Source organism: Mytilus californianus, unplaced genomic scaffold (assembly GCF_021869535.1).
Source record: "Mytilus californianus isolate M0D057914Y unplaced genomic scaffold, xbMytCali1.0.p SCAF_1, whole genome shotgun sequence".
In the NCBI taxonomy this organism is placed as follows: Eukaryota; Metazoa; Mollusca; class Bivalvia; order Mytilida; family Mytilidae; genus Mytilus; species Mytilus californianus.
This window is the reverse complement of record NW_026262581.1, coordinates 841,642-970,382: the sequence shown is the minus strand read 5'-3', so window position 1 is coordinate 970,382 and position 128,741 is coordinate 841,642. Positions and strand designations below refer to the sequence as shown.

General features: G+C 32.3%; 2 protein-coding genes across 7 annotated transcripts; one reads left to right on the top strand and one right to left on the bottom strand.

Moving 5' to 3' along the window:
* Positions 1–57,983: 57,983 nt before the first annotated feature.
* LOC127717940 (uncharacterized) lies at positions 57,984–116,613 on the bottom strand. Its single transcript, XM_052224169.1, has 5 exons — positions 116,500–116,613; positions 90,557–90,653; positions 64,748–64,765; positions 63,490–63,507; positions 57,984–58,667 (listed from the first exon to the last, which is right to left on the bottom strand). Exons 2-5 carry the CDS (start codon positions 90,644–90,646, stop codon positions 57,984–57,986), a joined length of 810 nt encoding a protein of 269 aa, XP_052080129.1. The 5' UTR covers positions 90,647–90,653; positions 116,500–116,613.
* A 45-nt stretch (positions 116,614–116,658) lies between these two features.
* On the top strand, positions 116,659–127,450 carry LOC127726886 (galactoside alpha-(1,2)-fucosyltransferase 1-like). 6 transcript variants are annotated; one of them, XR_007993811.1, is made up of 3 exons: positions 116,659–116,817; positions 123,288–123,327; positions 125,882–126,262. XR_007993811.1 is itself a non-coding variant. In XM_052234304.1 (3 exons), exons 1-3 carry the CDS (start codon positions 116,717–116,719, stop codon positions 127,216–127,218), a joined length of 1,023 nt encoding a protein of 340 aa, XP_052090264.1. In that variant the 5' UTR covers positions 116,688–116,716; the 3' UTR covers positions 127,219–127,450. The 6 variants fall into 6 exon arrangements, 4 of the variants coding, with proteins under 4 accessions (XP_052090264.1, XP_052090315.1, XP_052090461.1 ...); XR_007993793.1 differs by having other exon boundaries at positions 116,659–116,822; XM_052234304.1 differs by lacking the exon at positions 125,882–126,262 and adding an exon at positions 126,269–127,450 and having other exon boundaries at positions 116,688–116,749.
* Positions 127,451–128,741: the final 1,291 nt, after the last annotated feature.

Here is a 128,741-nt window from a genome sequence, read left to right as displayed (position 1 = left end):
CCAGTATGTAAATATTATTCGGTCTATTGCAAATACATTTATGTATTTGTGTGATCAATGCCAAACCAATTTAACTCTGTGTTTAGAGTCGATTTGTTTTCCTTTAGAGGATGGCTTTGGAAAAACCAACCGAGATCGAATATAAAATGAGAATGGGATGGGAGGTACAATGCGAATGTTGTTGCACCCTCAATATATGCAGTACCAATTTCTCCATTTGCAATGGAGATCTCGCTGCCTGATCTAAATACACAAGTTGGTCCGCCTAGTAGACTTGTAACTGGACTAAACATAATATCCACGGAAAAGAGATCGGTTGCCTCAAATGTAAATTGGAAAGAAAGACCATTATCCGTAGAAGACGGTTTTTTTTCAGATACAAGACCATGTCTTGGAGGAGCAAAAGGTGTTATTTATAAAAAAAAAGAGAAGCTGTTGAAAGAATATAGGGAAAAACAGAAAAAAACAGAGAGAAAACGTTGTTCTAAAGATTCAATAGCTGAAAAAATTGAACGAATTTGATACAGTCCACTCATCCTTAAAAAATTCACAAGTTAATAACCTAACCAACATGTCATCTTGTTTTGGAGAATCTTGAACCACTCTTTTTGTTTTAATGGTATTCATTTTTCAATTTGTATACTGTAACTGTGCAAAAAAAGTTTTATTGAGAAAAAAAAATGTTTAGGCTGTCGAAAGAACTGATGTGTTCATTTTTGTATCAGTTCATGTCCAAAACAAGTACTGTACAGAAATTATTCCGATGTTTGTATAATCGCAAAAATTGCGACGGGATGTAATTGCAAAAAGCTAAAATGTCTATGTTAAATTTTCGTATCGTTATTTGTATGCAACACATCTTGAAATCGCAATAAATAGCGTCGCATTTGACAAATGTTTTCACCAGAAATAAAATAAATGAAAATATGAAACTGCCAACTGTCCGAAAACCATCTTTATTTTATGACAACATTTTTAGTATACTATGAAGACTTTTTACATTTTAGAATTTAACATACTAGTATATCATTATTGTCAAAGATGTACTATTACATGTAATGCTAGTGTTGCACTTGTATAAATGGTAAACATTTCTTTAATTAGCGACAATTTTGCCAACAAATAATTGGTCAACTAGAACAAAAATAACTTTTTCAATTCAATACAATTCAAGTCTAAATTACTTTAAGCCCAGTATGCTCATCAGTACAAAAAAAAATTCAAAACATATGTCTAACATGAAATGGCATAAAAAACCAGAGAAACATATAAACAAAAATTGATGTTCACTAACAGTTCACTCCTATGATTAAGTGCATTAAATAAGAATAGAAATTTACACAAATTACGCGCATCTTTAAATTGGTTGATTGCAGGATAACAATGGTTTCTTTGTTAAGACGATCACCAAAGAAACTATAATACAATACACAGGTAAAATATATACGAACGTATCACGGATCTTCTGTATTACAGACGTTTTGTAACACATCCTTTCTGTTCATCTGTATTTCGACTGTAAATGCACATGTTTTATTTTCATTAAAAAATATACGTCATCAACGTGCAAAAAATATTTTACAGAAAAATTGATGTTTTGATTTATCATTAAGTTAGAGGTTTTTGACATCCCATCATGAATTAGGGATATACTACCTGAACAATATAGCATGTACTTGTCTTTTGGGATTTTGTGTTACTGGCTTGCTGTTTCATAGTAAAGGTGCCATGCATGATGTATCTATATATATAAATATATTTCTCTAATTCTTTGGAAATTTAATCCTTTCCTAACCCATTGTATAAAAATATTTAATCAACGTGTTGTTGTCGATGATCTCAGAAGATGATTTGATGAGTTTAAGGGTCACACCCATTTTCAGCTCACTGGATGAAACAAAATATGGTGTTAATGAAATTGACAACTTTGTGGAATGTGGAAGGCACTCGAAAGGAATTTTCGTTTATCAAAAATGAAATTTATTTGATAATCATTTGAGAAACAGATTCTTACATAGTTACTCTCGATAGTTAAATTTTCAATTTTAAAATCTTCGCCAAGGCTCGGACTTCAAAATACGATAATTTAACTATCTCGATTGGATAAATCCGATAATCCACTGGTACCAATGAAAGAATCTATATATATCATATTTTTTAGTAAACTATAAGGCATGATTTACATACACATGAAATACTACATGTAAAATGTATGTGACAAATCTCTGCATTAAGTACATAAGGATATACATCGTTGGGACAGAAAACCAACGACAAAAAACCCAAACAAACAAGGTACAAGGAATATCAACTCAACTAGATGAACCTGTAGTTGAACATTATTTGAATGAGGCTTTGTCAGAAGCAGATGTTGCGTCCTCTGGGACTGCAGAATCGTTCTTATCAAGTTCTAATACCCCAAAACTAGACTAGCGCATCAAGTAACAACATTGTTTTGTTTAATTTACCAATGTTTGCTTATGAAAGTTTTCATAACAAAAATCCTGATAAATTAATAGAATTTGACAATTTTATGCAGTTGTATGAAGAAAGAAAAGTAGGTAGACCTCATTTTGAATTTTGATATCCGGTTGTTGATTTTCAGTTGTTGTTCGTACATTCGATCATTACGAGAGGCAGATTTTGAGTTTTTCAAACAAACGTTGTCTTCCTTGATCCCATACTTTTTTTGGACTTGATCATATCAACTATGCTAGATGGCTTCCTATTCATCTTTGCGATATGGTTTCATTGGAAACACAACTATCAAGATATTTACAGAGAATTTATAACGGGTACTTCACTGAGTATAAGTCAAACCGCGTTTTCTCAAACATGGCGATAGACCAGGCTCATGAACAGAATAATGCTATTGTTAAATGTGAGGGGGTGCCGTAGGGCTAACCGTGGATCCAGATGTATTGAGACGTTAGATTGTAGCCGGACTAAAAAATCAGTAGTCTGATAAGCCAGTTCGAAGAATGTTTGTCTGGAAGAAGGAACGCAGATGACAGACATCATGAACATTCTATCTCAATGCAACGACATTTCATTGACAAAGTGAAAAGACTGAAGACTATCATGAATGATTATCGAAATCCATTTCTTGAGGATTCTGGAGATATCTACAAGATAGACAGCACATATATTGTACAAGCCAACAGGGAAACTGTCACAAACTAAATAAACTAAATGTACACTGACTTCAGAACCCGAATGCAATACAAGGCAAACATTTATGAACCTATAAAGAAGAGAAAAGTTCCAGTGAAACACAATGCAAGCCTGACCTCGCCCGAAAAGATTGCTGTCTGTTTTCAAGGCTTTGCATATCCTGTCAAAGAAAACAATGCGACTTGGAAAGGTTTTTCAGCCACGAAAATCAGAAATTTCCACCTTCATTGTCTCAAGTGGCAAAATCAGTATTGGCGTTAAATCAAGTTGGAAATACTTGATGACGTATACTTGATCCCGTAACCGAGGTGTTTTGGCTGTTGAGTAAGAAACCTGCATTGGTCAGTTAAGCTGATATGGAGTTGATAGAGACATTTGTTGTACTTATGTACGACAGAAATACAAGCATTTTTGACATCAATGAATACAGGCTTGAATTGTTTGCACACAAACTAAGACAGTATGACACAATTGCGCTCACCAGAGCTGCACTGCTTGAGCACACCAAAACGAGTTGCATATCAAGATGGTCATCTATGGGGATAGGCAGTCACACATGAACAACAGCTACCTATTCTGGGCGATTTGGGGTGGGTTTAGGAGGCGGCAGATGGGTAGTGGACACAATAAGCAGCAATTGCAGCATCGTTCCAGGAGTTAAACAAATGGTGATGCAAGAAAACTTGTTCTGGTAAATGTAAGTGTTATTAAGCTGATTTGACCAGTACAACATTGTGTTCCTGTAGCTGTTAAAACGAAATACATCGGAAAATATGGTAGAATAATACATCATTCGACCTTCCTGCATATCATAAAAAATTTCCTCCATATCAAACGGATATTTTTATCGCTTATCCTTAACCATGTTAACCTCATTATTTATTTAAATTCAAGATGGCCGCCGTGAAAAATTTCAAAAATATGTTGGCTTCCCCTCTAACATGCTAAAGTACACCCTAAAGAACGTATGTGCCAAATCATATGCTTGTATCACCATTTGCATGATTTTGTCAAATTTCTAAGCCGGCCCACTATAAGGACACAACACCTGGCCTGCAATACACTTATAATTTTAATGTCCATTCCTTATCTAATTACTTTTAAATTATTATTTATAACATTAATAATTTTGCCGAGGTCAAGTACGCCTTCACATTCTTGTGTTTACGTTAATCATATGCGGTCTGGGATATAGATGTATATCTTGTTTATATTTTGTTGACGGTTGTAATGGCGACCGCTACCTCGACGACGCCTAGGAGTCGCGTCACAAACTAAGGCAGATAATCGGAAGAACCTGTCTATTAGTTGTCTGCACGTTGATTTATTTTTATGAATGATTTCCTTATACCGATGATAATATTAAGTAAATGTTTTGACAAGTTTGTGATATCGAAAACAATGGTGTAATAAGTTTTCAGTAATACAGAGATTTCGTTCGTTAAAATCAAATGCGTTGTTACAGCAAATACTTAACTATATTTTTAGATTATCTTCCAAATCAAATATAAATATCAAAAATAGTCTTTCAAATCTTTAAAAAAAAATAAAGCAACATAATGGAAACTTGTTAGGAATAGAAATAGGTCGCATGACCTCGAATAGCCAATTACTAGTAAGAGGGGGGATAATGAGAACCCATCACAATATTTATAATGGCTTTACCTCGATTAAAAACATCTTTAGACAACAAAAAATATTACATGTTGATAGAGTTATAATATTATTTTTTTTTTTTTTTGTTATTTTAATTATTGGCATGGAAGGAATCTATTATGTTACTAGGCGGCTACAGTTGTTCCTAATGAAATGTAGATATTATTTGATTTACTTATTTTATATTGACCTGATTGATATCTGACCTCTTAATTGTCAGATTTTGCACTTGACAATATTAAATGAATGGCTATTATTTATTTTGAATTTATTGAACCATAAAATTAATTTTTGACTCTTCACATTGAATAATCCGCGAAGCGGATTATGTAAAATGTGAAGAGTCAAAAATTAATTTTATGGTTCAATAAATTCAAAATAAATTATTGGCATTCATTATAAATAAATTTCTATAAAAAATAAGGCTCAAAGGGCTTTTTATATTATTTATATTAACAATAACAACGTACACACATGTTGGCGTATGAATACACGACGTCAGAGTGGGCGTGTCGCCATAAAAATTGACAACATTGAAAATAAAGGTAATACTTTTAACCAATCAGAAGACAGTAAATACACTAAATTAATTTATTTTTATATGAAAAAAAACTCAATTTTTAGGTTGTTCATTTTGGTTACTAAGGACATTTGTTGGTTGCTATGTAATACTTGGCAAAAATAGGAAAAATTGACAACACTCAAAGGTGACAAACTTAAATAAATCATGATTACTCCATATTCATAAATTTAGTCTTTAATATTGAATAAATTTGTTACAATTTGTTTGTTAGCTTTGTTGCTATTGGGTTAACTTTGTTGCTATGTTTGCACATTATTTGGAAAAAACCCACCGATCTTTTATGAAATAATGAAAGTATGACCACTGCTTGTTCCATATTAAGTAACACCATGCATGTGCTGTTCTGGAAATAGAAAATATTTGAACTTGATTTCTGACTTTTTTGGGCTTTTTTGGATATTATTGTTCCTAGAGACCACCCGTTTCTCAATATTTCTAGAATGAAATAGTATTTCATCAAAACGGCTGTTCTTCAAGAGTATTTGATAATTGAAAAGTTGCAGTACAATGGAGTCATAATAGATTTTATATAAACAGTAGATTTCATGAGACTGGGTTTTATGTTAACCTTCATTACTTGTTGCTTTTGAAAAATACAATGGCCCTGTTTCCATAGCAACCATATCTAATTGGTCTGAAAAGTTGGTTTTTTTTTCTTTATAACATGTTATTCAGATGATTTATGCCAGTTTTCATCAAAATCTGAAACATTCATGTTTTGGTCACTGCCTGATCCTTAGGCAGACTGGCTATTTAAAGATAAAAAAAAAATAATATCCCGTTTGAATATTCCATCTGTTAATGTCATGCATTAAAAAAACATGATTTATTGTTATTATTTTGGCTGAAATGATGCCTCTGGAAATTTTGTGAATTATTCAATAAAATTTTCTTCTACAGTTAAGTTGTTTCGGATGATTAGGTTTTGAACCAGTTGTTGTTTTTTTTTTAATCGGATTAATCTCTTTAACTTATGAGCTATGTTCAGAAAATCAGGAGAATGTAATAAGGTATGTTGATTTAATATATTTTTGTTCAACCTTTCTAGAACTGTTCTATCTGGTCCAGGGGAGGGGCATGCACCAATATGGTTCAGATTCCTGCTTTTCGTTTTAGAACGCATAAGCGTTGTCTGTGATAAAGTAAGTCACTCTAAATTGCAATAATGTTTGCTAAAATCCTTTTCAATGAAACCGTATGATTTACAGGCATGAATATTAATCATAACTCATTCTACTAGAGACGAATGAAATGGAACGGAAATTTTAGTAACATTTGTTTAAAAGAAATAAAACGGCGCCAATGTGGTAATCGAAAATCATACGACTAGTCCAATTACAGGGTTTTTTTTAGTATAATTATTAAATATTTATATTGCATCAAAGAACACAATATGTAGTTAAACACAAATGCTTTTTAAGTGTTGATGCCGACATTCTTCCAAATTTCAAATGTATGAACTATCAATATAAATGATAAAAGCTATGTTACAATAAGATCGATTCCGAATATTCTTCATCAAGGACAGGTGTCTGAATGATTCGTTACTATTTCTGTTGGCCAAACAAATATCGCCGTTATCGTAAAATATGCAACCTTCGGAAAATGATTTCATACCAACGAAACTGTACACCAATATGTTTCTTGTTTAGATGCATTTGACGCGTTATTTAAGGCCCCTGTCTTTCTTATTTAAATTCGGTATTTAAACATTCCTTGCTATCAATGTTTTAATACGAGCAAATGATGAAGATAAATCAAGATACATGCTTTGGACGCATCAATCTTATCAATATGTATCATTCTTAAATCCTTAAACACAAAAATAGTTGTCTGATCCATAAATGAACTGATTGTATTTGATTCAATTTTACTGAGTATGGATTCGCATGGTATTCATAGCAGGAGATACTTCCCATGTATGCGCAACCAGTTGCAATGTTTTTGAAGTTTTTATGGTTTCTTTTCACCTTTTACATTGATTTGTATTTTTTATTTGGTTTAAGAGATTTGAACGCCAGTGAACGACTGTTTACTCACGAACTTTTTCACTTTCATTACAAACAGTTTTTAAAACAGATATAACTTGTTTGTAGGGTTTATGTTTTGAAGAACCATTCAAAAACTCATCACGTTGGAAATGCTATCAATATGAAAAGGATATTGTTAACATAATTAATTACATTACACTGCAGGTTTCTCGTACATTAAGCTGTAATTACATACTGAACCAACTTTTAAATAAACACTCCGTAAGAAGGCTTGATTTAACATCACCAGTTAAGGAATGTTTTTGCTCTTTTGTCTACGCATACATTTATTAAGATCACTATGTAATATAAACCAACCTTTTAGAAAATAGTATTCCCTTATGTTAGACGAATTGAAATTTAAGATAAGTAGCTGGTGACAGTTAAAGTTTACGTGTTCGATATGAATCATGTGTCTGTTTTGTTTTTTAGAACACTTATAGGACAGGTAGTGCATGATACATGTAATGTAGAGGTTTGGCTAGCTATAAAACCGGGCTTATAAGATCATAAAAGGTATTTTCTAAAAATAAAATACATTAATAGAGGTATTGATTTTATTATTTGTCTAGTATGTTTTATGACTCTACCGTTCAAAACTTTATACCTCCATATTTGATAACATAGAGGCACCAATAGTTTCTTATTCGTATAAAAAAACAATAGAAGTTTAATTGTTAATTATACGTCAGTAACATCAGACGTTAGTATAGAAAATAATGCTCCTTCAACATGAGACTGTGAAACATTGAAGTTTAGATATGATCCATATTGCCATGTAATTACAGAGGACTTCAACATCGTTCAAGAGTGTCGTCAGGTTGTTAAAGATGCTCTTTCATCCTATTGTAAACAATGGTGTAAACGGGAGAAATCTGCGAAAAAGTCACTTGATTCCCACTTAAATAAAATTCTGAATATTGTTGATATTTGCATATCACATTCCAAAAACAATTTAGAAATAAATAAAAGAGTAAGTAATACCCTATTTCTAGGATTAGAATAAAAAAATTCAAGTACTCGCAAAGCGTTTTATGTTTGTACTGGCCGACAAAGCAGCCAAAAATGTAGTGATGGTATGACGTAAATACTACACGGAAGTCCTTAAGAATGGAATTATACATTCAACTACATTCAAGGCCGTACGCTCCACAGAGAGTCATATAGTAAATAATCATGTCACTACCACAGCTCAGCTTAGGGCTCCCTCTGAACATTTGAAAGTCCCCACTATGTATTGGTTATCTAAACTACACAAAAAACCCGTAAAATATTGTTTCATCTCGGCCTCTAGTAAGTATTTTACCACTAATCTTTCGGTGCTTTTAACGAGTTCCTTCACTACTATCAAAGAACTTACCATTAATTTGTGTAATACAACATATGAAAACAGTTGAATTAACAATTTTTGGAGTGTACAAAATTCTTTGGATGTTTGAGATAAATTACGTGCTTTTGATGGTCCTTTTGATTCGGTTGACAGTTCTGACTTTTCAACTCTTAATACTACACTTCCACACAATCTTATGAAACAAAAGTTTTACCAAGTCAGGAATATGGCAGTTGTTATCAAATAGTTCGTTTCTATGTGTGTTGGCATTTGTTTTTGTGGCACTTCGGTGTTCCTATTGTTCATTTGTTTCCCTCTTATAGTTGATGTGTTTCCCTCGATTTTGGTTTGTAACCCAGATTTGTTTTCTCTAAATCGATTTATGACTTTTGAACACCGGTATACTGCTGTTGCCTATATTTCCTATCTAATTAAATGGTCGTTTTATAAATTTGATTGCAAATGTATTTGCTGCAACTCATATAAAGCCCTTTTCTACAATGAGAAAGGTAAATATGCTAGATATACTCACTGGAGGTGTAATGGGACGTTTAAAGTTCTAAATGTTCTCCTTGACAACATTTATGTACTTTTCGACAGGTTGTAGGTATTCCTATGGGCACCAATGGTGCCCCTTCAATAGCAGACTTGTTCCTATACTGTAATGAATCACAGTTTTTGGTCAAACTCAGTAAAGAACCGTCTAAATTTCATTTAATTGATAAATTCAACAACACTTACTGTTATCTTGATGATATTTTTTCGTTAAAAAAATTCTCTAAATATACAGCTGAAAGGACAAGGTACGATAAGCATAAGAGAATGGCCCCCAATTTTCGTTCAAATTAAAAGGGACATGCCATGGATTATAATAATATATTTTTAAAGTTTAAAACCTATATTTTTGTTAGCATCAATAGATTTGTCAACTTCCGTTGATATTATTCATGCTTTGTTGCTGTAAACACCTCACGATTCGAGAAAATGGCATGAAAATGGCAGTTTCCAAACTTTTTTCTGTATTTTAAACTATGAGCGTACCTACGGCCCACGATCATATTTATACCAGATGTTCCTTGAATATAAATGTTGATGCAGTTGAAATATCTAAGTGGGCCGTAGGTACGCTCATAGTTAAAGATAAAAAAAAGTGAAAAAAAATCGTCGTAGTTTTCATTGAATCATCGAAATATTTGAACGAACTACGGACCGGAGATGATTTCCGGTATTCACTGGATCCGACGACAAACTTTTATTCGTGCTGTAATGATCTATACTGGTTAGTTTCTTTATGACAAAAATTTAACATCTATGAGAAAGGATCACAGGATATTCCTGTATTTATTATTGTATGAATTTAAAGAGACATATTAGCAGACACGGTCGAGTTTTGACAAAAAATCAGAAGGAACTGTGACAAACTTCAGAGAAATTTTGTGAATGTAAATGAAACGAAAGTTATTTAATAACAGTTCCTTTTTTACAAAATTTCATTATTTAGAACACTGTGACACAGAAATTAATCATGTTGAACCATAAACATGTCTTTTGTAGCGTAACTGCAAAGATTTGTTAAGCATGTATTTTCCGTAGAACTGTAAACAAACCCACATTTTAAATCAAAATTCTTTACTCACCAGATCGATATTGATGTCAACATTATATTTAAGTACAAATTACCCAATTAGAAACACGTACGGTATTTTGTTCTATAAATGAGGAAATGGTCGCCCTGGAATGTAATATCTCCATTGAAGCTTTTATCAAGGTGCTTTCTTTCACGTCCGCAATTTCTATCAAGTATGGCATGCCAAGTTAACATTTAGGCAATCATCATGGATGGCGAAAATGAATTACAAAACTGTGAATAATTACATATATTGTAGTTCATACGTCAAAAGAATTAAGAAACTATGTGGAAAATTTAATTATTTAATCTTGTAAGTGTAACAGTAATAAAGATCAAACAAAACTACCCAACACTAGTATGTATATTGAGTATCATAATTTTTGTCTTTGTGAAGTTTGTATTATTTGCAATTGTCCTCCTCCTTGCATCCGCTCTTTTTCAACGAAAACGCATGCTACTTCGTATGTCTTGTCTGAAAACTATTCTCTATATTACTTTCCGTCAAAAGTATGCATGAGGTGTTTGCCACTGGACGGTCAGAAAACAACATTCAATCAATCATATATCCTCTTAAATTGCAGTACAATTATGACTTTAAACATATTTCAAAGAACAGAAGACTCATCAGTGACGGTCGAATAAACAAGTCAAAGGACATAAAAGGCTAAAAATTCCAAATCTTTTGCAAAATACAGCCAAAGTTATCCTTTTCTGAACAGATAAGCTGTAGTTTTTCAAACAATTTAATTTTTTAAATCAATAAGTTTAAAAATTTGACCATATCAATTATAATTCATGATATAAACACTATCTATACTGGACATTGTGTTACTGCATGGGATGTTTGTGTAACTATTTTTAATGTGCTCATAAAGTTACAGTCCGCAGGGAACATATCACCCTGACCTGACTGGACACTATATAGTCTGACTCCGAACTAACTAGTCTTTGCTCTGACCCCTGAAAGCCACGTGATACGGAAAATCAGCAAAGTCTTTGGTTAGACCCAACACATGGTATCCAGTACTCGAGGTGAAGACGCTTCAACCAGACAACTAAGGCGGTGTTTGTCATATAGTTTAATGCTGGTGGGAAAATAACTAACAACGCGAAACTGTGCACCAAAATGTGCATGGTGTTTTAAAAGATGAATATGGAACATTCGAAAGTTAACTACAATAGATAAATGTAATTATAAATGATTTATATTTTTATGTCATTCTATAACAACTTTTTAAATTGCACGATTTGATAAAACATTAAATGTGTCAGTTTTAAGAAGACTTTGTATAGTTTCAATTCATTTCTTCAATTTATTAGTCCCCTACCGACGAAGTCGAAGGGGACTTTAGATATGCACTCCGTCCGTCAGTCTGTCTGTCCATCCGTCAGTCCAGCAAATCAGTTTTCCACACTTTTTTTTTTTTCGTGCTTAAAGATATTGATTTGATATTTGGTGTATTGTTTTATCACGACAAGTCACAGATCAAATTCGAAACTTGTTTCGGTCTGATAATTTCTCGGGAGGCCCACTTCCTATATACAAGGTGATATGAAATGCCGCTGGAATAGGTCACCTTATTAATCTTGAAAATATTTGAATAAGTCGGGAAAACTATCAGAAATATATGATAAGGTCAATAAACTTCATCTGTCATCTTTTTTTGTGTTCCTGGCTTTGTTTTATCAACAAATTTTCTCCCTTTTGCACTTTGGTATTCCATGGCCACTGTTACATTACACATCAAACGAAACCCAAACAATATGGGAAAGGGTAACAATTTAACCAACGCAATATATGAAAAGGTATACATTTTTTAAAATTCAAATTATATGAAAAAAGAGGGGGGTAACAGAAACCCAGCCTATCAACTAAGTATTGAAGTGCCCCCCCCCCCCCCCCCCCCCCCCCCCCCCCCCCGGATAATTTAGTTTTAGTTTTCCGCACTTTATTTTCGTCATGCTTGAAGAAATTGACTTAATACTTGTTAGATATACACCATGGCAAGTTATATATCAAGTTAGCATTTATTCCAGTACAATAAATTTTTTACCGGTAGGGGACTATGTATTACTATGCAATACTCTCAGAATGCTTGTTTAATTGTACGATGACTTAAATGAATTCTTCTTATTGATACAAATCCTCGCTTAAACATAAGCTTCAAACAAAAGAATTGACTTCTGTGATCAAAATCATACTCTTATTAGTATCTTACACGTCCAAGTACAGTTGTTCATTTTGATAAAAACAATATAAAAACACAAAAATAAGACGTAAATCAAAGTACTGAAGTACTGAACATCGGATGACCGTAAGTTCTTGTGGATGGTCCGACAAGCACTTGCATCAGAAAAAAATCATATCTGTATACCTGAAAGTGAGGTTAATGTATAGACATATTTATTTTACTGGGACAAGTTCCTGCGTGGATGATAAATTAAAGACAGCGATTTCATCCTCACCGTAATGACTATTATATTGTAGTGATACAAATTAGTATACTCTGGTTTATTGTTATATATTATATAAATAGTTGTATATTACAGTTATATGTATATATAATTTTCATGCATTTGTATATCATTCTATTCTACTATTATATTAATAATAGTGCAGTGCAAGTGCATGGTGGACACGTCACTCTTCTGTAATAATTCGATTTTTCTAATAGAATGGATTTGAGTAGGCATTCGTATTTTCCCGCAAAAAAATGTTTAATCATCCATGCAAAGTTATCGTTCCTTGAGATTGAAAACGTTATTGAGATATTCTTCTGCATGCGTGTGCATAGATATTAATGATTTTTTACTTATATGTATATACATATAACAAGACATTTTAATATTATTAATTTATCTTCTTTAAAAGTATTGGATGAGTATTCATTGAAGAAATGAATTTATAACAAGCGATAAGGGATGTTAGTTTGCACTTGATGATGTCTACGTATTCATCATGTTTATAGAACGGTTAAAAACCCAAAACGAATATTACGTATACGTAATGGAAATCTAGGCGATAGCAATACACCGGAATGCCCTCACGGTCATCCGCTGTAGAAACACCATAATGCACAATAAACAAATACTATTGATTTTACCTGATATTTCACGAATCAATCGACAACGATAGGAAAGAGATATCATTGTTTGTCATCGCAAGTATCCACATCATAATTACAGAGAAAAAGATCGTTCCATATTTCATTTCATCGAAAGAAACAGCAGTTTATACAGTACTCAGTTCTCACTATTTTTTGTCATTTTCCCCTTTTTTCCAAGATGAACTGAATGGATACATTATGTTTAACTTAAGTATTCATCTTCTTTTTCTGGATTTTATTCTCATACACACTTGTCCGAGCCCACACCTGTTTAATTTTGTGACATTGACTTATAATATTTGGCATAAAGTGTATAGCAATGAGATATGAGTTTAATATCATTATGACCTTTGCCGTTAATCTCAAGGTCAAATGAATGATGTTTTGTTCTTGGTAAAATGATTGAGCTTCATATGTTCAACCCTTAAACCATATATATTCTTAGACATTTTATTTCCCTACGACTATGTGTGTTACAGGCCAAGTCTCTTTCATTTCATTAACTGTTGACTATCTTTAAAATCTATTCAGACCCATATATAATTAGTAAATCCTTTGAATTCGTGTTTTTATGAAAAGACTTTCACATTGAAACATAGGTTGTGAAGTTGTCTTTAATTTAAGAAAATATTTGCTGTTGCTTAGCAACATGTAGGTTTCTATGCTCGATATGGAATTCTTTAAAAATGATTAATGATACTCTTAATGATGTTTGTATTATAGTGTTTCACCATATGTGAAAGTACATTCTTTCAAAATAACTAAATTCATACTTCAGATAACATTAAGAACCAATTATTGAATGGTTGCTAAGCACTTGTTATGTTGCTTAGTTGTTGATAAGCAGTAAGTGAACTACAATTTGAACTTTCTTTTCATTTCTAACCAACAGTTGTTCATCAACAGGACAGTCTGCATTACATTTCATTTTGTTTGTTCAATGAAATGACTAATTGATTTGTATTTTTCTTCAATTCAAACATATTTTCCCGTTGCTAAGCAACATTTGTGTTGCTATGCTCAATACGGAATTTGTTATATTGAAAGATGTATATGGTAGTATATGGGAATAAAACACCATAAGGAAATGTAAAATCTTCCAACAACTGCTATAAGCATGCTTCAGAGGGAAAAACACACGTTTTTTAACCGTTGCTAGGCAAAATTTCTGTTGCTAGGTTGTTTTTAAGCATATATTAAACGAAATCAAAGAGGCTTTTTATTTGTGACTTCAAGTTCTTCTTGGACAAACAATATTATTTTCGAAATATTTGAATTTGTACAGATAAAGCAATTCTTATGTGATAATTTCGATACTTAATTGAAACCGTTGCTAGGCAACCATCCTTTCACCGGAACAATATAAAATCATTGTTTTTTCAAGTTTCTTTACTAAGACCATCAATGATATTAATATAAACTTATTAGGAGAGGGGGCCAAAAACAACCCTTATCATACCTTGTCCTTTAACCAAAGGAACTTACTTTAAATAAATCAAATATTAACAGCAATAACTGTCCTTTCCTAGATTTAGATATTTCGGCATTGAACCAGAAACTCTACACAAAAATTTACGACAAAAGGGTTAATTTTTTTCCCTATTGTTAATTTTACTTTTTTGGACGGTGATGTTCCTTTAGCACCGTCTTACGGTGTTTATATATCCCAACTCGTTCGCTATGCTCGTGTCTGAAGTAAAGTTTCGGATTTCAATGAGAGTAATCTATGTATTACTAGTAAATTATTAAGTCAGGGATTTCGTTACCACGAATTACTTAAAACCTTTACTAAATTCTTCCATAGATACAAAGATTTTGTTTGCAAGTTTGGCTGTACCTGTAGAAAACTTACTTCAAACGGAATAACACATCCTAAATTTTACGGTGATGTTGTTTACCGAGCCCGGAAATTTAAATACGATCTGGGTAAACTTATCTATCCTTTGAATAAACTTATTCTAAAAGGTTACCTATTGATTAAAACCATTATACTACATATATCACCTATGTACTTTCACGGTACTACAATCTACCGATACCTATATTTTGACATTGCACAAGGTCATGTTTTCTGTGTCTGTTAATGACGTCTTTGCACTAAATCCATTGGATGTTGGATATGTACTGATTGATATTTTAGTCTTAAATACATGGTTGTTTATATTAGTTGTTATTGGCTTTGAACTAGCTGCCAGTAACTGTTAGTACTCTCATATCTGTACTTATTGTCTTTTTTGTTGTTAGGGATGAGGGATAGATATATACCCTGCCACGTCCTGTCTGTGTTGTTGTTTGATGTATTTTTTTGTATCGATCTGATGACTTAAGCCTTTCGCAACTGATTTTTATCTTTTGTTCTTGTGTTGTGCTGTTATACCACTGTCCCAGGTTATGTTTTCGTATGTTTCTTTGTCTATTGTATTCTACAAGGCACGTGTTACAAGTAAAAATAAGGAACTTGATGATAATTACATATCTTAGATAAGATCATAAAAGTTTCGGAGGAAATTTCTTGTTTTATTCGTGCTAGTTTTTGTGTTCTTTTTTATATTATTTTAGATAACATTTATCTTTAATCTCACTCTTAGGCAAAATTCAGATCGATTTTCACCTTTTCACAGTTACAGACAAAATATCCTATATTATAAAGTAAATAAGATAATCACAAGGCATACAACATGTTTATCTACCTTCAGTTGCATTATTTGGAGATGACTTATTTTCCTTCGATGATAATTTAACCAAGTATGTCTGTTTGCTCATCCCATTTTGTCAATTTAACGGAACTAAAAAAAAACTGTCATACAGGTGGGAGCTTTCCCTTGCTATAGAACCCAGTTCAACCCGACCTTTTCTTCGGGAAATGACTGTTCCGAGTCAGGAATTTGACAGTCATCTTACCTTTGTTCCGTTGATTGATATAATCTAAGGTTTCATTTTGTGATGTTTTATGGACTTCCCCTTTTTTTATTTACCTTGAAGTCGGTATTTTTATTAATTTTATTTTTACTCTTTCAAATTTATAGTTGTGTGTCTGATTGCAATGCAGACTTTAATTTAAGGTCGCATAATATTTTACTAACTAAGACATTATCCACAGACAAATATAAATATTGATCAACAATTGATTATTAAATCTAAAAAAAAAAAAAGGAGGAAAAATCCGTATTCATATGAGTATATCATTTTTCTGATATTTTTTTAACACTTGACAATTCCACACAAGTTACCTGATCAACATTGAATTAAACGGAATGATATTTTGACATTTTTATATTAACAATACAGGACAGTACACTTAATATACCTTTATGCTTTAAACGACTAAACATAAATCCTTCCCTTTGTGGTATGCTCAGACATGCATGGGTTGTTAAAATTAAAATGATCGTTTGAGTATTTAAAGTAGTGACTAGAGTAAACAAGCGGAACCTTGTCTTTCGCGATCAGATATATCAAATGTACAGTTCCGCACATTGTGAAAATTTTTTGGCATAAAAAATGTTATGAACCTTTGGCAATTACGAAGTAATGTAGAACCACTGTGTGCAGAGTAACAATCTTTCATTTATATTTTGACAGGCATCAATGTTTGTCTAAATTATGTACACCACTCAAATGTTTATCATGTTATTGAACAATTGTTTATGCATTTAAAATTAAACGTGTATGTGTCTTGTATGTACAATTTTCATTCACGATCTGATATCTGATTTTTTTGCTATCAGATTGCAATAGTTTAACACCATAACTTAGTCTTTCTCGATCTTGTGTCTTGATATAACGAATGAAAAATAGACTTTGAATAATGCTCTTTGCTAATTATTACATCAACAAGTGTTTAACAACAGTTCTGTTATAATACATTAGCCTGTTTTCAGTAGGAAATAAATGTGACCGATATCAAATACATGTGCCACAATATGAAAACGCAAAGACATACACACACACTAGATTTTGTAAAACAGTTCAATATTTTTGTATTTCAAAAATATATCTATATCTATTCATTATGATATTCATACCCGTTTATAACCACTTACGTTGTTTTAGTCTCTGACATGTAGAAAGTATAAACAAAGTAAGTGTATTTAAGGCTTGTAAAAGAAGATCTATTTTTGAAACCAAGACAGTTTTAATTTGTTTGTATTTACTGTTTTCCTTTAAACCACTGTGGTATACATAGTATATACGGCTCGAGTTAAATACTGATATAGGTATAGACGACCATTGAATACAGTTTTGAATGTGCATAATGCTTTTCCTGGTAAACTTAAAACACTTAATGTCCCGTGTATGAGTTCACGCTGGAATAAACAAAACTCATCAAAACATTTAAGATTTCAAACGCTCATTCTATTATCAGGCTGTTCTGGTTTTATTAAAAGTGATAACTAGAAAATGTCTTAAATACAACAATAATCAACAACACTCGTCATCAAAGGTAATTCCTCAAAAATAAACATTCACATTAAGAAAATTTCTAATTGACTAGCGTAATATATACTATCATGTGCTTTGTGGGTATTCGATATCGGTCACAAACTATATTCATTCGGCCAGGAAAACAGCCTGGGCGAATGAAAAAAACTTGATGAAAAAAAAGGAAAATTATGACAGAGCTTGAAAAACTTTATAGCTACAACTAACGCAGCCGCCATGTCGAGTATTGTTAAAAGGTTTTTTTTTTTATTGAATAAAAGAAGAATGATCAGTCAAAATAAAATTACATTAAAATCACTAGAATATCAATTTGTAAATTATTTTACACTTGATACCATACATCCGCGTGATTTAGTAAGATAGTGAGAGTTTACAGTTAACGACATCCATAGCATTTTTTCATCTTTATAGATATGGGTCAAATACTTCGTAAATCAAATATAATGAAAATAATATGCTGGCTATCTTTTTTCAATCCACTTATTGAAACAAAATATAACCTTGAAAAGAATGTACAAGTAGTATTGAATCATTATTGTAACCGAAACTCGTAAATGTTCTTATTGTTTACACAGTAAAATGATAGACCCAGAAATTTTCAAAAACGAATTAACACACAAGTTTGCATTTCACATCACATAATTCAAAATCGACTTTGTTTTATCTAAGGCGTTACATTGTACCGACACTATTTACGTTGTCGAAATGAAAAAGGTAGAAAGTGTTTATATAACATGTCATTCTGAAGTCTTTATAAATCTTACCTAGTGATTGTATTTATAATGGAACAACATGCACAACAGGCTAGCCTCATACACTAGACTACTGAAGTATAGCATTTTTCTTCTTTTTTTTTGGGCAAAAAAAGAAATTCCGTTTAAATGATTGTGTTTCTTATCAACGTCGTTGAATTATATCATCATATTTCTGTTTTCCCAAAGACTAAGATGAATGGTCAGATTACATCGATCATCTGTTGGCTCTAATCAATCTGGCGAAACTACATGCTAAGAAAAACCTATATCAACGACACCTATTTAAAAAACAACAAATCCTCAACAAAAAAATGCATGTCTTATTATGACTTTTACTGTATTAAACAGTGCATTGAAGATGTCACTGTAATACTCCCCAAAAGGGTCACTGTAAACATATCTATTACAGAAATAAACATTTTTTTACTTTAAAATATTGTAAAGGGTAAGTCTTCACCATCTTTTATAATCCGAGTCGAAGACTCGAACCTCGATCCCCTATCACAATGACAGGTTTAATAACCATTGTACTAACAAGGATGTATGATAGAGTTAACGATGTAAGCCCTCTACAAGATTAATAGAGAAAACAGGATCAATAGTCCACTCTCTCTCTCATGAGGAGATTAAAAGTAAACCACTAGTAAATGAATTTAAAATTTCTAATTTCTAATTTCAAACACGATCTAAATTCAATTCATTCTATTTCAAATGTTTTGAAGATGAGCCAGAGTATTAGCTATAATGCAAAAAATGTTATTGAGTCCAGTAGTGGACAAGTGCAATTTGTCAATTGGAAACAAAGTGTTAATTGGCTTCCTCACTCTACTATAAAAAGTCTTCGCATATGCCATGCATCTGACATTAGTGAGAGAGAAAGCAAACTGTACAAAAAAGTACATTGTTAAAATTCATAACATACAATTCAGAATGATTAAAAATCACATGGTCTTGCTAAAATTAAAATAATTATACTATCTGGATTAGAAATCCTCCATTCATGTATAATATCACGAATGTACTTTTCAGGTCGACTAGTATCTATATCTACCCACATGCAAAATAATATTATTAAAATGGTACCAGGTGAATACCTTATTTCTTAATTTTCTGAAGAGCATTTCGCAACTCAGTCCACCAAAAGCCTGAAGTTGCGCATTCCTCATCTCTAGTAGATACTTTAAAATAGAATCAGAAATAACCATGCTGGGTTTACCACATGCCTTCAAACCTACAATATAATATAAATTATGAACGTAAAAAAAAACATATCTCACAGACATCTAATAATTGTTTATGCATTAAAGAAATAACTGACTGCGACTTGAAAATTGTATAAATAAAAGGTCATAAATAACAGCAACTTAGCACAGTTTGGAACGTTAATTACACTATTCGAAGAACTATTTCCAACATGTATTTCATGTCACTACAGGAAAACAAACGAACAATCGTTTAAGTTATTCTCGAGTAAATTTAACATTAATATATTATTTTTAATCCTATCATTACTTCCCTCAAGCTGCTAATGTTGATTTGTTTCTTTTATATTCTGTTTCATTCGTTACATCAAAACAGTATTACATAAATTGAATTAATGTCTTACGCAATGATTTCCCTCAAAAACGCATATAAATTTGTGTTAATAGTACAAGTAGTTTCCTGACAATATATAAATATATTAACACAACACATTATGCAAGGCACTGTCCATTTATTACTTGTGAGGGGGTACATGCTCTTTACAAATCAAATGTTTGATTTACGATGTTTTGAATATAAAATTGTTCCAGAAGGCAAGAAAAAATAATTGTTTGTTGCTTTTAAACATTTGGAGGACGGGATCTTCGTCAGTTTTCGGATTTAGACAAGTATTTGTTTTTAATGTTTTGCTAGTATAATGTTCATAAATTAATGCGACATTAGCTTACAGATGTTCAAATATCGTAAACTGATGAAGAAGAGACAAAACAAAGTAACAAACAAAAACTGAGGGAATCTCATAAACCCCATAAAATGGTACATCTGCAGCGTAGGCGTCTTCTTCTGCTATGCACATTAACAAGTTCAATAATGATTTCTACTGCAACGAGAATCATTAAAAAGATACGATTAAAATAATCGAACAACAGATACGCAATTTCATTCAATGTTGTATTGTTATTTGCAAAATATAACAAGGACAGACAAGTCATCCCAACTTCACAACGTCTTCTCCATAGTAATTTATATTAGGTAACCGATATCAACCATATACAGGCAAGGCCTTTAACACAACATTTCAAGTTTATAGGCTTACATTAACCAGGACACGAAAGCATGATTACAGGAAAGACTGATCATGATTGTCTTGGAAAACGCTGAAAATCGGCAACCAACAAAATATTCATGTAGGCGTCATACCACAATTAATTTACTTTGTTAGTGGTTTACGGATATACATTCCAAGTATTATTTGGATTTTCGTGTTAATGGTTTCTTTGAAAAGTTTACTATCTAAGTTATCGCAAACGTTACATATATATTGAAAAAAATAAAACATGTTTATAAAATTGATTGTAAAAAGTGAACATAGTGATTTGGCCAAATGAAAGATGAGTAGACATTAACATTAGGCATGTATTAAAGACTAAACTCCTATCCTTTTGATTTTTACATGACTAACTGTTGAGGGTAATTAGCGATGTATTTTGCTGGGACATGCATATTTTATTGAATATAAATGATCTATAAGCAGTAGAATTTATTTCAGGTTTGAATAGGATAATTTGTTTTAATTCATTTAGACTTTTACAAAGAAGCGTTATGTAACCAAAGGAAAAAGCAGTTATTATCTGAGGCCTTCAGATTTAAACAAAGAACGTGTTGTATGGAAAATTTCACAATCACGACCTTTCAATCGGATCAAAGGATTAAACTCGTGAATTGTTCGCCTAAGTCGCGTAATTTGGCAGGCATGATCGTTTTACAAGTCTGATGCATTGCATGTATTTTGTAGAATGCTTAACTTTCACGATATTATTTCAGATACGTTGTCTTATTTTTCGGTTTACACAAACATTAAAAATTAATTCAGTTTCCAATGCATCATGGTCATTGCTTGGTGTTCGTTTATCTACTGAATATTGCGCCCTTTTAACAGCTTGTTCTTTATTTCCTAAAAACGTTAATCCCTTCTATATTCTATTCTATTGATGATTTGTTTAAACATTGATAGTATTAATCATGTATTGCTATCCTTGTGTGCCGGTACAGTATTATTAAAACTATGCAATGTGCATAATAAACAATGGTAACTGACAGAATCAACTGTTCAAACCTCAACTGTGCTGGCAATATTCAATCAACATATGTTCACACCTGAGTTAATGTATATGTTCATATATATATATATATGACATAAGCACATTTATGTCTACTTATTGTGCTATAATCTGGATGATGCATAGCTAAGGTGTGCAATAACTACCTCAGGTGCATTTCAATGTTCAACGACACTCTGTCATTACAATTACGACATAATCATCAACTTTGTACAAATTCACCGTTTCGAAATGTGTAATAGAATAAAATTACTAAAAGTATCTGGGACAGGAGAAAGGTTCTTCCCTAAAACTGTGAACTGTTATGATTTTTTTGTAGAATGTAAACCCTAAATAAATCGCAAAACTAATTATTTCTATGTTAATGTTAAATTTTTTTTCATACTTGTAAAGTTGTTGCATGATTGTAGAAATTGTATCATTCCATTAGTCTGTTTGTGATAAAACATATTAATTCTTTGAGGCACAGTTAGGAATCAGATATTTCATTGTTAATTTGCTCTGCTCTGTTATATCTTGTCGCAGTCAGCAATGAAACGTTTGTTATGTCTATTAATAAATAGCCATTCGGCAATAAATGTATCACATATTCTATACTGAATAAGTCGTATTGAATTCTCTAGTTTCTTTGGCTACAAAAACTTATAAAAGAAATGCAAGACAAGGATTTACCTGCTATAAATAAATCAAACTGTTTGTCTGCCCTATCAAGTATTTGGCTTTCTATCTCCTTCCGACTCCATAATATCTATTACACACTTTACACGGTTCTATATATTTAATCGATAGAATGCACATGGTCCACAAAATACCAATGTTTCCAACATATAAACAATTTCCATTAAATTTAAGACTCATAAATACGAGTGTGTTGCATTCAAATGCAAATGTTGTAAGTAAATGTATTTTGGCAATTTACTCAGAAGATGGCTTGTCCAGTAAAATGGTGAAATTCCTTCTATTACCAAATGATTCAGCCTTTAAACCATTGATTTACCCAAGATTTTTTTTTAGTATCTCTGATTGCTACCCATTCAATTTAATATTCCACACGCGGTTTTTTTTCGATATGGCTTCCGATTGTTGATTAGTAAGTGTACATTACGACTTGTTTTACATTAAATATGAAGATGAGTTAAATAAAGAAACTGAATCATGATAGATTATTGGTTGGTTGACGTCAAGTGGCAAATATTTCATGCATATTCAGAACGAGAACAAATAAAAAATGAATTCAATAGGTAGGTCCTGTAAAAGAGGCCGTCCGGGATGACGGTCGGGGAAATTTAGACTGCAACTGGAAAATGATGGTACATTTCATAGGGACTGAAATGTTGCCTTGCAACAGGCCACATACGGACCTCTTAAAGAGATGTTGCAAGGATTCTTAACGTGCAGAGAGCGTCGTACTCTCTCTAAAAACGCCCCACTTTGGCAAGGGTTTTACTGCCGATTAGAAGAAGACTTGAAGTGACCATATTTTTATTCCCAGTCACCCTTAGAGGGAGCGGGAGAGAAACTGAATGATTTCGTATACATGATCATTTCAAAGAAAGTCATCATAATTTATCTTTACTAAAATATATATCTCAGTCAAAGTGTGAAGTTTAGAATTACAAGCATTGAATTTCGCATTCACGTGTAATTTCGTCAGTTAGTATCTTTTGTTTCTGTCTCATCTGTATATAGAAGATGTGCCACCGTGAGGCTGGAGGTATCTTGTCGAAAGAAAGTTAATTTTGAGAGGTTACACTTTACTTTTTTGCTATGTTATGCATACGATTCAAAAATCAAGAGCTATACAATAGCATGACAATGAAGACTTACACTTACAATATACAAAATAATCATGGATAAAAGTAAAGTTTATAAAAAAAAAAAACTGATGGTAATTTCACAAATGAACATAAATCAACGACAAACATAATGCAACAATTCTTCATGAAGATAATGAAATGCTCAGTCAGCAGTTCAAAAGGCTATAAAAAGATCTACATTTTATGTTAAAGATATCAGGACAGGCATAATTATGATACATAGAAATTAGAATGTATTCAACATTATATTCAAGAAATGTATGCCACTTGCATATTTCAATTTTCATTTATAATCAATACGAGTGTTTATTTCATGTCATAATTTGTTCCCTTATATTTACATAAAGATGGTACATGTAAAAGCAATAATCTCCTACATAGTAAAATTTAGAATGGAAATGGGGAATGTGTCAACGAGACAACAACCCGACCATAGAGCAGACAACAGTCGAAGGCCACCAATGGGTCTTCAATGCAGCGAGAAACTCCCGCACCCGAAGGCGTCCTTCAGCTGGCCCCTAAACAAATATGTATACTAGTTCAGTGATAATTGACGTCATACTTAACTCCAAATATACACAGGAAACTAAAATTAAAAATGATACAAGACTAACAAAGGCCAGAAGCTCCTGACTTGGGACAGGCGCAAAAATGCGGCGGGGTTAAACATGTTTTTTGAGATCTCAACCCTCCTCCTATTCCTCTAGCCAATGTAGAAAAAACAAACGCACAACAGTACGTACAGTAAAACTCAGTATAAGAGAAGTCCGAGTCCGATGTCAGAATAGGAAACAAAAGAAAATAAACAAAATGACAATAATACATACATAACAACAGACTACTAGCAGTTACTGACATGCCAGCTCCAGACCTCAATTAAACTGATTAAAAGATTATGTCTTCATCATATGAATATCAGGCACAATCCCTCCTGTTAGGGGTTTAGTATTATACCGTCATAAAATATATGAGAAGAACATAACCCGTGTCATGCCAACAACTGGTTTTAGAATAAATGTGTTTAATTCCGATGCAAAGACCCTATTAGTGAATTAATATTAAAGCCAAAATATGCAATCTTAAATGACCTGACAACAGTATCGTAACTATATCCCTTCTTACTAAGTCTGTTTAAAGGTTTTGTTAGCTTTTGAGGCGAATACTGACATTTTTGTGCTTTGTAAAGAATATTACCATAAAAGATTGGATGTGAAATACCTGAACGTATAAGATATCTGCATGTTGAGTTATATCTACGAATTATGTCCTTATACCGATGATAAAATTTAGTAAATGTTTTGACTAGTTTATGATATCGAAAACCCTGGTGTAATAATTTTTCAGTAATACATAAATTTCTCTCGTTAAAATCTAATACGTTGTTACATACACGAGCGAACCGTACAAGTTGAAATATATAAACACCATAAGATGGTGACAAGGGAACGTCACCATCTAAAAATGGATAATTAACGATAGGAAATGAAAAATCATCTCTTTTATCATAAATTTTTGTATTAAGCTTCCCGTTAATGATATAGATATCAAGATCGAGGAAAGGACAGTGGTCATTGTTAGTATTAGCTTTATTTAAAGTAAGTTCAACAGGATAAATTTCTTTAGTATACATACTGAAGTCGTCATTATTGAGAGCCAATATATCATCCAAATATCTAAAAGTATTGTTAAATTTTTGTATCAGATGTTATTTCGATGGGTCTTTGCTGATTTTAGTCATAAATTGTAACTCATAACAATACAAAAACAGGTCCGCAATAAGTGGTGCACAGTTAGTCCCCATTGGAATTCCAATAACTTGACGGTATACGGAATGTCCAAAGCGAATAAAAATGTTATCAAGTAAAAATTCAAGGACAGATATAGTATCAAAGCATGTCCAATTAACATAGTTCTTTTGTTTGTTGCTACTAAAAAATGACCTAAAAGAGTTTGAACATATGTATTCGCATTCCGACTTTTAAAATGCCCATTTAATTAGGTGTGTGAATTTTTTCTTAATAAGAATATGAGGCAAAGTGGTATATAGGGTAGAAAAATCAAAACTTTGAACCGATTCAAAATCACCAATATATGCATGCAATTTATCAAGTACTTCCAACGAGTTTTTGACACTCCAAAAGTAATAGGTATCACAAATAGTTTTAGTTTCAAGTTGTAAATCAATTTATGTGAACATAACATATGTGTTCCATGACTCTATATGATAACATGTTGATACAATAATAATCAAGTTCTGTATACATATAAGGAGATATGGTATGTCTTTTTTGGAATTAAAAGAGAGGCTAAATATATCAAAGGGACATTCAACTTCATAAGTCGAAATAAACTAACAACGCCATGGCTAAAAAGAAAAAGACCAACAGATAAACTACAGTACACAAAACACAACATAGAAAACCAACTGAGCAACACTAACCTCACCAAAAACCGGGGGTGATCGTAGATGCTCCTGAAGGGTTAGCAGATCCTGCTCCACACGTGGCACCCGTCGTGTTGCTCATTTTAGTACACATAGAATTAACCTTTACTTTTGTAAAGTGAACTTATTTTATATATTAGAAGAAATGGTTTATCATAGACTAAGAGCATTAATTAACTATTCATCTTGATATTATTATCTATGCTAAATCATGTTGAAATAACTAATGAGCAAGTCAACTCTTTGCAATTTGGTAGGCAACATTATCTTTAATATTTTAATCATCCACATGTCTAATTTTAATGTCCTTCGGGTAATATCAATGATATATTTTTTTTATGAAAAGTTGTTTGTTTTACCTTTCCTCAATATAGGTTAAATGTTTTGGGATTGGTCTGCCTTCATGCAAGTAGGATAAGGTTGTTCACTGTTTTACAATTAGAGTTTTTGCTTCTATTATACATATGTCCTATTTCCATATATTTAATATCGTATATTGTTCTTGTCCCCTGTTTCCAGCGTTAGCATTTGACCCCCACTCGCCACGAAAACACAGCATCGACCTTGTAGGCACTCCGAGGTTGGTGGATGACACGAATACTGAATCTTTATCATTTCCTATGACACACCAAAACAAACCACCTCAATCAGCTTTAATAAAAAATAAAAAAATGTGATGACTCAGCACCATGTACGGAAGATGACAGTATGCCCCGATTTATAGTAATTAAAGGTACAGATGAAAAACATATTCCAAAGATATCCTTTTGTGATTCACAAACAAATCCAAAGCACTGCTGGCACTGTGAAAAAAGTTTCTAATATAAGTTCAGAGAATTTGTTGGTTGAATGTTCCATTTGTTGGATTTGCTGGGTTAGATGACTTGCAGATGGAATGCGATGATGCTGTTCCATCAGAAAAACCACAATCACAAGATAATTGAAAGAAAAATGCTTGAAAACCTGATCACATTCGCCCTTCTCCTAATTCACGACCAATATCGTCCAATGGAATTGCCGAGGTCTTAAGATTAATCTTCTTGAGTTAACACCATTAGTTCAGTCTCTTTTACCTGTTGTGTTTTGTCTTTAAGAAACTCACTTAAAAGAAAGTAACAATATCTCTTTGAAGTGATATACCATGTATGGTACTTTTTCTATGGAAGATGAACGGGCTGCTGGAAAATCAACAGTTCCTGAGAAGAACAACGTCATTCATAGTACGGTCCAACTCACCACAGATCTGCTGGCAGTTGCTGTTCGTTTGTCATTGGATAAAACAATGACTTTGTGTTCAATTAATATCCGACTAGATCTACAATTGATAAAGCAAAACTTAAAAATTTTACTGACCAGTTACCCTTAACCTTATATTCTGTTGGGGGATTTCAATGCCCATAATCCAATATGGGGAAACAAATCTTTGAATGATAAAGGCAAATCATATAGAAGACCTTGTGTCTCAAGAAGGCTTTTACATTTTTAATGATGGGTCTGATACTATCTTCATCCTGGAAACGGCGCTTATTCTGCTATTGAACTATTTTGCGATCATTCTACTAGATTTTTCGTGGCGTGTACACGATGATCTTTGTGGAAGTGATCACTTTCCAAAAATACTTGAGCATCTCTTTACTTCTGCTCAACAGAGAGTCTCTCGTTGGAAACTTGACAAGGATGATTGGCCTCCGTTTGAGACTCTCTGCAGATAGGAATTACAGTCGAAGATGTTTGAGGCTGTTGAAGATCCAATTTTGACTATTACAACAGCTTTAATGTCAATTACTGACAGAACAATTCCTAAGACCTCGGCAAATCCGAAACATCCCAGCAAACCATGGTTTGATAACGATTGTAATCAAGCCATAAATAACCGTAAAAAAATCTGAAAGAAAGTTTAATAAACATCCTACGTCGGAAAAACTTAGCTATTTTCGTATTTTTCGTGCAAAGACACGACGAACATGTAAACAAGCTCGGCGTTCTTCTTGGCAAATATTTGTTCCGGGAATAACATCTCGCACTCCAATGACAAAAGTATGGAACATGATTCAAAAGATCAAAGGTAAAAATTCAAAATCAACGGTCAAATATTTAGAGGAAGGCAATACTTTATTAACACCGGAAAATGATATTGCCAACAAGCTACGTGAAATGTTTGCGAAATCTTTTTCTTCTGATAGTTACATAGAAGATTTTAAGAAACATAAAAAATAAAAAATAAAAATAAAATTGAACTTTAAATCGAAAAATGGAGAAAATTACAATAAACTCTTTTCATTGGAAGAACTTAAAACATCTTTATCTAAAGCCTATGATACAGCTTGTGGTCCTGATTATATCCACTATCAACTTTTAAAGCATTTAGTCTTACCGGATTCCTCCCTTGAAGCTCTTCTAGAGCTCATGAATAACATCTGGGAATCTGGTGATTTACCATCTATCTGGAAGCTAGCAACCGTCATGCCTATTTCAAAACCAAATAAAGATCATACAGATCCTATAAATTATCGACCAATTGCTCTAACCAGTTGTGTCTGCAAAATGCTTGAACGGATGGTCACCGATCGCCTTGTATTGTTCCTCGAATCTAATGGGCTTTCAGCCAATATCCAGTGCGGATTCCGACAGGGCCGTAGTACTCTTGATCATCTTATTCGATTTGAATCTTTCAACCGTAATGGTTTCGCGAAAAGTGAGCATGTAGTGTCAGACTTTTCCAACCTTGAAAAGGCCTATGACACTACTTGTAAGTATGGAATCTAAAAGATCTTTTTTATATAGGGTTGAAATGCAATATGCCAAATGTCACTTCGAATTTTTTCTCTAACAGGCAATTTAATGTTAGAGTTAACTCAACCATGTCTGATCTTTATTATCAGAAGATTGGTGTCCGTCTCAGGGGAGTATTTTGTCTGTTCAGTTAAAACATTAACAGTCCCGTTGAAGTTTTAAAAAGAAATATGGAAGGTTCTTTGTACGTTGATGATTTCTTAATCTGTTAACGAGGTCAAAATATGAGTAATATAGAACGTCAATTACAATTGTGTCTTGGTAGAATTGATATTAGGCTTCTAAAAATGGTTTTAAATTTTCTGCTTCAAAAACCACTGGGATGCATTTCTGCAAAAAACATAACTTGCATCTTGATCCTGATCTTTACTTATACGGAAACCAAATTAAAATGGTTGGTTAAACCCAATTTCTTGGTCTAATGTTTTATGACGTTAAAATCAAAGAGCCTAAAAGCGTTAGATATAATTATAAAAGTTGTGATTAGCACTGACTGGGTTGCTGTTTGCAACATTTTTAAAATATGTAAAGATCACTCGTTCGGTCTAAACTAGATTATGGATCCATAGTGTATGACTCCGCAAGGAAGTCATACATAGGAATTATCGATGCTGTGCATAACCAAGGTCTTCTAAAGTGTCTTGGTGCCTAAAAACCTCTCAAGTTGAGAGTTTATATGTAGAGGCAGACAATCCATCGCTCCATCATAGACGTTTGAAGCTTGGTCCTCAGTATGCTGACAAGTTAAATATCCGGAAAAAACGTTTTTATGTAAATGATATGTATGATTTATTTAATAAAATATCTCTTGAAATAATTGTTTCTTTTTCAAACAAAATTGGACTATATTTCAAAATAAGAATCTGTTGTATTAGTATAAAATGTTTTTTTTTATGTTATCTTATTGAACATTTTATTTGTAAATTACATTCGCCTGATAAGTGTCAAGAGGCACGAAGACGTTACCGAATTATTATTGTGATTGTTAATGTATTACTAAATGTGGTCTATTGCAAACAAATTTGTCCTTTTTATTGATATATATATATACATATATGTGTGTGTGTGTCTATAAATAGCAACACATAACATACAAATGAATTTGAGTGTGGATTAATCATTACAAAGATTAGTACAATTAAAAACCAATTGTTCAAAGAACAATTGAAGGTCTTTCCACATCAATTTTCTAAATAATTGATGAGAAGCTAATTCTGGTTTACTCAAAGCTACTATTGGCGTCCAATCATAGGTTTCTTCATACTGATTCAATAAACATATGGTTTCTATAGACTTTTGCCTGAAATAAGGGAGATAATTGTAAACATCCGGTTTAAAAAATGGCACTTCCGGTGTCATATGATAGCTTTATTTACACTGATTCCAAAAATATATGGTTTATATATACTTTTGCCTGTAAAAAAAGAGAAAATTTGCTACTTCCGGTTTAGAAAATGTCACTTCCGGTCTCATATGATAGATTTATTTACACTGATTCCAAAAATATATGGTTTATATATACTTTTGCCTGTGAAAAGGGAAATAATTGGCTACTTCCGGTTTAGAAAATGTCACTTCCGGTCTCATATGGTAGATTTATTTACACTGATTCCAAAAATATATGGTTTATATATACTTATGCCTGTAATAAGGGAGATAATATGCTACTTCCGGTTTATGAAATATCACTTCCGGTCTCAAATGATAGATAAATGTATGACCATTCAAAAAATATATGGTTTCTATGTACTTCTGCATGAAATAAGTGCAAAAATGACTACTTCCTGTTCACTCAAGGTCACTTCCGGTTGACATTTTTCAAGGTGATATGTTACCCAACATTTTGCAAAAGATCTTATGGGTTTATCATGTACCAATAAGAAGTAATAATCAATTTACCTTAAAATAAAACATTTCAAGGGCAATAACTCCAATAAGATGTCGCTGGATTGTCTCAGACCAAATGTATCATATCTTCATCACAATATAACAAACATTGTGCACTTGTTCTTTAATATATAACATTAAAAATAAGGGAGAAAATGCAAAAACAGGCAAAAGACAAAATTCAGAACATGACCTTGACCTTTGACCTTCACCTCATTTTCGAAGTTAGGATCCAAGGACCTTAAATAAAAAGACTATAGGTTTATACGGCTTACAGTTTATGAGTAACAAAAACATAACGACAAATTTATTTGATAAAGGTAGATAACTCCTATAAAATTTCATCGAATCGCTTCGATCCAAATTAGCCAAAAATTCCTGAGGATGTAACGAACAATTTGTAAAAGAATTTTGTCGATATCTTTTTTTGTTACGAAGGAGATGCACACAGATGATAAACAGTAAATAGGGAGATAACTCTTACAAATAAAATGGTTCGGCTTAGCAGGGTGAAATTTAAAAGCGCATAATCTATACGATACAATATGAGAAATATCTAAGCGACATATTGCGAATCAAACATTTTATCGCAAGAACAAAATTTGGCGGCCGAAAAAAAAAAAAAAAAAATAATAATTAAAAACCAATTGTTCAAAGAACAATTGAAGGTCTTTCCACATCAATTTTCTAAATAATTGATAGGAAGCTACTTCTGGTTTACTCAAAGTTATTAATAGCGTCAAAGTAAAGATTTCTTCATACTGATTCAATAAATAAATGGTTTCTATATACTTTTGCCTGAAATAAGGGAGATAATTGCCAACTTCCGGTTTAGAAAATGTCACTTCCGGTCTCATATGATAGCTTTATTCACACTGATTCCAAAAATATATAGTTTGTATATACTTATGCCTGTAATAAGGAAGATAATATGCTACTTCCGGTTTATAAAATGTCACTTCCGATCTCAAATGATAGGTTAACCTATGATCATTCAAAAAATATATGGTTTCTAGGTACTTTTCCATGACAAAAGTGCAGAAAATACTACTCCCGGTTCACTCAAGGTCACTTCCAGTTTACTTTTTACAAGGTCATATGTCAACCAACAGTTTGCAAAAGACCCTATGGCTTTATCATGTACCAAGTTGGAGTAATAATCAAATAACCTTAAATTGAATCATTTCAGGGACAATAACTCCTATAAGATATCATTGGATTGTTTCAGACCAAACGTATCATATCTTAATCACAATTAAGCAAACATTTTGCACTAGTTCTTTAATTTGTAATTTTAAAAGTGACAGAGATCAAATAACAAGGAAAAGTCAAAATTTAGAATATGACCTTGACCTTTGACCTTAGCCTCAATTTCATTTAAATGAAACAAGGAACTCAAATCAATATACCTAAAGTCTCTATCACTTACCATTCATGCTATACATTTATATATCCCTTATGTCAAATACAGAAGGGTCATAACTCTCATATGGAGTTTACGTATCGCTTCGGTCGAAATTGGACAAAACATCCTGAGGATATAAGGAGCAATTTGGTAAAATAAATTTGTCGCTTTCTTTTATGGTTACGGAGGAGATGCATGCACAAGGAAAACAGTGTTCGGGGAGATAACTCCTACAAAGAAAAGTATTCCGTCAAGCAGGGTCAATTTCAAAGGCGCATAAACTGTTCGATATCATATACCAAACATCTAAGCGACATCTTGCGAAACAAAAATTTATCGCAAGAACAAAATTTGGCGGAAGAAAAAAAAAAAATTAAAAACCAATTGTTCAAAGAACAATTGAAGGTCTTTCCATATCAATTTTCTAAATAATTGATGAGAAGCTAATTCTGGTTTTCTCAAAGCTACTATTGGCATCCAATCATAGGTTTCTTAATACTGATTCAATAAACATATGGTTTCTATAGACTTTTGCCTGAAATAAGGGAGATGATTGTCAATATCCGGTTTAGAAAATGTCACTTCCGGTGTCATATGATAGCTTTATTTACACTGATTCCAAAAATATATGGTTAATATATACTTTTGCCTGTAAAAAGGGAGATAATTGGCTACTTCCGGTTTAGAAAGTATCACTTCCGGTCTCATATAATAAATTTATTTACACTGATTCCAAAAATATATGGTTTATATATACTTTTGCCTGTAAAAAGGGAGATAATTGGCTACTTCCGGTTTAGAAAATGTAACTTTTGGTCTCATATGATAGCTTCATTTACCCTGATTCCAAAAATATATGGTTTATATATACTTATGCCTGTAATAAGGGAGATAATATGCTACTTCCGGTTTATAAAATATCACTTCCGGTTTCAAATGATAGATTAATGTATGACCATTCAAAAAATATATGGTTTCTATGTACTTCTACATGATATAAGTGCAAAAATTACTACTTCCGGTTCACTCAAGGTCACTTCCGGTTGACATTTTTTAAGGTCATATGTCACCCAACATTTTGCAACAGATCTTATGGCTTTATCATGTACCAATATGAAGTAGTAATCAATTTACCTTAAAATAAAACATTTCAGGGGCAATAACTCCAATAAGATGTCGCTGGATTGTCTCAGACCAAATGTATCATATCTTCATCACAATATAACAAACATTTTGCATTTGTTCTTTAATATATAACATTAAAAATATCGGAGAAAATGCAAAAACAAGCAAAAGACAAAATTCAGAACATGACCTTGACATTTGACCTTGACCTCATTTTCGAAGTTAGGATCCAAAGACCTTAAATAAAAAGACTATAGGTTTATACAGCTTACAGTTTATGAGTAACAAAAACATAATGACAAATTTATTTGATAAAGGTAGATAACTCCTATAAAATTTCATCGAATCGCTTCGATCCAAATTAGCCAAAAATTCCTGAGGATGTAACGAACAATTTGTAAAAGAATTTTGTCGATATCTTTTTTTGTTACGAAGGAGATGCACACAGATGATAAACAGTGAATAGGGAGATAACTCTTACAAATAAAATGGTTCGGCTTAGCAGGGTGAAATTTAAAAGCGCATAATCTATACGATACAATATGAGAAATATCTAAGCGACATATTGCGAATCAAACATTTTATCGCAAGAACAAAATTTGGCGGCCGAAAAAAAAAAAAAAAATAATAATAATTAAAAACCAATTGTTCAAAGAACAATTGAAGGTCTTTCCACATCAATTTTCTAAATAATTGATAGGAAGCTACTTCTGGTTTACTCAAAGTTATTAATAGCGTCAAAGTAAAGATTTCTTCATACTGATTCAATAAATAAATGGTTTCTATATACTTTTGCCTGAAATAAGGGAGATAATTGCCAACTTCCGGTTTAGAAAATGTCACTTCCGGTCTCATATGATAGCTTTATTCACACTGATTCCAAAAATATATAGTTTGTATATACTTATGCCTGTAATAAGGAAGATAATATGCTACTTCCGGTTTATAAAATGTCACTTCCGATCTCAAATGATAGGTTAACCTATGATCATTCAAAAAATATATGGTTTCTAGGTACTTTTCCATGACAAAAGTGCAGAAAATACTACTCCCGGTTCACTCAAGGGCACTTCCAGTTTACTTTTTACAAGGTCATATGTCAACCAACAGTTTGCAAAAGACCCTATGGCTTTATCATGTACCAAGTTGGAGTAATAATCAATTAACCTTAAATTGAATCATTTCAGGGACAATAACTCCTATAAGATATCATTGGATTGTTTCAGACCAAACGTATCATATCTTAATCACAATTAAGCAAACATTTTGCACTAGTTCTTTAATTTGTAATTTTAAAAGTGACAGAGATCAAATAACAAGGAAAAGTCAAAATTTAGAATATGACCTTGACCTTTGACCTTAGCCTCAATTTCATTTAAATGAAACAAGGAACTCAAATCAATATACCTAAGGTCTCTATCACTTACCATTCATGCTATACATTTATATATCCCTTATGTCAAATACAGAAGGGTCATAACTCTCATATGGAGTTTACGTATCGCTTCGGTCGAAATTGGACAAAACATCCTGAGGATATAACGAGCAATTTGGTAAAATAAATTTGTCGCTTTCTTTTATGGTTACGGAGGAGATGCATGCACAAGGAAAACAGTGTTCGGGGAGATAACTCCTACAAAGAAAAGTATTCCGTCAAGCAGGGTCAATTTCAAAGGCGCATAAACTGTTCGATATCATATACCAAACATCTAAGCGACATCTTGCGAAACAAAAATTTATCGCAAGAACAAAATTTGGCGGAAGAAAAAAAAAAAAAATTAAAAACCAATTGTTCAAAGAACAATTGAAGGTCTTTCCATATCAATTTTCTAAATAATTGATGAGAAGCTAATTCTGGTTTTCTCAAAGCTACTATTGGCATCCAATCATAGGTTTCTTAATACTGATTCAATAAACATATGGTTTCTATAGACTTTTGCCTGAAATAAGGGAGATGATTGTCAATATCCGGTTTAGAAAATGTCACTTCCGGTGTCATATGATAGCTTTATTTACACTGATTCCAAAAATATATGGTTAATATATACTTTTGCCTGTAAAAAGGGAGATAATTGGCTACTTCCGGTTTAGAAAGTATCACTTCCGGTCTCATATAATAGATTTATTTACACTGATTCCAAAAATATATGGTTTATATATACTTTTGCCTGTAAAAAGGGAGATAATATGCTACTTCCGGTTTATAAAATATCACTTCCGGTTTCAAATGATAGATTAATGTATGACCATTCAAAAAATATATGGTTTCTATGTACTTCTACATGATATAAGTGCAAAAATTACTACTTCCGGTTCACTCAAGGTCACTTCCGGTTGACATTTTTTAAGGTCATATGTCACCCAACATTTTGCAACAGATCTTATGGCTTTATCATGTACCAATATGAAGTAGTAATCAATTTACCTTAAAATAAAACATTTCAGGGGCAATAACTCCAATAAGATGTCGCTGGATTGTCTCAGACCAAATGTATCATATCTTCATCACAATATAACAAACATTTTGCATTTGTTCTTTAATATATAACATTAAAAATATCGGAGAAAATGCAAAAACAAGCAAAAGACAAAATTCAGAACATGACCTTGACCTTTGACCTTGACCTCATTTTCGAAGTTAGGATCCAAAGACCTATAGGTTTATACAGCTTACAGTTAATGAGTAACAAAAACATAATGACAAATTTATTTGATAAAGGTAGATAACTCCTATAAAATTTCATCGAATCGCTTCGATCCAAATTAGCCAAAAATTCCTGAGGATGTAACAAACAATTTAGAAAAAGAATTTTGTCGATATCTTTTTTTGTTACGAAGGAGATGCACACACTTGATAAACAGTGAATAGGGAGATAACTCTTACAAAGATAATTGTTTGGCTTAGCAGGGTGAAATTTGAAAGCGCATAAACTATACGATACAATATGAGAAATATCTAAGCGACATATTGCGTAACAAAAATTTCAAAAGTTGGCGGAAAAAAAAAAAAAAAAAATAATAATTAAAAACCAATTGTTCAAAGAACAATTGAAGGTCTTTCCACATCAATTTTCTAAATAATTGATGAAAAGCTAATTCTGGTTTACTCAAAGCTACTATTGGCGTCCAATCATAGGTTTCTTCATACTGATTCAATAAACATATGGTTTCTATAGACTTTCGCCTGAAATAAGGGAGATAATTAGCTACTTCCGGTTTAGAAAATGTCACTTCCGGTCTCATATATATACTTTTGCCTGTAAAAAGGGAGATAATTGGCTACTTCCGGTTTAGAAAATGTCACTTCCTGTCTCATATGATAGATTTATTTACACTGATTCCAAAAATATATGGTTTATATATACTTTTGCCTGTAAAAAGGGAGATAATTGACTACTTCCGGTTTAGAAAATGTCACTTTTGGTCTCATATGAAAGCTTTATTTACACTGATTCCAAAAATATATAGTTTGTATATACTTATGCCTGTAATAAGGAAGATAATATGCTACTTCCGGTTTATAAAATTTCATTTCCGGTCTCAAATGATAGGTTAACCTATGATCATTCAAAAAATATATGGTTTCTAGGTACTTTTCCGAGAAATAAGTGCAAACAATACTACTTCCGGTTCACTCAAGGTCACTTCCGGTTTTATTTTTTCAAGGTCATATGTCAACCAACAGTTTGCAAAAGACCCTATGGGTTTATCATGTACCAAGTTGGAGTAATAAACAATTAACCTTAAATTGAATCATTTCAGGGACAATAACTCCTATAAGATATCATTGGATTATTTCAGACCAAATGTATCATATCTTAATCACAATTAAGCAAACATTTTGCACTAGTTCTTTAATTTGTAATTTTAAAAGTGACAGAGGAGATGAAATAACAAGGAAAAGTCAAAATTTAGAATATGACCTTGACCTTTGACCTTGGCCTCAATTTCATTTAAATGAACCAAGGAACTCAAATCAATATACCTTAGGTCTCTATCACTTACCATTCATGCTATACATTTATATATCCCTTATGTCAAATACAGAAGGGGAAATAACTCTCATATGGAGTTTACGTATCGCTTCGGTCAAAATTGGACAAAACATCCTGAGGATATAACGAGCAATTTGGTAAAATAAATTTGTCGCTTTCTTTTACGGTTACAGAGGAGATGCTTGCACAAGGAAAACAGTGTTCGGGGAGATAACTCCTACAAAGAAAATTATTTGGTTACGCAGGGTAAATTTCAAAGGCGCATAAACTGTTCGATATCATATACCAAATATCTAAGCGACATATTGCGAAACAAATATTTATCGCAAGAACAAAATTAGGCGGAAGAAAAAAAAAAATAATAATAATCAGAACAAATACAATAGGTCTTTCCACAGAAAAGTGGAAAGACCTAATAATCAGAAGAAAAACCTATAGGTCTTTCCACAGAAAAGTGGAAAGACCTAATAATAATCAGAACAAATACAATAGGTCTTTCCACAGAAAAGTGGAAAGACCTAATAATAATCAGAAAAAATACAATAGGTCTTTCCACAGAAAAGTGGAAAGACCTAATTACACAATTGCAATTATAAATTGCCCTACATGTAATTTTAACACACTATTTAAAATATTTACAAATCGATAAAAAAATAAACGCAATATTTCGCTAGACAAACTAGTTCATTAAGCGTGCATATTTCTAGGTGTAATCGGATGCGGATAAGAAACTTCAAGAACTTCACCCAATCTATTAGGCAGCAAAATTGAATGTACAATGAGCTGCAAAAGTTTCTTATATTCATCCGATTTCACCTGGATAGATGAACGCTCGATGAAGCTAATTTGTCTAGCGAAATATTGCGTTTATTTTTCATCGCATTGTTACAAATGTAACATTTTTTTTTTACATTTTAATCATTACATACTAAATAGTTGTTAAGCAATTTATATATATATATGTATATGTCGAATTGTTGAAAGTCTTGAGTATAGAAAAAAATAATAAATACTTGTGAATATTAGTTAATAAATGCATGATCCGGTAATATTGGACTTTCTTATTCATAAATATATATATATATATATAAGTCTATAAAAAGGACCAACCAGCAAATTTACTATGTACCGGATCGTCTAGAATAGACGATACTGTGCAGATAAGGAAAAAAAATATATAAGTCTAGAGATTTGCACAACGATACTAATATAAGATGGTATTATACGAAGATGTTGTTAATAAATCGTGTTGACACGATTTATTAACAACATCTTCGTATAATACCATCTTATATTAGTATCGTTGTGCAAATCTCTAGACTTATATATATATATATATATATATATACAAGTCTAAATTGAAAACAGCGTTCAAACCTATGATTGCGTTGGATAAAAACCGCAATTTTTATACGTGTGCATGCAAAACAAATTTCTTGTTAGAGGGGTCTAAATACAGCACAAACAACATTTTCCAAAAGACCAAAAAAGTGAAAAAGTATATTTAAACAAAACGCATTTGACTAACAGGTCGAAAAACAAATGTTCTTAAACCCTGCTGACTGCCATTGGCGATTGCCAAATAGACGGATCACCGATGTAATAAATGGATCTTAATTATAAATTAAATACTAAACAGAAAACAATAAACTTGCGGAAAAGATGGTATACCGCAAACATGAGGTGCAAAAATTGGTACACCATATATAACTAAAGTTAAACTATTGTAACCACTGACGGAGGTACTGTCACTGTCATAACATTATTATATATATACGCCTACAAAGTGTTCAAAACAACACCAATATTAAACAATAAAACATTGAATACGAGTATCTATAAATATTTCGGATAAATGATATCTCACATCAGTATGATTATGATGATTATGATGATGTAAAATGAATGATTTAACCAAGCAATCTTGAAAGTTATACACATCCCAGATGAATAGAAGTTCGATTTGGGCTGGTATAATTTCTAATTTTAATTTAGACAAAGGTTAAGTAATTACACCGTGGCTACGTATTTATCTATCCTAGATACAGCACCCTGCCATTTTAACTGTTTTATTCTAGAAATACAGAGTTGACAAGGGTAAAGGAATAGCAACAGAGACTGCGTAGTAATACAACCCAAATACAAAGCACTGCGCAAAATAGAACTACACCTTTTCATTGATCCCATTTGATGATAACGTTTTTAATTTTCTTATCCAAAATCTCTTCCGATTGAATATATCCTCCTTGGACCAAGCAGTGGTGTGGTCTATGATGGTAATAATCAGTCGATTGAGATGTGCCATTGTTTGGACAGGGAATCTCAAATGTCGACTGAGAGAAAGATCTAACTTGCATTCATAGTCACTACGATGGCCGTTCATACGTTTGTGAAATGGATGTTCCGACTCAACAACATATTGTTTACCACATTTACACTGTAGATGATACACAGCATTTGTAGTCTTGCAATATGGTGTATTCTGTACCAGTGAAGTGACTGTTAAAAGTCTGGGTATTCAGTATTTGCTTGCAAGTCAGACATCGTTTGTATCCACATCCCTTGCTAGAGCCCACTGACGAAGAGCCAGATTTAGAGGATAAATCAGCTCTCACCAGCAAGTCTTAATGGCTTTTTGGTCTACGGAAAGCTAGTACGGGTGGCTCGGGAAAGATCTTTGATACTTTTGGATGTTATTCGATTTCTTTCCAATTTTGGCGGATAAGATGTGATAACTTGTCAAATTTTGGATTATAAGTCAGCACAAACGGCACTCTTTTGTTGACCTGTTTCTCGTTATATTGTAAAAGTTCATTTCGGCTGATGTTGTTAGCAAGAGAAAAACCTCTATCAATATCTTTTCTTCTATAGCCCCGATTTTTTAGGTAACCTCAAAGCTCTTGTAGTCGCCTTTTTGCACTATCATTGGTGGAGCAAATTCGTTTTATTCTGATGACCTGGCTATAGGGAATGCTTTTGGTTCAATGTTTAGGATGACAACTCAAAGAAAAAAGATATTGATGTTTGTCTGTGATCTTAGAGTCAGAGATTTCTTAAGAGAATACTATTGAGGGATGAGCATCGTTGGCATGTTGAAAAACACATTGAAATCTTGTTCAGTATTATCCCACTTCATGTCAATATCGTCGATGAATCAGAACCAAGTGAGAGGTTGATAAAGATAAGAATTAAGAATTTACTGTTGTAATTTGCCCATAGAAATACTGGCATAAGACGGGGCCATGTTTGTTCCCATTGCTGTTTCATTAATCTGGAGAAAGTGTTTATCATTGCATGTGAAGTTGCATTTCAATACCAAAGTCAGAAGCTGGTCTAGACATTCAGTTAGTGGTTGCAAGGTGCTGCGAGAGTTCAAGACTTCCACACAGCCTCAATACTTTTACGTATTTCGGTAGGCCATACCAATTGCTTGTTCTGCATTTGAAATTTTGAATGTAGTCATATATCTTTTTTGTCATACATTTACGGTACAAGTTGAGTAAGGTAACTGTATTTCCTATTATTCTAATTCGTTTGTATCTATATGCATATGTAATATATATATATATATTTGGCATGTTTAATTAATGTTTATATAAATGTTTATTTTAACATCTGTCCTAAGGCAGCATCTGTCAAGCTACGTTTATTGAAATGGTTGAACGATGTTGGTCTGTGGTAGTTGGTTATGTTTTGTGAGCTTTCTCATGAACTGGAATGCAAGTGTTTCTATTTAATTTGATGTCAGATTTCACTTCAATAAATTGTTTCTAAAGTTAAGTGGCAATAGTTTTGCGATATCGAACTTAAACATTTTGGTTATTCCATAACTTTTCAAAAAATGCATACACAACGCAGCAAATGACATACAAATGCCGACAATGGCATACTTATCGTGTGTATAGTATGCATCAATATTTCAATAGGAAGATGTACACGAGACACAACCAATTTTTAACTTATTTAAAAACTTATTTTAGTTATCATACTACAATACGTGTCACCTTTAGATACTGTTGAAACGGGTATATATGTGATAGATTGTGTTTAAGTTAAAATTCGTGACTACATTCACCCACAGCTGCACATAACTTATTGTAATTAACTTAATATAGAGGAACCGATACACTGGTCAATAGTTGGATATTCAATTAAACGTTGTGCAATTAATTAGTCATTTGAAATTTAGAAATCGATGCTTAATTTCATATAGTGGTAAAACTATGTATATAGTATATATCCAACATGAAGCGTACATCATACGTATTAACTTGTTTGTTATTTACGCTTTAGTTTCGGGTTGCGTCTATGTTTTTCTATCTTTTGTTCATAGCACTTGGAGTGGATAATGGTGTTTAGATATGATTGCACTGGCAATACCACTAGTTTTTGACATGTCTTGTGAATCTGGAATACATCTATTTTCCAGCTAAGTCACTTAATTTTATTGCTTTTATTTTTTAACATGGATTACAATGTTCTAACAGCGTCTCCTGTTATGCATTTAAACAAGTCCATTAAGGTGTGCAAGTAAAACGGAAACCCCAAAAGAAATCAGTTTGAGATAATCGGATAATACAAACACAATGTTATTATATATTGTCTTATATGTTTGCGAAACATAGCAATGGCAGATAAGTCATTCCAACTAAACAACGTCTTCTCCTCAAAAATCAATATTGTGGAACCGGTATCAATTCGTCCACGATAATGTAACGATTTGCCTTAGTCTGACATAGAGGCAGAGGAATACAAGTTTTGAATCTCGATTGTTTACAATACTTCCGTTGATAATTAGAGCAACGCGTGGTCACATGAAAGACTGTTTTTTATTAGCTTAAGTATTGTTGTTCACGATTTTCTCTCTTTGAAAAAGTTCATACTCGGGGACTACCAAAACGTTTCTTGTAGGTTTCAATTGAATTGAACGTAGTGTGGTGATTTGTTGTAGTGTTATTATAGTTTACACAAACATTAAAAAATGATGTAGATTCTTAATAAATCACTCTTTTTTGTATGATTGTTGAGTTGAATAATTCTATCAGTCTATTTGTCATAAAATAAACAAATTCTTTGAGACAAAGTCCCGTATCCACACTTTTTCCACACTGCAAAATTACAAATAACAAACACGCTTATTTTATGATTATAATTAAACAGCTATTCGGCCATTAGTGTATCACATATTCTATGTGGGATGAGTCATATTAAGGTTTCCATTTTCTTCACTCATAATAACTTATAAGATAGATGCAGGACATGACATTAAGTGCTATACACTACAAAAGTCCATAAGTCTGAAAAGACCAATTTTTGTCTTGATTTGCATGAACAATTACTCGACATTCTCCAAATGTATGACTTGTGTCTTAATTTTTCTTGACAAATTCTCATTTATATTAAATTTGTATGAAAATTACTCGACAAATTTTCGACATTCTGAATATGGTCTTAAAATTACTTGAAAGTTCTTGACATTTGAGTACTGTCTTGAAATTTCTCGACAGATTCTCGACATTTTTACTTTTTCTCAGTATGGCTTGACATAATCTGAACATTTTGAATTGTGTCTAAAAAATTCTGAGTTTTACAAATCATGACCAATATACATGATATAACTTCATCTTTATTTCTCTTTATATAATACACTGTTGTTTCAGTTACACTTGTTACAACAAAAACAAAAGTTGGGCATGTAAATCAATTGAACATTTGGGTATATAAATATTTTTATAAATACAAATATGGCTATGAAATTTAAAGTATTAACAATACAAATGTGAGTATGTTGATAAAAACCAATTCAAATTTGGGTTTGTAAATAATTACAAATGTTGATTCCTAAATCTTATAAATAATTGCTAAATGATTAAAACCAATCATACTGTAGACATATTTCATTCGACATGCATAATATTCAATGGTAATAGGGTAAATAAACAATTATTGTACCAAAATGTGGTTTTTATAAATAGCAAATTATTATTGTATCCTAATTCTTCCAAGGATTTAGTCTTACTATGCAAATCCTTGCTTTAACAGAAGAAAATTTGTGTAATGTCATCTGTTGCAATATATATTAAGTATTACATGTGGACAGGATGTTCCCCATACAATTAAGGTATTCCAAATAAGTTAATCAGGGTACACGCGACTGTCATATGGAAAATTACTGCTTTACCTGTAATCAGCCATGCAACTTATCAGTTAACTGACCATGTAACTACAATTTAAAAAGTTTGTTGATAGTTAAAAATGAAAATAATCATTTTAATTAGAAATTTTGAATTAAAATGGATTTTCTTCATCAAACATTATGAAGTGAAATAATTTAACCTTAAAAACAAATTGGATAATTTCCCAAAGATTAAAAGAAAACTATTATCTACTTCAGGAATAATAGAAAACTGTACTTATAAAAGGTCCAATCAATGATTTCTCTATAAATCATTGGTCTTATGAAATGGATCTCAAAGAGACACGCATAATTAAGATCTAAACATTTTTTTTGTTCTATGATTTCTTGAGAAAAAAATCAGGAGGGATTGAAGTATACCAAATATTTAGTTTTGATGAAAAATTATGAAATTCAACACTCAATTTTGAATAAAAAATGTTTTTGGTTGTTCTAAAAAGAAAAAAAAGTTTTTGAATCAAGATGGGAACAAATTCTTTGTCCCAAACGAAAGTCTCCCCCTTTTTAGCCACACACACGCACAAGATGAATGGTGGGGTTCAAAAGAGACACATGGTCACATTTTAAAACTGCCTCAAGTCACCCATTTTAATATAGCAAATTTGACTGGCAGTTTTTTGACCGGCAAAAATCTCAAATGCTGTTTGTCAGTAACTTTGACGTATATTCCGAGTGAAAACAATTTGATTAAACGTTTAATGAAAAATAAATCGAAATTAAACTACATGGGGGGTCATTCGGGGTTTTCGACATAGGTTCACCCAAAGGGTATCTTACTATACAAATCTTTGATTCTTCTAAGTTTAGTTTAGCGATAATAAAAATGAGTATATAACAGCAAAAGAAAGTGTTTAAACAGTGCAGAATGTGTCTATACACAATTCAAGCGAAATTTATACTGTTGAAATAGTGTCAAGACATCTTTAAGACCGTCAAGAATGTGTCGAGATATATTCAGACAGCTTTAAGACAGTCAAGGATGTGTCAAGACTGATCGAGACAAATTTAAGACAGTCAAGAATTGATCAAAACTCTTACCAGATGATACAGAAAGTGTTGAGAAATTTTTAGACAATTCTAATACTGTCAAGACACTTGTCAAGAAAAATCAAGAACCTTATTAGACAAATTCATAATATGTTAAGAATTTTTAAAAATAATTCAGACAAAGAAAGAATGTCGAGTAAAAATTCATGCAAATTCAGACAAAAATTGGTCTTTTCAGACTTTTTGACTTTAGTAGTGATACATACAAAACTTTTCGTCTGTTTTATTAAATTTTAACATATTTCTTCCAGTCTCTTGCCTTCATCCGTAATAAATATCATTCAATGTAATACCATTGAATCTCCAGAATGCTCGTGATATAGACAAGACAAATGTTTCTATATTGATTTTTGGGGTTCTTTAATAAGGGTATGTTACATTCAAATGCAAAATATTTAATAACTAAATAATGTATTTTTGGCAATTTACGGGTTATTTATATAGGTTAACTTAAATAAATTGTTTTTATACACACAAAACTATTTTTCCACGTGCACCTTAGGGTGCCTCATGCATGAAGAGTGAAGTCATATAGCACGTGACCTATGCCATTATTAATTTGCAATGGAGTAGTGTTGTCGATTCTTTATAGACTAAACTTATTATCATTTCTTATTCATTCATGATTAACTTTATACATAATATTCATATTAACTGGATTATCAAATTCGTTTCATAATGAGTAGCCGAAAACGGCCATCGCGGCATGATCCAAATGATCCAATGCATTGGAACAAGGAACAATATGTTACCCATTTGAAAAGTATGGGAATTACAGTCAAATCTACTTGGAGATTAGACATGATTCGACAACTGTATTTTGTCAATCAAAAAGACATTGCAAATTCAACACAAAGTGGTCCGGTTGTTTCCCCGGAACCAAATAGTAGCAATATTGATGAAATGACAGTCGCTGCCGATGAGCAACCTTCCGTGGACACTGATCAACACACAAATGAAAACAGTACAATTTCACGTACAGAAGAAATGCTGAAGGACTCGACTTCCGCGCTAAAGTCGGCAAATGAAGCTATGTCGGCGATGTCATCTATGGTGGAAGGACTTCTAGCCAATAAAGATTCTTCATCAAGCAGTAGCAATAGTCTGTCGAATCCAAAGTCAAACTTCGACTTTGCCTCAGCATATCAGGCTACCTATGGAAACAATTACCAGATCTCTTCTGCTAATGCTGAACAAACCTTCCATAGACAAGTAGACACTTCAAAAGGGATTGTATTTGCGGAGGATTTGCCAAAATTAGACTACGTGTCTACTTCCTTGCACAAGCAAATTTTAGAAGGTAAGGACATAAACCTTTCTTTATCCAAAGAACGAGGTTCCCCAAACACGCTCTGTCTTTTCTGAAGGGCTAACTGTAGAATTATAAGCTCCTAAGGATCCTCGTCTAGAGAAAAGTTTGACCCTTGATGAGTTCAACAAGGCCTTCAGGAAATTAAGGAACATCATTTGTAAAGTATATCCCCAACGGCGAGATGAACTTGATCAATACGAGGCCGATATAAATGATATAGCCTATAACTACGGGCAAAGATTTTATAAATATCACACATTGTTTTCGGCTAAGGCCGCCAATGCTATCATAGAACATAATATCGCAATTAACTGGGAAAAGGTAGACGACCATCTATTGCATTTGGTAATGAATGGTTTACAAAGTAGAGAATGCGAACTCTGTGGAGATTACGACCACACAACGAAGTTCTGCCAAAAACAAGTTTATCAAGAAACTCCTCCATGCGCCCCACTAAACACGTTGAACGGTCGTGTTGTAGATAGATCAAAAGATAGGCATGGGAGAAATATCATTCAAGCAGAGGGTTATGATCTTTGTAACAATTTCAATTATGGAACATGCAAGTGGAAAGAATGCAAATTTACACATGCGTGTCTTAAGTGTAAAAGTAGAGGTCATGGCTTTAAGACCTGTGGTAACAACAAGGATACCAGTACTAGTAATCAAAACAAAACTGCTGATAAGCAGAAAGTAAAAACATCTAGGTGACTCGAAATGAATGATGATTATCAACTTTCTCACATCAACGTAAACAACCTTGAAAAAGAATTAACAAAACATTCGGATAGGCATTTTGTAAAATATTTATTAGACGGTATAAAGAACGGTTTTGATACCATGGTGTCGAAAACAGAATTACCAACAGTTGAATGTAAAAATCTACAATCAGCTTTCCAAAATCCAGAAAGCGTTGATATTATAATTAAACAAGAGGTCGATAAAGGTTATCTAATTGGGCCATTTAAAAAGCTCCCTTTTGATAGGTATCGTGTGAGCCCAATAGGTATAGTGGAAGGCAAATATTTAGGGAAAAAGAGGCTAATAGTTGATCTGTCGTCTCCACATGAAAGTCAAGATCATTCTAGTATTAACGATTTAATCGACAAAGATCAATGCTCCCTGTCATACGTTAAAATAGATGATGCAATCAACGCAATTAAAGAATTCGGACGATTATCAATATTAAATAAGGCGGACATTGCCGATGCATTCAAACAATTAGGGATCAAAAGGGAGCAGCATCAGTTATACTGTATTAAATGGAGAAATATATATTACTATTATGTGCGTCTTTGTTTTGGCTCACGATCATCACCAAAAATATTTGACAATTTGTCAGTAGCAATTTGTTAGATAGCCAAGAACATTTACAATATTCCAGTTATACTTCATCTGCTTGATGATTTTTTAACTGTTCGAGCATCTGACACTTCAGGAGACAGAACTATGGCAATTATCACCTTAATTTTTAATAGATTGAATATACCATTATCTAAGAAAAAGACTGTAGGTCCACATACCACACTAGAGTATCTAGGAATTATATTAGACACAGATAAGATGGAAGCTAGACTTCCACAAGATAAAGTTGAACGTATTATTTATTTCATTGGAACATTTCTACGTCGACACTCTATTAAACAACGAGAACTTTTACAACTCTTCTGACATTTCAATTTTGCTGCGAGAGTCATTATACCTGGACGGACTTTTGTTACTTATCTCATAAACCTATCGACTAAAGTTAATAATCTCAATTACTATGTTTCACTGTCAGCCGAATGTAGAGATGATTTAAAGATGTGGTATATTTTTCTGAAACAGTGGAATTGCGTCTCTTTTTTCTACGATACTTTCACTACCAGTGCAGCGGACTTGGACTTGTATACATATGCTGCTTCAACACTTGGCTTCGGGGGGTACTTCAAGGGACATTGGTTTTGTAGTTCTTGTCCGTCAGAGTTACAAAATATACTTGATTCTGATATGTCTATGGCTTTCCGAGAATTGTACCCAATTGTAGTGGCGGCAGTACTTTGGGGCAAAGAATGGACGAGGAAACGGATAGTTTTTCATTGTGATAATGAATCTACTGTTAACATTATAAACAAAGGGCGATCAAAGGTGCAAGATATTATGAAACTAATGCGTAAACTCACTTGGTTAGCTGCAATAAACAATTTTACATTTTCAAGTAAGCATATCCCTGGTGTTAAAAATGTGATTGCCGATTCACTTTCTCGATTTGATTTTCAGACGTTCCGGAATGAAGCTCCGGAAGCAGATGCACAAGCCATGACTTGTCCGCACTTCTCACTCGTAATGTGGAATTGACTAATAGTGTAAGTTGTTTACTCAAAACTTCAATAGCGCCAAGAACACGTACACAGTATGAGTGTGGGTATTCCGCCTATACCACCTTCTTACGAATGACTGGGGTGGTTTGGAGAAATTCAGACATGCCTCCGTTAACTGAAGAATCTCTTATTCATTTCGCTACGCATTGTTTCAAAAACTTGCATTTGAAATGTTCTACTATCAAAATGTATATATGTGGAATACGATATAAATATTTAGAGTTTGGGAAGCCTTCGATATTTAGCGACGGTTCTGATAAACTTTATCGACTCCATGCTTTATATAGAGGAATAAAGAAAAATGAGAAAAAAATCAACAAAACCTAGGCTGCCAATTACCTTCACGATCCTAAGGATATTTGTCAGTTTTTGAGGAAAGGGTATTATACGCCGTATGTAGACATTCTTCTGGAAGCAGCGTGTGTCACGGCATATTTTGGATTTCTTCGATGTGGGGAATTTACAGTATTACATTCGTTTGATTCAGAATGCAATGTGAGTATCGAGGATATCCGGTTTCTAAAGGATAAAGTGACCTTTCATTTGAAAGCTTCCAAAACAGACCCATTTCGTGAAGGTGTTGATATTCATTTATTTGCGTCGGGAGCTTCTGTTTGTCCAGTCTTATCTCTGGAACGTTACATGGAATTTCGTAATAGAAAATTCAAAGATAGTAAAACACAAGACGTTTTCTTTGTGATGGAAAATAGGAAAGCTTTAACACGAAACTATTTCATTTCTTCTCTTAAAAAGATACTTGCCGTACTTGGATACAATTCAGACTTATATAATGGTCACAGCTTTCGCATTGGAGCAAGTACCACAGCAGGTTCAAAAATTGAAGATCACCTTATTCAGACACTCGGACGGGGGAGTTCACAGTGTTATACTCGATATATAAGAACATCTTTATCAACGATACAGCAAGCTCAACAAGCATTAGTCGAGTGAAGATTTAGTGTTTACATATTGTACATAGGAATATTTAAATCGCATACGCTTTCATCTTGATTTAATATTGTTAGTTCGTTAGATTATATATAGTCTGTTCATCACCAGTTCATCGTCTTTACGAGGTCAACACAACACCATCAATTGCGTTTTTACTAAGTGTTTCAGGGGCATAATAATCCCCATTGTTTGAATCTGATATTGGTTTAAAGTGTATTTAGATAGTGTTGGGGCATAATAATCCCCATATTATGTAAAAAAATATTGACGTATCATTGTCCTCATTGTGTCTACATTGATTATTTGTTTATTAATTGCTAAACATATACGAATTGTTAATAACCGCAATCAGTGACGTGACATTTTTCATTGAATGAGACAATGGTTAAACATTTGAGACCAAGTTATACAGTATAACAGTTCCCGATTTTGTTTTGATATTTGCACTTACTGATTAATTATGTACATTATAGAACATTATAGTAAAGCCGATGCAGAGAACATTATTATCAAGAGTTTATTGACATGTTTCTGAAAGTCATGTTAAGGTCAGGTAGAACATTTCAATTTCATCAAGACGTTACATTTCTTCTCACGACCCGCTGAGATAAACATTAGCTAATCAGAACACTTGCGCTTATCGCTAAATGTTACAATGTTTTCCAGCACGCCTAAGTGACATACTGATAAACGATTAGTAATGGACGTTTTAATTGCTATTTATCTATTCGCATTTGATATAACGTTTATTTGTATATTAATTCACATATTGAGATATATTAATTTAGTTACAAATCTTTGTTCAAGAGGTACTCTAAATTCAGAAAATAATGCGTGCATTTATCATTGCGATTTCAGAAAATCTATTAAATGCGAAATTTTATCATTGCCATACTCACTCAGTCGCATTAATGAATTCATATTAATTTGAATTTACAGTAACCATCTTCATTTGGGGTTCAGTTGTCTCCTTTAATTACCAGTCATCAACTGTATTTGACATATTTTCGTTATTATTAACTCAATTTCCCCAAATTTGATGCAGAGTTATTGATGTATAAGTTGCTTGTCAGAGTTAATGGGACTTATAGCAGTAGTTTGGTTAACATTTAAATAGACCAGACACATGCTAGAAGTTTCCGGACACTACTACCAACAGATCCCTGTTCTAAGTCAGTCCTGACGTCAGTCCATGCATGGACTTCTATCACTGACGTTTTTGATCTACATGCTTGTAGTCATAAACAAGAACAGGTCCAGCAGTAAGTTCAAGCATGAACTTAAAGTTAGTGTCCTATCATTATTCAGAAGTTCAAGCATGAACTCAGATCTTCCGATTGATATGATTCTCAAGCTTTGGAATTAATCAATCACGACTAATCAATAACTGTGACAACAACCGAGACGGCTAAACGCCAAATGATGTTTATTTTATTGTGTGTATATCATGTAGTATGTATCTTAGTTTAATCATATCTAATAAATATATATTCTATGTTTTGTTGTGTATAAAGGGTTATTTATATAGGTTAACTTAAATAAATTGTTCTTATACACACAAAACTATTTTTCCACGTGCACCTTAGGGTGCCTCATGCATGAAGAGTGAAGTCATATAGCACGTGACCTATGCCATTATTAATTTGCAATGGAGTAGTGTTGTCGATTCTATATAGACTAACCACCACCTTCCCCACCGCCACCATGCTTAACATTCAAATAACATATTCTCATACAGGTTTCTTTCGACATGGCCTCCAACTAATTATTAGGGAGAGTATGTATGGACTTGTTTTTCGTTAAATATAAAGATGAGTTAAATACATAAATATAAATTCGTACAATGATAACAGTGGATTATAAAATTTATCTAATCGAAATAGTTAAATTTCGAATTTTTAAAGTCCAAGCCTCCACGATGATTCTTAAATTCTATTTAAGTCAGATAATCCATGAGTAACTACGTAAAAATATGTTTCTCTAATGATCATTAAATAAATTTTCATTCTTGATAAACAAACATCCACTAGGAGTGGCTTCCACATTCCTGATGTATCCGTGATACATTTATTCGCTTCAACAATTCATGCATGCATCTCTAGATTAAATGGGAGCAAACATTAATTAAAAACCCCTTAAAAAAATAGTTCATCCAATGAAATGTAAATTCATATAGTAAACAACTTGAACAAAAATTTCTGAAGGTGAAACAATTTCCAAGAGTTTTTTTTAAAGTCAATTTCTATAACACCTGTTAGCACCTTACGATTCAGCCAGAGAGCGAATAAATTTTATTACCTTTGAACTAAGCCTATCATCTACTGAGATCATTGGTGACAACAATCGATTAGATCATGTAGATTTTGTTCAGCAATGGGACCAGAAAGGGTTTAGTTGTCAAACAATTGGAGTAACTGAACAAAATCGTGTACATGAACATTTCAACAACGTCATCATGAGTTAACATTACCAAGATATCTATCTTAGTCTTAGTGTGGAGTTTAGATATACAAGCATTGCTTTTTCGATTTTATGTGTAAATTGGTTAGTCACATTGTTTTGATATGCTTCAATCTTTAAGGTAAAAGAAGATGATTTCTTTTGAACACTCATAATCATTCAATTATTATGTGAAATACTGAAATTTAATATCTTTTTTTTCTGTCTCATCTACGTTTAGAGGATGTTCCAATATGAGGCTAGATGTACAGTTGGGAGCAGACCAATCATCACATACAGTTAATGCACACTAACGCTGCGTGCAGATATTTCGTTTGTTAACTTCAATTTTTGCGTTTACTATTATTATGTTAACGCGGTAAAAATGGTAATTTCTAATGTCTACCCGAGTAAACGCGCGTTTACTCTGTGTCCGTTAAGTCAGTAGTACACTGGCGTTTACTACAGATTCCACAAGTTTATTTCTACGTGCACTTGAAACTAAACGGCTGTTTACTACAGATTTCACAAGTGTATATTGTACGTGCATTGAAAGTAAACGCGCGTTTACTTTTCGCGTTAACTTATTGTGTAAATTATTCAATAAACCTCGTGTACATTTGCACATTTCTTTATTTTGCTCAAATGATTTTTAACTTTATATTTTATGTATATGTTAAACCGAAAAATTCGAAAACACTTTCAATTCGAAATATGAACACTTACTAATTGCAAAAAAAATCAATTCTAATAACTTTAAACAGCGATTTTCCATATTTTCTTTTTTATAGGTTTCAAATATCGATTGGCAAAATCGTTTTAAAAATTATGCCAAAATTAAATAATGCAAAACTGTATGTACATGTAAAATTATTATACAGTATCACTAGTAAGTGGTCAACATTCTTTACGGCAGATTAACTGGGCCATAATTCAAGAAATAAAACAAACGAAATATCATTCAAAAATGTTGTTCCATGACTTAGCCCATTATCTATTCGTCTAAAAAGTTGATTAATGATCAATTTATATATAGATACATTTATGCAGTTTATAATAGGTAAAACTCCAATCAGTTTTAACTTTAATAATGTACAATCAAACTGGGAACAAATAAGTGCACGATGCACTTTTAAATTTATTTATTTTACTATCTAGTTCATTGATGAAAACAAGTAAATTAAACACGTGCTCTAATTTTTGTCACAAAATTTGGTGCATGAATATCATAATATCAAATAGTACCTTCATTGACCTTTGTGTTTGTGTACTTCCATGTTTATACCAGGCTTTGGGATTATACTTTGAATAGGGGGTTGGGTTTATCTTTTTTCAATGTGAACAAGGGGTCAAGTGATATAATACAATCACTAGGGGAAACGGACCTTATGCACTTTGAATAACTGCAATTGTTGGCCTCGCTTCAATTCGAAACTGTTGAAGTTGGGAATATAAATTTTTGTGAATGATCTGCAAATGAGTCAACATGCATGACTGTGGTCGCAATTGGGTTTAACATAAAAGTCATTGACCTTCATTTCCCCCAGTTTAACACCCCTTTCTCTGGCTTCGCTGGATAGGATACAAATTATTCCCATTACTTTTTAAATGGATGTAAAGGTAAACGTCATAGGTAGTACTGCAATAATCCGACAACACTGTAAACAGATATTGAGGTTAATAAACGGGCTTCGATGATAGTAAAGGTCAATATGTATATTTCAAATGAGTACGTAGACTTTTTTTAAAGGAATCTAACAGGGACTGTTGTAAAAAAACTTTCAAGATTGCTACTTTATCTATCCAGCTTATTGAGTCATATGTAAGATTGCAGACTACATTATCTAAACGTATTATAAATGGAAAAGACAAATGAGTAAGGAAAAGCTAAAGCTTAAGTTTAACAACCAAAATGAAATGAAACGTCTGGTATATCTTCTTGTTTAACAATTTGAATATGACCCTATCACTGGGCTTCAAACACTTGATATACTAAATCGGTCCAATTTTTGTCTCTAGGCGCTACTTAACCCTACCACATTTGTCAGCCCATGACTTCTCTCGAACAACAACTAAGCCTTGGTAAAGTTTGTCTGTGATGAATGTCTAAATACGCAGACACATTCGGTCAAAATGAAGACGTTAAATCCGATGCCTCTGAAGATTGATTTCTCCCTTAACGTCCAGTTGCAAATATGTCATGCATACTTAAGACGAGATCCAATGTGGGTCGTCTGAGAACAAATGTTAAAAACCTTACATAGACACTAGTCACTTGGACTATATAATCGTGCGTTGGAAAATGCTAAAAACTATGCCTGACAAGAATAAGGGTAAGCCTTGACCTATGTCGTAACGTAAGCTATTAACCCTCCCCCCCTCTACAACAAAACCCAAAACCTTTTCATTTCTTTTCACTCAATGACAGACGGATTCAAAAAATAAACAGAAAACAAATGTGAAGGGAATGAATGCCATCTAAAGAGGTAAGTAAGTAAGATTTGTACTTTTGCAGGCAAGTTTCGGACAAATTTAAACTTTAGTACCGTCTAATATTTAACTGGAGATGATCAAATGCACTTTTATTCTTTGAATTTGTAAATGATGGTATTTTTCTTGATTGCTTTATTTACAATCCAATTTTCGACCTCTTGATACCAAGTGGGCGTGTCTAAATAGTCACGTCCGATTAACTTTTAGTAATTGAAACATCAACTTAAAGACCTACACCGGGTTAATAAGTTCGGGATACAATAAGTAAACAAAAGAAATCCTTTGTGAAATGAGATCGTCCCAGGTATCTTAGATAATTATTTTTCATTGAATAACATTGAAAATTTTAAGGAAAGGTTTGTAAGTTAATAAAATTAGAAAAGGTTATTAAAAAAATGTGTTTGTAGTTTTATAGTTTATTCACAATGGCAAGCATACAGGTTCTTCCCTTCACTTCAATTTCATATAATCAATATTAGTTATGGATAGATGTGGTATGGTACATGCGACTGGTTATTGTTTAAAGGTAAACATCAACTTGCAGACATCTACTCATAAATAATATGTATGAATGGGAATTTAATAACTACTTCAGAGTTTTTTTTCATAAATTCCTGTGGTCTGTACTTTCCCTAGTATTAATCTTTTATTTACTGTTAAATGCTAGCATGTCAGCTTGATTTAATGAGATAAATTAGGATATGAGGTTGGTCATAGATATGAAACAGCATGACAGCATGGGTGTAATCAGAGAAGCACGTGTATATAATTTTGATTAATTTATAAGGGGGTCAGTTGTTTGTTGAGCATTTGTGGAAAATTAATTCAGCCGACCCACCGTCCCCAACTACACCAAAAAATTGTATTTTTTATTTTTATTTTTTAATCGAATTTATATGTTTAAAGGGGCTACAAATGAAAATATGTTGCCAACTTAATTTCAGGGAAATTATTTTTCCTTTCCCCAATTCATTTATACATCTTATACATATTTAAGGCTTTGTTTAATTTATAGATGATAATTAAGTTAGTTGTTTGAACCTGCCCTGATCTACCGCAGGAATTCTCATTTTTACACCTGTTTGGGATCTACCGCTGGTTCTTATACAATTCATTAATATATCTTTTAAATTATTAAGGCTTTGTTTAATTAAAGGGTGATAATTAAGAAAGTTAGTTGTACCTGCTTGGATCAACCACAGGAATTCTCATGTTAATATTGTCTGGGATCTACTACAGGTTCTTGTACATGTATGTTTTTAATGCTCACCTCTCTTGGTTCTTCCACAGGTTATTGCCTGCTTTCACCTGTCTTGGGTTCTACTACAAGTTAGTACCTTTTTCATCTGTATGGGTTCTATCAGAGGTTTTAAGAATTGTTAAACCTGTTTGGGTTTTGGCCACAAGTTTCATGAATTTTTCACCAATCTGGGTTCTACCACAGGTAATTTCTTTTTTTACCTGTTTGGGTTTTTTCCACAGGTTATTGCATTTTTCACCTGTCTGGGTTCTACCACAGGTTATTGCTTTTTTTTACCTATCTGGATTCTACCACAGGTATCAATAATTGTTCACCTGTCTGGGTTCTTCCACAGGTATCAATAATTTGTACCTGTCTTGGTTTTACCACAGGTTCTAATAAAATTGTCACCTGTTCGGGCTTTACCACGGATTGGTATAATTGTTTCACCTGTCTGGGATCTACCAAAGGTTTTTATGAACAAAACGCATCACCTGTCTTGGATCTACCACCATGACCACAGATGCATAATTTAGGCAATTCATATTTAAATTAAATATTATGTTGAGTAGGTAGTGTTTCTGAGTTTTAATTATTATAATTATAAATTTTGATGAGTAGCACCCTAGAAAGCCAAATGATAAAATTATTGTTATTTCGAGTATTATGTACAAGAGTTTTAGAATTCTTTGTGATTATGATACTAGATTAGTGTTTATACAATTGTGTCCCAGTATTAGTATGTTAATACAATTAGAAATAGGTTTTAAAACGTTTTGTGTATAATATTACATGATGGCACATGAGACTGGTTATTGGTTAAAGGTAAACATCAACTTGCAGACATCTACTTATCAGTAATACGTATAAATATATTTCATGGCAAACTCGACCGATTCATAATATATCTCAGTTATCACATTTACACTATTTCAATTTTTTGGCATCGTAATTTGAATTTGATATAAAACGATAAAACAGAATTTATACACCAAAATATAATTGGCACATCTATTTATATTGTGCTTTTATATAAGAAAAGACCCACCCATCACCCCAACCCCAACCCCGAGTTTACATCGTTTTAAGGCCTAGCATTTACCAGATGTAAAGGTTTAGTGCATTTTGTGTTTCAAAAATTTATATTCTTTTGGATTTTGATTGGCATTTACTGATTTTATGTCACGGATGGATACCCCATGTCCCTTGTTTCTCTATTATTTGCATATTTTGTGTAGTACGTATCTTGTCAAAATTAATAATTAAAAATCATCAGGAATCAAATAAAATGAGTTTAAACTTAATTGATATATAAATTAACCAGTGAACCATTAGCGAGTACATTTTTAACATTTCATTCATGATTCCATCAGGACAATGGATTTTTAAATTCTAGTTTTTCTAGCATTTCGTTTTCAAAGATCTGCTCCTCAGCTGACATTTAATTATCATTCATATCCTTAAATATATGTATCCAAGTTCTGGAAAGTATTATTTGTATGGGTATTTAAAATTTTTAAATTATTTTCATACATATTCATAAGTTTAACAAGAATTTAAACCATGCATTCTTTTGATGATATACTTAAGGTTGGGTCCATTGTATCTTTCTTTTTTTAAGTAAAATAAGTTTTTTTCAAATTCTTCATGCCAGCTATCATCAGATAAGATATAAGATAGCATCAGATAAATTGTCACTTTTGATATTCATTTTGAAGTTAAAGAATATCATTATAAAAATAATAAAACCCAGTTTTAGTTTCTTAGATAAGATATAATATAAAGTTCGATAGGATATAAACTTGTATATCTTGATCTTGTGAGTGAAACAAATAAAGGAGAAATTGGCCTCATTTCTTTTGGCTTAATTGGGGGACAGACATACAAAATTTGATAAATATTACTTAAGCATTCTATGTGTTACACTCATAGCATTAACACAAAACTAGAACTGTCTTTAGAAGATTATTAAATTAGAATGCACTGCTCGTAATTTTCACAATAAAGAAGGAAATTATGAAAAAAACTAATTTTTTATTTCATATTTTTCAGTCAGTGGTATATGTTATTTTAACGTGTGGTTTTCAGTAAATTTCAGTATCATCTATTGATGTACCGTTGATGTTTCCGTTCCTTTGATCTTTAAAAACAGATTTCATGAAATTTCCACCAAGTGACGATTTTGCAGCAATTTGCTATATAGATTATTTATCACTTTCTGATTTCTATTTCAATAGTGCACAAGGCTAGTGAATTAGTATGATAAAGCTTTAAAAGGTACTTTAAGATATTTTCTTGTAATTAGACATTTGTTAACTTTTCTAACATTAAGAAACAAATTTCTTGAAATTTTGTCTGATTGAAATTAGAAATGTCTTAAAAATGTTTTTATTATATATATATATATATATATATATATATAATTACTCTAAAAATAAGCACAACAATGTTAAATTTGCATATTTGCGGAAGCATGATATATATAATTTATATAATGGTGAAAATAATAATGTATACATTCATATTCTATCGAAGACATACTTGTGCTTTCTCCTGGCAATGGCGAGGGAAAAAGGTCCATGTCTAACACTCCTTTTTCCTTGTAGTATTTTAGCACTTGAAATGCATCTCTATTTATCAACTGGACCATTGTTATGATTCGATCTACACCCATCAGTCGATTGTATTCAAACCATTCAATCAAATGTATTGCCTTCTTTGTACCATAGGCCATTTTAGAACATATAGCCATCTTACCGGCATGTCTGGTTGGATATACAACTTTGGTTATTTGTGGACAAGTGTCTGCCTGGATATCATTTAATGGACTAAGGCCGACTTCGCTGACATAGCCTTTTATTTGTTGGAAGGTATTTTCTAACTTGCATTCATACTGACATGCAACCAATTTTGCTCGATAAATTGAAGGAATTTTCTTAGAAGTAGCTTTAACTGTTTGAACAGTTTTATTTGAAGGGTCGAAAAAGCAGTTAAACTGTGTCTTCGTTCTTTTACACCAGGATGTTATGATAATTGAGATGTACTTTGTCCAGTCTGCACTCGGCTTTGCTACCGCTGAATATGCATACAGATCATCACGTCTACATACTCTTATCATCTTTTTATCTTTGACCTATCAAATGTACATTTTAATTATTGTATAAAGGATCAACGAATCTAAATTTCATATTGTTTTCAAAATAAAATGCAAACAACCGAAGTATAATCTTACCATGTCATACCTATTTTGAATTTGCAAGGAACGAGGATGAATAAGAAAAAAAATGTGTAATTTTTTATTCATTAATATTTAAGTTATTAGTTTAAACATACATGTAATAAACGTATTACTTACTGGTGATACTTAAATCCCAAAAACCAAAATCAAATCAAAGGAAAAAGAAAAAGGCACCGGTGACTTCTGATATTGATGAGTTTGGCACGATCTTGACACGAGCATTCATGAATTAATATGCAGAAATCTAAGCTTGTTTTTCTTTTGAAACCTCAAACAAATTCAAAAGAGATATGTTTGAGGCATTTAGTAAAAATAAACACATTCTAAGCAAAGTTTATCATAAGTTATAACGACGAAATACTTTGTATCGATTGCTTGCAATTCATGCATGCTATTAAACCTTTACAACAATTGTCCACGCCTACACTGCTGCGATTGAAGTGGTCGTCTCAAAATAGTAATAAAGCTATTTAAGTTTTACCAGTGGTTAACTGAATTCATAGAAATACAAATATTTGACTATATGTATTTACCACAACGATATATTTGCACTATAGCTGTTCGCTTAATATCAAAATAGTATAGTCTAAATCGAATATGCACGCATATGTTACATGCATGTTATACCCCTACATTTCACCTGTAAATTGAGGGTATCATTAGTCGGTGTCGTATTGAAAGTTGTTGAAAAGGTCTATAATCGATAATAAGATTGATAAGCTTCTACATACACATAAATAGCAACACACATTTCCAGATAAACATCTTTTGTACATATGTGCATGCCATTCTTTTATCATCAGTCTTTGAATGTAAATAACCACTGCCATTTTAGTCCTGCTGGTCATATTAATACCGGAGACCTTGGTATATTCAAATATAAATATCCTAAAGAATGGTTAAACTGGTCTCAAAAATCTAATTATGAAATCATCAAAAGAAAGACGAACGTCAGGTTACTGATGGTGCATAGATCAGGCCGATGTCAAAAAGTAAGATAAGCGAGAGCTATGTGAACCGTAAATTGACATCTTAATCCTTATCTAAATGAATCATAGCATGTTCGGTCATGCATCCATTTGTGAATAAAAAATATGATGTACGCTGATCATACGGGTTTCTGATTTTTTCAGAGAGCTTGAGAATGCTGATGCTGTATTCTCTCTTTACGATGAATTTGTTGTTGTTCTAGCAAAAAAAAAAACAACCTTAAACAATATTTGTTAATGGAAAACAATTGTTTGGAATGCATACAAAAATAAGAGCCGGGAAATTCCATCCAATCTAGGAATCTGACCTATACCCTTTCATTTATCATTCACGAAAAACGCGATTTTAAAAAATCGCTTATCTTTCCCTTGATATTCACTCAGAAAAGGACGATGCGAATTGTTCGTATCTACATTTATACATCTCAAACATTAGGGAATACTTAAGTTGAGGACAATTTTAAAAAGAGTGATTGAATTGTATTAAGGGAGAACAATTTTCAACATGACAGTCATGTAAATGTAACGGTACAAATTGAAATTCAGTAGAATCCGTAATTCGCCTAGTACATCTATATAAAATAAAAGTTATTGGAATTTTAATGTATACCAACAAATCATGTGCAAATATATACTTGTATAAATAAGGAAATCCAGATTTGTACCTAAAGGTTACTGAAATTTACTGAATGCATTTCACAGCAGAGAATTTTTATTAAAGTCTTCTTTTAACAGTCAGGATTCTACTTTGTCAAAATTATCTCCCCATTACGCCAGCTAATTTTTACAATTGAAAATATGGAAGTCATTGTAGGGATGACACGCTGCCAATTTAGCTCATGAAAACAGATAAATTTATCCACATAGCACCACTACGATTTTTATATGCCAGTTCTATTTTAAAAGACAAATGTATCTACTAGTTTTTGAGCATCATTTAATGTAGTTTTCTGCATTTATTTAACTTAAAACTATTGTCTGATCGGTTGTCAGGTGGAATTTCCGTAAGTTCAAAAACATTTAAAAATATTCTAATTAAATATTTCGTGGAAGGGCAGACTAAAAATTTTCAGAGGTTGAAGACTAATAACACTAGATAACACACACAAAAAATGAAGTTTGTTTGAAGTTATGCATTTTTAAGATCAACTTGAAAAGTCTGTCGTCAAGTACTTTTAGTAAAAATTTGTTATTCGAACACATCTACTCTGTTGTTATGACTCATTACAAAGGTATTACACATGACCCTTATATTTCATTTTTTAGTACTGTGAACTTTAAATGTTATAAAATCAACCTGTAGCCTAAATATATAAAAATAATAGAATCTAAAGTGAGATGATGTATCAAATATATTTGTTTTATACGTTTTCAAGACAAAAAAGACAAATCAAATGCCCGAACATAACACGGTGCATTCGACTTCTCTTTTCGCTTAAATTATGTCCATTTTTGGATTATTTCCCAAAAAATTGTCGTCGGAGAAGAGATGCAAATTAATACTTTAAAAATTAATCTTTTATCTTTCTGTTGAATATTTTTCGGCGGAATTTATGCTTATGTACAAAAAAGATCCACTTGGATTTGCACCTACTACAATCGATTGATTTATGAAAATTTTTCTATAATTTAAAAGTTTACAAATATCTAGAAACTCCATACTATAATTTAAGTAAAACCATATAAGATGCATAAAATCCGAAATGATGCACCTTTATTAAACTTTTAAAGCCCATAGAAACAGATGTCAACAATTCAAATATACCAACTTGGCCTTTTTTACCTTCTCTAACAGAGAGTTCCATTTCTTTTGTTTAAATTCAACTGGGTAACTGCTTGTTGAATTTCTCAAAATTCACAAATTCACAGTATCATAGTTTTATATATGTACTATTAAGTTTGAACAACATTTTTTTGTTATTCCAAATATGTTTTAACATTTAAGATACATGGTTCAACAATTTCAAATTTGACAGGTTGTGGGAAATTTTATAATATAAACGTATAAGAAGGACTTTCTTTACAAAAAGTAAAATTGTCCTTGAAATATTTCTATATATTGCCTTTTGAAATTGAAATAATTCAATAAGAGTAATGATACGTTTGACGCAAAATTAGACAAAAATATATAACATGTTTAATATTATCTGCACAATTCGTAGCGCTAATTGACATCTTTATTCAAACTAAATACGTAAAATGTTTGTTGTTTTAGGTATATTATATAGACTTTCAGAATGTACATTAATAACTTTCTGGTTTTGATGCTTTGAGTAAAACAAATAAGGGAACGTTTGCACTAATGCCCTTTGTTACAATCTATCCCTATATTTGCCTTCAGGCAAAAATCTCACAACTCCCAATATTGCTCCTTCTGTTTTCAACACTTTATGATGAAAAACATGGTACATATAGACAAGCTGAAAGACGTTTTTTATACATAATTGTCAGTTTGTGAACACAGTAAAAAACAGTATAACAGAAATAAAACATGTTATTTGTTGATAAATATATACTGCACGTTTGAATCGATGTAATGCAAACAAGGAATACTAATTAAAGAGCAAAACAACTTCAAAAAATTAATACAATTATTGTCAAAAAGAAAAATTATGTTTCCTTGCAAAAAAGTTTTTTTAAAAGTTTGTCACCACGCAAAATTCTTGAAATGAAAAGGCTTTTTATTAGGATAATTATCGTGTGAATTTCCCGAGACCCAGTTCCATAGCCCTTTTATTGCTCTGGGACAATTTATATATTCATGCCTTTGAGAGAAAAAATGAAACTTTAGTGATATCTGTTATTTGGTTTCTCTCTGAAACTCTGCAGGAAAATTTAATACAATTATATGTATACAATTGTCAGGCCATAATTGTTTGATCGTCAAAATATCAGTTAATAATAAAATAGATATTTCATTTAAAAAGTAAGAAAACTAATATATTGTTACAATTTTTTGTTTGTTTTTGTGTTGATGAATGCATGTCGCTATCATGACCTTTGTGTTTCCTATTGTGTGGATACCTCAGATAGATTTTGGAAGCAGCGATCACATTCACAAGTTTTGTGTCGTTTTTTGTTTGTTTTGTCTTGTTCAAGTACCTGGTCACCTCATTAGTGAATGTACGATATAAGCTTCATGAGTCTGAAGCTCTTTTCTGGATTTACTATCATCAGCAACGTTCAAGCTAAATGTTTGAAAACCACGGATGTATGAGAACCAAGCAGTTGAAGAGCTATATGATAAAAATGACCTACAAAATAGTCAAATCCGTATAAAGTCGACTTTTACTATGGGATTTGAAAACTTAGTTTCTTTATAATTTCAATATTTATAAACGAATAGTTTGCGACAAGTTTGTTATAAATCATGTCAGTACCGAAGTACCGAAAACTGAGCTTATAATACCCTCGGGGACTGATAGTCCAGTCCACCAGCAAAGGTATCGAGGTATCGACCTGGTGCTCAAACAACACGTGATAAATTGCATGCGTCTGAATCCCTTTATTCTGGATTTACCATCATCAAGAACGCTCATAGCCAAATATTTGAACGCGAAGTATGTATCAGTATAAAAGAGACATCAAATACTCTTGCACTTGTCAACAAAGTAAACAAAGTGAACACCAATGTTAACACAAAAAGACAAATTATTAAAGACGTAAATCAATAAACTTAATGAAAATGCAGGTACACATAGCACACAGTATAACGTGTGTTTACTTACTGTGTATACATTCGGAACCTGAAATATAAAATTGTTTAATGGTCAATTAATGCCACAACCATGCATATATATTGAAATAGAATATATAAGTGATAAAAAATATTACATTATTTGAATATGTCATTTACGTATCGACACGATAAAAGTTTCGTCGTGCGTTTATATTACATGTAAACATGAAAGCACAAATCACATATTTCTTTTCACTTTGAGAGCGTTTCTAGCAATAGACCGTTGTCGATAATGTAATGTTAGAAAATTTTAAAAGCATTTCATTATTTGATGGGTGGTAGTAAGTTGGCAGTATCAAGCAAGGTTTCATCGACTTTCATTGATCTTTAAGCATGGTGCACTGTGTACAGTGAGTATATCTGATTTTTATCGGACCAGGATTGTTGTTTTGAGTAGATATTTGCCATGCTAAAATATGATGGGTATTACACGGTTGTTTAACTATTCTATCGTCAATTTGTACATTTTTCTATTCATCTTATTGCTTAACATTTTTCGATATCATGGACAGTAACAGTGTAGCAACGTCACGTGTGCATGTCCATCCGCGTCAATTTGTAAATGAAATACATGCGACTTCCTTCATAAAAGCAAACAGTCAAATATCATATCGTAGTGTACGCATAAAAATAGCTTTTTCACTATTTAACTTTATTTCATATTCTCAACCAAAAAACATGCAGTTAAGACAAATAATCCATTTCTGATATTGGTACTCGAATAGAGCATTGTAAGCTCTTCAATCTTCAATTTTGTCATAGGCGACACATTGTAAAGTAAACAATTAAGTTTTGCAACCATTGTCGTTCATCCCAGCAAAAGGTCCAATGACTTTTATTTTTGCTTTACGTAATTAAATAGATATCAATCAATGCAAACACGTTAAACCTTTTGATAAGCAAACAATTTGTTTACAATTGTACGCCTTATAAAAGTTTACAACAGCAACATTGTTGAAAGTTGGTTTAAGCCGGATTTAATTGACTCTATAAACTCTCAATAACATAAAGCATTTAAAGTAAAACCTCTTGAGAGCTAAAAAGTACCGTTATGTCTGTCATATGCTACAGTCTTATTTATATGACTGATTATGTCTTAATTAAAGATTTGCCGCCTTTACAGTCAGACGGTCTTTTGTATAAAGTATGTAATTATATTTTTCATGGGCAAAGCAAAAGACGTAAATCAATAGGTTTAATGAAAAAGTAGGTACACGAATCACACAGTATAACGTTTCTTTACTTACTGTGTATACATTCGGAACCTGAAATATAAAGATGTATAATGGTTAATTATTGTCACAACCATGCAAATATATAGTTCAGCGGATCGGTGACAAAGTTGTGGGTTTGATGATAAAAGTACCAAATTTGGCATGGGAGTAGTTCTTGTTGTTTTAAACAATATAAGCTATGGACCCACCTTGAAATTTTTAAATGGCGTCTTTTATTAAGGATGGCCGCCATAAAATATAAAAATCAACATATATCATTTATATAAGGGCAAATTTGTAGTGGTAGTAGTGCTGGGTGTTTAAAAACCATGAGCTATGAACCAACTTTGAAAATAAAATATGGCGGCTTTTTCAAAGATGGCCGCCACAAAAAATATCAAAATCAACAAATATCCCGTCTTTTAATTCAAATTTGTTATGTTTGTAGTGCTAGGTGCTTCAAACAATATAAGCTATGGACCAAAGTTGAAATTTCAAAGTGGCGGCTTTTTCCAAGATGGCCGCCATAAGATATGAAAGTTAAAAACAATCACATATAGAAGGTTACAAAGTGTTTTGTTTTGACAGTATAATCTAGTGCATTATAATACATGTACCAAGTGTATGCCACATTTATATACTAAAGCCAAACATCAAAAGATTTGTGAGGAAAGTATAGAAAATCGTAACTACGGTACCATTCTTGTAGAACAGTAGTCTACAGCAAGAGGTCACATATAGAGACTGGCGTTATTCCAATATTTAAGCTAGACTTAATTAAAATTCATACTTTTCAACTCTAACAGTAATCTCTGTGATCAACTTAAAGAGGAGATATTAATTATCTAAAACTTGCAGTAATCTTCTGTTGAGTTGCAATTAAACAAGCAACCGCAACAATTTGTTTGTATGGCAACGATACTTGAAGGAGCTGCACATACAGGTAGTTCAAAAAGACATGATGAAGGCGAAAGTCTTTTCAACAATCCTTAAAAACATTAGTTGATAATCATTTGGCCAAATATTCAGATTCAGTCTAGTTATTTCATTAAGGCAAATACGATGCTATTCATTTCAAAGTAACTGTTTTTTTTTTTCTATTAATCTTTAATATTGCATTGCGGTGAACTAAAACCATCTCATAATATATATTACTAAATTATAAAATGAACAGTTTACGCCTGTCGTTTATGAATGGGCCAATTATCCATTTATCGGCAGTACAAGAAGATTCAATTTATGAAACATTCAAAATGGAATAGATTGTTCCTCCCGCGAAACCTGTAGGTTTTACAGCAACATCCTTGGCCAATCTTGACAACAACAAGAGTTCAATTAGGCTTAAGAATCGTTACAAAGTACGACAATTTCCATTTTTGGTCTTTTCTTGTTCTAACTTGGCAAATTCGTGACAACCTTTTGCTTTGAAATATATGCATTTCACTTATAATCTCTGGTACTTTAACCAATATATTATGCGCCAGCACAATTGTTCATATTATTGCTATAACTTAGTATATATTTTACTATATATTAAGATGTATCCTTAATACTAACCAAATATAACCATGCGTATCATACTTGCATCTATTAATAAACATTTTATGGACATGCATTAGGTCAATTGTCTAACCAAATATACATGTGTTCCTTTCTGGTATAATTATTTAATTGTGCAATTATATCCTCACCTGGTATAATTAAGTTAACAAAATAATAACACAGATGGCATAAAGCAGATGATAATGAAAACGTTAAATAAGTCTGGAAAGCATTCCACGCATGAAGAACCATGAAAAATCGTCCGCCTTACTATATCAGTACGCATTCACCAATGGTTCAGGAAGAGATCAAGTCTGTCACAACAATTCAACATTCCATGAATACATTCCAGCAATGTAATTTTTCCGAGTATCATTTATCACTAGTGATCAGTTGTTTTTTTTTTTTTGCTTTTGCAAAATCGGAATAATGGTACTTGACAAACATATTTTAGCAGAACAAAGAAAGGTTTTGTTTTTGGTCTTCATAAGGAAATAGCATAGACATGGCATCGTTGAGAACCTTATGTCATTGATTAGAAAACAGTGGTTGATCAAGAGTTGAATCAAGGAAAGATAATACTTAATGAATAGCAGAGTGTTTTAAAGGCTCTCGTACATTATTATATTTCCGTGAAATTACAGTAGGTGTACTTCTCATTCTTATGCAAAGATCCTGACATCATTTTTTAATGAGGAACAAGACCCTGGTGAGAACTATGTAAGTCAAAGAAATGAAGATCATTAAAAGAATTTTCCTTCTAGGTGTTTAAAGATTCCATTATTTATTGGTTCTTTGCAATTTTCCTTCCAAATTATGGCTTTCAGTACCCGTGCGCGATACATTGCCATTTAACTATACAGTTTAAGTGTTGCAGACGTAATTTGAAAATGGTAAATTTAGATCAGGCCTATGAGTAGAATTATTGTAAAAGGAGAAGGTGGTGGCATTCAGATTGACCATCAATATCGCACAACTACATCATGTAATAGTGTTTTGTCTGGAAATGGCCATTGTGTTTAACAAGCTTCAATCAACATTTGAAATAACATTACGTGATCAGGTAATCCTCATGATGTTCTACACCAGGAACGGGTCAAAAGCAAAAAGCGCAACACTCCCAAAGCAGGTGAAAGCTTTAGGCGCGTGAATGTATCAGGCTTTTAACCAAGAGTGCTTCTTTAAGAGAATGCGGTAGGCATCTACCTTCTTGGAATTTATCACAAAGGTATCATCACTTTTGTAATGAGGTAATAGAATGTGGTTTACAGATATGAAACGGATGTCATGGTAGATGAAAATGCAGGACAATGATGTTATGTACGGTCCTGTTTAAAATGTGGTGGGCAGTGGGGCAAACATTGAATGGGCTGTCCTTAAGAATCATTTTGAAAACTGTTGTGAAAAAACGTTGTTGTTTAGATGATAAAAAAGATGGAGAAAATACTAAGGCAATCAAAATCATTAGTAAAACAAAACCAGATAAAAACAAACAACGCAAAAACGTGACTAACACAAATCAATACACAAAAATATAGAAATTGAGCAAAACAACCCCTCCCCTCCTAAAACAAAAACCGGGGATAATCTCATGTGCTCAAGAAGGGTCAGCAGTTCCTGTCCAATAATGACACCTACCTAGTTACTCTTGTTTAAATAGATCTATGAGTCATATCCGGTAGTTAGACATATATCATATAATGGTGGATTTATAAATATCTCTTTTCTAACCCTTCAAATTCACAATATATAAAACATGTTAAAACCATTGGTACATGTAAGTTATCTAAACTTTGACCAAATGTGAATGTTTGGAATGAAATAAGGTTTTCATTTCCTGTACGATAGATAAACAAGACTTTCACTGGTTACCAACACAAACATTGAAAAATAAAGAGCAAATAACACAACATTGAAAGCATAAAACAACAAGACTCCCTGTTCATCAAAACTAGGGGCCAACAGGTGTCTGGAAGGGTGTTTATAATTTTGGCAAACTAGTACCACACGTGATGTTACTCATTGTCAGTAGAAATTCGGAGATTAGTCGTATTTATTCGTCATCTTGATGTTACTACAATCGCTGAAATAGAAAGGAGTGTGGCAAGGAGAAGATAAACATATCCATTATCATTTGTGACTCAGATGGTACCTAGTGGTCAAACAAATTCTGATGGCGTCCCGATAATTGTTCGAATGTTTTCATTTATGGGATCGTTGATTAAATTGTCTTTCAAACAGCATCCATATATCATGGAAACGCAATCCCTAGAAATGTATATGAACTACAAAGTGCAATTCGATAGACGAAATAGATATCAGCAAAGCCTTGACTCAGTTTTATTCATTTTCATTTTTTGGCGGCTATTTTGAAAAGAAATGCAGTCTAATATAACATCATGATTTACTAAAAACGATGGATAACATTTTATATGTTTTTAAGATTTGGTTCGACTATTATTTGCATTAATATATACATGGTTGTAAACTTTAGACTGATTGGCAGACATCTTGAAAATGGCCGCCATATAATATTTTTCAGAGTGGGTCCATAGCTTAAATCAACTACCACATATAGTTGTGCAACGTTTAATGCTTTATAACCAAACCCACAATTCTTCAAAAAATATGCACGAATCAGCTGCACTAATACTGAAATAGTATATATTACTGATAAAAAAATGTATTTCATCATTTTAATATGTCATTTACGTATCCACACGACAAAAAGTTTCGTCCTGCGACCGAGTTACACGTTAACTTAAAAGCACAAACCACATATTTCTTGTCACTTTGAGAGCGTTTCTAGCAAAAGACCGTTGTCGATAATCAAATGTTTGAAAATTTCAAAATATTTCGTTCTTTTGATGAATGCTAGTAAGTTGTCAGCAATATTAAAGTTTTCACTCACTGTTATTGACCTTTAAGCATGGTGCTCTGTTTTATTGTACAGTTAGTATATCTGATTTTTATCGGACTAAGATTTTTGTTTTGAATAATATTTGTTGAAATATGATGGATATGTAACGGTTGTTAAACTATTTTATCGGCAAATTGTACATTTTTCTTTTTCATCTTACTGCTTATTATATTTCTATATCATAAGCAGGACCTGATATCTTTAGACAATGACACAACGTAACAGTGCTGCAACGTCACGTGTGTTTGTCCATCAGCGTCAATTTCTCAATGAAATGCACGCGACATCATTCTTAGAAGCAAACAATTAAATATCACAACTTTTTGAACGAGTAAAAATAGTTTTACTCACTATTTGATTTTATTTCATATTATCAATAAAACATACAGATAAAACAAATAATCGATAAAAAGAATAATGGGATTTAATTTAACTACATGTATCTTCACCCGCTCGAATATCAGCTTTCCATTACTTTACGTAAACGTAATTAAACAAATATCAATCAATGTAAATATGTTTAAGCTTCTTGATAAGCAAAGCAAAGAATTTGTTTACGATTGTATGAGTTATGAAAGTAACATAATTGAATAAAATTGAGAATGGAAATGGGGAATATGTCAAAGAGACAACAACCCGACCAAAGAGCAGACAACAGCCGAAGGTCACCAATGGGACTTCAACGCAGCGAGAAAATCCCGCACCCGGAGGTGGTCCTCAGCTGGCCCCTAAATAAAATTGTGTACTAGTTCAGAGAAAATGGACGCCACACTAAACTCCAAAATACATAAATGAACTAAAATTAAAAAAACAAACAAGACTAACAAAGGCCAGAGGCTCCTGACTTGAGACAGGCGCAAAAATGCGGCGGGGTTAAACAGGTTTTGTGAGATCGCAACCCTCCCCCTATACTTCTAGCCATTGAAAGCTGGTTGAAGAGGAATTTAATAGACTGTACAAACTCTCAATAACAAAAAGATTCTCATTTTTTATTGAGAGATAAAACGTAACGTTATGTTTGTGATATTCTGCAGTATTATTAATTTGAATGAATATATCTTGATTGGAGTTTTACCGCCTTAACAGTCCGAAAGACTTTTATATAAAATGGTAGGAATATTTTTTAAAGCAGATCGAAATAAGTATGTATATTCACTAATATAAATTATAGTTATAATATTTAAACAAAGAAAACAAATAAAATGCAAAGGCAATAGAGATGATTACGATAACTGACCATTCAATTAAGACGAAATAATGAATACAAATTACTTCATTTCATTGAAGCAGATGCTATGGTTGAAGGACGGCGGATATGGAAAGATGATACGCATCACATAAAACATGCATTCTACTAATTACGCTCTTCGGCTCTTCGAAAAAGCAACATATAGCATTCATTCGCCGATTAGCATTTCAATTAAAAAAGGTCAAAATCCTGACCTATTGATATGACGTAGCTATACCTTGCTATAATAACTGCGGTTGTTGTATGTGTCAATCATATAATTTTCCAAGCAGCGAGGTGTCTAACTCGTTGTAATCTGTGACGACGTCCAGAAATTTAAGATTTTGTAAAACTGTGAACGTTGTTTCAGTAAAAGTTGTTTTATAAACATTAAATAACTTGAAAAGGTATCCGATTTGGTTACAAAAAAAGTATTTTTTCGGTGTCCTCTTTTCTGACCGTGTTTTAAAATACGCGTGAACAGTAGTGTAAAACGAACAGGTGCTCAGTGTCACGCAATCAATAGTGGACCGAACATGTTCCCCTTTAAATAATTTGTTTACGTTTATAAATTATCTTTGTTAATTTTACATGGAATGAATCTCTACACAGAAGTATATGAGAAGAATCATCTTCTTGATTTTCAAGGCGAGTACAAAATGTACGAAGTTGTACTCGTATCCCTGACATAATGTACCCACATAGTGACGTACAGTTTATACAAATATGGAAAATATTTTTAAGATTTCATTATCACAAAGTGTTGTGAATAAAATAAGATTTCTTATTTCAGTATAAGAAATTTAAATGTAGTGCATTAGGTTATGCTACTTGTCAATATACACATATATGTGTGTTAATATGAATAGACCCAGGTAATGACAATAGGGAAGCTATATGGGCTATTTCTAATCAAAGATATCTGAAAACCTTTGCTACAGATATGAAATTTAAAAAAGCATATTCTTGAAAAGTTATTTTTTTTGTTAAGCTCTTAGTGAATCCAGAGACTGTATTATAAATCATTAGTGTGTCACAAAGGTGACAACTGTTTAGAAGGAACATACAATATATATTGAAACAATCAAGAATATGTAAAGAATATGTATATGCATTTGTGTAACTTGCAAAGCCAGTTTAGGCTTCACAATAAGCTCTTAGTGAGATCATAAAGCGTGTTACAGTAAAAAAAAAAGAGAAATAATATAAATTATGTGATAGATATTTGGTATCTGAATATTGAGTGGCCAGTTGAATATTATCCTGCAAGATTTTAGATCTAAATCCTGTCAAATAGCAAGCAGATGATCATTGCTCATTGCTAATTTATTTATTTGCTATCAAAGAAGAAAATAAATCTGATGTTAGAATAAGAACAATACGATAAAAATGTTGCGAAATGCCAATATATCAAAATATATTAGTTGATATTAAATATTGAATAAGAAAGAACAAAGGATCCTCTGTAAATGTTTTATGACTGACATGCATCTGTCAAATATAAATTCCTTTTTCAAGGATCATTTTATGATGTCTGACACAGCAAGCATAATGTGGAAGGAAATAACAAAATATAACATTGCATGTTTTAGCATTTTCTCGAATTTATAAATGCAGATTTCAGATCTAAATAAACTTTGAAAGTAAAGTGATATTCATAGAAAAAAGAAGATGTGGTATTAGTGCCAATGAGACAACTCTCCATCCAAGTCACAATGTGTAAAAAGTAAACAATTTTAGGTCAAATACGGTCTTTAACACGGAGCCTTGGCTCACACCGAACAACAAGTCATAAAATGCCCCAAAATGACTGGTGTAAAACAATTAAAACAGGAAAACCAACGGTCTGATGTACATTTATTACTATATCTTTATGACAGATACCCTCGTATAGTTGAACATAAGACAATAGGTTTTTAAGTCTTATATCTTGCCATTGTTATAACATTAATTATGAATACAAAAGTCTTAGAATAGATAAATAGTAACTGTTTTCGGAAGAAATAGTTTGAAGTTATTGTTGTCAAATCAGGACACAATTGTAGATCAGAATCTTGTTGTCTACAGGGTATCAGTAATAGTTTACCACTTTTTTCTGTAAATTACAGTTTGAGATACAACTATAGGAATTAATTAGATTCTTCCAAGTAAGGAAGAATCTTTTCAAAAGACTTTTTTGAATTACAGATACGATTTTATAAATGTGCTAGTTTTAATAGGGCAAATTGTGCTTTACAATCTCAGTACATTACTAAATATGATAAGCTATAATATATTTATTAAATTGCACTTGCTGCTATTTATACAATCTTACAATAACAGTAGTTTATACGTGCTGTTCCTCTATTTTTATTTCCTGATGGGAATATAGGAACGACACGTAACTTCTACTGTATAAAATCGTGTGGACAAAAGCATGCACACTTTAAATGACTAAAAATAATTTGAAACATTAAAAAGTTTAAATCTACTATAAACAAATAAAAACACCAAAAAGTGTGCAATGCCACAAATGCCTGTATTTAAACGTTAACTTCTGGATTAACAGTTCATTTAGATATTTCTTAAAGTTATATTCCAAAGTCAAAGTCGATTATGACTATGTAAATTTTTCTAATCAAATATAATCTTCATTTGTGAGTTAAATTGACTGTTGCATTATTCATGTAACAATGATTACCTTTAATTAAATGAGTCACATTTTAAGAAACTGTTAATGTATGATACCTCGGAGGGTGATAACTAATGCACGTTCTTAGTATAGGACACCCGTACCACACGCGTATTGTTGCACCATATGAGTATATTCGCATATATCAAGTTTTTACCATCTTTTACCCACAAAGTATTTCAGCTGAACTTGTTTTCCAATTGAAACTATTTTCTTGTAAGTTATGATTGTTCGGATTGCTCACCCTATGTTATCAATATAACTGTACTTTAAACATCTGAAATACGAGTGGGAGGTTTAGCCAGCTATAATACTAGGCTGAATCCGTCAATTTCTGCAAAAAATGCCTGTTAACCAAATCAGGAGTATGACATTTGTTTCTCACTCTTTCTATTTGGTTTATAACGATTCCCTTTTTTCAGTTTTGATGGACTTCACCCTTTTATAATTTACTTTCTAGATCTGTATTTTTGTTTTACGCTTTAATAATAGGACTTGACGAACTTGTATAACTTGTATAATTAAATAGAGCATTAGTTGATATATCCAAATTTTGTATGATAATTCCAAGTATTACAGCACAAAACTAGGTCATATAGGTAATCGTCTACACTCTCTTTGATTAAAAAATTTCTAAGAAAAGACATATGTTGTTACTGTAGATAAGATATGAATATATTGAGAAAAATTTAAGAATTTATTTGTTCAGAATGGATTGGATGGTATGCATTATTGAAAAGAGATCATTGGTCAACATAAGTCAAAAGCTAATTAAAACAGGAGGTTATCCATATAATGAAATGAATAATAATACAAATGGCAGGTTGCAAGATTTTAAACCAAGTTAATGGTAAGTAACAAGACGTAAACATACTTTTTTGAAAATTCCGATTTGCTTTTGTTTTTATTTTTTTGTTTTTTGTTTTTTTGTTTTTTGTTTTTTTGTTTTTTTTTTATTGTGTCCAGTTAACAAAAATATAGTTTCTAATAGTACAGCTAATATGGTTGTAATGGCAATAGCGACACCTATGTGAGAAGAAAATTTAACTTTTTGAAAGCTTGATATTAAGTTATTTACCATGCAACCAGTTTTAAGCAAATTGCATACGAAATATAGAACTGTTTTGGTAAATAAGAAAATATATCGCAAGTCAACAGATCAAGCTCATCTGAAGAATAAATTTATATTTTTCACGGTTACATTTTATTATAATTGACTTCGTGAGTCATTGAAATGTGTAGGTTTTATTTCAACTAGACCACACCCACGACATCGCGGGTCCGTGACTGAATTGAGTTATCTAATAATGTATAAGCCTTATTTTTAAGGTGGATTTTTTGTATTGGTATTGTCATATAATCAAGTCATGTTGATTATAAGAGGCACGGTTTTCTCTGCTTTCAAAATCTTTCTGTTTGAACCCGTCGACCTGGATCTTAATAATTATTTGTAGTATTTATTATTTGAAAAACAAAAAGGCCTGGAGTGGTGTAATTTGTAATCAACATCATTGTCCTATATAAGTTATATATAAAGTTGAATTCTTTTTTTCGCCGTTTTTACGTCATGCGGGCTAACAAATTAGAAACTGTACCTACGTCATTATTTCAAGTCTGGAATTTTAGTATTTGTATTGTTATATTATAAAGTAACACTGATTAAAAAACAATAAACGGAAACAATGTGACAATGATTGAATTGAGTAGTGTCAACCCTGTATAATGACGAAGTTCAGGTGTGTTTTTGACCCGTGTATATAGCAAATGGTGGTACGCCTGACAGATGCGGAACGTACAGATTTGGTAATAGGTAACAGGTGACATATATATACTATTGGTATCGGTATCGACCCGGAACTTGTTAATTATTGATAATATTAATTATGTGGAAAACAAAAGGGTCTGGAATGGTGTAATTTTTATCAACACCATTGTCCTATATTAGTTATATACAAAACATTTACTATCCATTACTGACTTTGCGACTCAGTTTTGTATGCTTACAGAGAATGACTCTTGATAGCATCCTAATGCTATTTTTTTCAAATTCAACAATAGTATTTTACATGTCAAAACTACAAACTGTAAAGCTAACCTCGTAAATATGAAAGTGGCAATGAGAAGTAAGAACAAAGACTGATCAGATCCTGGTCAGAATTATGTTTATAAGCCGGGTGATATATCTTCCTGCTGGCTGTTGTTACCTTATGAGCTAGCCCGAAAATCAAAAAAAGCTCTGTGTGTTGTACTAGTACAAAATAGAGATCATTTAAAAAAACATCAATAGGTACCTGTCCTCATATGCATTTTATGAATTCCAATTAACGTTGAACACTACTCTGTCCACCAGAAAGTAACAATTAATTACGTATACTGAACAAAACTGTGAATTATTGAATATGTAACTGAGCCTTATATTTATTTTTTAGATCAGAGTGCTCCAGGAGTATGACCCTACATATATTAAATTAGGTAACCTGTGGTCACCTTACACTTATATCTACTTTCAATTGGTTACTTCTGGTTGTCATACACCTATTTATTTTGTTACCTCTGATGACCTTACCCATATTTATTTTGATGATCTATGGTCACCTACAACATGCAAATATTAACTTTGGTTATCTGCTGTCACCTAACACATATATTTACTTAGGTAACCTCATGTCACCTCTTACACATATTGATCTTTTTTACCTCTGGTTACCTTACACAGATATTTACTTGGGTTACCACTGTTTGTCTTACGCAAATATTTACTTGGTTACCTTGATCATCCTACAGATATCAAAAAGTAAAAAAACAAAAATACCGAACTCCGAGGGAAATTCAAAACGGAAAGTCCATAATCAAACGGCAAAATCAAAGCTCAAAACACATCAAACAAATCGATAACCACTCTCATATTCCTGACTTGATACAGCCATTTTCTTATGTATAGCTAGCGAAAATCTCACTTGTATGACATTCGCAGAAAATTCCATTTTATTCACAACTTTGTATAGTTATGACTATTCCATTAACATAACTTTTAAATAGGGAACACTTTAATATTTGAGCAATCGATCACATTAAACCAAACCTTTGAAATCTAGTTGTTACAGTATTCTACGAGTCTACATCTGTTTAAACAGAATACCTTTTATGTCATGTTTACTGTATCTTTTTATTTCCTTTTATTTTTTTATTTTGAAAAAAAAAAGATAAAGATTAATCTTGAAGGTGTAAAACTTTATGATCATGGTAAGGTTGTTCTGCGAGAGAATGTTCTGTGTTAGTGATTTGAAACTGAACGGTGTTTGTGCTCGTTGATAGTTAGAAATACGAAAAAGACGAACAAGACGATGTTGAAGAGCAATTCAAAAATGATCCCTATGCTGTTTCAGTATGTATTCTTTCAAAATTTTTTACATTGTTCTAATTGAATTCTTTCTTTTTTTTTTTTTTTTTTTTTTTTTTTTTTTTGACAAAAAAAAAACTGGAAAATGATGATGTTTAAATTAGGCCTTCTTAAATGTAATCTATAACTTAACAAAAAACAGAAAAATGCAAAGGAGTAGGGGCTATATTGGCCTAAAATGGCCCCAGATTTACAAAAAAATAAAAGAATTAAACCCAGCAGATTTTTTTCCCATAAATTATTAGAATATGAGTCAATGATTAAAAAAAAACTGTTTTTATCTAGCAAGAAAATGTTTAATGACGTCATAATGGTAATTGCAAAAGACGTCATAATCGGGAAAATAGGCAAGAATACTTAAATTGGGATGGTTTTCCTACATTTTGACCACCTCACCATGCTTGCACCAATTTAAATTTTAACATTTTGAGAAATTAATACAAATCAAACTGCAGATAAAGAATCATTTAGGTGCAAGGTTGGTGCAATAGTTTATTTTATAATTTTTTCATAGCCAAGCAGAGCAAAAGGAACAATGCTAAAAATTTTGTCAGAAATCATATTTTTATCAGTGTTGATATCGAACAGATTGAACATATCATTGATAGTGAACAAATACAACATCACATGCATTTTTGTGAGTTGAAACATGTATTTTCATCTATTCATAAGATGATTTTATTACAAAGATTAATTAATCAAAGAGTGATGGATTTCTCTAAGACAATTTTTAAAGACCCCACTGAATAAACTACACAGAGAACAATATCTATTGTATTTCTGCAATGGGGCAATAGAACTTACACGCGATTAAATAGATTGACCAATTGGAAATGACTCTGTGGAAATGTTTCGTACAGTTCGCAAAACATAAAAAATATTTTAAAAGATGTCACAGTACAAAATTTTAAGCGAAATTTTATACGACATTGAACTTTTGTTCTTTTTTTCTTGATTTGTGTCAAATCCTAATAGAGACTACACCTTTGTAAAAGTTTTTTCGATGAACCACAAGATACGCTTATTGTAACGACTAACCTTTCGGAGTGAAACCAATCATTTGAATGGTTTTCAAATGATTGATTTTTGTCAACTGGGTTTTACAAATTTAGATAATCTAACTACTGTTGTCTATAATTTTCCTCTGAATTTGTACTTTGCTTCCAATAAATTTAAAAAAATGAATGATAAACACTGATTTTGTAGTGAAAAAAAAATATTTACCAGGTAATTTTCCACCAAAATTGTACCGATTGAAAGCTTGGTTTTACTTCTTTAGCTTGCTCTTACCTACATGGTACCATGATGTCCAAGGTAACCAGTCTACAAATTATATAATCCGGAGTCAAAAGTCGGTAATATGAAAATAGTCTATTGCCGTCATCAATGAACAAATAAAAATATTACAGACAGGTACCAACGACAACCACTTGCTTATGACAGGCACATTTTAGGATTAACGTACCTGTAGGACTTCAATCCTTCCTTTATCAAGGACAATAGTGTAAAAACTTAACATAAAAACAAACTTTGAATTCAGTTGGAGAGGACTAATATATCAGATCGGTATATAAAACGGAAACTAATAATAACAGGCAAAGAACACAAATGACTGATCAAATAGTACTCGCAGAAACTATAAGCTAACATGTCTAATTTGTTTCACATTTTGTAAACTTGAGTTCACAACTTTAAATCTTATGCACAGAGCTTTAACAGTGTTCAAAAAACACACAACGTTGAATATTGTTTCCACATGTCCTTGTCATACGTATATATCAGTTATTCAAAAAAGACACGTTAAAGATGATATTTGTCAATCCGACTTAAAAGTAAAAAAGGATGGATATTGCATATAAACATGCATAACCTAGGACGAAATTTGAAATATTGTTTTGGCCAACACGTAAGTACTAAGAATCCTATATTTTCCCTAGTGGAGTAATTGGTAAGTTAATCTCATTAGCATGAAACGAAAACAAATAACTACATATATGTTTCATGGACTTCTATCGCTGTTCGAGCTCTCCTTCTGGCCTATTGTGCAATGTGGAGTACTCTCATCATTTGGCATCCATCGTCACTTGCACAAATACATCTTCTACTCTGACACCTTATCCATTCCTTATAAGTAGATCACAGTCTTCTTGGTGCCAGGATTCAATTGTGTATGACTGTTTTTGAAGACCTTGTATTGTGATTGTAAGAGTACATATCTGACTTGTTCTGTGTTTTTCCAAGATCAGGACTACATCGTACTAAATTATCTAACTACACAATATAACAGCAGTAAATCTTGCATACCTCCAATTTTGAAACTTCACCTTGAAAATCTTGATGTTCTATTAAATAATGCTTCAAATAGGCCTCATAGTATCTTTTGTCGAGGTCAGAACGTACATATTACCATCTTGAAGATGATTTTAGATTTTTGGTTATCTTACTTTTTGTTTTGACACTTAATACAATTGAAATTGAATATTAGTTAGACATCTATTTTTTCGGTTCGAGTGAATATAATCTTCATCATATGTATTTAAAACATGAAAAAAGTGGGTCCCTAGCTTTCCAAAAAAATAGTCTTCTCTCAAATGAAACAAATGATAGTTGTCATTTGTACATTGTTTACAACTATATCCACTCAAAATGTTTTCTTCAATTCAAACCACTTCTGGTACAACAACACCATGTGTTTTATGTAAATCTGAACGATCAAGTGTAGCTTGTTCCTCTAGCGACCCAAAATTTGCTTCAGCTTTACATTCAACAAATGCATGAAAGCCATTGGTATGGTTTAAACATTGCTATGAAACAAACTCAGTTACAGTGTCGGTGGGCTTCTGCTTGAAAATATATCTTTGGTATTTGCCAACGGATTGTCGAAGACCATTGAAAGTATTGTTGATATTGTTCAGTGTACTGTTTCCTCATTTATTAACCCAGAAGCCTCTTTCCTCTGCTCATTTTCGGTGATGCGTTTGGAAATGTCAGTATGTATATGCAATTTTACAAATCGTTATAAGCCTGTTTAGAGAGCAGATTTTCTTGAGGTTTCTTCAAAGTCTAATGTGAGTGGATTTTTCAATTATTTTGGTACTCAAATATACTATTTTTGTCTCATTCATTCTCGCTAAAATTCGCCTTGTAATTGATATGTAGTGATTGCTAATTATTTTCATTAATGGCTATTTTACCAATGGCAGTAAAAAGTTTATATTCGAAATTTCTCTCTAAAATTATAGGATATATTTTCAATTGTCATCTTTCTATCCACAAAGGACTTTTGACATTTCTGCAGCATTTTTTTCTTAAGATATCATACTCATTTATATGATTAGAAATGTACATTTAACACCCTGAAAGGTCACAAACGTGTTAGCATCTACAGTTTTGAATTTATTGTTTTGGTAAGTTCTAGTTTCAGGTTATCTTTTATGATGGCTTTATCTCCTTCCTTTATATATGTTTTCTGACTAATTCAACAACTTTCAGCACTGTTTTATTGTTATCTTCTTCAAATGGGACTTTTTGTAATTTTGGTACTTTATTACTAGAACTTGCGTTTTATGATCTAAAACAAAAACACCTTTTATCTTAATTGTAGGGAATATTGAACAGTAAATAGCTTGACATACATAATAGACAAATGTCACTGGTTGAAAACTGTATGTTGACATCAAGATGGTAGTTCATTCAGTGTTAACTGTTTTTCTTGCTATTAACATGATATACCCACACCTCTCCTTTTATCCATCCCTAGAGGCTTGCTTTGAGAGCAGGGGATCGAGGGTCCTATCCCTAGCCAAGTCAAAATTTGAATTAGCAGCTTTAGTGAATTCTTCGCTTAGCAGTCAATACTACTGTATGACAGTCGCATAAAATTCCATTATATTGACAACGATGTGTGAACAAAACAAACAGACATAAAAGGTAAAAATGTCAACAACACAGCAATACTATTTTGCTATATTCATAATATTTAATCATAAAATGAAAAAAAAATTGAGGGCATGTAAAATTTATTGGTCTTCTCTGGAATAAGCAATTAGCCGATTTTCTTTTCTAATGTAGTCATTGGATTTTAAAAACAGTTTTTTTCATTACAATTTTTTTTAAATTTATTGATATGTAAAGGTCTTAAATATCTATCAGTATAACTTCATATTAAAAATGATACAGAGAAACAGAACATTTCTTTTTACATTAAGTTAGTGGTAGGAATTATTTCACACAACATACCTTTAAATTAGCTGCCTGTCTGTAATACAAGTACACTCGTATGTCTTGAAATTTTTTTGTACAGTGTACACATCTATTTTTCTTGTGGTCAATGTTCTATTTACCATGGTTACAGATAAGAGTTACAAAACAAGTCATCAGATCAAGCTGATAAGAGGTTGTAATATATTAACATCAATTAATTGTTGCAACCTGATATCTCCTAAATTTTATGATGAAATCTGGGGTTTGTCCTATAACTATATATAGCGGTTTCGTCTGGAAATATCATACTTGACTGACTGAGTGTCAGTATATGATATATAACGTCCTAGGTATCATTAATCGGTAAAGTTGGTTCTACTAAATTGAGAATGCTCAAAATTATACTACGTCTTATATATCCGGGTACTGTAGAACATTCATTTGAACATTCCGTCGAAAATAAAATTGTAAATCCAAGGCAAATCATTGAAAAGTACGTGAAATCCAAGTTCTACATAGTATATATATATTAAGGAAAGTTTAGACTGTCAGAACGGGGTACAAAGCACCTGAGCAATGTTGTTAATATCCCATCAAATACACATTCTTCCAATACGTTGGATAACTTGTTATTCCGCCTTCAAATGAAAAGAATAACCATTACTTTCCTTTCTTTTATGATACGTGATTCTATATAAGTCGATCAACAAGCGCAAAATTGTAAAGCCATTATGGTATATGTACAAGAATATAAAATGCAAAACAGAATTTTGTGTATAATTAAAGTCACTAAAGAGTATAGAACGTTGCTGGAAAATAGAATCATACGCATATGGTTTATATATTCAAAGGTCAGTTCAGTTCTGATATGATCTTTAACACAGCAATCTGGCAAACACAGACCTGTCCTTGGGTATGGTCAGAAGTTGCTCATTTTCACGTCTTGTCAAAAACATATTAGTCCACCAGTATGGTCTGGAGCAGACTTGTCAATATTTTCTACAACAGTCCTTAAAAAGCAGACAGGTTTTGTCTACCAACAACGAATTTAACTTGCTAGTCTGTTAAAATTTCTTAAGGTAACATGGAAAGCAGTCAAAACATTTTCTCCAAGTTAACTTTCGTACAGGTTGGGACTGCACCAATCTGTAGCAGATTCATAACTCTTACTATGCTGAACATGGTAGCAACTTAAAGTTTGTTTCTATCAATCATGGATTTTGACACTTGTATTAACAATTCGTTAAATTTATATTTCACGGGCAATAACTCCTTTGTGTGAAAAAATGTGACATCTATATCTAAGCATGCTTAATATTTTTACCTATTTCAGTTTTGCTTCAATTGTTTTAGTATCTAAGATTAAAGCCAAAAACTTGTGTTACCCCTTGTTTTTGTTTACCTTTATGGTCATTTTCTTGGCAGATAAGAAATTAAAAACAAAAAAATAAACGATTTTCTGTGAAATACCTTACGGATAATTTCAGTTGAAATCTTTTGCAGCGGAATCAGAGGAAAAGATTTTTGAACAAATTTCTAACGGTCGACAGACTAAAGGGGTGTCAAAAACTCAAATGGCCTTTACAATGTAGCTAAAATAGACTCAAATCAAGAGTCAACTATTTGTAGATCTGACTTTATTAGTCAATTTTTACATTGAAATACTATCTATCTATAAACGTTTTCAAAATTAAAAAAATTAAGTTTGCTACAAATGGACATTTCAGGGGGAATAACTCCAAAATGGGTTATCTAATGTTTCTGAAATGGGCAAAAGTAGAAAAAGCAGTGCCCCTATCCACAATAAGGAATATTTCAATCGATTAACTGTTACTATCAAAGACCACAAAACTGCTTTGTCTAGGGAGGAAAGATCACTCGGGAAAGATTTTAGATAAGACAATTACCGTTACCACCAAATGGAATCAATGAAAAGGCGTAGTTCTAATAATTACGCAATGATTGTTGTAATTCCTTTATCAATTCTAAAATTCTAGATGTTTTCAGTTCATATTTCAGTGCTCTACATTTAGAATATATAAATACGAAGCCGCTATTGTAATTATTTAACTTTCGTCAACTTTGAAATTTAAGAATAAACTATTTTCAACTCAACAGTGGTATCCATTTGAGAGGTATAATCACGCAACCTCTGTTTTAGTTACTTATCTCTCATTACGATTCCTTTTGGATGCATATCTATGCAGTCTCTGTTTCTCATAACGACCCAGCGCCCTCGTAAGAAAGATCTTTTACTAATATGAAGAAGTTTTATATATTACACCAAATAGAATAAAATAGATTAAAATTTGGTTCATATACCACTATTCAATATTGTGAATAACATTATTAAGTTTCAGAAGATTGAACGATCATCAAGGATAACGATGTTGTCTCAGACATCTTTATGTACGTTGTTTGATTTTTATATAACGTTACCATTCTTGTTTATTCCCGGTTTAGTGTGGGTTTGAAAATGCTAATCGATTCCTTCATTTTTCTTTCCGTCTAAGAAGGCACACGAATAAAGTCGGGAGAGTATGGAATTGCGAAGGTTAGTCTTGGGCGCAGTTTCTAATGTGCCCGTTAGATATATTCTGGAGTGTTGTGGTTGACGGATCATCTATTACTTGTGTACTGTTAATCTTTTCCTAAAACCGCAAATTTGGCCAATGTAAGTTTCCTTATCTAAATATTGACAATACATTTATCAAAAATTAACTTACGTTCGTAGTATATTTCTATTTTTTTTATATTTTTTGGGATTTCATTTGACTGCAGGTTTTGTACCTCTAGCGGTTGTTCATTTTATTTCATAATTTAAATTGACGGAGTTTGAATGTTCTTATAGTGGAGCGGTAAGAGGAAAATTTTAGAAATGTGAATTACCTACATACCTCATGTAATTAAAATAGTTCATTTGAAAGCTTACATCGTCTACTTATATGTGTCGTTAATATGAAAACTGGTCCAATCATGCGTTGAATCAAGGTCAAAGGTCATCAATTAATAAATATAAGTTTCATCTGGAGAAATAAACTGCAGATTTTTTGGAAAATCTATACACCATTCAATGAATAATACAAGTAGTATTATTTATCAATGCTTAAGTTCCGACTTAGAAGTGTATCATATTTGCACATGACGTCAGAACAACGTATTCCATAACTTTTTCGAAGGTAAAATGTTTGATGGAAATTTCAAAGCCTAATAAATAACTGCAACTGAATGACCTTGATAGTCGACCTCGATAAATAGCATTTCTTGACAAGAAACTGCAAACTGCTCGGAGTCTGAAAAAACAAATATTTTGCGCCCGATCAGTAACGTCGAGCAAAGATTTTACTTGACAATACTCAATAAATCTCTAAGTACTTAACTGTACTTTACTGTCTCGACTTTAGTTTGGACTTACTTCACTTAATACGTCTGACTGAGTACTTGATAATCTTGGTATAGTCTGAATATGGTCTCGACAAATGCTACAAGTATTAACGAGGTTGCATTTCGACATTTTACCGATATCACAAAAACATGAAGTGAAATAAATTCCACTCTATGCATGAACGATCGTCAGAATTTCGGTGACAACTGGGTCAAAAGATGAAACAGTGGCGTGTACTGGGATAAACCATCTGTTATCCTTCAAGCTGTCAATGGAACTAGTCTGAACTTTTTGATTTTATAATTTAAAGCATCAGGTAAAAAACATTGCATCAGCATGAAACGCATGAAAAATCATTGTGGTATCTGCCTCTTCATGGTGTCAGCAGGGAGTAGGCTTTTAACCATTTTTGATTTTCCTAGGTTTTGATGTTATTCGAGGCTTTCAAGGCGTCGCCAATAGAAATGACGCTTGCAAATTAAATGTTTGATATGTCATGTCCTTGTTTAGAAAAGGACACTTTTGCATCTCTGTAGTGCTTCTTAAGTTGAGTCTTGAGTGTAGAGTAATTGAAGTAGGTTTTACTAATGTTATTTGGTATGAAAGACTGGTACATTATCAACATTGATGAAATAGCAAGAGTCTCTTTTTCACGAATAATGTCTTTGTCTATAATTTCAAATACTCTTTAGAATGATAAACTGCGTCATTGAGAAAATTTTCATGCTTTTTTGGTATAGCATATCATCGTCGCTTGCTCTAACAGTTATATCATTTAAATTTGATAATCTTGCAGCATGGTATGTAATGCTTTCACTTTCCTTTGGAAATTTTCTTGCAAATTATACAGTGACTTAAATGTATCGAGAGGCCAGGTCAACATTACTTTCAACCAACAAAGAATTGGACAAATCTGGTTTCATATCTGGTGCTTCCTTTTCAGTCGTGCTATTAATTTAAAATTCTGTTTACTTGTGTAGCTTTTAAAACAAGACCTGTGATATCTAAAAATGGTTCAATCAGCTTACTTATCGTTACATAGTTTATTCAACTAAAATTAATAAATCATCACGTCTCAGTATTGCAGCATTTAGCAGACTTTTTTTCTAGAATCTGTTGCTTTTTTTTTAAAATTCAGCAAATACAAAATTGCAGGTAATGTATTTGTCAACTCCAACTTCAGAGCACCTTTTGGTGGCATCGGAAGGAGCCAGTTTAACGAACTAGTGTAATTGTCTTTTTACATGAATGTCCAACAAGAAGAACACACCTGAAAACCAAACGTATCATACAATAATTGTAACTTTCACGGTTAAATTCAACAAACACGACAAAACAACAATAACTAATAACATTAATAAATCGTAAACAAGCAATACGCGTGAAAATAACTACGAATGACCATCGCAAAATTGCCTAATGTGGGCTGATAACTAGAAACCAGAACAACGTCGGTTTATGTATGACAAACATCCGGAAGTGAAATTTTAATGAAATGCACATGTTTTACCAATTATACTGCTTATTACTAATTTTCTTCAGAAAGTAAATTGAGTCGATTAAGTATTATACGACGGCTTTACGGTTGTACCTGTAAAAAGCACATTAATTGCACGTGCAAATAAGGCTAGGTGAAAATAGTGATTTTTGTTTTGTTTTTCCACAGTTTTCAGATGCTCTGTGCTTTAAATATAGTACTCATTCAAAATGTCGTTATAATGTATTAAGTTCAAGAGTAACCCTATTAACCAATTTAGTTTACAAATCATGTTTCGAAAAGGGTTAATTATGAGATAAGTCTATCGAAATAGAAGTGGGGTCTTCGGTGACAGTTTAATAACGTCAGTTAAGGTCGTTTTTAACGTCATTGTCACCACATTTGATATTTACGACAAACATGTTTTTTTAAGTTGAATAATCGATAGACTATTTATACATTAATATTCCATGAGGTATTTAGGTAATTAAACTCGTTAACTAAGCGGTTTTTTTCAACATTCGCTGCTCCACTATTATGGGACATTACTTTTATTGTGTATACCCGGTTTAGTGTTCGAAAATGTTAATGAATTTCTTTTCCTGGATTATTCTTTCGGTCTTGGGTGCCGGATAACAAAATGTATACATTTGGAACATAACATATGGAATTGCGGAGCTTGATCGTATTCGCCAGTTAGTTCAATGTAGTTTCCCTTTTTCAAATATTGGCAATACATTTGTCAAGTAATAACTAATATGTAATTTTTATATTTTTTTTTAGTTTCTTTTGACTGTAAGTTTTGTACCTCTAGCGATTGTGCATTTAGTTCTATAACTTCAACTCTTCTTTGTATCTGAGCTCATATTGATCTTAAATCAAATCTATTGTTGTTTTGGACTGTTTTAGAAACTGTTTTTACTGCTTTTTCATACTGTCTTACATCCTGTTTTACATATTCTTTTAAGAATGCAACCTAATCCTTTTCGTAAAGGACATGCAGAAGATAGCAAAGTGATATGCAAACTCATAACTAGAACCAAACTGACAACACCATGGGAAAAATAAAAAAAAAAGATTATTAGACAAACAACAGTAAACACAACACAACATAGCAATTAAGGACTGTTCAACTGGAACCCCAACGAAAATCAGGAGTGATTTCAGGAAGTCTGAGAGGTAAACATATCCTGTATCAAATGTGACGCCTTTTATGTTGCCCATGTAATTACAACATCGCTGACAACACTAATTCGGGGATGTCATATTTATGTATAAATTGTCTGTTTATAAATTTTGATATTGTGAAGAAACTGAGGTTGCAAAACCCTCAGGCAAAGTTTATCTTAGATGTATTTGACTATTCTATTAGGTCCCTTTTGATTATATAGATCTTCAATTGTTTCGGTTCTTATACATCCTTGGCTTTCAAATGTTCGGCTTTGAACGTTCCTGGTGAAGGTATATCCAGAAAAGCGCTTCGTATGCATGAAAGTTATAACGTGTTGTTTTCATTTTTTTCAATTGGGATTGTGGCTACGACAACTTGGTTAGCATCTCATGTTTTTACATGCAACACCCCCAAGGCAAATCAAGCTCAATATTATGCCATGCAAGGGAAAAAGACTCAATCTAATGAATTAACGCCTGTTTAAACATTTAAAGAATTAAAACTAGTACCCCTATAAGATAACTATTTTGAATCAACACAGCTATAGATAAATCCTACGTATACTGGTCAACAAATTCGTTATAGTGACAATACAACGCATGGTGTGTCGCTAGAGCAATACCTTGAAGGGGGAGATACCTGTATATAAAATCGTTTACAAGCTGCAATGTTGACTAGTTGTTTACAATGTTTTATCTTCATCTCAATTGAATGGCCAATTTCACTCAATGATTAGTTGTTACATGATATCAGATAAATGTACCAAGGACCAAAACTAATTTGTGCTTTTGTTTTTCATTCGTCGTTCCGATGAATAAACATAGAATTGATTAATTATGATGTTTTCTTCGAGAATCGTGTTTATTGCCTGTTCGTTTCGGCTATGCATGTATTTTATATATGTATCAGTCAGATCAGTTCATAAAGTTATCTAAACTTATTGTTCGCTGACCGTTTTCAGGGACTCTCTCAAATATGGTTCGTGAAATAAGTTAAATATTTTTGTTTATCATCGATCATTAATCATCTATTAATTATTCGTAAACTAGTTACCAAATAATCACCGATCCGTTTAGTTTCTGTCAAACCGTAACGCGAAAAATACAAATGCTGATGCTAAGTTTCAGAACTGACTTTGCCAGACCTCCATAGACTCTAAATGTCATTCCCCCTCCACCCCCCCCCCCCACCCCCCCTCCCCCCCACGGAGTAGTAGGTACATATTGTAACATCACATTAAAAGATGTTTGGATAAACCCTTTTATGTGAGCACTTTTTTTTTTTAAGGATTTTGTCCATCCCATGACATCAAATTAAGACTTTAGCAACAATTTATACAAACAGGAGTTTACTGTTGGGAATAGGGTTTTATAGATTGGTCGATGAAATAAATAAGAGAGATATACTTAGACCGAAAGATATCTGCTGAAGTTTTACGCGTTTTGTTTGTGTTTTATAGACATAAAATTCACATCCCAATTTTTCATATATATGTTTTCTCAGAGGTAGACCTATTCATACATATCCTGATGTGTTATTTATTGGATGACAAATGTCGACGTTTGTTGACCATAAAACTGTCTTTTTACATATCGTTGACATGCTTCGTACAAACCGTTATGATTAAATCAAATGCAAATGATTTTAAATTAAAAGAAGTTATTGTCATTACGAATGAATATTTTGAAAGTATGAATATTGCTATAGAAATATGAATAAAAATTATATCAATTTACTCTGATGAACATGTTTAATAAGTAACGAAATTTAAACAAAGTTATTTTAGCTACCTACTTTGAAATTCACATTGTCATTCTCTAAATTATATTTAGGACGAATAAATTATTTCAAGAACACTGCATTCATTATCACTGAACTAGTATATATATTTTTTTAGGGGCCAGCTGAAGGACGCCTCCGGGTGCGGGAATTTCTCGCTGCATTGAAGACCTGTTGGTGACCTTCTGCTGTTGTCTGTTCTATGGTCGGGTTGTTGTCTCTTTGACACATTCCCCATTTCCATTCTCAATTTTATGTTACTTTCATCTCATTAGAGAATTGCTGCCGAAATTTGGAGTGTTTACAATTTTTGTTTGTCGATTCAGATTGTTAATAACATGATTTTCTTCCGTGATGCTCAAGGACAAAAAATTTAAAAGATTAAACAGTAATTCAAACGTTGAATAGTTGATAAAACCAAAAAGGACAATAAGTAAAGCCAAACCTTGGCAAATACCGAGGTTGATCAGACACATATGTAAATTTACAGTTGGGTGCAATGTTTATCCGAGAAGTTGCTAAATTTGAAGATACAAGTTCAAAATCAATGTTCGTTAAATTGAAAATTAATTCGTTGTTTTTTATCGGGACATGATCGTAAGCTGGACTACATATTAGGGAGACATTATTAAGTTAATACGAATACCAGTAACAATTTACTTATTATGTAAGTATTTAGGAATATTCATTTAAATGCAAGGTTTCCAGCACTATGCTTGACTTGAAAAAAAGGAATATAAGGGTAAGTATTTCATTATTGGATCCATATTGTTGTATTAAGTTCATACTGCTTAATACTCATGTTACATTACTATATATATTAAAACATACCCATAAGTTAAGCATCTTAGACAAGATGCATAGATGTTTAAGTACGCTATATTCAAAATGAATCTCTACTTTTAAAGTTTAAGTAATAGCATTGCATAATAAAAACGATCTTGAAAACTCTCTATATTTTTTGCCATTGAAGCGGTTGGAAGACAGGAAAGAAAACATTGCCGGTGTTTATAATGTATAATGTACTAAAGCTCTTACAAATATTTCTTTTTTGTCAGAAATATTGGATATTTTATTATTCGAAACATTGATGGTAAACTTCTGAAAGATTTAAAGAACATCGGACGTTTTCGTCTTTCGCATCATTGGTGGATGATGGCTATCATGTCGTATTATCGATAGAACAATGCGCCAATCGTATTCGCATAAAAAACACCAGTTACATTTTCGTAGGTCAACAGATCACAGGGGAAAGTATATTTCAGCCGGTGTGTGTTTTTGTTTTCTTTATTGGAAGAATCAAATTACCTTTGCATTTTAGATGCAATTGGGAACAATTAAAATATTACTCATTATTCCGTTTATTTTTTTTTTTATTTGTTGATTCGTGTATCAACCTTGATTTTAAATTCATAATGTTAGTAACCGTCCAATACCGTGATCTCTAAAATAAACAACGATGAATATACACATACTTCACTTTAGATAAATTACGTATATATACTACAACATGTTTTTAATTGTTGGAGATAAAAGATAATGTCACATATGTATTAATTGTGTAACCATTGACCAATGAATCTCGTCAGTGGTATGTTTGTTTATGTGTCATATTACCTCTCTAAAACAATTGATATTAATACGCATCTTGAGTACTATATTGTGTATCTCTTTTCGTGAATCTATGTGACCTAGAGTTTGGATATAGATACACTCGTCATAGATATCATTTTTAACATTATTAACATTTTATACGTTAGACGCATCTTTTGTCTACAAAAAACTTATCAGTGACGAACGAATCAAAAACATTCAACAGGCCAAATAAAGTAGAATGTTGAAGAGCATTAAGACCCCAAATTTCGAATGGTTTTACAGATACATGTATAAAGTGGAATTCATTTTGTTGGATTCGAAATTTCTCCATGTTGACGTATACTACAGAAAGAAGCGGACGATACAGAAGGAATATTAAAGACAAAAGTGAAAACACCAAGACAAAATACAAAACAAAACTAAACATTTAAAAGACAAACAGCAGTCTACAAAAACATATTAGTACTTACTAGTATCGATCTGTTCTTCCATGAAATATAAAAGTATATAACAGCAGCCAGTAAAACTAGTGTTACGTATTCTTGGCCTTTATATCTCATAATTGACCTATATTATAACAAAATGAAAACAAGATACTAAAATCACATATTCATCAATATAGATCCGCAACAATGCATTTTAAACACAGCCTACTTAGATAAATAAAACAAAACATAAGTGATTCTGATGTTTTGAAGGTGTTGTAAGAAGATTACAAAATGTACACAGTGAACGGATTGTAAGGGAATGCATGTAATAAGCAAAAACATAAGTAAGGACTTTGTTAATCTGTCACTATAAAATAATAATCAAGCAAACAATACAAAAATTAGGACTGTCTATCTGAAGTGTATTGCTTTTAATCTACAAATGTTTTTGAAAGTTGAATAGTTTTGATTTTTAAACACCTGTCTCAAGAGAAAAAAAAAAAAAAAAAAAAAATCAACAACAACAAGGAAAAAGACAAAAAACAAATTCTGATTATAAACTGACAAATTTCAGCCTACTTGTATCACGTCGATATTTTCATATAACAAACCAGTCAATATTTGAACTGTTAAAGATCAAATGAATAAATGCAATACTATTATAGTAGTCTATTGATGTTCAAAATCTCGTAAAGCGAATAAGAATACAAGGATCAAGGTTACAAAAACAAACTGAAGGAATTGCATCAACTCTAAAATGATCGAGACCGGGTGCGTCGACGTGCTATATGCTTCATATGCCATGTGTATCAACCCTGGTTAAAAAAAAATCAGAGTACCCTTGAGTATGCAACATTTTTGAAAATGCTCTTCAAACGTTCCATGTGATTATCAACTGTATGTAAACTACTAGACTAAATTTTTTGTCATTCAATTTTACTATTGATGTTGCTTTTTCCATTATTAAACGAAACACTTAAGACTGGATAATTTATATTTAAAAAAGTAAAAGACAAAAATATCGATTTGCAAAATAAAACAGATAATACCTTATCAACTTATTAATACTGGTTCTCTGTAACTATTTAAACTCTTACATAGGGAGTGTGGCACACATGGTCATCGATTTTCTTCAAACTTCACACACTTCCTAGTCTTGATGAAACAAACAAAAAATTGCAAAATTTTGGTTGCTATGCATATCGGTTGCCATAGCAACTGATGACCAGTTTTACCTGTTCTGGATATCTATGATTTAAGCTGAAAAAGGCTATTTTCAACATAATTTTTCATAGTAAATGAATAAGTGAAAGAATAATTTTTTATGATTTTATTGAATATATGCATTTTATTAATGTAATTTAATAACTGATATTTTCATATCAATTTCCAATCATAACCACATATACCCCCCTTTTTATGTGGTTTGCATTAGGTAAAAATACCCTTTTGAGGTCATTTTTGAATGCTCACCAAATTTTTTTGCGGACACCTGAGTAAAAGTCAACCATGAATTCATAAATACAATAGTCTTATCTAATCAATGACGCGAAAAAGTCATGGGGAAGTATGTTTCATTATTTTGTTACCATGGATACAAAATGCTTAGTTTTAATTTTTTCAGAAAAAAAAATTGAAAAATTTTGAAAAAAAATGTTTTAAAACCTAATTCTGCAGTCAGAAAAAATAAATAAATATACAATTTGTAGAAATTATTGTAATCATCAAAATTTTAAACATATTCATATATAACGGTATTATAGTTTAAACTGTGTTGCTATGGAAACAATTTCATGATGATACACAAGTTTAAAACAATTTTGAAAAAGTTTCAGTTAGTTTCTTAAATGTGCACAAAAGTACGAAAACTAAAACACTTATCAAGTTTCATTGTATACACACATGTGTATATAATAATAATTTTGCTAGTATAGTATATCGATAATGGTGTTACCACTTGAAGGAAACAAACACAATTTCTCTAATCTGGATAAAAGTGCTGATTATGAAGAAATTACAGTCTAATTTCATGATCATGAAAAATATACAAGAAAAACATTTACTTAATCTAGAAAAAACAAATAAAATCATTTCAAAAATTATATATATTCAATTGTGCAATATTTGCCATTGAATTCGTTGCCATGGAAACAAGCAGTCCATTTTCAAAATAACGGATGAGTGCTGATTTTTACAAATTCGTTTTAAAGAACTTCGATACATATAACAATGAATGTATACAATTTTGCTTACATTATGCAGGTTTTCTTGTATTTGAGAAATATTAATAATATTGCAGGCATTATTCGTGTAAGTGTTGCAATAGAAACAACAAATTATACGCATAAACTTAGAAAACGCTTTAAAATAGACTAAATCTCTCATACAAAAAACTCTCTTCTGTAAGTTTTCAATTTAATGCAGTGTCAAAATACGATGGTGTTTATAAGTCAGTCCATCAACTATAATTATTGAAATGCTGTAGTGAAGATAAAAGATCAAAGACTTGGTGTTGACAGTTTGGAATTATAGCTTCTAGCTCCTACCTATTTATACATAATATTAAGAAGATACAATCAGAAAATTGACAGTTCAAGAAAGGCCAAGCTTAAAATTGTGTGTGTGAGGCACAGAAATAAATGGGGAGGGGGGGGGGGGGGGTAAGATTTTGTAAAAAAAAAATGATCGATTAGTTGTGGTTTGCTTTATGTCCAGTGTCAAACATCTCATGCATATTTCAGAAGAGAACAAAATCATTTAATTTAATAGGAACATTGTAGGCCCTGCTAGTCTAGTGACCAAAAATTAATTAAAGGTAATAATTTGATACAATTCAACACAATAAAAAATAGAACAAAAAGAGTCAGACGTTGATTCTCTAAATAAATGATAATTGACCATCTAACCTTTCTTTGTATAAAGGAAAAAACACCTACATTATGAGCTTTTTATTTTTCTTATTCATTCTCTAACTCAATGTTGAAATGGAAAAGCAGGCATAGCTATATGTTTTGAATAATATTTGTATTATTGGACGATGAGTTTCTATATGAAGATAATTTTTGAAATAAGTTGAAAAACAAACAATTTCAGAAAGGTCCTGCAATAGGGGTAGGCTTGGATGAAGGCGGACAATTTGAAATATCACTGGAAATCGGGATCAATTAGACAAGGACACAAATTTCAACAGGTCAACTAGGGTGCCCCTAAAATAATTAACGCAAGGGTTCTTCAGCAAACAAATGGCGTAACCAGCCAGGTCGGGTACAGTCAACCGTCGATCCGATGGTCCCTGCTATTCATCCGACATATTTCTTGTTTGCCGTTCTGGCCGGGGAGGAATTTTTGAGATTTATTCCCAAAGTTCAATTTCCCTACGAGGACCCGCGGAAAATCTGTCAGCGGGCAGCTGCGGGTCTTACGACGAGCAGCCGGGGGGTGGGGGTGGAATATAACATCTAGACAATTTTCATATAAGGGGTCCCACTGACTGCCTCAAGAGAGGGCCCGCTACATACATGCTTCAGTGATTCCATATGTTTTCAACCAAATGTTTCCAATGAAAGGCGGGGGTAGGTCCTTCGTGCCCCCAGGATCCGACTAAGGTAGCACTATCTTAACATTAGTAATAGGCATTGGATTATTCAAATTTGAGAAAATAACGATTATCTTAATGGATTTTTAGCAGCAAATTAAAAAATATTGACAATATGATAACTTAACACAGGGTAAAGTTAAAAGAATTATATATATGTAGCTGAAGGATGCCTCCGGGTGCGGGAGTTTCTCGCTGCATTGGAGACCCATTGGTGGCCTTCGGCTGTTGTCTGCTCTATGGTCGGGTTGTTGTCTCTTTGACACATTCTCCATTTCCATTCTCAATTTTATGTACATATAATTTGATTTTCACTGAAAGCCCATTACAGAAAGATGTTTCTCAAAATTAGTATATTGGCTTTCTTTTAACAAAAAAAAAATAGATTTTACTATGAAACAGAACTCAATGTTTATAACATATTATACATGTGACTTTTTGTCCGTGACTTTTTGTCTGTGACTTTTTGTATGTGACTTTTTGTCTGTGACTTTCTGTCCTACATTCTGACAGTTATCTTGACCAGGAAAAATGACTATATACCTATTTAAATATAAAAGGCTTTGCATCAAATTTATAGAAACACTTAGATTGAACCATTAATTTTATCAAATAAGAAAATATAAAATGATTTTCAAACATATTAGCAAACGATAAATTTATTGACTTTCGGATACATTTAAACTAAGACAAGGCTCTTGCATACCTCAAGTTAAGTCCGCGAAATTGTTTACTTATATTTTATGAAAATATTTTAAACTACCAAGATATCGTGCATACAAGGGCTCATGCATACCTCAAGTAGTCCTCAAAATGTTTTTTTGTTTGTTATGAAAATATTTAAAACTACCAAGATATCCTGCACAAGGCTCGGGCATGCCTTAAGTAGGACGTGGAAATAATTATTTACTGTTAAGAAAATATTAAAAAAACAAACTATATTGGAATTATCAACTTACATGTATTTTTGGCCTACTTCACACCTTTTTTGTGTTACTTTATATTTGTGATCAAACTTGTCAAATTATAACCGGTAATATACGACATGATTTACAACACAGTAAAATACAATCTACTACTCCATACTATAAAAAGTTTAAATAACCCCGTGCTCGTCACAGTACCCTTAACTGTTTTCCCCAGGGGTTTTTTATTATTTGATAAAGACTTTACCATTCAATCTTAATGTTGTTTTTTGTAATAAATTTTAAACAAATCCTATAAGATATAAATAAGTATTAGGTAGTACAACATTCAGGACACAGTCAACGTTGGTGAGGTCAAGTTTTTTACCCAAAAACATATATTTTTCCTGTATTTTTTTTAATAATATAAAATAACACAGAAAGTTTCATCGGTTAGGTCATTGATGTTGTTGGTCAGTTTATTGTCAATGTTAGAAAGGTCACTTTTTCGGAATTTTTTATAAATTTTTCCTATATTTATATATTAAATGATGAAATTTTATTATTATTTCAAATTTAACATAAATCTTTTAAGAAATCAAAGAGGTTATTAGCATATTCGTTTGGTCCTGTCATTGTCAGCGTTGGTCAGGTCAAGTTTTCTGAAGATTTAAAGAAGTTTTCAATATGGTTTCTTATATTTATGTATTAAATGGTCTAAATTTATTACAATTCAAATTTGACATGAATCCTTTGAGAAATAAAAAAAGGTATTAGCATTGTCGCTTTGGTCCAGTCATTAGTGTAACCCACCAAAGGGAGATAATTCGTATTGTGAGGAATATTGCACATGATCATTTTTTAGAAATTAATTTCACATGTTTCTAAGTAGATTCCCCATAACTTTTTTTGAATATTGATAAAAACAAGAATGAAATTAATTGTTTTTGTGTTTCTTTTTAATAGATGTAGCCGCATAATTTCACAGCACTACACCAAATATTGTATTTTTCTCAAAATTCTCAACTTTCTCCGCTGTTACCATGGTAACCAACCAATATATATATCGGTTGGCATTATTTTTCTGACTAGGCTTATAGGATCTACATATCAGCCAATTTTCAGAAAGATCGGTGACTATGCGTGCCGAAAAAGTTTAAGTGGTTACAGAGAATGAGTATTAAGTCGTAAGCACTTTTCTTAAATTTCCTCTGTTCTAAGCATTTGAAATACCTGAAAACGTGTTGACCTTTATGATTAAAATGGACCTAGAAAGAGAATCCAATATCATATCACACCAATTTTCCTGGAGGTAGTTTCAACTTTAATTTCTCAATAATGCAGACTGATAAAAAACAGCCACTCAGAAGATAACAATACACGAATGTTAATTGAAATAAGTTAACAAGCAGCAGTAATTCTACTACGTGTCGCCGAAATTGCCATAGTGACACTTTTTTCAAAGGTGTATTACCTTTTGATTTTTTTTATCTTAAAGGTCAAAGAGTCGTCAACATTACTCTGTTGGTCACATTTTATATAGTAAATATGTTCATTTAATTATTCGTTCTGTTACGATATTTTGACTGAGTGTCAAATTGCATATCAAATGGTGAACTCATAGCGGGACCCATTTACCCCGTCGATAAACTCTGTCTCGCTCCCTGTAGAATTCATTCGAAGCCCTCACTTTTTTTTATCTTGATTATAATACTTTGAATATAGGAATTTCACAGAGTAAAAGGCGTAATTAACCCGCGAATAGTAGCGGTTTCTATGTATTAATCGGATTGCCAGTTAAGTATCGATTATATATGAACACTTCTGTTTTTGCATCATTATATATTATAAATTATAAAAGTTGAGATGAAATATATGATTACAACAGTTTTATAAGTCTTAGACGTATCTCTAATACATCAAAACTGTCAAAAATAACCAGTTTTTGGGAATATCTAATAAATCTTGATTATCTTTTTTTTTTCAAACATGATTCGGGGTATATTTGCTGCACGACCTCAATCAACACTGATCAAATTGGTATCTTGTTTTTTTTTTTTTTTTTTTTTTTTGTAATGAACAGTTTATAATTTGTTTTTTTTAGCAAAACGTCTTATGAACGTAAACATTACCATATGAACACAAAAAAGTTAAGCGTTTATTTAATTTAATTATATTCATAGCATATTTATTCGTTTCAATGAATCATGAATCTATATTGTCGTGTAAAGTTTTTTTTACTTTTTTCGAACATAAAGACATATAATAACGTTTTTCCTTAAAGACAGTCAGATATTAATTTCTTAATTTCCACGCAAACGAAGGTCAGAACATTTTCTAATCATTCAGGACAGAATATATATATATATATATATATATATATATAAAAGTCTAAATTGAAAACAATGTATATATATATATATATATATATATATATATATAAGTCTGAAAATTACACCCAACAGTGTTAGAATTAGACTTTTATGCTGACAAATTTTTGTCCCTCAACGGGATTCGAACTCACACCTTTGATACACTACAGCACCAATCGCTTAGCCTCATGTCCAGCGCTCTAGACCACACGACCACATCCGCTATATAAAAATATAACTTCAATAGTCGTAGTGTTACCTTGTCACGTAAGGCGAATCTAGAGATAGACATAAGACATGTGTTTTAAGCGTGTGAAGATGTTATATTATTATTTAATACACAATGTATTTGTTATTTGTCAGCAATCTAACTCAACAATTTTTATATACCGTATGGGATAATGATTCAATTCATTATACAGTCACTAGAAATAAGTATATCATACAAACAAGTCTAAGCAAGTGACAACCATACAATATATATGCCCACTGGATCTCAGTGTGTTTGAGACGCAGGGTTAATACAAATATTTATATAAGTCTGAAAATTACACCCAACAGTGTTAGAATTAGACTTTTATGCTGACAAATTTTTGTCCCTCAACGGGATTCGAACTCACACCTTTGATACACTACAGCACCAATCGCTTAGCCTCATGTCCAGCGCTCTAGACCACACGACCACATCCGCTATATAAAAATATAACTTCAATAGTCGTAGTGTTACCTTGTCACGTAAGGCGAATCTAGAGATAGACATAAGACATGTGTTTTAAGCGTGTGAAGATGTTATATTATTATTTAATACACAATGTATTTGTTATTTGTCAGCAATCTAACTCAACAATTTTTATATACCGTATGGGATAATGATTCAATTCATTATACAGTCACTAGAAATAAGTATATCATACAAACAAGTCTAAGCAAGTGACAACCATACAATATATATGCCCACTGGATCTCAGTGTGTTTGAGACGCAGGGTTAATACAAATATTTATATAAGTCTGAAAATTACACCCAACAGTGTTAGAATTAGACTTTTATGCTGACAAATTTTTGTCCCTCAACGGGATTCGAACTCACACCTTTGATACACTACAGCACCAATCGCTTAGCCTCATGTCCAGCGCTCTAGACCACACGACCACATCCGCTATATAAAAATATAACTTCAATAGTCGTAGTGTTACCTTGTCACGTAAGGCGAATCTAGAGATAGACATAAGACATGTGTTTTAAGCGTGTGAAGATGTTATATTATTATTTAATACACAATGTATTTGTTATTTGTCAGCAATCTAACTCAACAATTTTTATATACCGTATGGGATAATGATTCAATTCATTATACAGTCACTAGAAATAAGTATATCATACAAACAAGTCTAAGCAAGTGACAACCATACAATATATATGCCCACTGGATCTCAGTGTGTTTGAGACGCAGGGTTAATACAAATATTTATATAAGTCTGAAAATTACACCCAACAGTGTTAGAATTAGACTTTTATGCTGACAAATTTTTGTCCCTCAACGGGATTCGAACTCACACCTTTGATACACTACAGCACCAATCGCTTAGCCTCATGTCCAGCGCTCTAGACCACACGACCACATCCGCTATATAAAAATATAACTTCAATAGTCGTAGTGTTACCTTGTCACGTAAGGCGAATCTAGAGATAGACATAAGACATGTGTTTTAAGCGTGTGAAGATGTTATATTATTATTTAATACACAATGTATTTGTTATTTGTCAGCAATCTAACTCAACAATTTTTATATACCGTATGGGATAATGATTCAATTCATTATACAGTCACTAGAAATAAGTATATCATACAAACAAGTCTAAGCAAGTGACAACCATACAATATATATGCCCACTGGATCTCAGTGTGTTTGAGACGCAGGGTTAATACAAATATTTATATAAGTCTGAAAATTACACCCAACAGTGTTAGAATTAGACTTTTATGCTGACAAATTTTTGTCCCTCAACGGGATTCGAACTCACACCTTTGATACACTACAGCACCAATCGCTTAGCCTCATGTCCAGCGCTCTAGACCACACGACCACATCCGCTATATAAAAATATAACTTCAATAGTCGTAGTGTTACCTTGTCACGTAAGGCGAATCTAGAGATAGACATAAGACATGTGTTTTAAGCGTGTGAAGATGTTATATTATTATTTAATACACAATGTATTTGTTATTTGTCAGCAATCTAACTCAACAATTTTTATATACCGTATGGGATAATGATTCAATTCATTATACAGTCACTAGAAATAAGTATATCATACAAACAAGTCTAAGCAAGTGACAACCATACAATATATATGCCCACTGGATCTCAGTGTGTTTGAGACGCAGGGTTAATACAAATATTTATATAAGTCTGAAAATTACACCCAACAGTGTTAGAATTAGACTTTTATGCTGACAAATTTTTGTCCCTCAACGGGATTCGAACTCACACCTTTGATACACTACAGCACCAATCGCTTAGCCTCATGTCCAGCGCTCTAGACCACACGACCACATCCGCTATATAAAAATATAACTTCAATAGTCGTAGTGTTACCTTGTCACGTAAGGCGAATCTAGAGATAGACATAAGACATGTGTTTTAAGCGTGTGAAGATGTTATATTATTATTTAATACACAATGTATTTGTTATTTGTCAGCAATCTAACTCAACAATTTTTATATACCGTATGGGATAATGATTCAATTCATTATACAGTCACTAGAAATAAGTATATCATACAAACAAGTCTAAGCAAGTGACAACCATACAATATATATGCCCACTGGATCTCAGTGTGTTTGAGACGCAGGGTTAATACAAATATTTATATAAGTCTGAAAATTACACCCAACAGTGTTAGAATTAGACTTTTATGCTGACAAATTTTTGTCCCTCAACGGGATTCGAACTCACACCTTTGATACACTACAGCACCAATCGCTTAGCCTCATGTCCAGCGCTCTAGACCACACGACCACATCCGCTATATAAAAATATAACTTCAATAGTCGTAGTGTTACCTTGTCACGTAAGGCGAATCTAGAGATAGACATAAGACATGTGTTTTAAGCGTGTGAAGATGTTATATTATTATTTAATACACAATGTATTTGTTATTTGTCAGCAATCTAACTCAACAATTTTTATATACCGTATGGGATAATGATTCAATTCATTATACAGTCACTAGAAATAAGTATATCATACAAACAAGTCTAAGCAAGTGACAACCATACAATATATATGCCCACTGGATCTCAGTGTGTTTGAGACGCAGGGTTAATACAAATATTTATATAAGTCTGAAAATTACACCCAACAGTGTTAGAATTAGACTTTTATGCTGACAAATTTTGTCCCTCAACGGGATTCGAACTCACACCTTTGATACACTACAGCACCAATCGCTTAGCCTCATGTCCAGCGCTCTAGACCACACGACCACATCCGCTATATAAAAATATAACTTCAATAGTCGTAGTGTTACCTTGTCACGTAAGGCGAATCTAGAGATAGACATAAGACATGTGTTTTAAGCGTGTGAAGATGTTATATTATTATTTAATACACAATGTATTTGTTATTTGTCAGCAATCTAACTCAACAATTTTTATATACCGTATGGGATAATGATTCAATTCATTATACAGTCACTAGAAATAAGTATATCATACAAACAAGTCTAAGCAAGTGACAACCATACAATATATATGCCCACTGGATCTCAGTGTGTTTGAGACGCAGGGTTAATACAAATATTTATATAAGTCTGAAAATTACACCCAACAGTGTTAGAATTAGACTTTTATGCTGACAAATTTTTGTCCCTCAACGGGATTCGAACTCACACCTTTGATACACTACAGCACCAATCGCTTAGCCTCATGTCCAGCGCTCTAGACCACACGACCACATCCGCTATATAAAAATATAACTTCAATAGTCGTAGTGTTACCTTGTCACGTAAGGCGAATCTAGAGATAGACATAAGACATGTGTTTTAAGCGTGTGAAGATGTTATATTATTATTTAATACACAATGTATTTGTTATTTGTCAGCAATCTAACTCAACAATTTTTATATACCGTATGGGATAATGATTCAATTCATTATACAGTCACTAGAAATAAGTATATCATACAAACAAGTCTAAGCAAGTGACAACCATACAATATATATGCCCACTGGATCTCAGTGTGTTTGAGACGCAGGGTTAATACAAATATTTATATAAGTCTGAAAATTACACCCAACAGTGTTAGAATTAGACTTTTATGCTGACAAATTTTTGTCCCTCAACGGGATTCGAACTCACACCTTTGATACACTACAGCACCAATCGCTTAGCCTCATGTCCAGCGCTCTAGACCACACGACCACATCCGCTATATAAAAATATAACTTCAATAGTCGTAGTGTTACCTTGTCACGTAAGGCGAATCTAGAGATAGACATAAGACATGTGTTTTAAGCGTGTGAAGATGTTATATTATTATTTAATACACAATGTATTTGTTATTTGTCAGCAATCTAACTCAACAATTTTTATATACCGTATGGGATAATGATTCAATTCATTATACAGTCACTAGAAATAAGTATATCATACAAACAAGTCTAAGCAAGTGACAACCATACAATATATATGCCCACTGGATCTCAGTGTGTTTGAGACGCAGGGTTAATACAAATATTTATATAAGTCTGAAAATTACACCCAACAGTGTTAGAATTAGACTTTTATGCTGACAAATTTTTGTCCCTCAACGGGATTCGAACTCACACCTTTGATACACTACAGCACCAATCGCTTAGCCTCATGTCCAGCGCTCTAGACCACACGACCACATCCGCTATATAAAAATATAACTTCAATAGTCGTAGTGTTACCTTGTCACGTAAGGCGAATCTAGAGATAGACATAAGACATGTGTTTTAAGCGTGTGAAGATGTTATATTATTATTTAATACACAATGTATTTGTTATTTGTCAGCAATCTAACTCAACAATTTTTATATACCGTATGGGATAATGATTCAATTCATTATACAGTCACTAGAAATAAGTATATCATACAAACAAGTCTAAGCAAGTGACAACCATACAATATATATGCCCACTGGATCTCAGTGTGTTTGAGACGCAGGGTTAATACAAATATTTATATAAGTCTGAAAATTACACCCAACAGTGTTAGAATTAGACTTTTATGCTGACAAATTTTGTCCCTCAACGGGATTCGAACTCACACCTTTGATACACTACAGCACCAATCGCTTAGCCTCATGTCCAGCGCTCTAGACCACACGACCACATCCGCTATATAAAAATATAACTTCAATAGTCGTAGTGTTACCTTGTCACGTAAGGCGAATCTAGAGATAGACATAAGACATGTGTTTTAAGCGTGTGAAGATGTTATATTATTATTTAATACACAATGTATTTGTTATTTGTCAGCAATCTAACTCAACAATTTTTATATACCGTATGGGATAATGATTCAATTCATTATACAGTCACTAGAAATAAGTATATCATACAAACAAGTCTAAGCAAGTGACAACCATACAATATATATGCCCACTGGATCTCAGTGTGTTTGAGACGCAGGGTTAATACAAATATTTATATAAGTCTGAAAATTACACCCAACAGTGTTAGAATTAGACTTTTATGCTGACAAATTTTTGTCCCTCAACGGGATTCGAACTCACACCTTTGATACACTACAGCACCAATCGCTTAGCCTCATGTCCAGCGCTCTAGACCACACGACCACATCCGCTATATAAAAATATAACTTCAATAGTCGTAGTGTTACCTTGTCACGTAAGGCGAATCTAGAGATAGACATAAGACATGTGTTTTAAGCGTGTGAAGATGTTATATTATTATTTAATACACAATGTATTTGTTATTTGTCAGCAATCTAGCTCAACAATTTTTATATACCGTATGGGATAATGATTCAATTCATTATACAGTCACTAGAAATAAGTATATCATACAAACAAGTCTAAGCAAGTGACAACCATACAATATATATGCCCACTGGATCTCAGTGTGTTTGAGACGCAGGGTTAATACAAATATTTATATAAGTCTGAAAATTACACCCAACAGTGTTAGAATTAGACTTTTATGCTGACAAATTTTTGTCCCTCAACGGGATTCGAACTCACACCTTTGATACACTACAGCACCAATCGCTTAGCCTCATGTCCAGCGCTCTAGACCACACGACCACATCCGCTATATAAAAATATAACTTCAATAGTCGTAGTGTTACCTTGTCACGTAAGGCGAATCTAGAGATAGACATAAGACATGTGTTTTAAGCGTGTGAAGATGTTATATTATTATTTAATACACAATGTATTTGTTATTTGTCAGCAATCTAACTCAACAATTTTTATATACCGTATGGGACAATGATTCAATTCATTATACAGTCACTAGAAATAAGTATATCATACAAACAAGTCTAAGCAAGTGACAACCATACAATATATATGCCCACTGGATCTCAGTGTGTTTGAGACGCAGGGTTAATACAAATATTTATATAAGTCTGAAAATTACATATATATATATATTATGTAATGAAACAGAATTCATGTTCATCTTTTTTTTCGAATGAAAGCTACAAGCCTACTTTTTAGTATTAAATGGTCGTCCGATAATAAACAACCTGTGATATAAATCCTATTTCCCATATATTAAACTCTAAAAATTGACTTTCCCAACTCTAACCTCCATTTTTGAAACTCTCATCCCCGATTTCTTGATTTGCAAAATAAAAGCAACAGTAGTATACCGCTGTATAAAAGTCATAAATCGATTGAGAGAAAACAAATCCGGGTTACAAGATGAAAACCGAGAGAAACACATCAACTACAAGAGAAAAACAATGGAACAACAGAAACACTGACGTGCAACAAAAACAAACGCCAACATACATAGAAACGGACTATTTGATAACAACTGAACTCCGTTACTTTTTACCCGCTACAGATCTTTCTTAACTCTCAACTCGGCTTTCTTAAGGTGGTATGAGAGTTTGAATTTTCGCTCCTTCTGCGCAGTTTGTTGTGCAATGATATCGTAAGTCATGCTCATTGTCTTGTAGCAATTAGCCATTTTAATTGGTGCTGATTTTTACAATTAAAGAATACAGTAAAGAAGAACCGAATACTTGTAATTGAAAACTTTAATTTTATAACTTTATAAAGTTTATTGTGGCAAAAGGAACATGTTCTTGACTTCGTTTGAAAAAACAAAGACAAGATAATTCATTATAATCGAACACATAGACTGCTTTTTATGGATACTATAATGCAACTGAAAATTTCAGAAAACGATCTTCAGTTTGGTTGCTTCTGAAGTAGTTTCACACTTGTTTTATATTCGGAAAAGACCAGCAAATCTGTAAAAAAAATGTTGACGTGTTTGTAGAATAAGTATTTTACGTTGTCTGTTATTTTAAGAGCGCCTGTGCTCATCAGATCAATTCACGACAAAAAAATGATTTGATGGCGCTCAATTTATTATAAACAGGAATAATTCTGTGCAATAAGCGTAATTTGTGAACAGAAAAAAAAACCAATACAACCCCTAATCGGAAAAGAATTTAACCTTATATTACCTCCTATACATTTCTATGAATATGATTGGTTAAAAGCAGCTGCCTGGAAACGGAGTATATTTCATATGGGGTTAGTAGGCGGGCTTTTACAGTACACGGTTAGTAGTGGTGTTACGTTCCTTTATAAAAACAACACGGTGTTAAGGAAAAATGGAAAAGGTTTCAGCAGACGAAGAAATTGATGATGAACGATTGAAATATATTCGTAAAACACATTTAAAGCTTACAAGTTCTTATTGTAGGCAATTGTTTTTGTATAGACCAATGGAAGTAGGTTTTTAATACAAACGGTATTGAAGATTTGATCACTTTGACAGGCCACTAGTCTAGATACCACATGTTAAGATAGTCGGTAAGATAAATTTGTTACACAGTGTGCTAGTGACTTAATACATTACATATTGGGTCAGTAAGTTCCATATGGGGATTTGAGCTTCGCTCTCACCCAATATTGAATTTACTGACCCCATATATATCGTATTAGGTCACTAGTACACTATGTAACTAATAATACATGCAAACACTCAAGATCATTCTTCCAAAGAATAATCCGGCTGACAAAGCTGAGTCAAATTCAAATATTATGGGGGAGGGTATGATTCTGCATGTGCACAGAATCCATGGCAGTATAATCAACTAGTTGATTTGAAGCCATTTTCTAGTAAACGCATGAACCGAGTCTTTTCAGTTGCGGATTCAGTATTTTTTATATGAGGGGATTTACAAGCCAACGTGAGAAGTGATACTTGTAATTTATTTATCATATTTGAAGCTGTATAAGGGGACATTTATATTTCCTGTCAGTCATCTACTGTCTGGAAATATGTTAACGCTTAAAACCTTGAAAAAATATGGTTTTTATTTTTCAACATGTCATTTGTTTGTCATCGAAAGTTCTGTAATGATATGTCATTTGTTTACCTTTGAAAGTTCTGACTAAATGTAGAAAAAGAAAAAAAAGAAATGAAATACTATCAAACTGTTTTACAAAAAATGGAAATTATCAGATTTGTGAATATTTCCCTTCATTTATCAAGTGTGTGACTTCTTTTCCTACCAAATTTGTGACTTTGTTTTCAGTTACCCTTATTCTGTATTGAGTGGTGGGGATGATTCGATGGAATTGGTAAATATTTGATTGATAATTATAGATTACCGATGTTTTTTTTCAAATTTCATCAAAGGGCGACAACCCTGAGGTAAGATATGGCCAAGAAATATCCTCGAATTTTAAAGACCAATAATAATCTGTTTAATCGCTCTTTTGCCTATGACATTGTTGGTGTTTTCATTGACAACGGCACGTGCGCCCTTTGTTTCGAACGAGTAGCATGATATGCAAAATAAAGGCAACAGTAGTATACAGCTGTTCGAAACTCATAAATCGATAGATATAAAAACAAATCCGGGTTACAAACCAAAACCGAGGGAAACGCATCAAATATAAGAGGAGAACAACGACACAACAAAAACACAACATTAAAATGTAACACACACAGAAACGAACTATAATATAACAATGGCCATTTTCCTGACTTGGTACAGGACATTTTAAGAAAAAAATGGTGGGTTGAACCTGGTTTTGTGGCATGCCAAACCTCCCGCTTTTATGGCAATGTTAAATATAACATTTAAATGACAACATTACATGGCAGGACTACAATACAAATAAATGGGAGAACATATAGGACAAAGAAACACACGAATAATAGCTAACAAAAGGTACTAGGCTTAAAATTTAATACGCCAGACGTGCGTCTCGTCCACACAAGACTAACCAGTGACGCTCAGATGAAAAAAGTTTGAAAGCCAAAACAAGTACAAAGCTGAACAGCACCGAGGACCAAAACTTCCAAAAAGTTGCGCCTAACACGGCCAGGGTTTTCTACCTGGGACAAGAACATCCTTATTATTTAGAATAATTTATAATTTTGCAAACAGTAAATTTTATAAAATGACTATATAATAGATATAAATGATAAAACCGAAGTGGGGACTAACTACAGAATAAAAACGGATACATTACACAAAACAATTTAATCCAACACATAAAAATACACAGCCGAGTTAGCAAAAGCCTCAACGCACAAAGTGACGTCACATTTGAAATTCTAAAAAGACACACAAAATGACGTCACATTTGAATTTGTAAAAATATTTCCTAAAAATAACATAGGATTAGGATTGATTCAAGATTAGATTTGTAATACTGACATTACATTTATTAATAACAATGCAAATTACAATACTTATTAATATCAAATTGTGGTAGTAATTAGATAATTAATTATATTATCTAGCTATGTCGGTGTTTCTTCTGAATCAAACTGTAAACCAAATATATCGTATAAATTTCGTTGAACCAAACTTAAATCTAATAAATGAAGGGTTTGTTTAAATATATTTACCATAACTCACGAATATAACAGAAAAGACGTTAAGACATTTGACAAAATCCGACGAGAATAACAAATATAACATCAAAATTAAATACATGAATTTGAAACGTCTTATAGCAATGCGGTTTCACACTCAGCAAAACAGTCACAATCGGTAATTAAAAGATCAGACGACGTAATGACAAACCACAATCTAACACATGTTAAAAATGTCCTTAGTTAGTTTGGACAAAGACACATCGTATGGATCAACCTATTCGTGATGGTGTCCGTAAAATTTACGGAGTGTCATTTTTAATCTGTCCTCCTCATAACTTTGTTGGAACAGTTTCTGCGTAAGGAGCACACTCCTGTATATGAAGTCCATATAGTGTGAACAAGCACGAAAATAACGTATCAATTGAAATATGTAAACACCATACGAAGGGGCAGAGGGTATGTTACTGCTGAGAAATACATATTTTAATCATGCAAAGGATATATTTCTAGGCACCATGGAGCCGTTTAAGTACCAAGCCACTTTGACAAATTGTTTTAGTATTTAATATTTGATCATTATAGATTTTTTAGAATACTTTTTTTTTTAAAAGAGAAATACAAAACGGTTTTATTTAAAAATGAGTGTTTTCTTGTTCACATAAAAAGATATATCAAAACTGAATTGTAACTTGTTGTTTTATGACCATCTGTCCTGTGACTCTCTGTTCTACATTTTTTTTTATACTTATTGAAATGGAAAAGACATCAAACGTTTCCATACTACAACATGAAATTATATGTACTAACCATGAGTAACAAACCGGGTACTACATATTGAGCAGATTCTACCTACCTTTCTGGAGCACCTGGGATTATTCACAATTTACCAGTTAGAGTTTGCCTTTTCGTCGTTGTTTCGTTGTTGTTCTTTTAGAACTATTTACTATTTACTATAGAAATTATGTTGGTATTACTCCCTTCAAATAATTATGAAAGAATGTATTTTGCTGACGCATAAATATTTGTATTTGCTTAATGCATCTGATTCACAAATTTTCACGAGTTTTCGCTCGTGCATGAAATAAGGGAAAAAACGAATCAATTCACACCTGAGTAATTCTGCAAAAGGCGAATATTATATTTAGCAGGACTCAGAGTATAGCAGTTTAATATGATTAATTTGTAAATAATCTATATGTTTTTTTTTTAATTGAAAGATAATTATAAATTGTTAAAATGGCTTTGAAGGGAAAACTAGTTTTGATTCGAATCTATCTTTAGTGATAATTTCAACAAAACTTATAAAATAAGCAATATGTTATTAAAATGGTCTTCAACAGCATTATGAACTAGAATATTTTAATACTATCGATTCATTATTGTTCATGTACATCTACTGAAAAAAAATCTTTGAAGACTCTTTGCAATGCTTGAATTCAAAATTATCCTACATGTATTCATTAATACTACTATCATCATCTTAGTGACATACATATTTATTTATTACTACCATGATTATCGTAGAATCAATATCATACATGCATTACTACCATCGTCATCTCATTATTATATACTCGCATGAAACGCATAATTGATTTTTAAGAATTCTGATACATGTATTTTGAAAAAAAAATTTACAATTATTATTAAAGATATTCACTCAAAACGTGGTTAATTGAGGAGAGGACAGTCTATTCCTTCGTGATTGATGAATAACTGTCAATCAATCTTCCGGCGCCATTAAGATTAGTACCGTGTATGACAACCTCTCGCTGCTTAGACTGCTATTCATCTCCTCGGCATGGATGCTGTCAATGTTCTCATGTTGTTGCTAGGAATTGCTCGCCATTCCTGTTGCAATATTTGTCGGAGCTGATCAAGAGTCTGAGGCGGGGGTTGACGCTGGCACACACGTTTATCTAATTGGTACCATAGATGGTCAATAAGATTCAAGTACGGTTATTTCGAAGGCCAAGGTAGCACACAGATGTTATTTGCTCAAAGTAATCTATTGTTAAACGCGCTGTGTGAGGCCTAGCATTGTCCTGCTGGAATAGCTCCCTCTGTCAATTAATAACATGCATATGGTGAGGTTGGAGAATTTCGTCTCTGTACCTTTTAGCCGTTTAATCATCCGGAAAATGTACCAATACCATTTTACGGTCATAAGAGATAGCCGCCCACATCATGACAGTTCCTCCACCGAAGATGTCCCGAAGAATGGTCAGCCCCTCAATCTGTTGCAACATCAGACTCTACTCCGTCTGTGTAACGGCCTCAAAACGGGTTCAAAATACGGCCTCCTTTGTCTAATGTCATGTTGTTGCAGTCGATTGCGGACTGTTTGTGAGCTGATTCTTCTCAATCCTGGTATTCCAATTGCAGTAGTTGTTGCGGCAAAGGTTCGATTTTGCAGATGAATGCCCGGATGTAGCGATTTTGTCCAGGAGTCGTTAGGTGAGGTCGTCCACTCCTCGGGCGGTCCTAAGTACATTCAATCTGTTGGTATCTGTTCCAAAGTCGCGAAATTGTCCTCCGGTTAAGATTTTTAGTTCTTGCTACATCACTTTGGGACATTCCGGTCTAAGACGGCCGATGACGATATTCGAATAGCAGGGTCCAACCTTGGCATTGCAGCGATTAAACGTTGTGATGAATTGAATTTTCAAACTTGGTCCTTACATGCGCAAAAGTGTAACAGTTGAGTTGACCACAAAATTCTCGTAAAAAACGTTAGCAAAATTTCGCGGCCAAAAAGTGCATATACACTTTTAGCAAGACCCAAATTTTATGCGGCAGAGAGCAAAATCAAAAGAACGGGCATTTAAACTTTAAAACTAACTTGTAAAAATTCGAAGATGCAATTGACCGTTTCATTTTACCTTGTAAAATATATAATTTTGCATTTTGAAAAATTCATCCGAGGTATACGTTTCATTTTACAACAGTATACATTTATTTATCTCTACCATCATCATTATCTGATTGTTCACATTTATTTAGTACTGCCATAATCATCTAAATATCATACATATGCTTGCATTACACCCATCGTATTCGTACAGATGTATGGGTTTTTAACCTAGCTAGCGTTTCACAACAGTTCGTACGACAATCTTAAATCATACGTCGGTCATACGTGAAATCATACGACTTCATAAAAAACGAAACTAAGATTTTGTCGTAGATTCGATGGTAAACATACGAGTGGTAAAGGGTAGTCGTGAGTGAATTCGTAGTGGTTAAACCTGTTGACATTTTAATGAAAATCAACATCATTACATAGTCAACCCGAAAAATAATGTTCCATTTGATGAACAGAAGAAATGTACAATGTTATTTGTCCCAATAATAAGTGACTAAAAGATTAACCTTCCTTTTTTATTGTGTATTTTTTATTTATTCTCAATGTACTTTCACGTTGATTTTTAGAGATTGCATTTGAATATCATGTATTACGTCAATTTCGAAACAATGCAAAATCTTAATAGCTATATCTAGACAATTTTATTTTGAATGGTGATTATTTTGCCGGACTGAAGTCAAGGAGTATGTTGCATTTTCAAAACAAAAGCTCGACATATTAAACGTCCTTATCCATCACAATTGTTCCCTTCAACACTTACAGTGTTAATATATACATAGTCAAAACGTATGATTATTTGACGTCAGCTAATCGATATCACCACCTGTAATCGTCACACTTATTATCATCAGATGCCGACCACATTGTCACAGAAGTCGGTGAATAAAAATCAATGTTGAAAAATGGACCTGTTATCGATTTGTTAGATAATTATATATTTTCAAAAAAATATTCACAATAAAAATGAATTAATGAAAAATACAAGCTAATTAAGTTACTTATTCACGGCTGTCATTCGGTATATCAAGAAAAATGATTGTGAAAGAATACCTAACGGTGGTCAAGCATTGCGATCCGATCGTGAAAAATCTGGAATCGGATCGTGAATGTAATTAATTCCAATTCTACTTCAAAATCTGTGAAAATCTGCTGTATTTTCAAAACGCGGAACAAATCCGAATAAAAAATTATGTCTGTCAAAATGATTCAACTTTCTCATTAGTACTGTGCAACAAGATAAAAAAAAATATGCAGTACTTTATGAGAAAATACAAAAAGCACAACACGTTTATGAGATTAATTAAAAAACCCTCGTTTTGTACCTATAATGGTCACATTCCAATATGTAATGATATATTTGAAACTGAATCTTTGGTGTGCCAGATAGTACAGTAAAATAAAAGTTTGTTTTCGCTTGAATCCGTTCATTTAGTTTTTGAAAACATTGAATTTTGTTGATTTGTTATCAAAATTGATCGTGAAAGATTGGGCAACGCATTATCTTGATCGTGAAAGACAAGGCGTGACCAGACAGACGCAGGACGTTTTCGCTATTTCACATGTAACACTAAAGGACATTTGCGCTTCAAACTCTATGGACATTTGCGCTTTAAACTTTGATACACCTGAACAAAATTGACAAGACATGTGCGCTTTTTACCTATAATAGATTACCTGTAATATTTAGAAAATTTACCAAAGATGTTCACATATTCTTTGAAAACTCTTCCGGACAAACAACAAAATCAGAAAAAAATTATTCGGGTAAACCAGACATATATAGTATACGTTTCTGGGTAAACGATAGAGAAAAGGAAACTTTTATGGATGGAACATTTAAAATTTGCATTGGCTATTCTTCCGGCTAGCCGGAAAAATAGCAAAAAATGACTATACTTCCGGCAAACCGGAAGAATACCTTTTCTCTGCTATTATGCTATTATTCCAGCCATACATGACCATTAATAATGAATATGCGTTTGGTTAAGTGGTTATAGGAGCATCCAATGGAGAAAGTAGTGGCCAAAAATTTCCTCCCTTGGCTAAAAATTGAACAAAAAGTTTCCATTCACTTAAACAAATCAAAATGCAAATACATTTACCTCACAGTATACAGTATATTCAGATTTTTTTATTCTAAGGGAAAAAGGGGGGAAATGCCTCTCCTCTTTAAAATTCTACCTATGAATTTCCAGCAAGATTAGGGTCGGGCCACTGATTTATGGCTAGTGGACATCTTTGATTCCTAAAGAAGAACCCGAAGTAATCATTTCCTTGAAATTTGGTTCCAAGTAAGTCGTAAAATGATTTTTGCACAATATTTTTTTATTTACAATTTACAGTGATTTTTAACACAAAGAAATAAGAAAAAGTGTTAATTGTCCCCAAAGTAAGACTGTGTTCATGATAGCAAAAATATAACATTTTTGTAATGAGAAAATGAATAAAACGGAATGAAATAGGGTGGGGGTTATACCCCAACCCTGGTATACTATTCCAAGTCAAGATATATCAGTAGTGCATGTTCATATATCTCTGTTGTAGAAGAACCAAAATATAATGCATCCCAGTATATTTTATTTAGTCGTTTTCCTGTTAATTGTTTTGTGCATTTTGTCTCCATTGATACAGTTAAAGCAAGGATTTGTATAGTTAGACCATACAGTCTTTGATTAAGGTAAATGGGGTAAATCAGCGATTTCATTTGGATTTCATGCTTTATTCCTCTCAGTTTACGTGCACACGCTATTGTTCTGGAGTCTGTTCTATAGAATTTTGTTTTAAAAGCAATCACATTCTCTCTAATTTACTTTAGGACATCTTTAAATATAATTCTGATTTCCGATTCTCAAAACATCCATTGCATACGCGCTTTTGTTATCCGACACCTCATCCGGAACACATTCCGCGAAACATGACACTGCCGTTGATATTGTACATTTACGCATGCGCAAACGGATGGCCGGAAAAAATAGAGACTTTTATCTATTCTTCCGGCTAGCCGGAACAATAGAAACTCCGTTTAAATTTTGACCTAAATTCTTCAATTAGCTTTCTTATTAGTGGATTAAAATTGGAAAATCATATTCCTCTTGTGGTTATTCTGGTGCCTGAATAGTTAGAGGAGCTGTACCATCATATTTCACTAAGATTGTTTCAATTTGTGATGACTGAAATTTTATTTCTAAACCACGGTACCTGCTGACTTTTAGAAAGACTCATGGTTGTTATATGGAATTTACTCCCATCCACCCTTTTGGATTGTTGTCGTTTTCATCTGACACAAGAATGATGGGGAAAGGTTGATACTTTTAGTTGTATATAGATATATGAATAGTTTGTGTTTTTTTTTTCTTTATATATCAAATGATTTTTTTATGTTATGTTGATATAGCGCAAATATCCTCTTGAAAAAACGCAAATGTCCTAAATATTTAAGCTCATTTCCTATCAAAAAGCGCAAACGTCCCGCGACGGACCAGACTTAATAATCAGAAGACAATATTTCTTCTACCAACTGATAAACTTGCAACTAGTTGAAGCGTGTAATTCTTTTAATAAGAACGAACATTAATGCTTTCGTCTTTTTTTCACTTCTTTTTAATTCAACACTTTTCCTTAAAAGTTATTAAAATAAGTAAAAACGTGTCGAAATAAGTAGATTTCCAAGATAAAAGGACCTTCAGGAGCGTCAATTTTCGAAAAGTAAAGGTACATTTGTACCCATTTCCATTCTCAATTTTTTTACTATAATGCTTAATGCATCCACCCTGAAAATATATGCATGTGTACGCATTTTGTTTTGTTGTTTTTTTTTGTGTAAGGGTTGTTACTTTCAGTTATATGGAGTGTCGTTCGTGTGTACATATTATGACAATATTGGCTAATTTATTGTTTATTTCGTGGCTGCGCTGACATAAACTTGCAAGGTACCAAGATAACGTTATTTTTACTTGATTGTTTGATCAGTCTGTTCACAATAGCTATACGTCATTGTACCAACCAGGTGGAGAAATTACCATTCATATACCTCGCGATCGATTGTGCATGATGCCCAGCTTGAACTGTAATTTTGCCGATTAGGTTCTATTCTCAATCTTAATTTGTATAAGAAATCAAAACTTACGAAGGACGGACAAAAATACTAATATTGCTATAAAGCACCTAGTCGGTGTGGTATTATAAGATAATCAGATACAATGGCATTGAACGATTATGGCCCTATTCACCAACAAAAGAGAACCGGAATTAGGTATGCAAAAGAGAACCGGAATGAGGTATGCAAATCCAATTGCTATACCAATTAAACATATAAATTATCACATAACTGAAGAATGATTTGAACGTTTTCGTAGCATCAGATCTTTCACAATTTATTTCACGATCTTAAAAAAGCGGAACGCAATCTTTCACGATCCAAAAAATATTTTTTTTCTAGATTTTTCATTTTTTGCAAAATTTCTGATTAAGCTAACACAAAATAACTGTAAGAACCATTTGAATCATCGAAATGGAATGACCAGTTTCAAAGAAAAGTTGTTTAGTCATTCGAATTATGAAAAAAAATCTTGTTTGTTTACATATTTAATGTCATTGAAATGTCGAGGAGCAATCTGCCTTTTGTAGTTTTGAAAAAAAAAGGTTTACTTTTGAATCTTGATTTTCTCAGATACTGATCATAATGTTGAACCATTTTGCCAGACAGTCTTATTTTAATTTTTTTGTTGTTGTAAATTTGTCCGTATAACTCATTAAATTATATTTGAAATTGACCTTGCATATTCCTTCTCGATAGGATTTCCTTCACGATCCTATACCAGAGCTTTCACGATCCAATCCTAATACTTTACCACCGTTAGGTATTCTTTCACGATCTTTTTTCTCGATATACCGAATTACAGCCGTGTTATTGATGCAAAATCAATATTTTTAATAAGAAAATGTGGTACGATTGCCAATGAGACAACTCTCAAGAAGATACCAAATGACACAGAAATAAACAACTATGGGTCACCGTAGACCTTCAACAATGAACAAAGCCTATACCGTATGGTCAGCTATAAAAGGCCCCGAAATGACAAATGTAAAACAATTCAAATGAGAAAACTAACGGTCTAATTTATGTTCAAAATAATGAACGAAAAACAATATGTTACACAGCAGCATACGACAATTACTGAATTACAGGCTCCTGACTTCGGACAGGCACATACAGAATATGGCGGGGTTAAACTAGGTTGTTGGCGCCAAACCGTACCCCTAACTTAGGACAGTGGTATAACAGTACAAAATAAGAACATACTATAAACATTAGTTGAGAAAGGCTTAACCCATCAGATGTATACAAATAGAAATACATCTAACAAAATCACAGAGTGGACGTGGACTGGTACTTATATATCCACACAACAGAAAGGCACTAAGTACATATCTGAGAGTATTCGTAGTTACTGATAGCTAGATCAAATCCAATAACAACTAATGATAAAAATCAAGCATCTTAGACTATTTCTGAAAGATGGTTGATAACTGGTAACTGATTAATTGCAATCAGTGTTGCGAGTCTAGGAATTGTGAAAAATAGTAAACAAAAACATCACATAAAAATTAATGGATTATAACGGATCAAAACTGTGTCAAATGTATGTGTTCCGTATATTTACTTTAAATTTCTCTTTCTGTATTTCTATTTTGAATTCGTTATTAAATAATAAATAGAGGGACAAATGTACATAATGTAAAAGGAACACAAAGTATAGATTGTTCACATAGTTCATATCGATGCATCTTCACTTTAATGTTATAAAATACTTTATTAAACAGTATTTATTAAAAAATCAAAACTAGCCTATATTTGAACAAACGAAACCTGAAAAAGCATGCACATTAATATAAGTCAATTTAATGACGTCACAACTAACTTCTTTCATCAAGATTTGGTTGATATTAATTTTCTTTAATTATGTTTTCTGATGTTTTAAAATGTGTTGGTTGTTGTTTGAGAAGCGTTTAATAAAAGATACAATTGGTATTCATATAACTCTTTATTACGACATGTATGAGAGAGTTTCTTATTGCAACCAGCATTTGTTAAAAACAAATGTCATAGAAAAACGATATATCAAACAATTGTGTAATAAAGGATGATAAGTAAAATTAAACAAATTCTTACAACCATAATCATATCTACATTACACATTTCATTCTGTAGATTCTATTCTCAAATGTTAACAAATGTTCGAAAAGCAAAACAAATGCTCTCCTTAGGCAAACTCAAACATACGTTGTTATCAATGATTATAATACTGATGATAAACAATGACATATGATTTGTGTTCACATGATTGATTTTCCGCGTATCAAATATTGTAAAAATATAAATATAAGATATGAGAAACATTTCAGGATCAATGGCAGAAAAGGTAACGAACGTTTTATCATATGTGAACTAAACAAAAAAAGCGAAGAAATAAAAATAAAGAAATAACAAGTAAGGTAAATATGGCGTGTCAAACGTTGCAATATTCACAAAAAATTAGATATATGTTCATAAAATTAAATAATTGTTCGTAAAATCGAGTATATGTTAATGAAAGCAAAATATATATTCAAAAAATCAATGTATGTGTTCATAAAATAAAATATATATGCATAAAACATAGATATATGTTCATTAAAAAAAATATTTGTTCTTAAAAATATTATAAATATTCATATAAACAAATAATTGTTCATAAAAAAAAACAATTGTTCATTAAAAAGAAATATTTGTTCATAGAATAAAATAATTGTTCATAAAAGTTGAATATATATTCATAAAAAGTTCAATATACAGTTGGGTGCAGACTTAGCATTACATAAAGTAAACGCATGTTAACGCCGCGTGCACATATTTCGTTAGTTAACTTCAATTTTCGCGTTTACTAGTAAACGCGCGTTTACTATAATTACGTTAACGCGGTCAAAATGGAAATTTCTTATGTCTACCCGAGTAAACGCGCGTTTACTCTGTGTCCATTTAGTCAGAAGTAAACGGTAGTTTACTTCAGATTTCACAAGTTTATTTTTACGTGCACTTAAAAGTAAACGGCCGTTTACTACAGATTTCTCAAGTGTATTTTTACGTGCACTTGAAAGTAAACGCGCGTTCACTTTTCGCGTTAACTGATTGTGTAAATTATGAAATGAACTTCGTGTACATTTGTACATTTAATTTATTTTGTTAAAACGACTTTTATCTTAATATTTTGCGTATATGTGTTTAAAACCAAAACTATTATAAAAAAACTTTTAATTCGAAATATTAACTTTTATTTATTGCAAAAAATCAGTTCCAATAACTTTAAGTAGCGGATTTTCTATATTTTCTTTTCAAAAGTTATGTTCAAATATCGAATTTCCACTATGACGGAAAAATGCATGTAAACCCTTTCTAGAAACTTATCTGTATAGATATTATACACATTTCAAAAAATCTTTTTCATTTCATATTCTTATAAACATTAAATAATGGCTATAAAATTAGACACTTCTGATCGACAAATATGCAAGCAGCTATCATAAAAGAAAGGAAATGTTTTTTTTTTAATTAGAAGGCGGATAGAAAGGTTATCCAACGCATCGGAAAAATATTTTTATATGATGTGATATAAACATCATGGTTGACGTTGCTTCGTTCCCCATTTTTAACAGTCTCTTCCTAAATATAACTGCATTTAATACATGGATTTTTCATCGTAATTCACCTTGTGTGCCTTAGATTTACGATTCTGTTTTTGCCAAATTTTCAAACGAAAATTGTACAATGTAGGGATATCAATAAGGTGTTGTATAATTATGTACCATCTCGTCAATTTAGACAGACTTACCGATTATAAATGATATCTGGGACGTCCGATAAAATATACTCGTTCTGAACATAAATGAAATATTTGCCCCTGGAGGTTAAGCTACAAACAAAAGCAATCAACCGACATAATATACTAACAGTATACTATTCCAAGAAGAGAACTTCTCATACTTTTCATTATAAAGTACAAATGAAATCAGTCATCATGGTCATGTCAGTGTTGGATGTTCTCGTTAAATAGTTATGTTTTAAATACAAACCATCCCGAACTACTGACTTTAATGATGGTCATTATTATATGGATACGGAGAGGAAATGCTGGTACTCTAAATTGGTGCGGAAAATTTGTTATAGTCATTGTGTTCTAATATTGCTGTCATCTTTATTATACAATCCATCCTGACATAGAAATATTACTGATTTACTATGAGGCTATATATATTTACAAAATAAAGTGCAAATATGGTCAGTTTTGGTTGATGCGGACAAATAATTTTGTTATACGAGTCAGCCTGAGGTATCAAAACTACTGAAATTTTTTTACGACTCAATATTTTGAATGAAAAGTGGACATGCTGGCACTCTAAATTGATGTGGACAAAATTTTGTAGTCATTGTGTTTCAATATTGCTGTCATCTTTATTATACAATACATCCTGACATAAAAATATTACTGATTTACTATGCGACTATAAAATTTACATAATAAAGTGCAAATATGGTCAGTTTTGGTTCATGCGGACAAATAATTTTGTTATGCGAGTCAGCCTGAGATATCAAAAATACTGAAATTTGTTTACGATATAATATTTTGAAAAGAAAGAGGACATGCTGGCACTCTAAATTGATGTTGACAAAATTTTGTAGTCATTGTGTTCCAATATTGCTGTCATTTCTATTATGCAATCCATCCTGACATAAAAATATTATTGATTTACTATTCGACTATAAGATTTACATACTAAAGTGCAAATATGGTCAGTTTTGGTTGATGCGGACAAATAATTTTGTTATACGAGTCAGCCTGAAGTATCAAAACAACTGATTTTTTTTTACTATTCAATATTTTGAATTAAAAGAGAACATGCTGGAACTCTAGATTGATGCAGACAAAATTTTGTAATCATTGTGTTATAATATTGCTGTCATTTGTATTATACAATCCATCCTGACATAGAAATATTACCGATTTACTATGAGGCTATAATAGATTTACATAATAAAGTGCAAATATGGTCAGTTTTAGTTGATGCGGACTAAAAATTTTGTTATATTTGAGCCAGTCTGAGATGTGAAAACTGCTGTATTTTTGTGATGATTTAATTATTTGAATAAAAGGAGGACGTGCTTGAACTGTTTATTTGTGCAGAAACAGAAATATACTATGATTAATTTTCAATTAATTAAAGAGGTGTAATAACCTTAACTGTAATCGTCAATATGTCAATAAAAAATGACCAGTTGGTCATTTAATTTTGATGTTTACCTTATCATTTGATATGTAAGGTCAGTGTATCCAGGATACGATGACAAACAGTAAACGTGCGTTTACTTTTTACGAAAATAGAAGACGCGCCTTTTTTCACGTTAACGCGGAAGTGAACGCGAAAGTAAACGCCCGTTTACTCTTTACAAAATAAGAAGACGCGCCATTTTCGTGTTAACGCGGAAGTAAACTCGAAAGTAAACGCCCGTTTACTTTTTATGTCTACTGAAATTTCGGAGTTAACGCACAGTTAACGCGGCGTTTACATGAAGTGCACGCGAGTAAACGCCGCGTTAACTTTTCCGCCCGTCTACATGTAATGCTTGGGCTGCACCCAACTGTATATTCATAAATATTGCATTTGTACGATGGTCTTTGAAACGCGCATCCTTTAATTTAAAAATTTATAAATACGTTTAATAATTTGCATCATGGATACCTCGTTGCTTTTGTAACAGTGTATTTGATTGGGTATTCTCTGAAACCAGACCGGACGGGACTTTGGACCCGGACTATTGTCTGAAACCCGGACCCGGACTAGATACCGGACCAGCACTGAGAAAATTATGGGGAAAAATTTAAAGTGTTTAAATTTACTAGCATTAAGTTCTCCTTTATGTGTACCCTACTGAGGGGAAGGAAGTTATTTTTTGGGAGCACTGATAAGGGATGTATGTTGGCGAGACAGAACAGCCATTCAACAAACGCATGGATGGTCATCGAAGTGACTACACCTGCAAGCCCGACCTCCCCGTAAGTCGCCCAAGCTGATCTCAAAAACCTTACCATCACTATCATAGACCACAACGAGGGTTGGTCAAGGGCCGACAGACTTGCTCAGGAATGTTTTTGGATAAGAAAGTTAAGGACAGTTTCCCCAGAGGGCATTATTGAAAAAACATGTTCTATATATTTATATAAGCACTTCTCAAGCGGATTGTCGTTATTTTAGAGAAGATAAAATCCGGATTCGGGTTTCAGACCAAAGTCCGGGTCCGCAGTCCCGCACGGTCCGGGTTTCAGAGTGTACCCAATCAAATACACTGCAACAAAAACAACGAGGAATCCCATGATGCAAATTATTGAACGTATTTATAAATTTTTCAGAACATATATTTTACTTTATGAACACATATTTCTATTTTTTGGAATGAAAATTTTGTGTTTATGAATATGTATTGAACTTTTCATGAATGTATATTTAACTTTTTATGAATATATATTTAACTTTGATGAACAAGTATTTAAATTTTATGATAAAGAATTTAAATTTTATGAACAAGTATTCAAATTTTATGAACAAGTACCCCGGTATTTAAATGTTATGAACAATCATTTATCTTAATGTTCGTTGTTATGAAAATATATTTGTTTAATGAACATATATACATTTTTTGAGAAAATACATTTGTTTTGTGAACAATTATTTATGTTTTATGCTTTATATATTTTATTTTATGAACACATATTTTGATATTTGAATATATATTTTGTTTTTATGAACATACATTTTTGTATATTCGTTTTTATGTACAAATAATTTAACTTTTTGAACGTATATTTTACTTTTTGTGAATATTGCAACGTTTTACACGCCATAGGTAAACGTTTATGAAACACAAAGGCATTGATATGAAACGCAGGAGAATAAACGTTTTGATCAAGTTATACAGTCTTCAGAGATAGACATGCTTCACAAGTTTGAAGAAAATGAGTGTACGTTCTTGCTTCGACTTATGTGTCTTTGTAGGCATACATATATGTTAAATAATGCTCTGATCTATGCATTTAGCGACTCAACGACAAAACTTAGTATTTAATGTTGATTCATAAACGAGTAAGAGTTTATTGGTATCCTTTATCTTAAGCTACGATGTAGACGAAATATTATACTACATGTTTGTTTTTGTTTCAAACATTTATAAAAACGGATGATTGAAATATTATTTCAGTATTATTAATCGGTTTGGTTCAATTTTGGAAAAATAAGTTTAAAAACATTGCTGTTATATGCTTGCAAGTCAACAATCCAACTTACTTCATGTCGTAAGTAACTGATTTACATTTAATCTATATGTTTTTATCTATAAAATTATTTCAAACAGCACTAAGAAAATCGACCGTATATACTGTTGTACGTGCTTTCCTGTTATACGCATTCTATGTTTACCTGTCTGTATTAGTTAATAAACACATGCACATCGACAGTTCTCGTGGCTCCTGTTGATAGTCATTTATACGACGTCCAGTAAGAATACACACGCAATGTTAAAACTTTAAGATTCCAGACAATGTGTTCGGTTTTCTAATGAATTTGAAATAAAAGCACATTATGCCACTTTGAGGTTTACCTTTCGACGATTGACCTTATACAACTAAAGCAAGTTATGTTAAAATGTGAACTAACCTGTCAGGAACCTGATGTTCAGTGGTTGTCGTTTGTTTATGTGGTTCATAAGTGTTTCTCGTTTCTCGTTTTTTATATAGATTAGACTGTTGGTTTTCCTGTTTGTATGGTTTAAAACTAGTCATTTTTGGAGCCCTTTATAGCTTGCTGTTCGGTATGAGCCAAGGCTCCGTGCTGAAGGCCGTACTTTGACCTATAATGGTTTACTTTTACAAATTTTGACTTGGATGGAGAGTTGTCTCATTGGCACTCATACCACATCTTCTTATATCTATAAATCACCGGCGTATTTTAAAAATCTACCAATAAATCTTGTTTAATAACAAGGATGTATTAAAGTAGAATAAGAATACTAACAGAGTGTGACGAATATATAAATAAGGGAAAAAAGTGGGGGTAAGTGGAAAAATCGTAAATCAAGAGAAGCTGTCAACGCCTCGGCAAAATAAAAACCACGACAAACAAGATAATATTACCAATTAACGGAAATTTAAGCAACACGAACCCTATCAAAACCCGAGGCGATCTTAGGTGCTTCGGAAAGGCAAACAAATCTCCACTAGTGACACAAATCGTGTTACTAATGGTAAATACACATTCGATGATAAGTATCATTCAATGATTCCACCATCGGCCAAAAAGGGGACGTAACTCGTGAGGGCGTCTGCAAAACTTTGAAAGGGATGACTTCAACTTCACCACTTGAAACCTTCCTTGTAGACAGGACGCCTTTATCAATAACATCATTGTAGGAAACGCAAGCTCTTTGATATCGAATCAACTGGGAAATATACATGTATACTTCACATGCAGGCACTGCAGGAATGTTCTTATATAGAGATGAAAAGTTTACAATTTGAAAGTTGAAATCACTAGAATAAACGTATTTATTTGTTTCAACGTTCTTAACCTTGAAAATTAATTTACTATTTAATACATCTTTGACTGCCAATATGATATATTTTCTTTCTTGGCCAAGTTAAAACACACCGTTGCAAACGGGCCTTAGATACTAGCGATAATTTGTTATCTAAAGCGAGAGTAAGATATGAAATATTATCACATAAAAAAACATAAAGCGATAAATACACTCATTAGGATAACTGATAAAGTGTGCATCTGTATGTGTTTTAGAATTATGTGAAGATATGTACGCGTGTTTGTTCGATATGTTTTAAAGCATATAAAATATTTATAAATGCAAAACATGTTTTGTAGAAGAAGCCTTTAAAACAGAAGTTGTTATATTTAGTTCCATGTGAGTATTATATAATTGAATTAAACTACTTCAGGAGAAAGGTGGACAAGTTTCATACTTCGGGTTTATGTGAACAAGTTTCATTAACATTATTAGATTGATGTTAATCAATCATATCTTGTTAGAGCAATTATCACGATTTTCTCCATTATGTATGCCTACACTAATGCTTTATATGATCTTATGATTTTCGTTAATGATATTAGGAGGTATGATAACTGTTGAATTATCCAAAGAATAAACAATCCAAGAATTCAAATATAGAAATCAAAATTAAAGATTCAGATGCAATCTCCCCACTTGTAATAAATGAACAAACATCACATAAAAGGTATATACACTATTTAAACCAAACACTCTACAAGATAATATACATGCATATATTGGTGATTTTGAATCTGTTCAAAGTTTTGATTTTTCTACCCTATATACCACATTGCCTCACATTCTCATTAAGAAAAAATTCACACACCTAATTAAATGGGCATTTAAAAAGTCAGAATGTGAATATATATGTTCAAACTCTTTTAGGTCATTTTTTAGTAGCAATAAACAAAAAAACTATGTCAATTGGACATGCTTTGATACTATATATGCCCTTGAATTTTTACTAGATAACATTTTTGTTCGCTTTGGAGATTCCGTATATCGTCAGGTTATCGGAATTCCAATGGGGACTAACTGTGCACCACTTATTGCGGACCTTTTTTTGTATTGCTATGAGTTACAATTTATGACAAAAATCAGTAAAGACCCATCGAAACAACATCTGATACACAAATTTAATAATACTTTTAGATATTTGGATGATATTTTGGCTCTCAATAATGACGACTTCAGTATGTATACTAAAGAAATTTATCCTGTTGAACTTACTTTAAATAAAGCTAATACTAACAATGACCACTGCCCTTTCCTCGATCTTGATATCTATATCATTAACGGAAAGCTTAATACTAAAATATATGATAAAAGAGATGATTTTTCATTTCCTATCGTTAATTATCCATTTTTAGATGGTGACGTTCCCTTGTCACCATCTTACGGTGTTTATATATCTCAACTTGTACGATTCGCTCGTGTATGTAACAATGTTTTAGATTTTAACGAGAGAAATTTATGTATTACTGAAAAATTATTACACCAGGGTTTTCGATATCACAAACTAGTCAAAACATTTACTAAATTTTATCATCGGTATAAGGACATCATTCGTAAATATAGCTCAACATGCAGACTTCTTATACGTTCAGGTATATCACATCCAATTTTTTATGGAAATATTCTTTATAAAGCACAAAAATGTCAGTATTCACCTCTGAAACTAACAAAACCTTTAAATAGACTTATCAAGAAGGGATATAGTTACGATACTGTTGTCAGGTCATTAAAGATTGCATATTTTGGCGTTAATATTGATTCACTTATAGGGTCTTTGCATCGGCACTAAACACATTTATTTAAAAACCAGTTGTTGGCATGACACGGGTTATGTTCTTCTCATATATGTTATGATGGTATGATACTAAACCCCTAACGGGAAGGATTGTGCCTGATATTCATATGATGAAGACATAATCTTTCAATCAGTTTAATTGAAGTCTGGAGCTGGCATGTCAGTTAACTGCTAGTAGTCTGTTGTTATTTATGTATTATTGTCATTTTGTTTATTTTCTTTGGTTACATCTTCTGACATCAGACTCGGACTTTTCTTGAACTGAATTTTAATGTGCGTATTGTTATGCGTTTACTTTTCTACATTGGCTAGAGGTATAGGGGGAGGGTTGAGATCTCATAAACATGTTTAACCCCGCCGCATTTTTGCGCCTGTCCCAAGTCAGGAGCCTCTAGCCTTTGTTAGTCTTGTATTATTTTTAATTTTAGTTTCTTGTGTACAATTTGGAGTTTAGTATGGCGTTCATTATCACTGAACTAGTATATATATTTGTTTAGGGGCCAGCTGAAGGACGCCTCCGGGTGCGGGAATTTCTCGCTGCATTGAAGACCTGTTGGTGACCTTCTGCTGTTGTCTGTTCTATGGTCGGGTTGTTGTCTCTTTGACACATTCCCCATTTCCATTCTCAATTTTATGTGTGATTAAATTGAGAATAAAGAGAGAATGTACAATATATTTTGTATAAAACATCACTGTTATACAATGTATAACAATGAGAGACCGAACTTCACATTGTGCATGAGTTAATACTTAGTGGTGATTGGTCACGAGTTGAATATTTTTCGCTATTTGAATTCTTTGATTAGTTATTCTTTTTATTACAATTTAAAAGTAAAAAAACGTGGCATGATTGTTCTCCACCTGAGACCTAATGACGTAAAAGTCAACCACTATAGGTCACTGTACGGACTTCAAAAATGAGCATAAACCCTACATCATACCAAGTTGTTGATTGCTTCCGGTTGAAAAGTTGAGAATGAATTAAAGTTTTATCTATTTCTATCAAATCTTTTACGACAATAAGATGTATTGATAATTGCTATAACGTTATAAAATATATTCCCTGATTTTTTTTGGATTTTGTTTTTTACATTTAAGGTATCCTGGTACTAATTTCCGTTTATCTTCTTCTCAGACAACTGTTTGATACATCAACGGTAGTAATGGATGGATGGATGAATGGATGGATGGATGGATGGAAGGATGGATGAATGGATGGATGGATGGATGGATGACCTGTTGGCTGGCTTGGATGGATGCATGAATGCATGGATGGATGGATGATAAAATATTGAATAATATACATTTAAATTATGTCTTTGCAGCATGTTCAGTTGTTGATTGCTTCCTGTTGAAAAGTTGAGAATGAATTAAAGTTTTATCTATTTCTATCAAATCTTTTACGACAATAAGATGTATTGATAATTGCTATACCGTTATAAAATATATTCCCTGATTTTTTTTGGATTTTTTTTTACATTTAAGGTATCCTGGTACTAATTTCCGTTTATCTTCTTCTCAGACAACTGTTTGATACATCAACGGTATTAAATTTACCAGTACCTTTATATAGGAGAGAAATGTCAACAACACATTCTGATGGAGTTAGAAGGAAAAAAAAGGGGTCAATTTGTCCTATTTTACAAGGTGGTCTCGGAAATCGATTGTTTCAATTTTCTACTACGTTTGCTGTTGCAAGGACGAAACAAATGGAGCTTATCGTACCTTCCGATGCTGAAATCCGAAAAGTGTTTGTAATTAATGTGACATCCAAAAATAGACCAAAAGGCTTATGTAAGGGGTTTCGAAAAGTTTTAGATAAAGCATCTCCGACATACAACAAAAGTTTACTAAATTTTAGTTCTGAAGATAACATTCAACTAGGATATGGACTTCAGTCCTGGAAATATTTTCACATGTATGATAAGGAGCTGCGGAGGCAATTAACATTTCAAAAGCATATTCAGAATACTGCAGAACAGACAATTGGGAAAATACTACAGAGACGAAAAATTACATCTCGGAAGAGTATTACTCTGGTAGGTGTTCATATCAGGAGAGGTGATAAGGTAGGAAACCATGACGGATTTAATATTGCTACACCCGAGTATTTAAACAGATCTGTGAATTATTACACTAAAAGGTATGCAGCTGTTATATTTCTAGTTATATCAGATGGCATGGCTTGGTCTAAAAATAATATGCCTTCTCATGTTCCTGTAGAATTTATATCCTTAGGGAAAAGAGAATTTGATATGGCAACTGCCGTTGCTTGTGACCATACAATCATGACAATAGGAACTTTTGGTTGGTGGATTGGTTATTTAACTGGTGGAGAAGTGGTTTACGTTAAAGATGCTGCAAAAAAGGGTTCACGATTTGAACGCATACTTAACTTTGAGGACCATTTCTATCCACAATGGGTAGGACTTTAATCAATCAATTTTTGATAAATGTTGATTTAATGTATTATCAGTTTATCCAGAAATATTGGAAATTAAGCATCATTGACCTTGAACGTCTTGAAATTCAGGTTTTAGAACACTAAAAGAGGAAAACAACCAAAATACGTAAAAGTGCCCTAAAACATCAAGTTTTCTTAATTGTTATCTTAATTTCAGTAATTACATAGTAAACTAACGATCTATCTAGATTATTTAAAATGCAGTGATCTTCAATTCAATGTACTTTTGTTAGTGTCAAGATTAAGAGATACAAGACTTGGTCAAACTAGCATTGGACAGATCTCCCAAAACGTACGAGTATTCGTAAGCAGTAGTTCAACGCTATCTCCACTGATTTTATGCATTGGTTTTGCATTCATCAGGTGTTTTCTTGGCTATTTCTATGTCTTTTCATAGATCACTACGTTAATTAAAGTGTGTTCCTCGGTGACAGCCAGATTGGATTTTCAGATAAGTAGTCAAAGCTCAAAACTAGTATAGTGCAGGGTTCAAAACTTGTTTTAACAAATTGCCCTTCGGGCAGTTTACCATGATACATGATTTGTCCTACAAAAATAACCACTTGTCCAAATGTTTAACTTGTTTGAGAAATTTCTACACTGTCATGTCTATACATAGACTCATGTAAAATTCAATTTCTATATATCCCGTATTCCGCCGAAAAAGTTCTCAAAAGTCATCTTTCATGCCATCTTAAATCGTAGTGGCTCGGGAAGTATATTTCAAAACATATTCTGCTCTCTATCCAATGATAACACTAGGAATAAAACAATTTTCACGTACCCCTGTGCTTAATCCAGGATTGATACTTATATGGCTCTAGAATATATTTAGGAACCGAAACCCTTTCTTTAAATAGAATAATGTTGAACGTTGGTAAAGTTGATACATAAATATTAGGTTTGGATTCCTTTATAAGCTAGATCCATTGTGTACTGATTGATTCTAATATGATTTGCATATCTACAAATTCATGAATCGGATTGGTCCGTTAGAATTGTTTCCCTTGGTTTACACCTTGATGGACCATGTTGCAGAAACTACTTTTTGAATTCGTAACTTTCAATGTGATCTTTTCATGCTCGATACATGGTATGGAACACCACAGCTGCCTTATGATAACAATAATCATATCATAAATGGTTGAGATATAACGTTAAGCAAACTTCTTACACTATAACGTGCGACATTTAACTATACATCTCTGTTTTGATATACCTTTTCATACTAATCTGTTATTTTACTTTTTCATGAAGATATTCTTTTATATTTAGAAGACATCTTGATATAACATGGAGTTACCTTTTCATACTGATTTGTCATTCCAGTATACTAATATTTGATATTGCTATATAACAAGTAATAGTTTTTCTAAAAAAGCTAGCCGTCGCTTAGCTGATGAAAGTGGAAAGTGTCCTCGCTTTGTAGATTAATTCATTCAGGATAGCCTTGCATATAAATCAACAAATTTTACCAAACACGTTATGAAGCAG

What these genes read in the sequence shown, in the direction of transcription:
- LOC127726886 (XM_052234304.1), top strand. Translation starts at nt 116,717, where the DNA reads ATGAGAAACATTTCAGGATCAATGGCAGAAAAG. An exon ending in CAGGATCAATGGCAGAAAAG is followed by an intron (nt 116,750 to 123,287) that starts GTAACGAACGTT and finishes CATGTTTTGTAG; the next exon opens with AAGAAGCCTTTAAAACAGAA. An exon ending in GTTGTTATATTTAGTTCCAT is followed by an intron (nt 123,328 to 126,268) that starts GTGAGTATTATA and finishes TTTACATTTAAG; the next exon opens with GTATCCTGGTACTAATTTCC.
- LOC127717940 (XM_052224169.1), bottom strand. Translation starts at nt 90,646, where the DNA reads ATGAGATATAAAGGCCAAGAATACGTAACACTAGTTTTACTGGCTGCT.